The 140,184-nt window shown below is 33.8% G+C and overlaps 16 protein-coding genes, 1 long non-coding RNA gene and 1 pseudogene across 27 annotated transcripts; 11 read left to right on the top strand and 7 right to left on the bottom strand.

Moving 5' to 3' along the window:
• Window positions 1–5,271: 5,271 nt before the first annotated feature.
• On the top strand, window positions 5,272–12,280 carry NADK2 (NAD kinase 2). Of its 2 annotated transcripts, none has more exons than XM_011029151.1 (8): window positions 5,272–5,683; window positions 6,699–8,642; window positions 10,127–10,248; window positions 10,350–10,491; window positions 10,593–10,817; window positions 11,063–11,137; window positions 11,610–11,711; window positions 11,796–12,280. In XM_011029151.1, the coding sequence occupies exons 1-8, from the start codon at window positions 5,456–5,458 to the stop codon at window positions 11,997–11,999; spliced, it is 3,042 nt and encodes a 1,013-aa protein (XP_011027453.1). In that variant the 5' UTR covers window positions 5,272–5,455; the 3' UTR covers window positions 12,000–12,280. The 2 variants fall into 2 exon arrangements, with proteins under 2 accessions (XP_011027453.1, XP_011027454.1); XM_011029152.1 differs by having other exon boundaries at window positions 5,596–5,683; window positions 6,707–8,642.
• A 967-nt stretch (window positions 12,281–13,247) lies between these two features.
• Window positions 13,248–22,455, bottom strand: LOC105127751 (1-aminocyclopropane-1-carboxylate oxidase 5-like). The gene is made up of 5 exons (XM_011029150.1): window positions 22,448–22,455; window positions 19,120–19,123; window positions 14,809–14,929; window positions 14,265–14,488; window positions 13,248–14,148 (listed from the first exon to the last, which is right to left on the bottom strand). Exons 3-5 carry the CDS (start codon window positions 14,914–14,916, stop codon window positions 13,551–13,553), a joined length of 930 nt encoding a protein of 309 aa, XP_011027452.1. The 5' UTR covers window positions 14,917–14,929; window positions 19,120–19,123; window positions 22,448–22,455; the 3' UTR covers window positions 13,248–13,550.
• A 2,457-nt stretch (window positions 22,456–24,912) lies between these two features.
• Window positions 24,913–27,892, top strand: LOC105127750 (amino-acid permease BAT1 homolog). Its single transcript, XM_011029148.1, has 7 exons — window positions 24,913–25,313; window positions 25,409–25,588; window positions 25,777–25,896; window positions 26,115–26,306; window positions 26,469–26,774; window positions 26,855–27,037; window positions 27,202–27,892. Exons 1-7 carry the CDS (start codon window positions 25,230–25,232, stop codon window positions 27,691–27,693), a joined length of 1,557 nt encoding a protein of 518 aa, XP_011027450.1. The 5' UTR covers window positions 24,913–25,229; the 3' UTR covers window positions 27,694–27,892.
• Window positions 27,893–30,292: 2,400 nt separating this feature from the next.
• On the top strand, window positions 30,293–33,114 carry LOC105127748 (amino-acid permease BAT1 homolog). The gene is made up of 7 exons (XM_011029145.1): window positions 30,293–30,660; window positions 30,756–30,935; window positions 31,109–31,228; window positions 31,438–31,629; window positions 31,792–32,097; window positions 32,174–32,356; window positions 32,508–33,114. Exons 1-7 carry the CDS (start codon window positions 30,550–30,552, stop codon window positions 32,997–32,999), a joined length of 1,584 nt encoding a protein of 527 aa, XP_011027447.1. The 5' UTR covers window positions 30,293–30,549; the 3' UTR covers window positions 33,000–33,114.
• SECA2 (Preprotein translocase SecA family protein) lies at window positions 33,112–44,958 on the bottom strand. Of its 2 annotated transcripts, XM_011029147.1 has the most exons (32): window positions 44,402–44,958; window positions 44,168–44,302; window positions 44,008–44,077; window positions 43,831–43,895; window positions 43,537–43,657; window positions 43,092–43,183; window positions 42,864–42,929; window positions 42,610–42,674; window positions 42,426–42,513; window positions 42,201–42,266; window positions 41,972–42,087; window positions 41,557–41,647; window positions 41,341–41,424; window positions 41,139–41,231; window positions 40,943–41,038; window positions 40,628–40,713; window positions 40,310–40,388; window positions 40,066–40,179; window positions 39,797–39,892; window positions 39,661–39,724; window positions 39,250–39,539; window positions 38,818–38,873; window positions 37,612–37,729; window positions 37,429–37,509; window positions 36,808–36,887; window positions 36,140–36,194; window positions 35,999–36,068; window positions 35,689–35,878; window positions 35,476–35,599; window positions 34,374–34,448; window positions 34,111–34,301; window positions 33,112–33,581 (listed from the first exon to the last, which is right to left on the bottom strand). In XM_011029147.1, the coding sequence occupies exons 1-31, from the start codon at window positions 44,582–44,584 to the stop codon at window positions 34,137–34,139; spliced, it is 3,174 nt and encodes a 1,057-aa protein (XP_011027449.1). In that variant the 5' UTR covers window positions 44,585–44,958; the 3' UTR covers window positions 33,112–33,581; window positions 34,111–34,136. The 2 variants fall into 2 exon arrangements, with proteins under 2 accessions (XP_011027449.1, XP_011027448.1); XM_011029146.1 differs by lacking the exon at window positions 33,112–33,581 and having other exon boundaries at window positions 33,931–34,301.
• A 9,809-nt stretch (window positions 44,959–54,767) lies between these two features.
• Window positions 54,768–58,231, top strand: LOC105127913 (probable receptor-like serine/threonine-protein kinase At5g57670). The gene is made up of 10 exons (XM_011029394.1): window positions 54,768–55,178; window positions 55,261–55,358; window positions 55,566–55,803; window positions 55,911–56,627; window positions 56,721–56,969; window positions 57,068–57,231; window positions 57,321–57,400; window positions 57,569–57,716; window positions 57,808–57,957; window positions 58,133–58,231. The coding sequence occupies exons 1-10, from the start codon at window positions 55,007–55,009 to the stop codon at window positions 58,229–58,231; spliced, it is 2,115 nt and encodes a 704-aa protein (XP_011027696.1). The 5' UTR covers window positions 54,768–55,006.
• A 5,466-nt stretch (window positions 58,232–63,697) lies between these two features.
• LOC105127746 (Zinc finger C-x8-C-x5-C-x3-H type family protein) lies at window positions 63,698–73,501 on the top strand. Of its 5 annotated transcripts, none has more exons than XM_011029144.1 (10): window positions 63,698–68,816; window positions 70,353–70,554; window positions 70,660–70,807; window positions 70,942–71,053; window positions 71,242–71,316; window positions 71,437–71,527; window positions 71,681–71,951; window positions 72,040–72,082; window positions 72,159–72,262; window positions 72,705–73,501. In XM_011029144.1, the coding sequence occupies exons 1-10, from the start codon at window positions 63,809–63,811 to the stop codon at window positions 73,104–73,106; spliced, it is 6,456 nt and encodes a 2,151-aa protein (XP_011027446.1). In that variant the 5' UTR covers window positions 63,698–63,808; the 3' UTR covers window positions 73,107–73,501. The 5 variants fall into 5 exon arrangements, with proteins under 5 accessions (XP_011027446.1, XP_011027444.1, XP_011027443.1 ...); XM_011029142.1 differs by having other exon boundaries at window positions 70,657–70,807; XM_011029141.1 differs by having other exon boundaries at window positions 70,353–70,566.
• Window positions 73,502–74,380: 879 nt separating this feature from the next.
• LOC105127744 (NAD(P)H-quinone oxidoreductase subunit M, chloroplastic-like) lies at window positions 74,381–76,062 on the top strand. The gene is made up of 2 exons (XM_011029138.1): window positions 74,381–74,913; window positions 75,654–76,062. Exons 1-2 carry the CDS (start codon window positions 74,437–74,439, stop codon window positions 75,834–75,836), a joined length of 660 nt encoding a protein of 219 aa, XP_011027440.1. The 5' UTR covers window positions 74,381–74,436; the 3' UTR covers window positions 75,837–76,062.
• Window positions 75,895–79,808, bottom strand: LOC105127745 (uncharacterized). Its single transcript, XM_011029139.1, has 5 exons — window positions 79,583–79,808; window positions 77,127–79,269; window positions 76,790–77,000; window positions 76,516–76,598; window positions 75,895–76,170 (listed from the first exon to the last, which is right to left on the bottom strand). Exons 2-5 carry the CDS (start codon window positions 79,209–79,211, stop codon window positions 76,072–76,074), a joined length of 2,478 nt encoding a protein of 825 aa, XP_011027441.1. The 5' UTR covers window positions 79,212–79,269; window positions 79,583–79,808; the 3' UTR covers window positions 75,895–76,071.
• Window positions 79,809–83,633: 3,825 nt separating this feature from the next.
• USP (UDP-sugar pyrophosphorylase) lies at window positions 83,634–90,480 on the top strand. Its single transcript, XM_011029137.1, has 17 exons — window positions 83,634–83,919; window positions 84,018–84,122; window positions 84,547–84,663; window positions 85,000–85,140; window positions 85,225–85,324; window positions 85,480–85,607; window positions 85,697–85,768; window positions 85,861–85,925; window positions 86,612–86,672; window positions 86,782–86,899; window positions 87,295–87,419; window positions 88,051–88,127; window positions 88,255–88,360; window positions 88,572–88,631; window positions 89,595–89,675; window positions 89,767–90,006; window positions 90,071–90,480. Exons 1-17 carry the CDS (start codon window positions 83,809–83,811, stop codon window positions 90,236–90,238), a joined length of 1,875 nt encoding a protein of 624 aa, XP_011027439.1. The 5' UTR covers window positions 83,634–83,808; the 3' UTR covers window positions 90,239–90,480.
• Window positions 90,481–91,688: 1,208 nt separating this feature from the next.
• LOC105127742 (Calcium-binding EF-hand family protein) lies at window positions 91,689–92,758 on the top strand. Its single transcript, XM_011029136.1, has one exon. The coding sequence runs from the start codon at window positions 91,949–91,951 to the stop codon at window positions 92,429–92,431; it is 483 nt and encodes a 160-aa protein (XP_011027438.1). The 5' UTR covers window positions 91,689–91,948; the 3' UTR covers window positions 92,432–92,758.
• An 8,578-nt stretch (window positions 92,759–101,336) lies between these two features.
• LOC105127740 (bifunctional riboflavin kinase/FMN phosphatase-like) lies at window positions 101,337–105,304 on the top strand. 5 transcript variants are annotated; one of them, XM_011029134.1, is made up of 12 exons: window positions 101,338–101,459; window positions 101,570–101,624; window positions 101,734–101,861; window positions 101,971–102,157; window positions 102,511–102,641; window positions 102,789–102,858; window positions 102,969–103,034; window positions 103,895–104,046; window positions 104,137–104,232; window positions 104,449–104,600; window positions 104,675–104,758; window positions 104,891–105,304. In XM_011029134.1, exons 3-12 carry the CDS (start codon window positions 101,786–101,788, stop codon window positions 105,020–105,022), a joined length of 1,146 nt encoding a protein of 381 aa, XP_011027436.1. In that variant the 5' UTR covers window positions 101,338–101,459; window positions 101,570–101,624; window positions 101,734–101,785; the 3' UTR covers window positions 105,023–105,304. The 5 variants fall into 5 exon arrangements, with proteins under 5 accessions (XP_011027435.1, XP_011027436.1, XP_011027437.1 ...); XM_011029133.1 differs by having other exon boundaries at window positions 101,337–101,619; XM_011029135.1 differs by lacking the exon at window positions 101,570–101,624.
• Window positions 104,137–104,442, bottom strand: LOC105127739 (uncharacterized). Its single transcript, XR_842692.1, has 2 exons — window positions 104,327–104,442; window positions 104,137–104,270 (listed from the first exon to the last, which is right to left on the bottom strand). It is a non-coding gene; the product is annotated as an uncharacterized LOC105127739 (long non-coding RNA).
• Window positions 105,305–107,817: 2,513 nt separating the features above from the next.
• On the top strand, window positions 107,818–112,857 carry LOC105127738 (S-adenosyl-L-methionine-dependent methyltransferases superfamily protein). Its single transcript, XM_011029130.1, has 9 exons — window positions 107,818–108,531; window positions 109,081–109,230; window positions 109,316–109,586; window positions 109,697–109,807; window positions 110,038–110,197; window positions 110,578–110,835; window positions 110,972–111,094; window positions 112,339–112,416; window positions 112,517–112,857. Exons 1-9 carry the CDS (start codon window positions 107,899–107,901, stop codon window positions 112,722–112,724), a joined length of 1,992 nt encoding a protein of 663 aa, XP_011027432.1. The 5' UTR covers window positions 107,818–107,898; the 3' UTR covers window positions 112,725–112,857.
• A 572-nt stretch (window positions 112,858–113,429) lies between these two features.
• LOC105127737 (BTB/POZ domain-containing protein At4g08455-like) lies at window positions 113,430–115,293 on the bottom strand. The gene is made up of 2 exons (XM_011029129.1): window positions 114,734–115,293; window positions 113,430–114,188 (listed from the first exon to the last, which is right to left on the bottom strand). Exons 1-2 carry the CDS (start codon window positions 115,085–115,087, stop codon window positions 113,718–113,720), a joined length of 825 nt encoding a protein of 274 aa, XP_011027431.1. The 5' UTR covers window positions 115,088–115,293; the 3' UTR covers window positions 113,430–113,717.
• Window positions 115,294–118,128: 2,835 nt separating this feature from the next.
• LOC105127736 (uncharacterized) lies at window positions 118,129–122,454 on the top strand. The gene is made up of 7 exons (XM_011029128.1): window positions 118,129–118,311; window positions 118,710–119,002; window positions 119,182–119,355; window positions 119,471–119,800; window positions 120,615–120,704; window positions 120,864–120,908; window positions 121,081–122,454. Exons 2-7 carry the CDS (start codon window positions 118,769–118,771, stop codon window positions 121,987–121,989), a joined length of 1,782 nt encoding a protein of 593 aa, XP_011027430.1. The 5' UTR covers window positions 118,129–118,311; window positions 118,710–118,768; the 3' UTR covers window positions 121,990–122,454.
• Window positions 122,455–123,144: 690 nt separating this feature from the next.
• Window positions 123,145–125,570, bottom strand: LOC105127734 (caffeic acid 3-O-methyltransferase-like; annotated as a pseudogene).
• A 94-nt stretch (window positions 125,571–125,664) lies between these two features.
• On the bottom strand, window positions 125,665–128,630 carry LOC105127735 (Tetratricopeptide repeat (TPR)-like superfamily protein). The gene is made up of 5 exons (XM_011029127.1): window positions 128,319–128,630; window positions 127,612–127,750; window positions 127,433–127,464; window positions 126,748–126,834; window positions 125,665–126,178 (listed from the first exon to the last, which is right to left on the bottom strand). The coding sequence occupies exons 1-5, from the start codon at window positions 128,538–128,540 to the stop codon at window positions 126,044–126,046; spliced, it is 615 nt and encodes a 204-aa protein (XP_011027429.1). The 5' UTR covers window positions 128,541–128,630; the 3' UTR covers window positions 125,665–126,043.
• Window positions 128,631–140,184: the final 11,554 nt, after the last annotated feature.

Here is a 140,184-nt window from a genome sequence, read left to right as displayed (position 1 = left end):
AAACACATAAAAGAGATGAATTACTAGAAATCCCTCAAGGTCAACTTGATATTACAAAAAACTAAGTGGTAAAGAAAAAAAACATATATTAAATAGAATTAATCATCAAAACTGGTGAATTGAATCATGATTGTATGATTGTAGAGGACAAACACAAAAAAAAATGCTGAAGCAAAATTCTCAATCATAGAAAAATGAAAAAATAAAAACAATAAAGACTAGAATCTACAAAAAATTAAAAATTAAAAGAAAATAATTAGGAATTAATTGAAAAACAAAATAAATGAATAAAAGGACAAAACAAATAGCAATAACAAAAAATAAAGACCTTAATTTGAAACAAAATGAAATGAAATTAAATCCTAAAGGATAAGAAAAAAATAATGTGGAGAATAAAAATAATAAGGACCAAATTGGATTAAAAAATAAAATATTAAGGAATAAAACTGAAACAAAAAAAAAACTCCAAGAAGCATTAAAATAAAAAAAAATCAAAATCAAAATAATGAGAATCAAATTTAAAACAAATACAAACTAGAGAACACAAATGATTATTTTTTTAAGGCTCGACAAGAATACTAAGGCACATGAAAAAAAGAAAAAGAAAAAGAAAAGGAGCAGGAAAACCTTCCATCATCACTGAACCCCCCCCAATCAGACCAAATACGCCACTCCAATAATTGTGTCATCACTTGATGCATCATATGAAAAGGCGGTTGATAGATTTTAGTTATAAGAATACACCTCACGCGAGGGATGATGATACACGGATGCGTGCATAGCACGTGTCAACCTTTTTTATATTGATTTGTGAATATTTTAATAATTTGAATTACTAAAAGATAACTAAGGGCAAAAAAGATTAGAACATATTTTAAATCAAGTTAATCATCAAAATTGGTGGACAATCATGATTTTGAAGGACAAAAAATAACATATAAACTCATTAATGGTATTTCTATAAATAAATTGGAAAAAATAGGAAATTCAGCTTCTTCTTTCGTTTTAAATTTTTTGCTAGTTCTGAAAAAGAATTAGAAGAGAAAAGGAGTTGAAAGCTTTTTTAGTAAGAAGAAATAAGATTTAAAGTAAATAAATAAGGTAGTAAATATTGAATAAATCTATCTCAATAATCAAGGAAAGAATTGAGTGAGAGAAAGGGAGTAGAAAGGAAATTTATGACATTAAGAGGAAAAAAAAGAAGGAGGTTAAAATTTTGACGAATTAACATTTAAAATTCATATTATTATAAGGTAAGATGTTATAAACTTGATTATACAAAGTTTAAATAAATGTCAACAAAATTTATGTAAATTTTTAAAATTTTGAATTATAATTCTTAAATTTTAAATTGAAAAAAAAATAAAATTATAAAAATATAATGTTCTTAAGATGAAATATGTTATAAATAACTTTTGAAGAAAAATTGGATGTCTATGATGAAAATAGACGAGGCCAAGGATGAGAACTTTTGAAACTAAAGTAAATTTTTATTAATTATGTATATTTAGAATGTGTTGTAGAGTATTAGAATGGATTTAATTATCTTGTTTAGTTATAGTTGAATTTTAAATGTAACTTGGAAAACATTTATGAGAAATTGATGAAATAAGATTGTTGCATATCTTGTAGTTTTTTTTTTCATGAGAAATTAGCATTAATTTTACCAATGGCCATTGCATCAATGAAAAAAAATTTGGTAGAGATCAAGATAGTTATGGTATATCTTTCCGTCTTTTTTACTTATAAAATTAGCATTAATTTTATCAATAATCATTACATAAGTAAGGAGAATATTTTTAGTAATAAAATTAATTAAAAATTGATTACACAATTAAATTAGGGATGATTGGTTAAATAATTATGAATTATAAAAAAATAGAATTTTATGGGTTATATTATAAGTTTATAATTTTTGAACTTTAATTAATTTAGTTATATATTTATATTATTCTTCCCCTACTAAAATTATAGATCCTTAAACCTTCCATGACTTTCTCGTTTTATGGGTTTGATGGAGTATTTTTTTAAATTGAGCTTGACTTTTTTTTATAGTCTATTTTTTTCTTATGTATTAAAAAAATTAATTTAAAAGAAAAATCACGTTATTAAACTTTTATAAAATTCATTATAGTTTAATATTTTTTTTTTGATACTAGATTGATGTTTGATTTTGTAATTATCTATTGTTGTTATTATATAATTAAAAAAATAATTTAATAAAATAAAATCTCATTCGGGTACATAACCCGATTCACAGGCTTGACAAGTTTACTAACTAACTAATTAACTAACTACTCATTCGGGTACATAACCCGATTCACAGGTTTGACGAGTTTACTAACTAACTAACTAACTAACTATATATATATATTATTTTTGGTTTTTTAATTATTTTTAATTTTTTCCTCTTGATTCTCTTCATTAATATTAAATTAATTAAAAAATAAACTACATAATTTATTTTTTATAAAAATATTAATATATTAAATAAATATATCTAGAGCAGTCAAATATGATCTGCCATTATCATTTTTTACCAGATATTTAGCATGGAAAAATATGGATTTATTTTTTTATTTATGTTTTTATCTTGGACTCGCTGTAGAAAGGTTTCGTTTTACGCTAAGCCCGTTAAAGGCATTTCTCTGGCCCAGAGTGATTTCTTAAAGCCCTCTTACGAGCCAGGGTGGACTTGCGAGATATGTCGTTCGCTGATTTAATTGGGCCTCTGGGTGACCCTGTCGAGGTGCTAGACCTCAAGACATGAAATACTCTAATATATTGTCAGAGAAGAAAACGCTGGAAGACCCACGTGGCTTCAAGTTTATTGAGGAGCTGCTTATTAGAAACTTGACAGTGTAGGAGATTTGAGGTTTTGTAGGTTATGTTTGGGCTTGAGGCCCCTCTTATAATAAAAATGGACAGTTGATTTTTACTGAAGGATCGACTCAGATAAGTAAAATTTACTGAAAAAACTTGTTTTTTTTTTTAAAAAAAAACATGAGATACATTATATATTAATTTTTTATTATATAATTAAATAAAAATAGTATATAAAAAATTATTAAATTTAATAAAATATATGACTCAAGTCATAAAAGAGCTGAAATTTATCTAATATATTTTTATTTTAATATTTTTTTTTAAAATATATTATCTAAAGCTTTTTTAAAAGGTAATTCATGTTTTGACTAGATATTAAAATTACATTTAAATCCATAAAATTAATTAATTTAATTTAAGTTAATTGCTGCATAATTTAATTAGAAATTCGAGTTAGTCAAGTAGCTAAATTAAAAAGTTTTGAGATTGATTTATTTGGTTATGTTTAATAATATTATCCAAATATTTTTTGGTTTAATAATGTCATCCAAATATTCTTCATGCTTTAATACATATTTTTTAAATTAATCTAGTCAAAATACATGTAAAAAAGTATTGCCATGTATATATTGATGTAACAAGTTTTTTTTTTATATATATATTTTTTATGATTTTTATATATTTATGCGCTGTTTTTTCTATTTAAAAGTATGACTGTACTTATTTTTTAAAATGCTTTTTATGTTAAAATACATCAAAATAATATTTTTTAATTTTTAAAAAATTATTTTTTATAATCAATACATCAAGATAGTTTAACACATAAAAAATATTAATTTATAACAAAATAAAAAAAATAATTTTTTTAAAAACACATATTACCCATACAGTATCTCAATCTCAACATTAACATGGCCAAGATATCCCATCTCAATAACGAACATTAACATGTAACAATAGGTTTTTGAAAAGTATGAAAGAGGACTTAATCAATTAAACGACAGCCAGGTTTTTCGTTTTTAAATAGGGATGGTACCCCCATCGGATCTCCATTGAAGCTTCAATTCAAGTAATCGGCCAGTACGTAGTGGTAAAAACTTGAAGTTAAAAAATTTGTTTTTTTATAGTATGAAATTCGAGTTTTATAATTATTAATATGATCATCATTGAAATTTATATAATTATTAATTTTAAAATTTATAAAATTAATTAAAAAATATATAAAATTAATTAAAATACATGTAAACGGGTCTATATACACACGTTAATAAAAAAAAATAATCGGTCACGTTTCTCATAACGTATCGTCATCAACATACATACAAAAACCAAGGTGCCCCCACAAGTATATAAATTAACCCAGGTGTTGATCATGCAGTATTCCTGCTAAAATATATATATATATATATTCCTCGTTCCAAATTGATTGTCCTCGAAGGAAAGGCCAACCTAAAATTGTCTGCAAATATGATTTTTGATATTACATGCCTAGAAATTCCACGCGAGCATCTGATCTCCCTTTGAGCTCAAAAGGGTAAAGTCGGCAGGGTAGAGTTGTAATAATCTCCTTTCCTTGAACGACGTGTCCAATCTGGAAATAAAAATCTGAATAGATGAATGGAGTCGACTCACAATCTAAGATTGATAGATAAAAATCTGAATAGATGAGAGACTCGATTAGGATAATTGATAGACGGGGTGGGGTCAAATTTGTCCTTTTCACGTGAAACTAACTAGATAAATTATTATAATAGCTATTATTTTTTAATTTTTTATTTAAAAATATATCAAAATAATATTTTTTATATTTTATTTTTTAAACACCAGTATATTAAAATGATATAAAAATATATAAAAAATTAATTTAAAATAAAAAACTATTATATTTTTTAAAATATAAAAATAAACAAACTTATCCTTTATAACCGACATATATATTCCTTTTATTCAATCCTATCTTAAGATATTTTCAATGGCTAAGATATTTTCATCAATCAAGACTAATTTTATCTATGAATTATTAATATTACTTTATTTTCCTGAAAACAATATCCACTCTCAATATAAAAAAAAAATATTGAAAACAATATCCACTCTCAATATAAAAATAAAAAAATACACAATAAAAAAATAATACGCATGAAGGACTGGGAAATCTATATATAAAATGAGTAAAACTAATTTTACGTTAGAATTATTCTCTTAAATAATATTTGATATAATGAATCCAACTAACATATATTATAGACCTACTATTTATTTTTTATATATAAATTTTGAGAAAGCATTATTTTGAAAAATAAAAATCTCAGGAATTAAGCTCGGCTAGAACATAGAGACAATGCTAGCATCCGTACGTGACAAGACCAGAACTCTAGAAGAGGAAATAAAGAAGGCAAAAATTCCGTCACCACAAACTCCAGAACCCAACCAATAATATCACTCCAAAATCTTAATAATTGTCAGAATTCTGATCGGCCATTTTATATCCACAACACCAACGCCATCATTTTCTCAATTCTCAATTATTATTATCCTCAAATAAATAACGTTCAACTATCAAATAACACACTTTATACACAGATGACAGACCCGCAGAAAAAATAAAAACAACCAAAAATTCACGCACATGGTGCTATGTCTCTTCCATGTGCCTGTCATCATGAATAGGTTGTCTCCGGTCACCGGGATATTATCGTCATGTTCGTGCTCCTTCAAGCTCAATAACACAGACACCAAACTGGTGGGTTTTGGGTTTGAGTTGCAAAGAAAGGAGAGGTTAAAGAGAAAGCTTAAGTTTGTCGTCAGGGCGGAGTTATCCAAGTCTTTCTCTGTGAACTTGGGTTTGGACTCTAAGGTCACTCTCTTTCTCACTTTATGAATTCTTCTCGATCTCTTCGTGTATTTGGTCTATTTTATTCGATTATATGTCCCAGAGAGAAACGAGTTTCGTTGTTCTTATTTTCCTGAGAGCAAAATTAAAATAATTGTCTGATACCAGGGGACCTGGAAACTTTTCCATGCAAAGATTTGATGGTGCATATATCGAAGAAGCTCTCGGATCAGCTAATAGATTTTTATCTAGTTTGATCCAGTTTCATAATTTGATTGACACTTTGCGGTCTGTTTACGTAGTTTCTCAGAAGGAAAACTGCTGACTAGTTGGAACTGAGTTTTCTTATGCATGCTTGTTGAATTCAGAATTGCAATTACCTTGATTCAGTAACTCTTAATTATACTGCTAAGTATAATCATGATTGAAACAATAATGTTGTTAAGCTATTTGTCTTTGAAAGTGTGTGAGAGAGCCAAAATTTTGATCGGAAACAATTAAAAAGAGGAGCTTCTTACGTGATTATCTGTTTTTACTTCTTTCCAACAGACATTCGAGGCTTTAAATATAGTTACAGACTTGAAATAGCAAAAGTGTACAATGAGTTAGAAGTAGATCCTTTGGTTAACTCGTCACACCCCCATGATACTATACTAGGGCACTTCTCTTGTCGGAAGCCTACCAGATTAGAAAAATCAAATTTGAAAACTTGATCATGGGTTTGGGTAACAGAAGTGGGAACTAATATTGTGCTCCCCTCTGTGGCTATTTCTACTGTCAGAATCATCTTTTCTCACTGCCTGTGGTCACCCTCTTGCATTTTTACATGCACATCCTAAAAGGTGTTGGTATTTCCCTTTTTATCAATTTATCTGCATCAACAAGAACATTTTTTCTCATTTTCCAGGTATATTAGATTATTTCCACCTTTTTTTTTGATTAATTTTTGTTTAATCTGTATGGTTGATATAAAGATGGTGATTTAATGATTTAGGAAAGGCAACTATAGTATAGACTGACACAGATTTATTTTAATTAGAACATCAGCCAGTCTCATGACCTATCACAGTTGCCTTGGATTGGTCCAGTTCCTGGGGACATTGCAGAAGTCGAGGCTTATTGTAGAATATTTAGAGCAGCTGAACGGCTTCATGCTGCATTGATGGATACATTATGCAATCCATTGACTGGGGAGTGTAAAATTTCTTATGATTTTCCGTCAGAGGAAAAGCCATTATTGGAAGATAAAATAGTACCCGTGCTTGGCTGCATCCTCTCGCTTTTGAATAAAGGAAGAGAAGATGTTCTTTCTGGAAGATCTTCCATCATGAATTCCTTTCGGGTTGCAGAAGTAAGTGCGATGGAGGGTAAACTTCCACCACTAGCCATTTTCAGGAGCGAGATGAAAAGGTGTTGTGAGAGTTTGCATGTTGCTCTTGAAAACTTTTTGACACCTGACGATGATCGGAGCCTGGATGTATGGAGGAAACTGCAGAGGCTGAAGAATGTATGCTATGATTCTGGGTTCCCCCGTCGTGATGATTATCCTTGTCATATGCTGTTTGCAAATTGGAATGCTGTTTCTTTCTCCAATTCTAGAGAAGACATAATCTCCAGAAATTCCGAGTTTGCATTTTGGAGGGGCGGGCAGGTAACAGAGGAAGGTTTAAATTGGTTGCTGGAGAGAGGATTCAAGACCATTGTAGATCTTAGAGCAGAAATTATTAAGGATAACTTCTACAAAGCAGCAGTAGATGATGCTATTGCGGCTGGGAAAGTTGAACTCATTAAAATTGCTGTTGAAGATAGGACAGCTCCTTCAATGGAGCAGGTTGAAAAGTTTGCATCTTTGGTTTCAGATAGCAGCAAAAAGCCCATCTATCTCCACAGCAAGGAAGGAGTATGGAGAACTTCCGCTATGGTCTCTAGATGGAGGCAGTATACGACTCGCAGTGCATCTCTGATCACCACTCCGAGAGACAAGGGACTACAAGATACAAATGAAAAGGGAGGAAAGCAGGGACCTTCCTTCGTTGGAGGGGGGTCCCACACCAGACAGGAAAATGGATCTCTGTCGGAGACTTTGAATAAACGTCACGGTTCAAATGGATTATCTAATGGAGCTGTCTCTCCAAAGGATGAAAATGGTCAGAGCATTAATGAGGCATACAATGTCCATGCCTCTGTTCAAGATTCTATTCCATTAGAAACGGTAGAAAACAAGGTAGGATCTGTTGCAAACATATCCATGGAAGCTGACCCTCTGAAGGCTCAGGTTCCTCCTTGCAATTTCTTTTCCAAAGCAGAGATGTCCAAATTTTTCAAAAGTAAAAAATTCAAACCTCCAGCATACTCTAATTATCAGTTGAAAGGGTTTGAAAAGTTGCATGTTTCTAGAACGGCAAGTGTTGGGACATTCCAGAAAGTTGATGGTACTGATCCTGAGTCAAGGTTCGTGGAGGCAAAAAGATCCAATGGATTGGTCAATGGTAAAATGGCATCTTCAAAGCCTCAGAGCTCACCTGCTGACAGTGACAAGCATCTGAATGGCAGCAGGGATGCTTCTGTTGGTTCAGGCATGGGTGTATTTAGTGGAGGGGAGAAGCGTTTCATGACTGGAAACAATGTCTCTACCACCGTGGTTGAGAATTTAACTGAGCATCTTGCATGTGCATCAATCAAGGATGGTGGTGAAAACAATGGTGTTGCTTACTTATCCTCTAGTGATGATGACTTGTGCACAATTGAAGGAAACATGTGTGCTTCTGCAACTGGTGTTGTAAGGGTGCAGTCAAGAAGGAAAGCAGAGATGTTTCTTGTGCGGACAGATGGATTCTCCTGCACCAGAGAGCAGGTTACAGAATCTTCCCTGGCCTTCACTCATCCTAGCACCCAGCAACAGATGCTTATGTGGAAATCCATGCCAAAGACAGTACTACTGTTGAAGAAGCTGGGGCAAGAACTCTTGGAAGAAGCAAAAGAGGTACTGTTAAAAAATATCCTTAATTTATGCCAAATCCCCTGAAAATTGCCTTCTTGTTACTCTAGTGATTTGTGTGTGTGCGCGCGCATGCTGAAAATTGCCTTCTTGTCACTCTAGTGATTTATGAAACCATGGTGGTGTGTAGATATTGTTCCAAGTTTTATTTTGTGTTTAATCTCTCTCTGTGTATGCGCGCGAAAAAATATCCTTAATTTATGCCAAATTCCCTGAAAATTGCCTTCTTGTTACTCTAGTGATTTATGAAACCATGATTGTATAGATATTGTTCCAAGTTTTATTTTGTGTTGAATCTGATGGTTTAACCTTTGACTCTGGAATAGCTGGTAGAAAGTCATTGTTTAATCTTGCATGCATATAAAATTTCTTGGGATCAAAGGATTTGAATAGTAATAAAAATAAATCAAGATTTTACTTGAATTTTCATCCAGTAAATTTCACATTGGTTTTTCTTAATTCTCATTCTAAATTTGGAAAATTTCCACTGTGGAATGGAGAGAATCAACATAAGCAGTTGCAGTCTCATCCATCCAAATTCAAGTGTCTCCTGGTCAGTAGTGGTGACTGGTGAGCATTCGTGTAATTCGAGTAAAGAATTTCCATTTTGAGTAATCACCAGAATTTTTTTTCCTTTTACCTGAATGTTTTTACCCCATCAAACAATTCACGTAATTCAGGTCTCCCAAATTATCCAAATGTTTTATTCACCACCCAATTAATTTTTTTACCCAAGATTCCTCAAAATTTTTCAATTAACTACATGAAATTAGGTCCAATAAAAGTTTTGATTACGAAAATAATGTTCAAGGAAAATTACAGCCCATTAATTTTAAAATTTTAAAAATAAATAACCATATAAATAAACAAAACATATAATTCGGGTGACCTGAATTTTTCTGTTTTATCTGAATAACCCCAAATAAATTTCAGGTCTGAATCACCGATTCTCCAAAATTTTTAAAAATTTATTATCAGAATTGGTTTGGATAATTTTTTTTTTTGTGAGTGCTTGCACCTGCTCCTGGGTATTCTAGAGTCAAATTTCTTTGAAATAAAGCCTTAGAGATTACATTCGCCAAAATTATGAGAACATAAGAACACAAATGAAGCCCTGTTGCTTGGATTAATCTGTTCTCTCCATCACCTTTGATTGCTTTGTGTTACGTCTTCTTTAAGACAAGCATTGTCCATTGAGTTCATAACTCAATGCTTGGGAAATGTTGAAGGAAATCAGTATCCATCCTGTCCTATCGCTGCCTGGTTGAACATGAATGCAGAGGGACACCCATAGGGGAAACAGTTTACGGGTCCTACAGGGCCAAATGGGTGCTGAGAAATGAGAATGGAAAATTGATGCAGGGATTAACTCTAGAAAATATTTTCATAACTTTTGTGGTTACAAGTACCACTGAAATCATTTTATTCATGTGTAGTAATTCTAACTGGCTTTCCTGTCCAATGTGCAGGTTGCCTCCTTCTTGTACCATCAAGAGAAAATGAATGTTCTTGTTGAACCTGACGTTCATGACATATTTGCTAGAATTCCAGGGTTTGGATTTGTTCAGACCTTTTATAGTCAAGATACTAGGTACTGAAAGTTGGGAATTGAGATCAAAACAAACAATGACATTGATGTATATTTAAATGTTCTAAATGCCTCTTTGGTTGTATATGCATTTCTTGATGCAGTGATCTTCATGAGATGGTTGATTTCGTGGCTTGCTTGGGAGGAGATGGGGTTATATTACACGCATCAAATTTATTTCGAGGGGCGTTTCCACCTGTTGTGTCCTTTAATCTTGGATCTCTTGGATTTCTGACTTCCCATTATGTAAGTTTGATGTGACTCGTGTATTGTTAATGGTGTTTTGATGCTCTCATAAGCAACCATTTACTTGACTGCTGTCTTTTTGTTCTTTCTTTTTAATATAGTTTGAAGACTACAGGCAGGACTTGAGACAAGTTATTCATGGGAATAAGACCTTGGACGGTGTTTATATAACTCTTAGAATGCGCCTCCGGTGTGAAATCTTTCGCAATGGTAAAGCAGTGCCCGGGAAAGTTTTTGATGTCTTAAATGAGGTGGTTGTTGATCGGGGTTCTAACCCATATCTTTCTAAGATTGAATGCTATGAGCATGACCGACTTATAACCAAGGTGAATTGGGCAATATCATGCCTTAATGACACAAACTCACTTTCTTGTGTTCTGCCCTCAATTATTGCTCAAGGGGCAAAACCTACCTATCTTGGCCCCTAGAACATATTAAGTTGTATTGTTTTTCTCAACAGCAATGAACATTTCACATTCTGAACGTTTAAACATATACATGGCATACAAAAAAAATTTAATATCTTGAATGATATATCTGCACTTATTTTAATGAATACCTTTTCTTCTAGGTGCAAGGTGATGGAGTCATAGTGGCCACACCTACAGGAAGTACTGCTTATTCCACATCTGCTGGAGGTTCCATGGTAAATTGTCCTTTTGAGTGTCGCTTGCATTTCGTATTGTTTAGCATCCAGATAGTTATCTACTCTTAGATGAGAATTCTTACATTATTTTAGGTTTTCAAGCCTCGATGTGATTTTTGGGGGTTGTATGAATGTGTCAGGGTATTCTTAAGAATTGCTAGAGAATATATTTGAGAAATCTGACTGAAGCATGCTGTATGATAGTTGGATTTTGCGATATTTATCCATCTTCTTCTTCCACCCATTTTTTTAATCCATAACACGATTTTATGGAAAATCTCAATCCTCCATCAATCAATCCATTTTTCCCTTGCAAAAAAAATTAGCAAACAAGATTGAGGACTTATTCCTCTCCCTTCCCTCAGAACCTTTGATACAAACGTGGTCTAAATATATTCCCTGTGGTTATTGCTATTTCTGGTCACTTTCAATTGGCATCATCATCTGTGTAATGATGTGTATACTGGATCAGGTGCATCCAAATGTTCCTTGCATGCTGTTTACCCCTATCTGCCCGCATTCTCTCTCATTTAGGCCAGTCATACTTCCAGATTCTGCGAGACTTGAATTAAAGGTAAATTAAAGGCTCATATTTTGCAATTATATGTCTTTCTGTTATATTCTTCAGCTAGAGGATTCATAATTGCTGACCAAACAGATTCCAGAGGATGCTCGAAGTAATGCATGGGTTTCTTTTGATGGGAAGAGGAGGCAGCAGCTCTCAAGAGGGGATTCAGTCCGGATATCTATGAGCCAGCACCCGCTTCCAACAGTCAACAAATCTGATCAAACAGGCGATTGGTTTCACAGCTTGGTCCGCTGCCTAAACTGGAACGAGAGGCTAGATCAGAAGGCCCTTTGAAGCTCAAAATGAAGAGTGAAGAGAAACCTGCTTCATTTTCTACGCAGGATCGAGGCTTGTGTAAATTTCTGTACAGACTGTAAATTAGAATTAACAAAGAAAATCTAACATAAAGTGGGCAATTACTATTCATGAGTCATAATCATCATTGACTCCCACATGAGGATAGGGTTTGCCATGTTTTTCCTTCTATTTTTTAACATGTTATTGACAACTGTAAGCATATACCATCAACGATTATTGGTAGTAGAAATATAATCATTCAATCTTTGCTGGACTTACATTCTCTATGCTTGGTTGCTCATACTCTGTTAATAAATTTTATTACATATGATATTTTTGTTTATTACTGCGTTGGAATGTCTAGGAGAGAGAAGCACAATGTATTAACAAATTAAAAGCACACGCCGCTAAGGCGGAGTGGATATTATACAGGCTTAGTATCGAAAGCTTGTGTAATAACTAGCTACTCCTTGAATCTGGATGTCGCATCCTCTCCATTTTGTGTGATGAAAGAAAACTAGAAATCTTTAAAGCATCATCAATGATCTCGATCATCGCATCAAACTCAGGTTTAGTTACGTCTATGCCCCCTTATGATTAAGAAATTGGCCGTTTTAACCCATTTACTTAAATTTTGGGCATGTCAACCTTCACATTTTTCAATTTGTGGTCACGTGCGGTCCCTTCATAGAACTCAATGCTCATCAAATCCAGCCATGTGTGCACGTACAAAAGGATAACATGATCAAAATCTCAAAACTTGAGGGACCACTGATGTAATTTACCCACCAAACAAAGCATACAACATTGCCCTTCTTCCGTTGAGATGCATGTCATGCTAGTCTGTCAGAAGAAGCGTCACAGGAGAATTTACAGATGAGATAATTATAAGCAGCCTGCGTTCAAGGAGACAAGGGCAAGGAAAAGCCCATCTTGTAGCAAGTATTCCATTTTATTTATGAAGTGTCTAAAAACCCACTTACGTTCTTGTTTACAACACAGGACACCTTTTTTTAATCAATAACCATTTAAACAAGCCAACACTTTGTTTCTGCAGTCTCAAATCATCCATGTATGTTTTGTTTTATATACAGAGAGAGAGCTGCTGGACTCTCCACCACCCCACTTCCCTCAACCATCTTGCTTAGTTCCCTATCAACCATTTTGTCATGAAATAACGTGAAAGTATTTCGCAGATACACGTCTGGTGAAAAGGTTATTTCTTAGGAAACTAGCTCTCATATATTACCGAGAAGTACAGTTTATATGATACTATTTGTCGTACAAAAAAAGCAAACATCTGTAAGTGCAGTGTGTAAAAGCCTCATCATTACATTACAAGGAAAAGACAGCAACAATCTAAAGCAAACACATGGATAGACCCGGCTTTCTTTTCTCTTCATATGTATAGTTAAGAGAAAGAAGCACTCGGCCGTGAGGGAAACAGGTACTCGGCCGTGAGGGAAACTGGTCACTAGAACATAAACGAGAAAGGGAAAATTAAGATAAAGAAAAGGTTTCATCTTCTTAATATGAAGCTGCACCTTTTTACAAGGCCCTTACAGCTTGGAACCTTGGCTCTTTAGGAAGGAACTTCTGCTTAGCATAAATAGACATGTAATCACCAAACAAGAACTTGGGGTAAGTTTGATTGATCTCTTCGTCATCTTTTTCCACCAATCCCGGTGCAGGGGCAATGGTGGCCTTTAGTGATGGATTATAGAACGAAGCAATCGACCTTCTGTTCCCGTCTGGGGTGGCCAAAACACGGTGCCAGGTACTCTTGTATCGACCATTGCTAAGGACCTCAATCTGATCACCAGTATTGATGACAATAGTGTTCTTCATTGGCTGGACATCAATCCATTGCCCATCTTTGAGGATTTGAAGGCCGCCTACCACATCATCTTGGAAGAGTAAGATGACACCCCCAGCATCGGTGTGGGCTCGGAGACCATCGATTTGCTCAGGATGAGGACATGGTGGGTAGTGGCTAACCTTGGTACCAAAGAAGGCACTGTTTCCTTCTCCATCATTGAATGCTTTCTTGATGTATCCTTTTGGCAAGCTCAAGTTCTCATCCATCACTTCCATGACCTTCTCAGCCAATTTCTTCAGCTCAGCACGATATTCAGCCATGGTTTCCCTGTCATTAAAGCCAGAAAGTTAGATATACACTGCATCTTTTTCCTTGAACGGTGAGCCCATGCCCATTTCTTTATTAAGTTATAATACTCAGAAATTAGAAGTGCTCGTACTTACTTGAATCCAGAGGTTTTTGATGGCCACTCGTTATCGTCAAGGAGAGTGATGACATCTTCCCAGTCCACATTCTCCAATTTCTTACCGCTATTCTTATCAGCTAAAGCATTCAAAGTATTTGCTATCGTTGAGTTGAAAATTTCCTCTCTTTCCATTTTAAAATATTCAGAGCAAACCTTCTTCACTTTCTCTAGGAGCTCCTCTGGAATTCCATGGTTCACCAGCTGTAACAAGTCATGTACAACGCACGTTGATTTACAGAAATTCTTGTATGCACAGTAAAATGCTAACTAAAAAGCTCATTATAGATCGGATCCATATTTGCAGCTAGATGCTTTCATTTAAATATACGCTAACACGCGTTATGTATACGTATAGCGTGCCACTATAAGCTCTTGGCACGTTATGCCTCACCAAGAAATTCTTTTCAAGGGTTTGAAATGTTGAAGGGAATTCAATATAATCCACCATTCTTTTATAAGACATGATTTTGTGTGCTATGATCATCCAGCATAGAAATATTGCTAGAAACTAAAACGAGTACCTGGAAGAATCCCCACTCCTCGCATCCATTGGCAATCTGAGCCATTGTCTTGGCTCTCTCTTCGCCGGTGCCATTTACCTTAGAGAAATCAATCACTGGAATTGCCATGGAAGCAATGGAGAACACAAGGTCAGAGAAAGAGAGGGAGACAGGGGGAGAGAGAAGAGTTTTTAGAGTGTAATGTTTTGCTTAGTTAGCTAATTAGTCTTGCTTTTGCTTTGGTTGCAAAAGAGAAGGGTGCAGGGGGGGTTATTTATTGTAACATTTCCCGCCATCTAGATTGTCAACTCTCTTAATCACTTTAATTAGTCCTTTTCTGGTTTCTTTTTACTTTTTTTATTAATTAAGCGGCCGTTGGGGTGAGGTGTTGGACGGTGACAATTTTGCTTAACAAAAGGTCAACGCTTTATTAGCTACGTAAGGCTACTGGTAATCCAAAACAGAAGCATTCTCTTGATCCGTCTTAGTTTCTTTCAGGTGATGTGCATACCCTCTTTTGCTATATTCAACTGTTACTGCCTTCAATACCAAATGTCTTTAATTTAGTTGCGAAGGGTGGCAGAAGCCAAAGACAAAAACTGTACCAGACACTTACTCCCCCCATAGACGTCACAGTACCATGTAGACAAAAACTGTACCAGACACTTACTCCCCCCATAGACGTCACAGTACCATGTAGACATCCATGAAGATTGGGACCCTAGCCAATTTCTAACAGGAAAGCATGACTACTACTGTTTCACGGTCCAAATATCAAATGACCTCCCTGTCATTTACTATGTTTTAGTCAACACAAAGAATAGAGTTCAGATTATGATGATCATAATCTGTCTAAAATACGATTTGTTTTGGCTTGAAAATATAATTAATGAATGTTAAAACTAAATGGAAACAGGTCAAGGAAAGGGTAGTCTAGCCAGTATACAAACAAAAATATGACCATTAAGATTTTGCACGCCAAATGGAAGTCAAGAAATCAATGAGATGCCTCTCATTCTTTGCTTTGCCAGTGAATTTGAGTTAAGAGTTCATGGCAAATGGAACGATACCCGACATTCATGTGCAATATTCCCCTTTCTTAGCTTTTATATATATATATATATATATATATAGATTACCTAGCTACTTTAGTTTTGGTGTATTAATTTATATCGTGCTGTCACGTTCATTTTACTTATAATGGAAATCTCGGCCGACTGCGACTGTTCATTCATCATTTTGACTCCTCCCCGTTCTCTTACAGCCACCAAACTTTGACTTTTACACATGGACCTGCTCTGTTACAACAAGTGATCGTACAATTAAATTAACTGTACTGATCTGTAGGCACAGTTTGAGGACCAAGGAAGGCAATGGTGAAAACTTCAAAAAAAAAAAAATTATTCAAGAAATAAACATTACCCATCAAACATTAAACTGCTACATCGATTGTCAACTTCATAAATAGTTGTCCATATATATATATATATATATATATATATATATGATATTTTGATGATACATAATATTTGTTGGTTATGCATGTTAGCCAGAAAATAGTCTGTTCTCTTATATTTTCGTCCTCACCTTGTTTCATCGCAAAGGTTCCACCCATAATAATCCATCAAAATAGAAATTTGTAAGCTATCCAAATATATATTGTAGAGTTTGGATTCAGCATCTTCTCGTGTGTCTCCCAGACCAATTTTAATTTAAACCCTTTAATTTGCTCATTTTCGTGTGTTTAATTAATTAGTGGTAATTGTTTTTAGTAGGGAGTGAATTGCGTCTCAATCGGCTATCTATATACCTCTTGGTGTAATAGTTGTCCGAATGCTAGGATACATATAGGGATCAGAGAGGCAATATACATATGACCGCCCGATGACGAGCTGGTGCTGGAAAACCAAATCAACATCACTGCTGTATTTGTAGAGATAATGTTAGGAAGCTATGATCTATTTTCAGTGCTGTATTTGTAGAACTTAACGTGGGAAAGCTATCTGAATATTCATTGCTGTTCATCTGGAACTAATGTTGGCATGCTACCTTATTCATTGCTGTACTTAGCAGTTGTCGTAAGTCATAAAAATTGTCAAGATTTGTTTTGTATCCCATTGTCGGGTTCTGCATAATTGGCATGTTTCCAGATCCAAGCCATCATAGCAATGTTTCATGAGTTCTGATGCTTCTTGTGGCCACGTATTATATTCTAATTATTGATTGATAGAATCACCATGCCTCATTTGTGTCTTTCATATCTGTGGTGGATCGAGAAGACATATCACATATATCTGATAAATCTGTGCCACCCTCTCAACAAAACCCTACCAGTAGAAAACAGAAAACAGCTGGTGTGTTGGGATCTTAGTGTCATTAGTAGCTAAACGTAGGGCCAGGTTTCATTTTGCATGCATTTCCCAGCGTTTAGCAGTATTGGTTTTGGGCCAGGTTGCGTGCATGGTTACAAAATGGGGTGCGATTGTGCATCGCATGCCAGCACTCTCTCAACATCCCGAGTTCAGTTTGGACGGCCATGACCTGCAACTTGGTGGGAATATAGAAACAACAATATATTAAATGGTTATATTTTGTAATTTCTGACAATAATGTGTTAAAATTTGTTTTTGTTAAATCCATATGTAAATATTAAATAAACTGTTTGTGAGTATATGGTAAATACATTATAAATTTTATAATTAAGTGGAATTTTGAGTGTGTTAATGAAATTTTACCCCTTCTTTAACGACTTATTTTTTAAAAAATGGATAAAAATTTTACTTAATTAATTGTTAACATCACTACATCTATATAAGAAAATAAATTTTGATAAATTCGATTGTAAAAGGTTACAAAGCACATCTACTTCATAGATTAATTATCTCTAATGTACACACACACACACACGAGATAGGGTTAAGTAATGAAAAAAGAAAAAGGTAATTCCAATTAAATTCCGTAGGGGAGAGAGCATTAAAGCAAATAAAGGGGGTGCCGTCTTGTTTACATAAAATATTTCTGTGGTGTCTTCATCATTGTTCGCATGCATGGAGGATCAATCGAGAGTTGAATTTGCTGAACAGAACATGGGCTCTGTGTTCCAACGTCAACTCGACTTGCTGATCTATATATTAATTAATACTTTATATATATTCTGTACATAGTAAAAGACTGTTCCCCCCACTGACCAGGACTGCGTACAAAGCTGGCAATTTGCAAGCCTTACATCTAAATTTGTGAGAACTCGAGCCAATGAGTAATCGATTGCATATAGTTAGGCATACTTAACGCAGCCCTTTTCATAAAGTTCAGGCTCAAAATTAATATTATTATGCTGAAAAGACGTAAATGTAAACAAGGAATGGATAAGAGTTTTAGCACAAAGCAATATCAAATTAACGTAAGTCTCAATTAATTGAAGAAATTTTATCTGAAAAGGTGTGAAAGCGAATGCAATAGAATACCATTTACCTTGAGAATGGTAAAAATTCAAATATCAGTTTAAAAAATGGGTTGAATTAATGGTTAATAATTATTATATCTCTTCGGATAAAATATTATGATTACAATTATCTGATATTACCCTGATTATTATTTCTATCCAAGTTTGCATAAATGGCCGCTCAAATGCATTCCCCCGACACAATGCTCATGGAGAACATAATTAATGCCTTGAAAAAGGTGAAGTGCTTGTACGTACGGTGGTTAATGGCGATTCCCTTCCTTCCCTTTGAAGAACTCTTCCCCTCTTATTCATCCTCACATGGTGCTGAGTGATGGTGTCTCTAACAAGGCATCCATTAGGGTGACAAAGAAATGGTCTAGGGTGTCTGTACATAGATTTGGTTTGCGGTCTATGTCTTTCATCGTTTTTCTTTCTAAAAAAAAATTCAGTCTCATCATGAAAACTTATAAATTATCTTTTGGAATTAAGCTATGGTAAACATATAATAAGCTGGTATGCGAATTATGATAACATGCTATAAAGCCTGCAAATTCCTCTCCGTGGTCGGCATCGATCGGTCCACATAACTTTCAACCACTTTCATTGGGAAATCAAAGAACGTGTGAATGACCTTTGAATTTGATAAATTAATTCCTTCATAATATACAGTTAATTATGTGTATAAATCTTGTCAATTAAAATTATATTAGCATTCAATAAGATGATAATAAACAATTAATATATATATATATATGCCCCAGTAACATTTCTTGATTAAAATGGTTAAAATCAAGGCAACGACGGACTCTAGCAGTTGATTACTTGAAACTTTGTTAGGGATTTATGAAACGCAACCTTCTGTTAGTTAGAAAATAGTACACATGCACGCAACTGTATTAGGATTTCGCGCAACAGTTTGGTGATTGTTAAATTGAATGCTAGGTACGTAGTCTGATCACTCGATGCAGGGGCGGAACCAGAAAATAGAATTAAAAGGGGCGTTAACGACCATGTAAGCCTCCAGTGGCCATCATATGAGCAACCAAGGACTCGAATCTGAGACCACAAAGGGAGCAAACCCTTTAGTTCCAAGTCTTTACCCCCTTAGTCCCAAGTCTTTACCACTTGGCCACCACCTAGATGGTTTTTTAGATTAAATATATTAATATTATTAAGGGAGGGGTTGGAAAAAAAAATTCCTGCAGGGGCCGGGGCCAGCCCCTCCCTGGCTCCGCCCCTGACTCGATGGGATACTGGGAGAGGCAAATTATTGCTGGTAGATTTTTTTTAAAAATTCATAAAACAAAATGAATGTTTTGATGGGATATGTTTTTTAAAAAAATATAAAGATAATAATTTTTTTATACATTAAAAAATAATATATTTGATGGAGATGATCTTTTTAGTTTAACTCATCAAATCTGTAACTTAGATTATATAAATTCTACTAAGTTTAATATTATTTTTTTAATAATAAAAACAAACACTTCAAGTAAAAACCAACATTAAAATGTTTGTATGAAACTTCAGTAACTTTGTAAAAAAATTGAAATAAATTATAAAAATTAATTGAAAATAAATTAAATATTAAAAGATAAAATTAAATAAAAAATAAAAAACTAATATTAAATAATAGAATTAAAAAGAACAAAAATGAGGGGGGAGAGGGGGGCTCCTTCATTGTTCATATTAGATAGGTAACATATGTTATGCCATGAATCGAGTCAAATTTTTCATGACATTAGAAAATGATATTAAGGCGATGATAACTTTTTTATAAGAGTAAGAAAAATTTAAAACCTGAATTTTTGATTCAAATGGGTTCAATAATCTCAATTAATTTAATAATATGATTAAAAAAATAAAAAACAATTTAAAACTTTAAAAAAATCAATAATCAATCATAAAAAAATGAGTGTTTACCAATATTATGAAAGATAGTCTCCAAATATTTTAAAAATATCTCAAGGATTTTATTTGATAACAAAAAAAAAATCAAATAAGAATGTGTGATAACCTTATAAATATCAAAATAATATTGTTCCAATCTATAATATTTTTTGATGTCTTTTAGGTTTTTATTAATTAATAGTAAAGGAGGTGAGTAACACCACTAACTTATTTAAATTATAATTAGTTCACTATTCATGCTATTATCAATGTTGATACATTTATAAGAAAGTAATTTTCAATCAAAGAAATAATTATTATGTGAAAAATATTTTTTGAAGTAACATAGTTTTTTCAAAATGAGTTATTTTTCTATTACTTGGAATGTAGAAAAATATATTATTTTTTATTTATGGTTTTCAATGATGATAATAATATCGGAAAGATTACAATGTTTGTTGGAAAAGTAATAATGATAGTAATGATAAAGATAATTATGATGATAATATTGATAATTTGTATGGTTATACTAATAATAATAGTAATAGTAGTAATAATAATAGTAATTGATTATTAAAAATGATTATTATAATATAAGGGTGATAGTTATAAAATGAAAGTTACTTAACAAGATGGTAGTGGTGATTGTTATGGTTGTAGCGATGAAAAAAAAATTTATTGATTAAATTTTTAGTGCTTATTTTGTAGTGAAAAATGGACAAAATATTTTTTGTTTAATATTATTTTTTAAAAATTAATTTTTATAATAATAAAAATAAACACTCATAAAATCGAGCACAAAACAATATTAAAACGACTATATGAAACTTTGATAACCTCTTAAAAGAGAAATTAAAATAAATTATAAAGATCAATTAAAAATAAATCAAATATTGAAGGATAAAATTGAAAAAATAAAATACAAAACTAATATTGAAGGATGAAATAAAAAAATAAAAAAAAAAGGCTCCTTCATTGTTCATATTAGATAAGTGGCTCATGTTATACCATGAATCGAGTCAAATTAATTTTTCTTGAAATTAAAAAATGATGTGCAGGTGATCCTAATTTTTTTAAAAGAGTAAGAAAAATTTGGAACCTAGAAAAATTTGGAACTCGGGTTATTGATTCAAATGGCTTCAATAATCTCAATTAATTTAATAATATGATTAAAAAACAAAAGACAATGAAAAACCTTTAAAAAAGCCAATAATTAATTGAAAAAAAATAAATGTTTGTTAATATTATAAAAATTAACCTCTAAATATTTTGAAAATATATTAGGGATCTTATTTGATAACAAAATAAAAATTCAAACAAGAATGTGTGATAATCTTATAAACATCAAAACATTGTTCTAATCCACAATATTTTTTGTTTTATGCCACAATATTTTTCTAATATTTTTTAGATTTTTATTAATAAATAATAAAGAAGGTGAGTTACACCACTAACTTATTTATATTAGAATTAGTATGTTATTCATGCTATCATATCAAAGTATCAATGTTGATACATTTATAAGAAAGTAATTTGTGGTAAAAGAAATAATTATTATGTGAAAAATATTTTTTAAAGTAATATAGTTTTTTTTAAAGTGAGTTATTTTTAAAATAAATTATTTTTCATTTATGATTTTGAATGATGATAATAATATAGAAAGATTACAATGTTTATAGTAAAAATAGTAATAATAGTAACAATAAAGATAATTATGATGATAATATTAATGATCGGTATGATTGTACTATTAATAATAATGATGGTGATTGATTATTAAAAATAATTATTGTAATATAATGATGATAATTATAAAATAAAAATTTCTTAACAAGATCATGATGGTGATTCCTATAATGATAGTGATGAAAATATTTTTTTATTGATTAAATTTTTAGTATTTATTTTGTGGTAAAAAATATATTCTTCTACAACATATTTTTCATAAAATATACAAACTCTTCATCTTCATTTTTGAAAACCGGGAGAAAAATAGTTCTGTTATTACAAAAGATAAGAATAAGAAGAACTTGCAAGATTAGGGCTAAAACCCTCCCTTCAACGAATCAAGAAAGAAAAATTTTCCCCTCTGTTTACGGACTGCTAGTCAAACCAAGCCTAATTTCTACAAACAGTCGCGACTTTCTGGCTCTACATATCTTCGAGAATGCAAGATTTATTGATTTACCTTTAGAAGGTATAGATCCAAATCCCTTATTCTAAAAAAAGTAAAATGATGTTGATTGAAAACCGATCATAAAATACCGAATCTCTTTAAGAAAAAATCATTTACCGATTGTTTGTTGTTCTCCTGCACTTTTCAACCGAACCTAACAAAACCAAATGTTAGATGAGCCAGATTGATTTAGTTCAGTGGTCTATTCAAGTCGACAAGCATTCCTATCTCGGAATTATATGCAGTATGCACATGCACATACGTATACATATACATATACAAGCTAGATCGTGAAAAAGAAGCTCCCGAGATAAGACAAAACCATACCGAGTGATCATCTCTCAGCACATCCTTTCTTGATTCTTATCTTCGTTCGGCAAGCTAAGCATTTTTCCTGGATGTATATATTATAGTAGTTTAGAAATCAAGTGTATATATAATATACATTGTTTTCCACTCACACTTTCTTTTTTTTTTGTCAACAGCTTGCATCACTTAATATTTTATTATCCCTTTATATCACTGAATGCTGTATTACACTTTATTTTAGATTTGAAAACTCCGCTCAAGTTCAGCATGAAATGTCAGGTTTGATCATTAATTTGAATCCATCTTCCTTTTATATATTTTCTATTATTTCATGTCACGTCGATAATCTTATCAGCATGATTGCGCCTTAACCCTTTTCAGAGAGGCAGAATTGGTGATTATTTCATTCGTTTCCAGGTTTCGTATACAAGAAGAGTTTAAAGTCTTGGAGTATTTGGTTGGATGTTCAGGCATTTTCCTTTGTTTCCTTTCTGGGGTTTCAGATAATGGCATATTTGAATTTGCACGATGGTCTTGGGTTTTACTCTTATAATCTGGCCCAAGACTATATTTCTCCCAGTGCAGATTAATAAAACCGAGCACCTGCCAGGGCCGGCCTGCAGGACATCCATTTTTAGCCGAGCAAAATCTATAGATGCTTGTTCACTGGTGGATCCAAACCGCGTCCAACCACTATCTGCCCGTCCTGTTTCTTGAAATTTGTTGCCAGGATTTAGCAAAACTATGATTAAAAGTAGGCTCACCAGAAGCAAGACACACTCCTTACACGATGCAAGATGCTTCTGGCGTCTCCTTTGACAAATGGGCTTAATTGCAATTTGGGCTGGATTTGTTTTGGGGTGTTCTTCGAACTTTTGGGATGCTCGGGCTTTGGCCTTCGGCTGTTTCTCGTGTCTGCATAATTTGAGTTGGGGGGGATACACGGATCAGCTCTCAGATAATATAAATTTTAAAAGTTGGTTTATATTGGATTGATTAACATCTTTAACTAGCCAGGTACTTTCCAATAACATCATAGTAATAATAATAATAACGGGTAAAAAAAGGCTGGAAGCTTGCTCGGCTTTAATTTTGTAAATATAAATATAAATTATCAATACATTTAAAACTGCGACATCGGTTTAACTATTTATAATAAACTAAGTTAATTATTATGTTAATCGTATGGCAACAAATTTTATGTTATTACTCAATAGTTAATGTGTGGTGTAACTTTAATGTTATAGGTTTGAATCCTAACCAAAGTAGATAAATTTTTTAGATAAAAAACAAGATATAGAGTCGGTTTAACTGTTTATATAAATAATGAATCGGGTTAATATATTATTTTAGTTGTTTAGTAATAAATTCTGTGTTTTAACTCAGGTGTTAAAATGTGTTGAATTTTATAATAATATTGAAAATTTTCTGATATTTTAATATTATTTTTCTCATTCAATTTCTTTTTTTAATCAAAGCAACAACAAGAGGTGTGAAGAAACTAGTAGTCTCTATACCAACATGAAATAAATAACTATATATCTCATTTATAAATTTCTTCCGTTTGCAAGGCAGCCAAGTGAGTTATAAGTTCATATGCAACTATATATGGTATAATTTCTAAATTTTTCAATTGCAAATTGAATATCGGACAGTTAAACCCCCCTCAAATCTAATTAAAATGGGATTTTTTTTCTTTCCCATTGTTCTAAATTCTCTCTATGTATTATTATACATATCAACAATCAACATATTTAACAGAAAATAAAATTTTGGTAAAGTTCATCCCTCTTCTTCAATTAATATATTGATACAATAAATCTTGATTAATAACAATCACCCGTCAATTAACATAATTAAAAATTAAGGATTGACCAACACATGGAAAAAACTGTTGAAAAAATCATCTAGCCCACATGTTGCTATTTCATTGATCAATCCTTACATCTTAAGTTAAGAATGCTAATTAACAGAAGGTTATTTTTAAATAAAAAATTGTTATATAATAACACATTATATTTAAGAGACTAAATGAAACATTTTCTAATAATACAGGAACGACAATAATGCATTAAAAAATGCGGCCATGTTCAAACCCGGGCTGTCTTCTGCTACAGGAATTTGGACTGTCCAAGTCCAAAGCTGAGTTTGTCAATGAATGTTGTTTTCAGTGAGGACTTGTAGCAGTAAAGACAAGATACGAGAACCGAAAAGAAGGAAAGAGAATTAAATAAGTCGTCCTATGCTTCTGCTTTCACCAATGCATATAATAGGATAGGTTCCCGTGTGGAGTAATAGTGGAGCTTGCTTGCATACGCTACTTTACCAGCACTACGAGGTTATGATTTCATATATCTTGCACTGGCTGCCGACTAATTTGATATTATTAATTAATCGTGGTTCGTATGATGACTTCTGGTTATGACTATTTCAAAACAACCAAAGAACATGGAGGCATGTATTCAAACCACTGCTGCATATATCCTAATCCTTCATATAGCAAATCACAGTTTATGTTAATTAACAGTAGAATTTCTGGTCTAGCTCTTATCCTTGGTGAACAATCTGGTTATCTTTTGCTAGCTAGTTTTGGTTACGGGTTCAGGAGTAGAGTATGTAAGCATGGATCAAACAGCTTTCGGAATTGATTCTGCAGAGAAGCGTCTCAATGAGCTCGGATACAAGCAAGAACTCAGAAGAGAAATGGTTGCGCATATTAATAATCTTCCCCTTTTTTTCTCTGTTTTTCTGACGACTTTGATGTATGGATTCATATGTTTTTCATGGTTCGTTTGTTGCAGACATTTTTCAAGACTCTTGCGATTACATTTTCGAGCATGGCAGTTTTTATCGGGACACCTCTCTATGGGCCAAGCCTACGTTATGCAGGACCTGCAAGCTTGATATGGGGATGGGTTGTTGTCACTTTCTTCACTTGGTTTGTTGGGATTGCCATGGCTGAGATTTGCTCTTCTTTCCCCGTATACATCTTGATTTATTCTATCAATATGTGTGTGTGTGTGTGTGTGTTCCTTTCTCACAGAGTGCCTTTGCCTCTATTTGCACCAAGGAATTAGACCTCCATATTGTCCATCATTGCCTCTACATAAAATTCGTCAATAATTTGTTCATTTTTTCTCTCACGGACTTTTCTTAAAACACTAAACAGACCACGGGTTCGCTTTACTTCTGGGCTGCTCATTTGGCTGGACCCGAGTGGGGGCCATTTGCATCCTGGTGCTGCGCTTGGCTCGTGACCATTGGAGCCGTTTCTGGAATTGGTGGTCAGGCATGTATATAAACATACACAGTGCTTATTTTTGGTTATGAAGTCAATATAGATTATAGTGTCTTGTCAATAAAGTTGGTATCGGCTAGTTGAATTATTCACTCTTTTGTAAGGATAATGATGTTGAAGAAGCATGATATGCAATGAACTTGCAAACGGATGCATTCTTAGAATTGTTCATGTTTTCGTTACAGAATATTTAATACCTAGCATCGCAGGCATATTCAGGAGCCCAATCACTACAGATGATTATATTTCTCGCCACAGGAAACAACAAGGGCGGAGGCTATTTCGCTTCAAGAGGTGTTTTCTTGTGCATGTATATGGGTTTCACTATCATATGGGCAGTACTCAACAGCTTTGCTTTACAAGTCATTGCATTCCTTGACATTATCTCCATGTGGTGGCAGGTTAATCTGTTGCCTCTCTAGTTATTCCCTCTTGTCCCTTCCAAAGGATTCCATACTTAAGCACTCTAGGGTCTTCAATTCATGCAATTTGTCCCCTCCTTCTAGGAAATTAAAGCAATCTTATTAAGTTCAGTAGGACTGCTTGCTCATGAAAACATGCAGGTGATTGGGGGTGTAGCAGTGATTGTAATTCTTCCTTTGGTGGCACAACAAACACAATCTGCTTCTTTTGTGTTTACTCATTTCGAAACATCACCCGAGGCAACTGGAATAAGCAGTAAACCTTATGCGGTCATTCTATCTGTGCTGCTAAGCAACTACTGCCTATATGGCTACGATACCGCGGCTCATTTAACCGAAGAAACAAAAAGTGCTGATAGAACTGGCCCTGCTGCGATTCTTTCCAGTATTGGCATTATCTCTGTTTTTGGATGGGCATATTACTTGGCTCTTACTTTCAGTATCCAGGTATGCTCTCTATTGGGTTATTTTCCTACTGGAAGTTCTATTGGTTTTATGTTCACATGAGGCTTTTGATTTTACTGTAGGATTTTAACTATTTGTACGATGTGAACAACGAGACTGCTGGTGCGCTAGTTCCAGCACAGATAATCTATGATGCATTTCAAGGAAGGTACCATAATTCAACTGGAGCAGTAGTTTTTCTATGTATCATCTGGGGATCCTTCTTCTTCTGTGGGCTTTCAGTAACTACTAGTGCTGCCAGAGTGGTAAGAGAGATTGAATATCGCTCTTCTTCTCTAAACTGGGATTTGAAAATGAACATTACATCTAGTCACATTTGCAGTTATTGACATTTCTATATTTCACTGTAACTTCTTCGGTTCCTAAATTTTTTTTGGTTTGACAAGTATTTCTTCACAATTCCTTTTAGGTCTATGCTCTATCAAGAGACAAGGGGATCCCATTTTCACCTATCTGGAGAAGAATTCACCCGAAGTACAAGGTTCCAACAAATGCTGTGTGGCTGTGTGCTACCATTAGCATTATTATTGGACTACCCATCCTGAAGCTTGATGTAGTTTTCACAGCCATTATATCGATAAGCACAATTGGCTGGGTTGGAGGCTATGCTGTACCAATATTTGCAAGGCTTGTCATGGCTGAGAAAAACTTCAAACCAGGACCTTTTTATTTGGGTAGAGCAAGAAGGCCGATTTACTTGGTGGCGTTCTTATGGATATGTTACACTTGTTCAGCCTTCCTCTTGCCAACTCTCTACCCAATCCAGTGGAAAACTTTCAACTATGCACCGATAGCCATTGGCATATTTTTGACGCTGATAATGCTTTGGTGGGCGTTTGATGCTAGAAAATGGTTCAAGGGACCCGTAAGGAATATCGATTTACGAAATGGTCATAGTTGAGGCGTGATGCTAAAGTCTACGAGACTTGTCCATCCATGTTGTATCTTCCGATTGTGTTGGAGGAACAGCTCATTTTCAATTTCTTCCAATGATAACTTGTATTGATTCGTCTAGTGTCGATAAGTTTTACAATTTCAATAAATATTTGTGTAAAGATACGACAACCTTGATCAGCAGTAATGGAACTCAATCAAAACTATAGGATATGAGCCTCTTCCCTCAGTATGAAACCCTGACAGTCATTGCTCAGGGGTGAAGACTGCGATCTCTGGTGTGGTTTGGTTTTCTATGTATACAGTTTGCCCACAATCTTTTGTTTTTTAAGAATTACACTTGACCAATAGTCCAAGTAAAGGAAATGGTGTAAAAGCAGTGAAAACTTGTTTTTTAATCAACACACAAGTGCCTAGATACAATCTCGCATGTGATTTGGCCAATTAGTTGCAATGCTACCACATCTGTGCAGTGCACCAAAACGCATACATGTTTCCTTTTGAGCACTTAATGCATCAGTGACTTGGATATTGACACAAAACTCAAGACAGTAGAAAATTTTAGAGTTAGAAAGGGGAAGAGAGTGTTAATATTTGATCTAAGCTACCCCTGCTATTCTGATGCAAAGGAATTCCTTGAGAATATTCTCTAGTGAAACCTGGTTTCTTTCCCAGGAAGAGTAGCACCACTGAAGACATATTCTTGAACCCAAATATTATTTTCATTCCAGCGGTGAAAGAAAAGCTCTTACCATGACCATGACATCAAACATAACACTAATCCATTAAAGAAAGAATGTTACATCCTTGATCCAGCTACAGTGGAAACGAACCAATGATTTGTTTTTATGGACATATTGACTGAAACAGTGTTGACAGAATCAAAACAATTTCCCCTGAACAAGAGTTGACGTTTAACACAGAGGAGGAGGATATATATCTTCCACTTTTTGATTAATCTGGCATTTATGTCACAAAGAGTTCTTGAGATTCTGTAGGAGATGACCAATACTGCGGAAGTGTTTCAACAGTTAATCTCCGAGTTGCACTCAGCACTGAGATGAAAAACCGACTACCATCAATTTTGTATTCTTCGAGAGGATTCCTGTGCCCGAAACTTTTTACATTCACATGCCAGGGTTCTCAATCAGTTTAAGTCAATCAGAAAGACAATGAGAAATACATTGACAAAATCATACAAACCGCTGAGCTGAGCCTATTCATGTTTACAAGATGATCCCGCCAGAAATAGTCTAGAGTCTTCAGAAGAACTGTTCTCTGCATTCAATAGTGAAAAAATAAGGGAACTAAACACGGAATTCTATGAAGCCTGACAAAAAAAAAAAAGCACCCACATGAATCCTATATTCTACAAGTTGTTAGTGTGAGCGCCTACTGAATGTCTTGTTTTACAATTTAACAGGGCAACACACCTAGACGGATGATTTTACATGTGTTAGTTGTATGATTTTGTATTTGTTCTATAATAAAAGTAATTATTTTTCCTGATCACTCTTACAAGTAGGATGAACAACATGTCTACAATCCTACCCTTCACAGTTTAAGTTCATGTAATCCATCGAGTATAAATACTCAAAATCACTAATCTAGCCTACCTTCAGAAAAATTCTTAATGGTCATTAAACAGACATGTAAGGGCCCAAAATCATTCGAAGTTTTTTTTTTTTTTTCAATCATTATATATCTAGGTTATATATTTTCCAACTTGCAACTCAGCTAGGTGAGTTAAGTCCACAACTATAAATGGTATAATTTCTCAATTTTTTAATTGTAAATCTAACTTCAGACAGTTAGACCTTCCTCAAATCTAATTAAAACGAGTTTTTCTCTCTTTATTTCCCCGTTATCATAAATTATCTCTAGAAATTATATATAACTTCAACCAACATGTCTCTAGATATTATATATAACTTCAACCAACATGTTTGATAAATAAATAAAAAATAAGATTTTGATACAGTTCATCCTCCTACTAATTAATGTTTCATTGAGTCTTTTTATCATATCGCATTGTGTACCTATACAATAAATTTTTATTAAATATATAACAATCATCGCGACATGTGAAGAGAATTGTTGAAAATTTTACCCAGCACACGTCGTTAATTCAATGGTCAATCCTTAATTTTTTTTTTTTTAATGGCGTTAATTAAAGGAGAGTTGTTATTTAAAAAAGCAATTGCTATCCAAGGATACAATGAGACATTATATTAGTAGAGAGACTCAATGAAACATTTTCAAATAACAGAGGGACGATTATATCGAAATCCCGACAAAAAACAGTAATAAATTACGAGAGAAACTCAGTCTGTCAAAGAAAAGGCAAACGTATTAAATAATGGCGGCCATATTTTAAAAAAATAACAAAAAATCAATATTATTCTGCAGAAATGCTGACTGACTAAAAGTCTAAAACTGAGTTTTCCAGTGTATCTTGTTTTCAAAGTTAAGGGTGGACTTATAGCAGTACAGACAAGAGAGAAGTGGCGCCGAGAAGAAGGTAAGAGAGTTAAACAAGTCGTTCTTAAGAGTATCTTTGCTTTTGCCTTCACCAATATAATAGGATAGGTTCCCACATGGAATGACATTTGCGCTCCGTCATTGTTTCATCTTGCTGCTTACTAATATGATATTGTTATTCGTGGTCTTAGGATGCCTTCTGGTTACGACTATTTCAAAACAAACAAAGAACATGGAGACATGTATTCAAACTACAGCTACATATAACCTAATCCTTCATATAGCAAATTACAGTTTATGTCAAATAATATTAGAGTTTCAGCTCTAGCTAGCTCTTATCCCTGGCGAACAACCTGGTTATCGTTGCTAGCTAGTTTTCGTTATGGGTTCAGGAGTAGAGCATATTAGCATGGATCAAAAAGCTTTCGGAATTGATTCTGCAGAGAAGCGTCTCAATGAGCTCGGATACAAGCAAGAACTCAGAAGAGAAATGGTTGCGCATATTAATAATCTTCCCCTTTTTTTCTCTGTTTTTTTGACAACCTTGATGTGTGGATTCATATGTTTTTCATGGTTGGTCTCTTGCAGACATTTTTCAAGACTCTTGCGATTACATTTTCGAGCATGGCAGTTTTTATCGGGACACCTCTCTATGGGCCAAGCCTACGTTATGCAGGACCTGCAAGCTTGATATGGGGATGGGTTGTTGTCACTTTCTTCACTTGGTTTGTTGGGATTGCCATGGCTGAGATTTGCTCTTCTTTCCCTGTATACATCTTGATTTCTTATATCTATATATATAAATATTTTCATTTCTCACAGAGTGCCTTTGCCTCTATTTACACCGAGGAATTACACATCTATATTGTCCATCTATAAATAAAATTTGTCAATAATTTGTTCATTTTTCTCTCATGGACTTTTCTTAAAACATTAAACAGACCACGGGTTCGCTTTACTTTTGGGCGGCTCATTTGGCTGGACCCAAGTGGGGGCCATTTGCATCCTGGTGCTGCGCTTGGCTCGAGACCATTGGAGCCGTTTCTGGAATTGGTGCTCAGGTATGTATGTCTATATAAACATACACCATGCTTATTTTTGGTGAGGTCAATACAGTGTCTCTTCAATGAACTTGATATCGGCTGGTTGAATTATTTTCACTCTTTTGTATGAATGATGATGATGCATGATATGCAATGAACTTGCAAACGGATGCATTCTTAGAATTGTTCATGTTTTCGTTCCAAATATTTAATACCTAGCATTGCAGGCATATTCAGGAGCCCAAGCACTACAGATGATTATTTTTCTCGCCACAGGAAACAACAAGGGCGGAGGCTACTTCGCTTCAAGAGGTGTTTTCTTGTGTATGTATATGGGTTTCACTATCACATGGGCAGTACTCAACAGCTTCGCTTTACAAGTCATTGCATTCCTTGACATTATCTCGATATGGTGGCAGGTTAATTTGCTACCTCTCTAGTTATTCCTCCTCCTCCCTTCCAAAGGGTTCCGTACATAAACACTCTAGGGTCTTCAATTCATGCAATTTGCCCCCTCCTCCTAGGAAATTAAAGCAATCTTATTGAGTTCATTAGGACTGCTTGCTCATGAAAACGTGCAGGTGATTGGGGGTTTAGCAGTGATTGTAGTGCTTCCTTTGGTGGCACAACAAACACAATCTGCTTCTTTTGTGTTTACTCATTTCGAAACATCACCCGAGGCAACTGGAATAAGCAGTAAACCTTATGCGGTCATTCTATCTGTGCTGCTAAGCAACTACTGCCTATATGGCTACGACACAGCAGCTCATTTAACCGAAGAAACAAAAGGTGCTGATAGAACAGGCCCTGCTGCTATTCTTTCCAGTATCGGCATCATCTCAGTTATGGGATGGGCATATTACTTGGCTCTTACTTTCAGTATCCAGGTATGCTCTCTGTTAGGTTATTTTCCTACCAGAAAGATGGGTTTATGCTGATACGAGGCTTTTGATTTTACTGTAGGATTTTAACTATTTGTACGATGTGAACAACGAGACTGCTGGTGCGCTAGTTCCAGCACAGATAATCTATGATGCATTTCAAGGAAGGTACCATAATTCAACTGGAGCAGTAGTTTTTCTATGTATAATCTGGGGATCCTTCTTCTTCTGTGGGCTCTCAGTAACCGCAAGTGCTGCCAGAGTGGTAAGAGATTGAATCTCGTTCTCCTTTTCTAAAATGGGATTTGAAAATACATCTAGCAGCTATATTTCACTGTAACTTCTTCAGTTCCTAAAATTTTGTTGGTTTGACAAACAAGTATTTCTTCGGGTGGCACTCACACGATTCCTTTTAGGTCTATGCTCTATCAAGAGACAAGGGGATCCCATTTTCACCTATCTGGAGAAGAATTCACCCGAAGTACAAGGTTCCAACAAATGCTGTGTGGCTGTGTGCTACCATTAGCATTATTATTGGACTACCCATCCTGAAGCTTGATGTAGTTTTCACAGCCATTATATCGATAAGCACAATTGGCTGGGTTGGAGGCTATGCTGTACCAATATTTGCAAGGCTTGTCATGGCTGAGAAAAACTTCAAACCAGGGCCCTTTTATTTGGGTAGAGCCAGAAGGCCCATTTGCCTCGTAGCGTTCTTGTGGATATGTTACACTTGTTCTGCCTTCCTCTTGCCAACTCTCTACCCCATCCAGTGGAAAACTTTCAACTATGCACCATTGGCCGTTGGCATGTTTTTAACGCTGATAATGCTTTGGTGGGCGTTTGATGCTAGAAAATGGTTCAGGGGACCCGTAAGGAATATTGATTTACGAAATGGTCATAATTAAGGCTTGATGCTAAAGTCTTAAGGGACTTGTACATCCACATTATATCTTCCGATTGTGTTGGAGAAACAGCTCAGCGTCAATTTCTCCCAATGTTAACTTGTATTTGTTCGTCTAATGTCGAAAAATTTCACAATTTCAATAATATTTTTGTAAGGATACGACATGAACATGGATAACACTGATTAGCAGTAATGGAGCTGAATCAAAACTACAGGATTCGAGCCTCTTCGTTAAGTGTGGAACCCTGACAGTCATCACCTAGAGACAAAAGGGATGACGAATGCGATCTCTGGTGTGGTTTGGTATTCCATGCATACAATGCGCCCACAATCTTTTGTTTTTTCGGAATTACACATGACCAATAATCTTAAAAAGGAAACAGTGAAAATGCGGTATAAACTTCTTTTTTTATCAACACAAGCGCCTACATAAAATCTCGCATGCGATTTGCCCAATTACGTGGTATGTTACCGCTTCTGTACAGTGCACCGAAACGCATGCCTGTTTCATTTCGAGGGATAAGTTATCCCACCCAAGATTGATACATACATGTGGCAAGACATCATGCTGTAATCCCTCGCTCTGCCAGGAGAACAAAGAGCAGTTAATGCATCAGTGACTTGAATATTGACACAAAACTCAAGACAGTAGAAAATTTTAGAATTAGAAGGGGGAAGAGAGTGTTAATATTTGAAATAAGCTACCCCTGCTATTCTGATGCAAAGGAATTCCTTGAGAATATTCTTTAGTGAATCCTGATTTCTTTCCCAGAAAGAGTGGCACCACCGGGATGCACTTTTTTTTTTTTGGAAGAGAGCTTCATTGAGCTCGTCTCATCCAAAATAATACAACACTGAAGACTCTTAACATATTCTTGAACCCAAATATTATTTTCATTCCAGCGGTGAAAGAAAAGCTCTTACCATGACCATGACATCAAACATAACACTAATCCATTAAAGAAAGAATGTTACATCCTTGATCCAGCTACAGTGGAAACGAACCAATGATTTGTTTTTATGGACATATTGACTGAAACAGTGTTGACAGAATCAAAACAATTTCCCCTGAACAAGAGTTGACGTTTAACACAGAGGAGGAGGATATATACCTTCTGCTTTATGGTTAATCTGACATTCAAGATACAAAGAGTTCTTGAGATTCTGTAGGAGATGACCAATACTGCAGAAGTGTTTCAACAGTTAATCTCCGAGTTGCACTCAGCATTGAGATGAAAAACCGACAACCATCAATTTTGTATTCTTCAAGAGGATTCCTGTGCCCAAAACTTCTTACATTCACCTGCCAGGGTTCTCAATCAGTTTACATCATTCAGAAAGACAATGAGAAATACATTAACAAAATCATACAAACCGCTGAGCTGAGCCTATTCATGTTTACAAGATGATCCCGCCAGAAATAGTCTAGAGTCTTCAGAAGAACTGTTCTCTGTATTCAATAGTGAAAAAATAAGGGAACTAAACACGGAATTCTCCGAAGCCTGGCAAAAAAAAGAAAAAGCAGTGCTTCTGATGAAACACCAGTAAATCTTTATTATGAACAATTTTTCAATGTAATAATAATAAATCTTCAGGGTTTTTGACTAAAAAAGTTTGGCATCTCTCTGTTCTCAAGAAAACCATACTCCCTGAAACATCAGTAAATCTTTATTATGATCAATTTTTCAATGTAATATTAATAAATCTTCAGGGTTTTTGAATAAAAAAGTAAGGTATCTCTCTCAGTTCCCAAGAAAACCATACTCTATCCACACCCTTAATCAGAATTTGATTCCTTACCTTCTTGCTCTCATACGTCCACAACTGGAGATCAAAGTATTAACTATTTTCAATCCGTTTCCATTATTCTTTTCAATAATTTAGGAGACTGTTTTCTCACCTCAAACAGAGTAGTTTTGTAAAAGAGAGGGTTTGGGTGAGAGATTTAAAAGGGATTTGTCACCGTAAATTAGCTTCCACCAAAAAATGTGCCAAAAGCAATCAAGAAACCCGGGTAATGCAGCAGCAATTATTCTTATCTGAAAGTTACAAGTTTTTGGATTTGAACTCCCAAACACAATAGCTAAGGGTGGGGAACGACACGTGTGAACCAAAACACCAAATTTCATTAAAGCAAACTGATACCAGATGCTAGAGAAAATTCTAGGAAATATAAAAATTTGCACTTAAGGTCTCAAGTTCTTTGTTAATAATATTAACTCATCTTGATCCCATTTTCATTTGCAAACAAAGGGCTTTTTGGATATTGTTTTCATATCTTGTTACACAAAAACATCTTTTACCTATTTTAACAAACAGGTTTCTTTTAATGAAATTATCTCCAGAAAACTGTTACTGGAGAGAGAGCACAACATCTTTTCCAACCCAGAAACCAGTTTTCTGCCATTCAAAACAGCAATCAAACAGGACAGAGGTTTCTCATCCGCATGACGGAAGCACTTAAAAGAGGAGCTTACCTCAATTTCTTTGATATATGCATCATCATAACCGGATTCTTGTATAACATCCAAATATGAAGCAATTAAAAAATCTCCAAGGTATTTGCGAAGAAGATTGGTTGTTGTCCGGTAGCTCCCATTCCTACATTAAACTTATCAGTGGATCATAGAATTCAACATACTGAATTGGAAATAATGAAACTAAACAAGGCTTATTAAGATTGCACTGACTTAGTCAAATCATCAGAACAAATAGCAAGCCATCGTTTTAATGAAGAACTCTTCCTGCGGATTCCTCTGAAAGCATTTGGAGGCTTTGGCAAGTTTGGAAGGTGAAAACTGCTGATATTAATAGAACTTGATTCGTGTAGTTGTAAGAGAGATTTCAGAAAGGCTTCCTCGCTGATGCCTACAAATGGTTCTGGAGAAACTCCATATAAGAACGATATATCTTGAAATATAGTGGGCTGGGTTATAATTCTAAATTACTTACTGACAAAATTAGCTGAACATATTGAGCAAAGAAGGATACGAAACTAACCATGTAGTAGCTTTCCCCCAATAGTTATAAACTCCTTTAAGAGCTTACTCAGATTCCAGCTTCTTGGATGCTATAAATGAGGAACAATCAATAGAAGAAAGTTGTGATTAAAGGTAACATGTACAGGGAAATTGCAACTACCTTCAGCGGATCAGCATTGCCAAAGACAATTTCATCCACCACAGCTTGCATGTACCTAATTAGCAACTTTGTTTTAATGGAAACAGACAATTCGAAGTAGAATTCACAAAAATGAGTGTTCATGTGAGCTAAAATTTCAAAAAAAAAAATTGTGCATGTGAGCTCACAGATGCACAGAGCAAAAAAAAAATTAATCATGAGGCGAGAACCAACTAAAATAGCTACCACTCAGTGTTCAGGTTGGTATCAGGTCTTCCCATCTCAAATTTGGCCCTCACACAAATCTGGAGGATTGCAACATGAAAAGACATTATTCACTTTGTATTTTTTTCAACATTTCACTTTCATTCTGTTGACTATGCCATACAATCAACCACACAACACAGCACTATCTACTATCCTGAGAGGAATTTATTATTGCATGTTCATTGTTGAGGATCAAACCTGAATGGCATTAATGCCAGTTTGCAGATTGAATTAGAATTTCAACAGATAACAACCACAGCAATAAATTTTAACTTGTCTTCATTCGGACTGTGTGAAGCACAAAAGTATACCTTATAAAAGCAATGACAGCAATGCAAAAACAACCACAGAGCTCTCATGCATGGAAAATGCAAATAGCAGTCCAAATTACAAAATATGTTGAAAGTCAAAAGGGCACTCACTGGAATACATGTTGAGAACAACTTTCATCATCTCCGGTTAAAATCAATTGCCTAAGATCATATACATGTTTCCTTTGTACCTGATGAAAATAAGAAACAAATCAATAACAGTAGAGACCTATGCTATGACTCAATTGAATGTCTGACTTCATTGATCATCGGGATATTTCCTTTATTACTTGATGGAAAGCAATTAAAATTAGCTTCTAATAAATGAACTTTGCAGTGACTATCAACTACCCAATGCTTTCAATTATCTTTTTATGGTTTTGACTGTCTGTGATGAAATATTTAGATAATATTTACTAAAAATTTGCTAGCAAAGAGTTTAAATGGTTTCCATTCCATAAATAGGATTAACAGAATCTGCTGCATCTAGTTTAATACATGTTGTCCATGGAAGGTAAAAATTATTGCGGATAATACAATTATTCTTTCTTATCATCTTGAAAAAAAAAAATTCCTTATCAACATGAACTTAACATGAATGGGAACAGGTGGCTTCGTGTTGTTGATTGCCTTATGTCAAATGAGGGGATATAACAAGATCAATTATCCAGTCATTATGCAAGTGACAGCAGCAAGTGCTAAGATAAGGCAAATGTTATTCTCTATGCATACCTCTAATACTTCATCAAACTCAACTAGGCTCTTTCTTATGCCAAAGAAGTACTTCTCCGCATTGATTTGCAGGGATAAAAGCTATAAATTATTTCATTTCAAAGTTAGTAATAAAGTACTCGACCACTAGAACGACAGCATATAAAGAAAAAGAAAGTCTGTTCACATAAGCTAAATAATCACCTGATTTACAATTGCATCACCTTCAATCGGTATAGTCTCATCATCAGTAATCTTTGAGATAAGTCTCACAGCCCACTCTGTATCAAAATTAAATTTTTGAAACATTTCATCCTGCAAGCTGTGTCAAAAATGAATCAGCTCAATAATTAGCTAAAACACCTAACAGTAATGGATCATAAACATTTATTTGAAGCATACCAAACACACACTTTGCGATGCTACACCTCTACTCATTGACAATGTTATTGACAAAGTTCCATTATTGTTCAAAAAAGAAAATGATAAATACACTTCCCTCAACTTCAAGATAAGTCACCTATGATAAAATTTAGAGCAATGGACATTCTTGTCCACTAACAATCACATGATTCTCAAATAGGTCCCAGAAAAAAACAATTCCTAATCAAATCCTCATCCATCAAACATTTCCATATTAACCCCCACCATTAAAATTTATGACAAAACCATCACTTTAAGACAGATTAGTCCACCGGTTTTTAAGGAGAAGGTAATAGGGTAACGACTAATGGGGACCCAGTTGGGTTTTTTTCTTTTTTAGGATCCAATTGTGAATTGGGTGATGGTTGGGGGATAAATGTGTACTTTTCCCTAAAATATACAAGGCCGGTCTTTTGTTACATAGATGCTCCAGCAAAACAATTATTCAGATAAAAGCACCATTGGGGAAGCATAAAAGAAGAGCATCAGTACAGCGAGGGTAAGAAGACAGCGGACTATGAGAGGGCTGTAGAGTACTGTACAGGTCAAAATCCTCTATCTGTCCCACGTAGAATTAGTTTTCCAAGTTATTAGTTCTGCATGATGTCTTATCACCTAGAAATGCTTCAGATGGTACTGTCATAATGAGTTTCTAGAAAAGGTCCGATATCATATAGCACACGCCTTATTTAGATTGTGTTTGGTCAGTGTTCTAAGACAGAAGAGATAAATTTTGAAGAGACAAAATCATGTTTGATTGGAGAGACAGAAAAGCAGACATAAAATAAATTTGTCTCTAACAGGGGGACATGGCCCTATGTCCCAATTATTTGTCTCTTATGTCCCAAGACAATAACCAAATGCTTAGAATTTCATTTAGCAAAGTACTTGTTGCTCAAGACTTCATGACAGCACATTAGTACATTAAGAAACTATTCAGGAACAACAAATCAAGATAAAAAGGCTAACAAACAAGTATAGTGGTACCTGACCATAAACCGGGTAGAACCAGGATCCCCTTGCCTTCCTGCTCTTCCACGAAGCTAGTTTGACAAATGGAATCACAATCTTGAACTTATAACCATGTTTTGAAACTTAACAAATAACATGAAAACAACATATATATTGTCAATCAGAAGAAGTTGACTCTAATTCAGCTAGCCGAAACTAGACACTTCAATGGTGAGACAACAACTTGCATATAAAATGACCAGTATGCTAAATATGAGCACATTATGTATCCCCCTGGTAGAAAGTATGTTGGTTCTAGAAAACAAATTTTTCAGACAATAAATTCACATAGAGCATTTATATGTGGGAATAGCTTTTGTGACACAACTATATGATCCATCTTGCCAAAAATATTGGATAAATTTAGAATCCTTGCTTCTAATGGAACTGTAATTGCAGATAACTCACCTGATTATCAATTCTCCGAGACTCGTGCAAAGATGTTCCAATCACATGGAGGCCCCCAAGCCTTTTCACCTCAGACCCTTCATTGAAGCAGTGTACTTCACAATCCTTCAGCACTGACAGATAGGCAAGTGATATAGTTGGGCCTAAAGGGTACATCTCAGACTGCTCATTAGCAAGCTGCTGGAGCTCTTTTGCATCCATTGAATGGCTCATTTCCACAGAGTCTGATACAATCGATTTCGCCTCCTGATATGTCCAGCTCTTACCCTCACCTTTTCCGACATACTTGGCTAGAATAATTCACATTCAAAATCAGGACAGAGACACCAGATTACTTAATGCAAATCTCCATATAAAGCATACGGTGTATTAAACAAAGCAGAAAAAAAGCTTTCATGTAGAGTCACAAACCCATTAGTGCTGTCTTTGCTAGCAGAGCAGATGATATTGATCCAACCTTTATCTCTGACAATACCTACACCAAATAGAATGATTAAAACTTTTGAAAGGATTGCTCTAGTAACTTATAGTTACCACAAGAAATCACCTTTTGTGAAAATATCTCGTGGTCAATTTCTGCATTAAGAGCTTCTTGTGTAAGAAAAGGGAGCACCCTGTTCTCTATAATTTCTTTTGCAAGCATCTACATATACAGAGACCAGAGATATGGTGAACGATGTCATTCACTGGAATCAAAAGACACTCCAACCAAGAAATCCAAGTCTTGCAAAGTTACCCAAAAACATTGTGTCGGTAAAATTTTTGCCCAAGTATCATCAGGTAAAAAAGAGACAGGCATCCAGCACACACACTTACTTTTGGATTTCCTCCCAGAATTATATCAGTGCCTCTGCCAGCCATATTTGTAGAAATGGTTATGGCATGTTTTCGTCCTGCTTGAGCAACAATTTCAGCTTCCCTTGTGGCATACTGATGGACAAAATTATGAAACAAACTGGTGAAAAAATTACACTGAAACAAATGACATAACACAAGCATGTAACTGGCATGGAAAACTGTGCATCACTTATGCAGCATTTGGTGGTCAAATTTATCAAACCTTTGGTCGAGCATTCAGAACATTGTGGGGGATTCTCCATTCCTTAAGCAAATCAGACAGATATTCAGAATTCTCAACACTGCATCAAGAAAGAACTGGGCCAAACTCATGAAACTGTTTACATCTAAACAATAAAATTGAAGTGCACAGCCCTTTTCAGATATGTTTCCTCTTCTATTTTATTGTTTCTGGATTTAAAGAAAAAAGAAAAAAGAAAATTACAGTTAATTGTTTCTGGATTTAAAGAAAAAAGAAAATTACAGTTGTATGTAAAAAGACAATAGAAGGAGTTGTTTGTGTTTTTTGTTGATGATTTACCTAGTGGTTCCAACTAAAACAGGACGGCCCTGCCTGAACATATACTCGACTTCTTGCCGAACATACTCCCATTTCCCACGAGCAGACTAATAGAATTCACAAACAAAAGGCATGATTAAGTATAAAGATGCACAACAATAACAACAAAGCCTCAATCCCAAACTAGTTGGTGTTGAAAGAAATAAATAAAATAAGAAGTTTCAATTCTTATGAAGTTGTTGTGTATCAAAAGAAAATGAAGAAGTTTCAATTCTTATGAAGTTGTTGTTTATCAAAAGAAAATGAATTTGAGATATTTAAAAAAAAAACAACTACCGCAAAAGCTTGTATGGGTAAATCTTTACGGATATTTGGTAGGTTTGTTGGCACTTCAATAACTGGCACCTGGAACATTTTCAAAAACTCCTTCTCCTGCAATGATGTAATGGAAATTTTCAAAATTGCATTCATAACTAATAAGTTAAAAACAATCATATAGCTTTGAGCGTGACCCATATATAACTATGCTTACTTCAGTTTTTGCAGTCCCAGTCATTCCTGAAAGCTTTGGGTAGAGCTTAAACAGTGATTGATATGTGATTTGTGCAACAACAACTGAATCAGCCTACGAAAGTGTTGAAAAACCGCAACTTTCAATTGGATAAAAAGAACATGTTTTATGTAATTATTGCATATTGAACTTCAGTTAACAGTTTCCAAACATCCAGTTCTACCTGGATCTTCAGACCTTCCTTAGCCTCAACAGCCTGGTGAATACCTTCAGACCATCTCCTTTTCTCTTCAACTCTTCCTGTCAACTGCACAAATTTTATAGTTCTTCTATCTGATTACCATATTTAAGTCTTCAAATTGCACTGGTGTATCAACAGTAACAGTTACTCGTTCTTCTACGTAAGAAAATCATACAATATCAAACTTTGAATAAATACCTCATTGATTATGAGAGCCTTCCCGTTCCTAACAATATATTGAACATCCCGTCGATAGAACTCTTTAGCCTTTAAAGCATTCATCACAAATCTGCAATATTTTGCTTAGTGATAAGTTGAAAGAGGAAATGAAATAGCATTGACCTGATATGCCATTCTCCAGGCAAAGAGCCATAGAAATAAACCAAGAGGGTAGACACACTCAACCCATTGAAAGAATTAATGAATACAAACTGAACAAAAGAAAGCGATTTGAAATAGTTGAAACAAATATTTCCAGAAACCACAATATGGGTCTGTAAGTTCTTGTGAAGGGGCTGGTACGAGAAAAGATATTTTAAGGAAAAAAATGAGAGAATAATAGCATTTTCACCTCATATCCATTAAAAAAGCCAATAAAAACATCCATATTCACCTAGCCCAGGGATCATTCTCATCCCACAGATCTTTTGTTTCAAGAGCCATCTCAGCAAGTAATATTCCTTCCTCTGTCAACTCCACTGAATTGTCTTTAAGCTCCACAGAGTAATGCTGTTGACAGAATTGAAAAGTAAAGCGTATGACTTTTCAACTATAGATGATGGTTCACATATAAAATAACTGTATGTGGTCTATAATTCAGCATGATTGCAGACTAGACTCACGATGCCTCGAATAAGTAACTCAGCTACTTTAGCAGCAACTGGATATCGTGCAGCATCCTTATTAGCCTGTCATAGACAGAGAAGAGGTAATAGCCTATAAAAAAATAAAATAAAAATAAACACTATTTCTAACATTGTAGATCCTTTTTGTGATGCTAAACAGTTAGTACATTACTGATTTTGAGATTTGCTGGCTATACTTTTAGGAGAGCTAGGCATAATCACCTCACCACTTATTAACAATGGATTTCTTCCTTCATCAATGAGGACTGAATCAACTTCATCAACTATTGCAAAATGAAAAGGCTTTGGCCTGTATAACCACAGTTGAATGGTATAGTTCAATTTTAAAAAAAAAAAACACAATGATAATGTAAAAATGAACTTTGGATGATCTCTTGATATATACCATCTCATCACAAGTTGTTCACTGTTTCCCGCAAGGTTATCTCGTAGATAATCAAAACCAAGTTCCTGAGTGCATTCAGAATGACAATTATCATTAGAAAGAAGATAAAGTCTTGGAAAGAGGGGCATCAATCACCAGCCAACTCCACCGGGACAATGAAACAAAAAATTCAAGTAGCCACCACAGTTGTGAGAAAACAAATGGACTACTAGCAACATTCATTAAGGAACAACAGGAAATCAGGATTGACTTACTGAATTGTTGGTGTAAGTTATATCACACCTGTAATTGGATCTCCTCTCTTTAGATGCCATCCCCTTCTGCATATGCAAACAACTACAGCTTAAAGCTGTAACAACTTGCAGTCTAGGTATATGAATAGTTGTTTAATTTTGATTCTCTTATAAGATATCCTCTGGAATCAGCCCCAGGTAATCGCAATTGCGTAGAACATGTTAAAATCTTAGGGGACATATTTAAACCTGAATAAGACCAACTGAAAGGCCCAAGAAACGATGAACACGACCCATCCACTCAGCATCACGTTGAGCCAGATAATCATTCACAGTTACCACTGCCAAGGGAGAAAAGCAAACTCATACATCTAGCAAAAGAAATCCACAAATAACTTGTTCAACTGCTGCCCTTAAGCAATTTCCGTTTCAGTACGATCACAGCTTCATAACTGCAGTAAAATACAGTTCAAGCCTCATGGTGATTAGTCATGGAAGATCACTCCTGAACATGACTTTTTATTTTTAATTATACTTTGATTATCCTTTACCAACAAGCATCTCAGTCATAGCCTCAAAAACTCGCAACTAAATTTTAAACCCAATTTTAAAATGCTAGGAAGATAGCTAAGCATATCTTGCAATTGGAATAAAACAGATATCTATCTTTTGGAACTCGGGATATAAAACATACCATGGACACCCTCGCCAGTCAATGCATTGAGATATGCTGCTAGTGTGGAAACCAATGTTTTCCCTTCCCCTGTTTTCATCTCAGCAATTGATCCATCATGAAGCACGGCGCCACCAATAATCTAGCATTGCAAATCACAACGTAAGTAAACATGACAACCTGATTTCAATAAATACATTGTGTTCCATAGCACAATTATACATGATAACCTATTATAAGCAAGCATATGCTTATGCATGGATTCAAGCATGCATGCGTGCATGTATAAGGGTGATAGAGAGTGTAATCGAAAACCTGCACGTCAAAATGGCGCATCCCAAGTTTCCTCGTTGCAGCTTCACGAACCACAGCAAAGGCCTCTGTAAAATAAATGACATGGAAAAATAATACATATTCTAACTCTCATCTGACATTCTCTAACAAGTGTAATTTATAAATTCAGATAAGAAAAGGAGTTCTGTAGCAGCAGACCAGCTTGAATATCTGCTAGTGTCTCCCCTTGTCGCAACCTTCTCCTAAACTCCACGGTTTTAGCACTCAACTACCATAAAAGAAAAAACGGCCCATTACCCAAAATGACCCAAAACACCATATTTTAACACTTAGAATGCTAATTAATAAACTCGCAAACCTGATCATCAGAGAGCTTTTGTATCTTAGACTCAAGAGCATTGACAGCCTCCACTAAACGATAATAATCCTTCACAATCCAGTAGTTCAAGCTCGTAAAATCAGTCACTCTCTTCTTCAAACTGCCCAAATTCTCCTAAAATATTGCAAAACGTGATTAGCAAATACACACAATCGTTGTAACAAACTCAGGTAATCCTTTTATCGAACATGTGGTGGGCAAAGCAAAAGGAACCTTGAGAGAAACATTAATAGCAGTGCTACTGCGGATAACAAGACGTCTTTGAAGCCTTGGAAAAGAGAGGGTTAAGGAGAAAGGAAGAGTGGGGATGGGTTTGGTGTAGTAGAGAGCCATTTGTTTGTAAGGTGGTTTAGATGGGAGAAATGGAGGGTTTAAGACAGCGGGAACGGGGGCCATGTGAGGTTTTTCCTCTTTCGGTTTGTGTGTCTTTCGGTGCGTGCGTGCGCGTTGAGGGGGGCCTTAGAGATTCGCCGGTGTGTTGCTGCTTCGAGTTCTTTCGTTGGTTTTTGCGTTGTAGCCAGGAGCCAAGCAGCAAATAATTTGGGCGGCCACTTATCTTTTAGCCCCTGATAATTTTTCAAGTTTCCACTTCACAACCTTTATAATTCAAATGTTTCTATTGTCCGTCCTAATGATTTCAAGAAATTCTAATCTGACACTTTGTTGTTAACATAATGTTGGGAAGATGGATCTTTAGCAGAAGATAATTTGTATGGAAAGAAATTAACAGGAACGTGGGGGTTCTCTTGCGTGAAATACAGGGGAAACTGGACGAAGAAGAACCAGGAGGGGAGAATTTTCTTGGGAACTGGAAAAATAAAAAAACAACGACTTATAAAGAAAAATGGCGTTTGTCTTACAAAAGCAATTTATTTTTTCTAGCTTTTTTTTTAAGAATTTTTTTTTAAACAAAAAGCGACAAAAATAATTCATAGCACATTATCTCCGACAGTGTACTTTTCACAAGTTCGCATGGCTCACATTCATTTCTCTACAGTGATTTAACATGTTTTTACATGATTCTTGGTATATCTCTAATTATTTTATCATATGTATATTCTATTATTCATATGGGATTTTCGAATGAATTTATGAAGCATATATCAAGTTTTTTTTTGTCACGCTTTTCTCATATAAATCACGTTACTAATTTTAATTACTAATCTAAAAATATCTCCATGGAGATATATTAAAAAATTAATATTTATTCAATGATAAAAAATAACTCAATTATATTATAATGATAGATAGCTATACAAATATCCCATCAGGGAAAAAAAACGATGTCGTAAATATATATACAAGGTCGTCTTAGTCTGGAATCTGGCAAAGAATATGTAATTAAATATTTAAATCTCTCAAACTTACAAAGAACTTGTTAAATATATTGATCCCGTATCTGCTAATTATGCCAATAAAAACGGAATAATTGTATCCTGCTGTTATTCACGCCATCATACTGTAGGATTGTAGGAGGAGAAGAGTACATAGACGATAAAAAGAAAAACACGGTTATCCACGCAGTCATGCTTGTGTTTTTTTGGACTTCGTAACGAGTCACCAATCTGGAACAGACTTTAGGCCCATGAGGACCAGCCTAAAACTCTAGCCCAGGAAAAAGATAGGCCCGCCACCCTTATAATATTATGATTTTAATTTCGTATTCAGTGCAAAATGTGTTTGAAAAAAATGATTTTTTTATTTTAAATTAATTTTTTAAAATAATTATATCAAACATAAATTTTAAAAAATTAAAAAAAATATATTATTTTAATATATTTTTAAATAAAAAATATTTTGAAAAATAAGTATTACACAATTGAACAAGCCTTTAATCTTCCATTTTTCTAGCCACCGCAGCTTTACATTAGAGTGGTTGTTCCCGCCCAGGTAGCAGGACAAATTCCCTCAAAAACAAAAACCTTAAAATGAAAGGGAGAAACATCAGACACACAATCTACGGGGAATGACATTAAACTTCTGTTGGTGACCCACAACTAACCAGAATCTAGTCGCTGTCACCTGGGACCTGAACATCTAAATATTTGAATATTAAATTGCCCCTCTCCCTCGAATAAGAAATTAACATGCTTCAGTTGGCGGGGCTATTCTTATGTAGTTTTATTCTAAGGAAATATTTTACAATTTCATGCGGTGGTGCCCCTGTTAATTGATCGAGTTCGTGTGATTTTTAAATGCCTTGCCAAGGGGGACTGGTGCACTGAGGAGGTTCAAGGGATCGGCGGTTCTTATTTCTTAGTGCCGGTATACACGTGTCATTTAAGATGTGTTTAGCTATACTATACATAATATGTTTTTATAAAAATAATTAATTTTCAAAATTAGTATACACGTGTCATTTAAGATGTGTTTAGCGATACTATACATATTATGTTTTTATAAAAATAATTAATTTTTTAATTAATTTTCAAAATTATGCATTGACTTGTAGATAGAAAATTTGTCGAGGTATTTGTTCTGATGTTTTCTTGCAGGATTATCTCCTTTTTTATTGTTCAAACGCCTTGCTTCAAGGCACGGTCCAACCTTTCCGCATTGACTTGTAGATAGAAAATTTGTCGAAGAATTTGTTCTGATGTTTTTTTGTAGGATTATCTCGTTTGATTGTTCAAAGCGTGTGGTTTCTTGTATTTTTTTAAAGTTCTCAACTGATCTTGGGTTATGGAGTTTAATAAGCGGTTAATAAGAATTTTATGATTTTTTAATTTGCTTTTAAAACTAATGTATATAAATTCTGTGGGTACAATCTGATTTGAGAATACCACGTAGACATTAAAAAAAAAAACAAAAAATTCATCCACAAGCTAGAAGAAGAGGCGCCTCCTTGGCTGCAAGACCCGCAATTTTGGCGAGCGGTATCGCCTGCAGAAAACAGACATACCTAATCCCTTGGCAAGGAATATTATCTCCTGATATTAATTAATGATATATTGCGGCTTTATCTGGTCAGATAAAGCCCCAATTTACGAGATATATTCAAACAATTCAGGCGAAATAGGGTGGTTCGAAAACATCGGTTTTCTTCTAATTTTCTCACCTGGAAGACTACAAGCTTGTAATTTACTATCCAAGATTGGGTCAAAGGGAAAGTTTTGACGTGTCAAGATTTGGTAAAAATAATTACAAACCATTTAATTTAAGAAAGATCCACAGATTTATTTTTAAAAAAATATATGTGTGTATGATTCAAGTAATGAAGATCACGATCATGCCCGAAAGATAATTTGCTAAATTTTCACCTAATATAAATCGGGTAGTTCATCCAACCATGATCACCTCTTACATCAGTGGTCAGTTGATCTACTTTTAAAATAGGGTTCTAGCACTTATTTGGCACGTGAAAATTCATAGTTGCATCCACTTACATGTGTCATGGTGGTGTCTAGTATTGCAATTTCAATTGTATTTTTAAAATAAAATTAATTTATTTTAGTTTTTTTTCTTGTATTTTTTCTTGTTTTATATTAAATATAGTTTTTTTAAAAAAATATTATTTTAATATAATTTTGAATGAAAAACATATCTATGTGACACATCGCGTGGCAGACCTGTAGCTAATAGCCTGTTAAGTATAGTTAATTAGCACTGAATATATAGCTGCAACTCGCAATTGGGGAAGATGCGGGCCTACGCCCAACCTCACTGGGACCCATCCTTCACACGTATCTCTCGCCAACGTTCCGCGCTTCCAGTCAATCTCTTCGGTGCATTTTGCTGTTGCTTCTGTTTTGGACTGATCCTAAGGGTTGTTTATTTAGCTCCTGGTCCCTATCACTAGCTCCTAGCTGAAATCAATTTCGTTTAAAGTAAAAACTTCCTTTTTTTATCCTTTCTTTTTGCACGTTCCATGTCTGACTTGTGTTCCGTCGTCCATAGTTAGTTTTTTTTTTTATTATTGTTATTATTATTATTATTAAGAAGAATAACTTTTCTCTATGTATGATTAAAAAGAAAATCACAGCTTGAGTGAATATAGTCTCATTGGCTTTTTTTAATTATTTCCTCTAGGACTGAGTTTCAAATTCCTGGTCTTTGAATTTATGTTGGTCCGATTATTTTTGTATTTTAAAAATATTTAAAAAATTAAAAAAAATTATTTTTTCATTTATTTTAAATTAATATACGTTTAATGTTTTCAAATCATTTTAATATGTTAATATCAAAAATAATTTTAAAAAGATATCATTCATATATATTTAAAATAAAATATTTAGAAAATAATCATAACTATATTTCCAAGCAATCCTTGTATGCAAAAATTCAACTACAAACTTAAAGTAAATGGATTTCACTTTGATTTATTTTTTATCAATTAAATTGTAGCTGTGAATTGGTTTGTAATTGACAGTATGATGTTTTAGGTTAATTAACTATTTTGCAATATAGGAGTCATTGATAGACCCAGCTGTAAATTTCTTTGGATTTACCACTGTCCGTCATTCATGGGAAAAATATTTGTGCAGTTTAGAAAAATGGTTAAAAAAACAATTATACAGATTAAGAAAGAAATTAATCTATGATGAATTCGTTAAAAACTCTAGGATGAATTTGGATTTTCCAATATTATTTTCCGCCCGCAGACATTACCAAAGGAACAACTCTTTTCATAACAAATTAAATAAAATAAATCACATATTCCCTTTAACTTCTCACATGAAAAGAACATCCTTGTGTATTTAAAGTATATTTATTTTTATATTTTTAAAGTATTTTAAAAAAATTATGTTGTAATTTAAATTCAATTTTTTATATTTTTACATTGTTTTGATATGTTGATGTCAAAAAATATTTTGTTGTGTTTTCAAATTGTTTTTTAATCTATTTTATATTTTGTTGTGTTTTCAAATTGTTTTTCAATCTATTTTATATTTTGTGATGTTTTTAAATATTTTAAAGGAGTGACAAACAATGTCATTGTTTCCTATTTTTGTTTTAATGTATCCAATAAATATATTTTCATAGTTTTCTATTAAAAAAATATCTAGAATAATTAAAAAACTGAGATGGAAATAAAAAAAAAACATTTTTTGAAAGTGAACATAATTTTTTTTGTTCCTGTATTCTCTGTATACAAATTTCACATATTTACATCTTTGACACCAGGATAAAAATGAAATTTGTCTCCTTTCTGAAACCAAATATGATTTTTATTTGGTACACTCGACTTTCCATTTTGTACATCACTGGATATAACCCGTGTTATGCCACGGGTTGGGCCAATTTTTTTCAATGCAGAAAAATGATATTTATGCCCCAACAACATGGTTTACAGAAGTGCGAAAAATATATTATTCAGATAATAAACTTGACCGTGTTTAATACACTGGTTTCACTTAATTATAGAACAAAAATAAAAAGAAATGATATCAAATGGACTAAATTAAAAAACAAATCACGATGACATGCATAAAAATAATGTTTGCCTAGATAATCTAGCACTTAAAACACAAAAAAATTAAAAAATAAATAAAATTTAAGTCAATCATTTTAACATGTCAAGTTTGCGATTCATGGTCGTGAGATTAAGATAACATTATATAAAATAAATAAAAAATAATGATACACAATTACCAATAATCAAATTATAGAATGGTAAAATGAAAAAAAAAGTGTCAAACAAGGAAAAAAAACACGCACGCATGCCCACGCATATCCACCAAACTCTACAGGTTGAATCATGCGAGTGGGATAACCAAGTAAAAGGTAAAATAAGAAAAAATATAAAATTCAGTTCTAAAAGGAGCTTAATGCTAAATATAGAAGAATCTTAAGCAGTAAATCTCAATTTTCAATAAATTTAATATTTAAAGATAAAATTTAAAAATAAAAAAAACTTTGAGTAATGATATAAAAAATATTGATATCAATACACGTTAACCTCTCAAATTTATGAACTAGATTATAAAATTATGATAATTCAATTAAAAAAAATCATGTATGCTAGTTTCAAAACAACTTAACATGATAAAATTAAAAAGAAAATAAAAAAATACACTAAACAAATAATTTCAATAAAAAATAAAAATTGAATTTGAAATATAAACAAAATAACACAACATCTTCCATTTTTATGGGAATCAGTGCAAATCACAAGGAAAAGAGAAAGCATAGAAAAAAAAAATAGATTGTCATGTGTTATTAACTTGTATATACGACACACTGCTCAACAACTCTCGCTGAACCATATTTACACCACCGACTAAGCTTGTATCTGGACACCATAGCAAGTCATACACGCCAGTAGAATATAATGACCTGCCTTTACAAGTTAGTATGTATAATGCATGCACCAATAAAAGTTGTCCTGTCCATTTATTACAGTTCATTCTATTTATTTTATATTTAATTTTGATTTGTTTAAACTTTAATTATCATATATTAATATAATTTTATTTTATTTTATCAAATCAAAGATCAATCAAGCGTCATAATTTTCTATAGACACTGCAAAAATCTTATATTAGTCAATCACATTAAAACATCAAGTTAAATTCAAAATAAATACAGTGCAGAATGATCAAATTTTTTTAAAAAAAGTTGAATGATTGAAAAAAATACACTAACACCTCTCCTAACCTTGTAAATCAATCCCTGATTTTATATAAAAAACGACTAAACATTTGATCAAAATTCAAATCCAACCACCACAGCACAAAAAATTTTAAATTAATAAAATTAAATTTTATCTTGCTAAACTAAATGCCAACCGAGTGAGAAAATATTTTTTTAACAACGTGACATTCCCACGTGAGAAACAAACTATCAAGACTAATTTAAAATTAATACAACATTATAAAGCCAGATAAAAAGAAAAAAAAAATCACGGGACCGATGTGAAAAAATCACAGGGATCAAAGTAGAGAGGAATCGTTGTTGTAATCCACATTGATTCCTCTCATTGGTCACAGTGAATCGCCAAGTCATCTTATTTTTTTAACATTGATAATTTAAAATCCAACCTGGATTATCAGCGGGGTAAGCCGCCGACACCCGGTGCCTTTTCGATACATGTCAGACCGTCTGTTGTCAAAATAGTTTGCGTTTTCAAATGAACGCGGAGATTAACGTGACAGAGAATATAAAAAAACGAGATAAATAAGGTCCGGTCCGCCATCAAGGAACGACTAGTTGCTAGGGTATTGGTTTACGCAACAGCTCAAAATAAATCGCGTAAATAACATATTTGGTAATATAGAAAATCAATTAACTGTTTTAATGGGATTCATATATTTTATATTGAAAAAATCGGTTTGTGCACAGCAACCGAGAGCTGTTTCTTTGTTCTGCCGTATCCTGGTGAATAATTCACCTGAGCAGCATTTTTTTTTTTTGGAGTGAATAGCATGTAGGTGAATTGATTCACCTAACATTATTCACGCAAACAGTAATATATAAATTTTATTTGATGTTATTTATGTGAATAGTATCTCTATCATTTATTGAATGGTGTTTTACTTAGATTTCTTTTTTATTTTTTAATTATATTTTACTTAAAAAAATTAATATTTAATATTATTTAATAACATTATATAAATTAAAAATATATCAAAAATTAATGCAACATATATAGAATTTAATTGTAATTTCAATTTTTTTCTAATGATATTTTATTTAATGTTTTTGTATTCTCAAAAACTATAAAAACTATAGTTTTTATCGAATAAATTTTATACGTGATGAAATTGTAGATAAATTAATAAAATAATAAAAAATATCTGATAAAAAATATTATTTATTTAATAATGCAGTAGTGATAGTTAAATCTATAATTTTTAAATTAAAAACTATAAATATTAATATATATCCTTTTTAGTTACTATATAACCCTGATTTGAAAAGTATATTTAATTAAATATATTAAATTATTTTTTTAATTAATTTTAATTTTAATTATAGTTTTAATGAATTATATATAAATACAAAACCAACTTCAACTAAAAATATTTTTTATAAAATAATTTTTTCAGACCACAACCAGTAAAATTGATCCCAATCCTTCTTTTTTAATATCTATTTATTTTTATATTTTAAAAATAATTTTTTTATATATATCACATGACATCTATTTTTCAATTTTTTTACTTTAAATTAATTTTTTATATTTTAAAACTATTTTAATATACTATATCAAAAATATTCTTTAAAAATAAGAAATATATTATTTCAAAACATTCACTAATAAAAAATAACTTTCACATTTCCAAACACTTACAATTCTCCGGTGGACACGACACCTATTTTCAAAATTGCTTCGAGCTGCAAGTGAGGTTCTGGCCTAGCGGTGGGAGGGGCTTGTCCCCTTCCTCCGCACCTAGGTTCGAACCTCATCATGCATGTCTGTCACCCCCGCGGTGCCTTACCTGCTCACTGGGCTTGCAGGATGTTCAGTGGGCCGTGGGGATTAGTCGTGGTGCGCGTAAACTGGCCCGGACACCCCACGTAAATAAAAAAAAAATAAAAAAAAAATTGCTTCGAGCTTTTCAAGGATATGGCTGGCCCGTGGCTGCCATCTTCTAAACCACGTTATCAGAGAGCCGTTGATGTGGGGCTCCAAGCATTTATCCATACCACGTGATTAGGAACCACGCGATCATGGTTTTCACTCTACCTGCCGCTGAGAGCGTGGCCATGAAGAGAGGTGCGCGGTCACGGGATTACTAACACGCAGGCGGTTATGGCCGCCACCGGCCAAATGAATGAATAATCTCCATGTAACGGCAACAGAGAAAAAGAAATAAAAAAAACCGGGTTAAAAAATTCAACATGTATTAAGAACATGGAAAAATAATAGTATATGTTCATAGCTATATTTAGTATGATTTTGTAAATTAATTTAAATTATTTTTTAATCTTTTGATATATAAAGAAATTCTAAATATATTTGGTTATGAATAACTTTTAACTTAAATAAAGTTTATTAAATTGATTTAAAATATTTATTTGATAAAAAATAAACTTTTAACTTTTTTTTTGTTTAAACAATTGCTTTAAACCATTTTTATTAACACAGACTTCTAACTTAAAATTATCTTAATTTATTTTTATCATGAATTATTTATAAAAAAACAGTATTTTAAATCACAAGTCAATATCAAACATGATTGAGTTTTAAGAGATGGTACAGCAATTAAGAATTGTCAGCAAGGAACAATTAGGATTTGATTGCACTCTATTGCCAGTACGACCTGGAAATATGTTGATGTGATTTTGGTACATTTTTATTTTAAAATATATTAAAATTATATTTTATTTTTAATAAAAACACATAAAAATTAATTGAAAATAAAAAATTAATTTTTTTTAAACAAAAAATAAAAGTTGTCATGATCAGCCTCGTATTCAACAAGTATAATTTATTTAAGTCTTGATGTCAAGGAAAGATTCTTGATAGTTCGATTTGAAAATGGTGTCGGGACCGTCTGCGAGGCACAAGTAATTGAGTGCTTTGAATTTAAGGGATAGGAGCCTTCAAATGATCTGATGGCCACTTCTGGTTTATTAGCAGGAAAGAATTATGCTATAAACTTTTAGCAGTAGCCTATCAATAGCACCAAAAAAGAAAAGGCTAGCAGACAGTCACTTTGCAAAAATTAAGCACACTTATCTGATTTTATAAAATAAATAAATAAAAATAAATACATAACACTTTTTTTAAATAATCATAAAAATCTTCAATCTAATCTATCGATCTCATCTTGAAATATAATTCAGTTACCAACTTATATTATAAAAAATGAAAAGTATTTTTGAGGGATGTTTAGAATAGCGGTAATAATTATTTAAAATATTTTTATTTAAAAAATATTTTTAATAGTAACTTAACAAAATGATAAAAAAAATATATATCAGGGCAAATAAAAAACTTTGAATTTTTTTAAAGCTATAATTGAAATATGGGGTCAAATACCTCTTCCAGTATTTTTTTATTTAATTATTTTAAAATGTCGATATTAAAAATAAATTTTAAAAAATATTACAATATATTTCAAAGAAAAAATATTTTTAAATATTACAAAAGATAAAAGGAAAGCTAATTTAAGAAATTTTCAATTGGAGAAACGAGAATAAAAGGAAATAATCATCATTTAAACAAACGGTGCAGGTACGCATCTGCCCCGCCAGGCAGCGCAGCAGCCCCCTTCCATCTTTATTAAAAAAAAAAACTCCTTATAATTTTTTTTTATAATATAATTACGGTTGTTCTTTATTTTTTTAATATATTAAAATAATATTAAAATATTAAAAAATATGAAGTTAAAATAAAAAATAAAAATTTTTAATATTTTTTAAAATACAAAAATAAATAAGCGGTATCTTATCTCAGTTTTTTAGGTCCTATGTCTTTGCAAGTGGAAGTGGGACCCAATACCACCAAAAAACAAATAAAAAAAGGGCCAAAAATAACAGTCACATACCGGTTAATCCAAACACTTATCGCAACAACAACACAACAAATTACCATTTAATCACTGTGTGTGGTGAGCACATACAGACATAATTTGTTTAAAAACTGTCCCAAAAAATAAAAAAAATCCACCACTCCTAATGTCATATCCATATAACTAAAATACACCTGGGTGTACTCTAAGATAGATTCCCTTCCTTACCCTTTTCGAGACTGGTTCAGACAACCAAACTGACGGTTAAAGCCAAAAACACCAACCTCTCTCTCTTCAAGTCTCGACTCTAATTGCTATATGAGCACGAGATGATCCTCTTCTGTTCTAGACAACAAAAAGACAATATAGAAACCCCCAAACGACATCTTTCTGATCACTAGGATTTTAAAGGCAGAGCATGAAGAAAATGCTGCACCGTGAAGGAGAGGAAATGACAGACTCCGGTGACAGTACGGTGATTGTAGGAGTCAAGCTTGATTCAATGAGTAGAGAGTTGTTGACTTGGGCTTTAGTCAAAGTGGCTCAACCTGGAGATACTGTTATTGCTCTTCATGTTCTAGGTAGTAATGGTAAGTGAAACTTTGAACTTGAACTGATATTGTTTTTCGTTTTTTGTATTGGTGGTCTGATTTTGGTGATTTGGTGAAATAGAAATTGTGGACCGTGAAGGGAAATCTTCGCTTCTCTCGCTTGTTAAAGCCTTTGACTCTGTTCTTGCTGTTTATGAAGGTTTCTGTAACTTGAAACAGGTTGGTTTTTGGTTTATTACATTAATTTAAACTTGTATTCTTTCATTTGCTATATATATGGCATGTGTGTTTTTGGTACTTAAAGTGATGTGATTTTATTGCCATCTGTTCGGTTGATGAGAAAATGAAAATTTTCGAGTAGATGTTCGTTGACAAGTTAGAAAAGTTGGAGAGTTTTGGGGGGGTTTGATGGGATGTGTGTTGCAGGTGGATCTCAAGCTCAAGATATGCAGAGGTTCTTCAACTCGAAAAATTCTAGTCAGGGAAGTAAAATCTCATGCAGCAACGAAGTTTATAGTTGGAGCCGCCAAGAATCATCCTTCAATTTGGTCATCAACATCTGTGGCCAAGTATTGTGCTAAAAAGCTACCAAAGGACTGTTCTGTTCTTGCTGTCAATAATGGGAAAGTTGTTTTTCAAAGGGAGCGCTCTCCAAATACTACTGGTGACTTTTTATTGTTTATTGGAGCTTTACACCAATTTAATTTCTCTCTTATGTTTTTTTCCTCAATTTTCTGGGTGCAGTAGTAAACAATCATGTAATTGTTTCAGGAACAAAAGATCATAGTAAGAGTTTGCTTAGTGTCGTTCACCGGACGATTTCATCTGAGAAGAATTCCAGAGTATTGAATGAAAGTGGTGCCAATGGGGGCTCTAAGGATGATCAGGATAATGACCAGATTTTGGAGAAGGCCTTAATGAAAGCTCGTTCGAATAGTCTGGAAAGTATCATGAAAGAGAATTGCTCAGTTTGTGGGTCGGTTACGATATCTGCTGATGATTCCAGTAATGAATCTGCAGAAGCATCTTCCAGTGATAATGGAGGTGATGACAAGTCTTTAGCTCTAGTTCCGGTACCAAGGCTAGAGGAACCCACGAGTTCAGTTTCCACATTAATTAGACAAGTGCCTGAATTAAAACCTGGTTGGCCACTGCTCTGTCGTGCAGCTTTACCGGATCAAAAAGAATCAAACATATCTTTGGTAAGGCAGGTCCGTGTGGTTCAGTGGGAGCAACTCTCATTATCCACTGTCAATTCCGATCATAAACAGAATGGTTCTGATAAGGGTGAAGATAAATTGAATTTAGATGGAGAAAGTGGTGCAATTGTTGCAGTTGGAATGGAGACAGCGACAGCTCCGCATACTCCTCACCAAAATTCAAGAAGTCCGCCAAAAGAATTGGAGGGTCTTCATGAGAAATACTCAGCAACTTGCAGATTGTTTCAGTACCAAGAACTTCTCTCAGCTACATCCAATTTCTTGGCTGGTCTGTTTCCCTGTACAAATAGAAATTCAAAGCAACTTCAGCTTCTTTTTCACCATCATGTGATTGATCCGATCTTTTTATTTTGTTTTTCAGAAAATTTGATTGGCAAAGGGGGCAGCAGTCAGGTTTATAAAGGTTGCCTTCCTGATGGCAAGGAACTTGCTGTGAAAATCTTAACGCCATCTGAAGATGTGTTGAAGGAGTTTGTTCTGGAAATTGAGATCATCACTACCTTACATCATAAGAACATCATTTCTCTCTTGGGGTTCTGTTTTGAGGACAAAAATCTTCTCTTAGTTTACGATTTCCTACCAAGAGGAAGTCTTGAAGACAACCTTTATGGTAATTGATTAAAAATTCTCTCTTGATCAAATAATAGTCAAACCCTTAATTAGTTTCTAAATAAACTGTTTAAATCTTTCCCGTGCTTGTTTATTTAGGTAATAAGAAGGACCCACTTACATTTGGTTGGAATGAAAGATATAAGGTGGCTTTAGGAGTCGCAGAGGCCTTGGATTATCTTCATAGCTGCAGTGCTCAACCTGTGATCCACAGAGATGTTAAATCATCCAATATACTATTATCTGATGATTTTGAGCCACAGGTGATCGATGCATTTTCAACTCTTCATCTTCTCCTACAATAGTTTACTCTCTGGGTTTGTAAGTTCTGAAGCTTTCCTGGTATTCTCAGCTCTCTGATTTTGGACTTGCTAAATGGGCACCGACCTCTTCGTCTCATATAATCTGCACTGATGTTGCTGGAACTTTTGGGTATGTTATTTCTATTGCCACACCATTGATGTTACTATGAAGTTTTGTCTTTCTTGTCTTTTCATTACAAAGAGTTAATATTATGATTTTGATTGTCTTGTGGATTTTAACGAAATAAATAATAATTTATTCCACTAGTTGGTTACTAAGAATAGATAATTGCTGCAGTTACTTGGCTCCTGAATACTTCATGTATGGCAAAGTTAACAAGAAGATTGATGTGTATGCATTTGGTGTTGTACTCCTTGAGCTTCTTTCAGGGAAAAAGCCAATAAGCAATGATCTTCCAAAAGGCCAAGAGAGCCTAGTTATGTGGGTATGTCCCTTGCTACTCGTTGAATTAACTCGGCACTGGATTTTTACATCTGGATTTTGTCTCTGAAAATCACATGCATTTGCTTGTCCAGGCAAAACCGATCCTAAACGGTGGAAAGGTTTCCCAATTGTTAGACTCAAGCTTGGGTGATAGCTATGATCTTGATCAGATAGAGAGGATGGTTTTAGCTGCCACTCTGTGTGTAAAACGTGCCCCCCGAGCTAGGCCTCAAATGAGCCTTGTAAGGCATTTTTGTATCCTCTTTGTTCATCATGATATGCCTCCTTATCTCTCACCACTCTCGATGCATTACCTCAATTACAGCATCATTAGCTCCGAAGTGTACTTGTTAAACATGAACATTTTACTTGTTGCATTTCCTGGTGTCTTAGTTCTTTTTTTTTGGTTCAATAAAGGTTGTGAAGCTCCTCCAAGGTGACGTGGAAGCGACCAAGTGGGCAAGGTTGCAAGTTAACGCTGCAAGATCCCAAGTCATACCAAAAAATTTATTATAAGCACATTTAAAAATATAAAATTTAAAAACTTGTCTAAGCAAGGAAAAAGATAGCTAAAAAAATCTTGAGCGAACCCGATAACGAACTAGGTCAACAAATAAAAATATATGAATTATGACATGAAATTGGGATGACCATATAATTAGAAAAGCAAAAACAAAATATCACCAAAAGATATATTAAAAAAATACTTTAGAAAAAGACATAAACCGGCATGGATTAATCCTTTTGATTCATTACTTGAGTCATGAAACTAGAATGACCTCCTTAAAGGTAAACCTAAAAAAGCAGAGATATAAGATTCTTAATCAAATAAATTTTAAGAGATAAAATTAAAAGAAAAAAATCAATAAAAACAATGCAATACAAAAAAATAGCAATTAAAATAATTAGGGTTAAATTTTACATAAAAATAAAATGAAATTAAATGTTTAAGGATGGAATTGTAAAAATAAAATAAAATTAAAAATTAAAAAATAGCAATTAAAAGAATTAGAACCACATTTGACATAAAAATCAAATGAAAATAATGCCTAGAGGTGGAATTGAAAAATAACAAATCAATCTAGAAAATGATTTAAAACAAAATAAATAGCAATTAAAAAAATAAGGATCAAATATGAAAACAAATAAAAAAAATCAAATGACTAGGGATGAAATAAAAAATAAAATCCAATTAGAAATAATTAATGTAAATAAAACAATTGAAAAAAAAAGAGAGAGAGAAGAGGGAATGAATCAAAAGAAAAAATAAAATGAAAGATTGATATGAATTTTTGAATGGTTAGCATGCAATTTGAGAAAGAAAAAAAGAAAAGAAAAAAAAAATTCAGACTAAATTACTATACATATGACACCTAAAGAAAAAAAAAAACATCGATATAAATCAAATAATATGATAGAACAACCAAAATCAACCACACGCACTACTAGAAGGCTATCGAGCAATTCACACTTGCAATACATGAATTAATAAATTTTTTTTTGTAATTTGTATAAAATCAAAAATACCTTTAAAACTCAACAATAACACTAAACAAATCATGTAAAGTTATAAGCAAACCCTTAAAGATAAGGCTAAAAGATTTGAATGGTAAGAATATTGCAGTAAGTATATTGTTCTATCTAATATAAAAGCACAGAAAGATTCTTATGGAAGGCACATATAATTATTTTATTGAAGGGTTGTATTAATAATTTTATTGTGTATTAAAAAATTCAATTACTAAAATAACCTTGTATATTTCTTAAAAGATATTTATATCATAATAAAATTACCACCTCATAATAAAATATTTATATTATTATAATGAATACACACACACATATATATATATATATGTATGTATGTATTCATTATAATAATATAAATATTTTATTATGAGGTGGTAATTTTATTATGATATAAATATCTTTTAAGAAATATATGAAATTATTTTAGTAATTGAATTTTTTAATACACAATAAAATTATTAATGCAACCCTTCGATAAAATAATTATATGTGCCTTCCAAAAGAATCTTTCTGTGCTTTTATATTAGATAGAACAATATACTTACCGCATTATTCTTACCATTCAAATCTTTTAGCCTTATCTTTAAGGGTTTGCTTATAATTTTACATGTTTGGTGTTATTGTTGAGTTTTAAAGGTATTTTTGATTTTGTACAAATTACAAAAAAATTTGTTAATGTATGTATCTCAAATGTTAATTGCTCGACAGCCTTCCACGGTGCGTATGATTGATTTTGGTTGTTTTACCATATTATTTGATTTATATTGATGTTTTTTTGTTTCCTTTAGGTGTTATATGTATAGTGGTTCAATTTGAAATTTTTTCTTTCTTTTCTTTTATTTTTTTTTCTTTCTTAAATTGCATGCTAACCATGCAAAAATTCATGCCAGTCCTTCATTTTATTTTTTCTTTTGATTCATTCCCTCTTCTCTCTCTCTTTTTTTTTCAATTGTTTTATTTACATTAATTATTTCTAGTTGGATTTTATTTTTGATTTCATCCCTAGTCATTTGATTTTTTTTATTTGTTTTCATATTTGATTCTCATTCTTTTAATTGTTATTTATTTTATTTTAAATCATTTTCTAGATTGATTTGTTATTTTTCAATTCCACCCCTAGGCATTATTTTCATTTGATTTTTATGTCAAATGTGGTTCTAATTCTTTTAATTGCTATTTTTTAATTTTTAATTTTATTTTATTTTTACAATTCCATCCTTAAACATTTAATTTCATTTGATTTTTATGTAAAATTTAGCCCTAATTATTTTAATTGCTATTTTTTTTGTATTGCATTGTTTTTTTATTGATTTTTTTCTTTTAATTTCATCTTTTAAAATTTATTTGATTAAGAATCTTATATCTTTGCTTTTTTAGGTTTATTTTTAACGAGGTCATTCTGGTTTCATGACTCGAGCAATGAATCAAAAGGATTAATCCATGCCGATCATGGCACTAAGCTAAAAGTGGAGTTCCAGTCACAGTCATGGCAGTCATGGGCTCACAACCAAGTCCAAAACATCACCTGTTCACTTGCCGTTTCCACCAGCACCATGTTTATGACACTAACACAACCAGAGACTTTGAAGGAATCCAGCGGGTGAGAAACGTTCGAAAGATTTTACCTATGAATAGACTGTCTGAGCTTGATCCCTGTCCCTGACGAAACTCGCCCTTGAAATCATCCCTGTTCTCCACCTTCCACTTCTACAAAGGCCTATCAATCGCACAACAAGATACAGAGCAGTACTGTATGAGCAAAATAATGAGCCTCCTTTTCTTCTTTTGCCCGAACAACTAGTAAAAGATGCATGGAGACTTTGATTATTGAAAAAAAAAACTAATTTGCGAACATGTAAAAGAATCAAGAGTAACAATTAATTAAGAGAATCGGAATCATCAAACTGCAAAGATGGGGTATGTATTGCATCCTAGTATCCAGCTATCAAATATTTAAAATTATAATAATATTGTGTTTTAAAGTATTTTTTTTAAAAAAAATATATCAAAATAATATTTTTTATTTTTTAAAAAATTATTTTTAAGATAAGGATATTAAAATATCAGAAAATATAGAAAAATAATTTTTAATAAATTTGTTTTTTGAATTTTAAGGAAACTTGGCATAAAAATCCAAGAGTAACAAAATTAACACAAAAACCAAATATGTGTGTGTGTGTGTGTGATATTAATTAACTAGGTCTAGAATTTAGTAAACTTGGTAGAACAGATATGCGAGCCCTGCTTTTCACTTTACCTCCACTTAAATATGCTGGTAAAGTTGCGTGCATCACTCGCGCTGGGGCACGAAGAATGTGAATACAATAATTAAAATAAATATTATTGATTATTTTTTAATTGATAAAAAAAAGAGATTAAAGAATTTAATAATTTAAGGCAATCAATAAATTATTTTAATCATCTAATTAAAAGAAATGATTAAAAATATTTTTTTATAATTTATTTTATTTTATTCAAACATAAATCAACTCATGAAAAAAAAATCTCAAGATCACGTGAATAATAAAATAATATCAAAAAAATAAAAAAATAAAATTAAAAATGTAAGATAACAAACCCAAATTGAGATTCTATATTAAGAAAAAAACATACAAATAAAAACAAGAAAAACTTAATACAAGTTGATAAGTTCTGCAAGTTTATAAGTTCTTGTATAATAATAGATAAGATTGTACAAAAACCCATCTATAAAAAAAAAAGAAAAAAAAAAGAGAATTCTTTTCAAAGAAAAACAGGGCCAAGTAACTATGATAAGAAAAAAAAATATCAATATAATGAAGAGTAAGTCAAAATAGAATAACAATTTAAAAAGCCAAATCTTAAAAATAATTATTTGGCTAAAAAATTATGGCAATAAGCTACAAGAGAAGAAAAATAGTTAATAAAAAATACAATTGTCGAGGAAAAATGGGTGAGACTACAATATCTCCGGCTATCCCATATTATAATAACAAACGACACCTTCACATCACATGCTAAAACTAACCAATTAAATTTTTGTTTGGTTTTTTAGTTTAATTATTGTTATAATTGTAATTTAATAGAAAAATATTTGATTAACAGGTGAGATTTTACACCACCAAAACTTTTTAATTTTTTAACTAAATATTTTATCAATGATTATATATTTAGTTTGTCAACATAAATTTTACAGATAAACTTATAAATGAAAACACGTCATCAAAACACTTATTATCCGTGATTTATGGCATGTCGGGGAGTTCACTTGTAACATAATTATCGATGATTTTATAATGAAAAGGCATATCAAGCAAAAAAAAATATACACTCAATTTAATTAGTATTTTCATATGTAAATATATAAATATGACATGTCACCAACAAAAATATTTTATGTAATTCCATCATTGTTTTTTTAACATGCCAGTAATTTAATTGATGAGTATGATATATTATTGACAAAACAACTATATGTTATTTTATCGATATTTTTTAATATTATTAACAAAATTAAATTGTCGGTGATTAAACAATAACAATAATATTTTTATAGTAATTATTTTTTAACTCTCTAAAATATATTGATGACTTAATTCATTAATAAGATTACTACTAATTGAATTACAAAATATATATTTTTAAAAAATCTATTAAACAAATTAGAAAACAATTAAATTAAATTAAAAATCAAATATTAATTACAAATTTAAAAATTTATAACTTCAAATGCAATTTATTTATAATAGAGGGGCTAGAGGATAAGAAGACGAATCTTTATGAGAACCACGAGGTTAATAAAGAGGAGCACATGTACTACCTATCTATGACTTCAGTTCTATATATAATTGATAGAGTTCGACCGTCTCAGCATTAAATCATTTTATCCGAGTAGCAAAATGAGTTGTCTAAGTGCTCATAATTGATTACAAGCATCCAACAATTAAAACACTTTGAATTCTCAGCAAGTTCTTGTTATGTTATTTGAAATATTGTATGTTTGATTTTTATCAGGTCTACTAGATAATATTATTTCTAACTAGAAATCTAGATCAAGTTTCAAATGGGTTAAAAAATTGTCTTTCTATCTTTCATATAATAACATGCTATATGTTTTCTATAAAATAGTTAGTAAATTAAAAAAAAAAGAAGAAAAGAAATAGTTAAAATCCAATATATTACATGGTACTAGGTTTTATTATTCACAATGTTGTATCCTTTTTTATGGTCAATACATGGTACTAGGTTTTATTATTCACAATCTGTTGTATCCTTTTTTTATGGTCATTTTTTTTGGCATGCATTTATAAAAAGCTTTCTAGATTGAGAAATATTGTATTTAAAAAAAATTATTTTTTCACTTTAATTTTCTTAGAAATTAAAATATTACTCTGATTTAAAGCTTTTCATTTGTCACATATTGTGGAGTTCATTTTGGCTTTATGGTTCTAAAACCAAATGCAATTTCTGATTTTTTCTTCGAAAGTACAAATAGAAACAGGAAATAAGCAACCACACGCGTAAACAGCCGGCTGAGAGCGTAACGAAGAGAGATCACCCTCTCGTTCTTTTCTTTCATACAGCATGGTCCAAACGCGGCCACACAGATACGTCAAAGATCAAAGAATAGCTGCCACCGCTATGGATCCTCGATCTTCCTATTTCCATCACACAAAGTACGCCAATCCTCCTTCTCCTACTCTTCCTCTTCCTCTTCCTCTTCCCCACCCTCAACCTTCTCTTTACCGTAACAACCTTAATATTCATGGCCATATTAACTTCCCTGCACCACCGCCGCCACATCCACAACAACTTCGTCCACCACAAACACCACAATTCTCCCCTCGGAACCCTCAATTCTCCTATAACCATAGCCCTAATCATCCCCAAATCCACGATAACTATCACCACCAGCTGTCGCGCCATGACCTCACTCACTTCACTCCATTGCCTAGGGTTTCTCATCAATTCAACGACGACCGTCAGCCGCCGCGTCGTTTACCCGAATCCGACCACCGTGTTCATGAACCCCGACCTGATTTTAGGGTTCTGCGTCATGATCGGCAAACTAGGCATGAATTGGAAGGTAATCCCAATCCTAATTCCAGACTTATTCAGGACCGTAATATCGTGATTGATCGTGAGAGCGAGCATTATCATATTCGTGGTGAATTTGGATCGAATTCTGATAGATCTTCTACTGGCGATTTTCGAACTGTATCGAATCAAGTGAGGGGTTTTGAGTCAAATTCGGGGAATTATGAGAATAGACGTCGTTTGAATTATGATTATCATGATAAGGGGAGTGAGAATCAGAGTTGGTTTCGTGACAGAGAGGTCGTGAGAGAACCGCGTGATGCATCGATTGAATTTGGTAGTAATGAGATTGATGATGGTGAAACTAGGATTGCTACTGGGAAACGTGAGCATTATAGGAGTAGAGAAGGGAATTTGGAGGTGGAAAGGTATGGTGGTAAAAGAAGTAGAGAGGGTAGTTATGAGTTCAATAGGACTCCTAGGAAGCAGGTACAGAAAAAGAGTGCTCTACTTAGGATTCAACAGCCTAGTTACAGGAATAGAGAGGATGAGAGATTGCCTTACTCAGGTTATGTTGATGATACCAAATCTAGTTCTTTTAGAGGTAAAGATCAGGAATCTGGTTTTTTTAGAGGTAAAGATAAAGATAAGGTTATACACCCAGATCGTGGGATGGGAGAGGGAGAAAGAGAGGGAAGCCCAGTAGAGCTTGATGTGTCTTTTAAGTCTAATTCATTGGTAGCCAAGGCAATTTTGACGCCTTCTTCATCTACAGTGGGTGCTTCTGAAACGATTTTGACACCTAGGAATAGTAAAGTTAGGAAAGTGCTGGTCCCTGCTAAGGATAAGGACAGTATTAATTCATCGATGAATAAACCCAGCAAGGTTGCAGTAGAAGTGGGCAAAGGTGCAAGTGTTGCAAGTAAAGCTTCCAGTTCTGACAAGGATCTAAAGAAGACCAGAGAGAGAGTTATAGCTTCTGGTATTACTAATGTGCGAGATAGTAGTTCACTGCCTCTAAAGAATAGAGTGGAGATGCCTATGAAGAGGACTGTGGCTGTTAGAATTGGAACGCCTGGTAAAATATCTTCACTCAGTGGAAAGAAGAAAAAAGTTGTCAAGAGAGTAGTGAAGAAAGTTGTAAGCCATAATTCAACTTTATCTAGTTCACATCCAACAAAAACTCGTGATGAACCTGTGAAAGGAGATAGCTTTGCCCATACTCCAGCTGAACCCCGTGACACTGACAAGGCTGCAACTGTGGCTGATGTTGATTCACAGCCTTGTCCAATTGAAGCTACAGTGATACCTGAGAATGACAGGGTGGATAGATTTGAAAAGTTTATGGAATCAGGGCAGGCTGGCGCCGGAGCAGATTCTGGCAATTTATTTGCATATAATACAAGTGGAAAGAAGAGCTGCTCACGTTCTCCCTTGGGCTCTTCAAATCACAACGAAACCAAATTTGGTGAGATTTTTGTAAATGGTGATTGTGCCAAAGCCTTGCATGCTATCCCAAATATTGACAACAGTTTAACAAAATCTCTGGATGAAATTATTAGCTCTAATATTGGTGGTGTTGAAGATGTCAGCAAACAGCCTTGTCAGAATGGAGATTCTTGCTTACTTGAGAACAGTGCAGTGAGGGGATCTCTCAAGGTTATGGATTCTATTGAGGGCAATACTGATTTTGGTTTATTAAGTTTAGAAAAAACGATAATTCATGAGGATCCTAAGTATTCATGTATCCCTGTGATGGGTTTAGATGTTGCTTCAATCAACTCACAACAGAGAATTACGGTTTCTGACAAGGGGAAATCTGATGTTGGTTGCAAGGAGCCCTGTAGAAATCAGGGTAGCTCATTAGCTGAGAGTGGCATCACTGATTTCATTCAGGGTGCTAGTTTCCCTGTAGGAAGCAATGAAATTTCTGCTGCATCCATTTCAGGGGAAACAGGAAGTCAGAATGCTGTCATACGCCTCAATCAGGGAGTGGGGACCATTTTGGGTTCACCAAACTGCTTTACTAACATAGAAGAAATTGATATCTCCGGCCATGGAACTAGTGATGGTATGGGTGAGAAGCTATCTCAAGATGGGGCTGCTAAAATAATGGAGAGTGAACCCATCAGAGGTTCTCTAGACACCAAGGTTTCTACAAGTGGCAGCGAGGAGGATGCAAATGACACTAAGAAGAACGATAAAAAAATTGAAATGCCTCAGTCAGATTTATCAAGGACAGATGTACCTGACATGCATTTGGAGCCTGCAAATATGGTCACCAGTACCACTGCACATTGGGTGGACACAACTTTGAGATTATGTTTTGAAGATGATGGTACAGCTCAGTGTACATTTTCTGGTGCTGAATTTGTGGATGCTGGCTCACAATCCTGTAGTAATGTAGTCAGTGTTCTTCATGAGGGCAGTTTAACAGATGTTTCAGCGGCTAAGGTTTCTATCAGGAGCAGTGCTGATGGTGGTCAAAGAGGGGTATCACAAAGGAATGAAAAGAATAGAAAGTCCTTTGCTCCTCAACTGGAATTGTGTTCTCCAGTAGAATCTGATGCTGATGAGGGACCTGTATTTGCAGGTAACTCTACATCGGGTATGGAAGTGCCATCCAATTCTGGTGATAGTCTAACACTGCCAAAAGGGGAAGTTGTAGTGTCTGATATGGATTCTCTGTGTACTTCTGATTTGCTATTGGCGCGGAAGGGGATCACTGCGATGCTTGAAAATGGTTCAGCAGGGGAGCATTTAAGCTCTGTGGCTTCTGTCAAAGATGCATTTGAAGTTGATGGTCTAAAAGATGTTCAATCTCATTTGGCTGTTGAGGAACTGGCAGTTAAAAAAGTGACATCACATAGTCTATTTGTATCGGTAGGCGAGGACAACATAAACACCACTCCAGTTATGGTTGGAGGTAGGAATCAAAATGATTCCATGGATATTGATGCTGTTGAGGGAGCCAAAGTGGACATTGATGCTGCAGAAGAGCAAGTCGGTATTGAGAGTGTGACTGATCATTGCCAAATCCCTTCAAAACTTCAGACCCAGTACTTGGATGGAAATATGCCCAGTATAGATGTGGATGATGGTGGGTTTCATGGTGCAAAGAATGATTCGCCTGGTATGTCAAACAATCCATCTTCATTTGGAGATGGCTGTGCAAAGAATGATTGGCCTGGTATGTCAAACAATCCATCTTCATTTGGAGATGGCTTTGGAGTTTCTTTTACCAATTCCGGTGATGAACTTATGGAGATTGTACCTGAGACACTGTCTGATAGGGGTTCTCCAGAAACTTTGCCTGATGTCATGGGCACATCCCTCAGCAAAAATTCAGTTGAAAAGATTCATGAGAATGATGATAAAATTCCAGCTGAGAGGCCTGTAATCAATGTTGGTTCTGACTCATCTATGAGTATTTCAAGTTCACGAAATGCTAAAGTTGTTTTAAATTTGGATCATGCAGTGGAACGTGATCAGTTGTTGACTGGGAATACAGGGCATTTGCCTTCACAGGATTCCAAAATTACAACTCAGATGCCAAATGCCAAGAGTGGGGATTTATATGGAAAGAAGAACCATAGTAGTAATCCTATTTCTAAGATTTATTCAGGTCGCTCATCTTTTGTTTTTACTGCTTCAAAGAGTTCAGCTTCTTCATCTCGCATATCAAAAACTCGAACATGGCATCGAAATGATAATTGCTCTGATTCTGCTCCGCCATCAAACAAGGCTTTCTCGAGCACTGTTCCTGTGCAAAGGCAATTTCCTAGAAAAGCCGATAAGTCCCAGCGCACCTCTTACATTCGCAAGGGTAACAGTCTTGTCAGAAAGCCTACTTCAGTTGCTCAATCCCCAGGTCCCCATGCTTTGAGTTCTTCTGTATATCAGCTCACCTCTTCTGGTACTGATGAACCAAAGAAGAGTGCTGGCTCTGACAGTAGAATTGATCTTGCTGATCCTCTCAATGTTTTGAGAACAGGAGGCCTGGATGCTTCTTTTGAGAAACCGAGAACACATTCACTATCTAGTGTCTCTAAAATATCAAATCAAGCAAGCAACTCTTTGGGGGTTCGTGCATCTTCACCATTAGCTGAGCATCTTCACTCTCTTTGTACTGAAACTGTAACGGTCCCAGCAAAATTGTTGGAAAGCAATGACATTCCAAAGTCTTCTGATGACTTGTTGAAAATTTCAGAATCTCCAATAACTCAAAATAGCCAAATTAGTAATTTGGAATGTCACAGTGATCCAAATGATGGGAATACCGTGGCTTTAGCAAATGTTAAGAGCCTAACATATGTTAAGCGAAAATCAAATCAGTTGGTTGCATCTTCAAATCCTTGCGCATCTTCTGTTCAAAATGCTCATAACACATCATCTGATAGCTATTACAAGAGGAGGAAAAATCAGCTAATTAGGACTTCACTGGAAAGTCAGATCAAGCAGACAGCCAGCATCCCTGATGAAAGTTTAAATTCAGAGGGACAAACTGCTCTTAACTCTTTCAGCAGAAATTTTAGTAAGAGACGACTGCGTAAAGGTGTGTTTGATCAACTTACTTCTCTCTCTCACTCACTGCATTTTTAATCTCCGTGAAGAGCAATCTAAATGAACTGGTTGATTATGAGGCTTATATATCTTATGACTTTTATAATATTGAGGCTGAAAGCACTTGCACAACAGGAAAATTTTAGGGGTTATATTATATTATAGCCATGCGAGGAGCCTTTTTTGAGAGAGTGGGGTAATGTAGTCCTGGTGCAGAGGTAAAGACATCTCTGGATTAGAGTAGTGAGATTCAATATTAGCAAGTGGGGAAAAAAACAGAATTTGGTTCCATATTTCAGGTTTGGAAGAGCACCTATAACACCTGACATGCTCTGTGCAAACTCTGCAGAGCAGCTTTCATTGACGATGCCTTCTTTTACTATTTACTTGTTGAAGTTCGAAATATATGTTTCTCACCTTGGGTTCTTTTTCGGATAAAAATCTCTCACCCTCATTCTATTCCACATTTGCTGTGTTTCTACTGAATGCGTACGCGCCTAAGCTATTTAATTATGCTAGAAGTTTAGTTACTCTGAGGTAGGCAAATTGAGAATGCTTTGGTATGAGCCCTCTTTTTTGACTGATTACATCTTGGCCCAATGAATTGGCTGGCAGGAAGTCTCTGGCTCCCGTAATTTATTAATTTTCTGAATCTAAATAAAGAGATAACTTTGGGATCAGCTTTATGTATGAGAACATGGAGTTCTGGCTATCACGCTGCTTGTATCATATATCTAACAATGAACTGGCAAAATTAATGGCATAATTTATTTATTGTGGACTGATTTTCATTAAGAAGATATGAATCCAGTTAGTGTGCATGCATCATACATAATCATGGATTCTTACCACTTTTTTGGATGTACTTACCTAATGTGTTCAAGTTAGTCCAAACATCATTGGAAAACTAGTTTTTGATAATTCCTTTTTCCTTAATTCTTTCTAAAACAAAATGCATCTGGGATGTAATCTTATACTAGAAATTGAATAGTTTGAAGATCCATGTGTTCTAATATCCTTTGTACATTATATGGAAATTAAAGTTCTAGCTAAACTTTTTGCTTGGCAAGGACATTCTCTGCATAACTTTTTTTGTACCCGTTTATAATGTCAGTTGTAGCAAATTTTTAAGTAATTTTTTCTATGTTAAGCTGTAGCCCACAGTGGATGAAGCCATAATATACTTCCTGGTATAATGTGGAAATATTGTTGGAATAGCTTTTCATCATTTTTTGGGCTCTAGCTAATCTTAATTGTTAAATGGCTTCTGCTTATGAATGGAAATATTTATTAAGCAATGACATTCTTTCCATATCTTGCATTCCAAATTTTAATTTCAGCTATAGCAGTTCTGTTCTCAGTCCCCCCAAACTTGGTGTGTTTCTGCAAGTTACGTATTGTGATCTTGGTCATGATTTACTTCCAATGAATTAGCTTCCAGATATTGTTGGAATAGCTTTTTTTATCATTTTATTTTGACAAATCAATAATCATTAGAAAATAAACTGAAGTTGGCCATCATTTGCAGTTGTGACAAAGACTTGTAAACCTTCTAAGTTGTCTTTAGTCTGGACACTGCATGGTGCACAGTTATCAAAGGATGATGGTGATTCGTCACGTTGTGGGAAGGTCTTGCCTCATTTGTTTCCCTGGAAAAGAGCAGCCTATAGGAGAAGTTCCTTTCCAAATTCATCTTCCATTTCTGATCATAGTTCCTTATCTACAATTGGGTACAATAACTGGTGGTGTTTTCCTCTAGGTTTCTGCTACTAATTTCACTGTCTTTTGTGACTTTCCACAAAAAAATAAAAAAACTTGACATTCTTTCTCAGCAGGAAATTGCTACTTTTGAGAAAGAGGAATACAGAGTACACGAGGTCAAAACATGGATTTTCACTTAGAAAATCCAAGGTATTAAGTGTTGGTGGGTCTAGTTTAAAATGGTCAAAATCCATTGAAAAGCACTCAAAGAAAGCCAATGAGGTCAGTTAGGCTGGATTGCAGGCAAACCTTTTGTTTTATTTTTCCTATTTAAACAGATTTGAAGTCTACCTATGTTCACTTACAATGTAAGAGTTCCATCATTCTTGATAATATTCCATTTTGCTTCTATACAGGAAGCTACCCTGGCTGTTGCTGCAGCAGAGAGAAAGAAAAGGGAACAGAGAGGTGCTGCACGCGTTGCTTGTCCACCAAAGAATAGAAACATTTCTCGTAAGTTTACTCAAAGTATGGAGCTGCGCTGAATATGCAGTCATTCTGGTCTGAAGATGTCTCCATAGTGCTTGCTTATAATCTGTTTGTATGGGATTTTAGTGTTCATTCATCCATATGGTTTTTTGAAATATGCTTTTAATGATTGTCTTGTAGAACTATAATATAATGGATTTGAAAATATACTTACATTTTTTTTGCAGGAGAACGCATTTTCCGTGTTGGTTCAGTACGCTACAAAATGGATTCTTCAAGGCGGACTCTTCAGAGGATATCAGGTGGTCCTTTATTGATCTTTTTGTTGTTCATTTTGTAGGTTATTTATTGTGTTGGGTGTTGATAGCTTGGGCCTATGCCACCGAATTGGTTTCTAATAAGTGAAGAAAAATGATTTGTAGATGATGAGTCATCGTGCACCGAAGCCCTTCAAAAAGAAAAGGATGCCAAGAAGCTGTATATTCCAAGGAGATTAATGATTGGGAAAGATGAGTATGTCTTTGGTTTTGTTGCTTTTGAATAATTAGTTTCTAGTTGAGAGCACGGTGGATTGTTAATTGCCAGATATTTTAGAAACCTATGATTTGTGTTTTGGTTACTGGGTTATAAAAGTGGCTGCTTACAAACAAATTTCAAAACTGGCAGATATGTTCGAATTGGCAATGGTAACCAGCTCATAAGAGATCCAAAGAAGCGAACTCGCATTTTGGCCAGTGAAAAAGTACGATGGAGTTTGCACACTGCAAGATCACGATTGGCCAGAAAGCGAAAGTACTGTCAATTTTTCACAAGATTTGGAAAATGCAACAAAGATGATGGGAAATGTCCCTTCATTCATGATTCCTCCAAAATTGCTGTCTGCACAAAGTTTTTGAATGGTTTATGTTTCAATCCCGACTGCAAATTGACTCATAAGGTTTCTAGTCAAAAGAACTTGACATCCCTGTTTCAAATGGCTGATTTGCCTTTGTTGACATTCCTTCTTGATTTTATTTCTTTTGCAGGTCATTCCTGAAAGGATGCCTGATTGTTCTTACTTTTTGCAAGGTGCTTTTCCCCCTTCTATTATGCTTTTGTATAATCTATTGGTGATAGTGCAGGATTCTGAGAATTTTTCTGGCAGGCCTTTGTACCAATAAAAACTGCCCTTATAGACATGTGCATGTCAACCCAAATGCTTCTACCTGCGAGGGATTTCTCAGGGGCTATTGTGCTGATGGGAATGAGGTATCCACATGTTCTTTGTATTCGAGTAACTTGTTTTTGATTGACTTTTGATGATTAAATATTGAATTTTCGTCAAAAGGAGAAAAATATGTGCTAGTTGCTCCAAAGATGATTTACATTGCCATATCCAGTATTTTACAGGGACAATATTACTTGTAGGATTGCCCGCCCACCAGACCTTCCTTTCCTTAAAACGGCTGGCTGACACAAGCTATCTCTGGCAATTGCTATAAGATTAGGCTTTGAGAGACTGTTTTGCCCCTGAAACAAGTTTTTAGAAATGCTTCATTTCATTCCTGATGATCTTTTCTTTTTAATCGTTAGATATATATATATATATAATTTTTTATTTTTTATTTTTTAATGCTTGATGACTCTCTTTCTCCGCCCACATACCTCGCAAACCTTAAGCATGTAAATGCAATATAAATCTGCTATGCAGTGTCCGAAGAAGCACAGCTATGTCTGCCCCTCCTTTGAAGCAATAGGATCCTGTCCTCAAGGATCCAAATGCAAGCTACACCATCCCAAAAACAGAACGAAGGAAAAGAAAAGCAAGCGATCACGAGAGAACAATGCACAAGGGCGATATTTTGGCTTGATGCACATCAATGCCACTAAGACGAGAAATGCAGTGCCTGGAAAGCTCTATGTGCAAGATAATGATACCATTGGTTTTAAAGGAATTGCTGATTATATCAGCCTTGATGTTAGTGATGAAGAAGTGGTAGAAAATAACAATCCAGGTGATCTGCATACAGCATTCGGTGATAGTGACCCCTTGAACTTGCAATTAGGTGATCTTGATAAGTTAATTAAACCAGTCCGTATAATGAACATCTAACGCCAAGATCTTTGGTAGCTCAATTTTTAAGCACCAAGCTTGTGCCACAGGAAGTCTGTTTGGTGTACAGGAGGCAAATCAGGTTTTATCACTCGGGTTTTCTGTCATTGCAAATGCCTTTTCGGTCAATAGAATAGCGTGGGAAAAGATGGAATGATTTTGATGAGCTTGCAACCTTCTTTGGTTGTGCATAGGGTATATGTTAGCTCTTTATTAGGAAATTGGAATAGGAACAGGAACAGGATTAGGAACAGGAACAGGAATACAGATGCCTTGTGTTTTCTCTTCTTTTCTTTCATTTATAGTCTTTTTATAGGAATACATATTGTGGCTTCCTTTGTGTACATGATACGTTGTAATAATTCATAAATGAAATGATGCCAAGTTTTCGTCCTTCCAACTTCTTTAATTTTGTGTTTCTCATGCTCTTTTGGCTCCCAATAAGACTACTGTTACCCCCCCTCTTTCTGGAGGATGAAAGCATTGTGCTCGGCCTTAGTTGTGCTTGAAAAATCGTGGCCTTTTCATAGGCATGGCTCCGAAGTTGAACTTGAATGAGTCGGAAGGTATCCCGTCAATTTTAATTTCTGGAATACTGATGAGAATCGAGAATCGATCCCGGTTCTTCTGGCAGAGCCAAGAGCGCTGTGCAAAAAAAGATAAGTGGTATCAAAGTTAGTTATTGAACGTCAGGCATTTTCAGCCCAGCAATATGAGATTATATTTAGCCTTTGCATTGCAGAAGGGAATGAGAAAATTCAGAGTCACAATTACTACAAATTTGGAGTTGCTAATCATTATTTAATATTGTCGTAAACTTAAATCATCTTTGTTTTTGTGCAGTCATGCCATGCGCTACCCTGGACGCATCCTTTGGTGCGTGTTCCTCACAAAACCAAGAAAGAAAAAAGGTCGAGGGTGGCAAGAATGATCAGCTCAAATGTTTTGAACGTTCAAAGTCCACCGTTGCAAATGGACAATACATCTTTTTAATTCATTAAAGTAGAAGCACAATTTAAAGAGCCCAAAAATATAATACATACAGAGAAGGAAATAGAAACCCTGCATTAAGCTCAAAGCTAAATGCCAGGCTATTCAGAAAGATAAGAGAGTGCCATAGCTCAATTCGTGGTAGCCCATCATTTTCTGCTTTTCTTCACCACACAGACCTTCGTACCGTCAATAAAATTAAGTCTTATCTTATCCAGAAAATAAATGGACTTCAATCTGCTGGCTTTTTTAAGAATTTCCCAAAATCTCAAGTACTGGAAAGTAAATCTCTAAAAAGCTAGCAAACAAAAAGTTTATAGAATTTGACTACCAGTGCCAAATGCTACAGCGCATTAGATTTTTAGCAATGGCAGCAACTTCCTCTTACATTGCTTGTTCAAAGTTCTCTATGCTGGGTTGGCTTGGAGGCAGAAGAGAGCTGAGAAGGAGACGTGTAATCTCTATTTCAGCTCAGCAGCAATCTGAAGTCCAAGGATCACAGGTAGTGGATGCACAAGAAGAAAAGGAGCTAGAACAGGAGAAAGTGAAGCAACCAACGCAACCAAGACCAGTGGAACCACAAGTGAACGTGAAGAGCAAGAACATGAGCAGGGAATATGGAGGGCAGTGGCTCAGCAGCGTCACACGGCACGTGAGGATCTATGCTGCCTACATTGACCCAGAAACTTGTGAGTTCGATCAAACTCAGATGGATAAGCTCACCCTTATCCTTGATCCTACAGATGAGTTCGTTTGGACAGAAGAGAGTTGCCATAAGGTTTACTCCTACTTCCAGGAGCTTGTGGATCACTACGAGGTGAGTCTGTCATAAAATCACGCATTTTTTAGTCGAGAGAACTTAAAATAACAAATTGCTGGAAGTTCTACTCCATCTTTTGTTTAGATTTGCAAACCCTCTTGTAAAGAAACACAGGTTGAAATTATTATCGGACATGATTTAATGTCATGACATTTTTTTATTCGTTTTTCATTGAAAAACAAGAGCACCTGAATTAATTAGTGGTCTTTATATCATATTAAATCCCCCATAAAAGTCCCGTATCAAACCTAAAACAAATGGAACTGCATCGGTAAATACATGCTTACCCTGATCTTTGCATTATGAGAAAGAGCTGGGGACAGGGAGATAGTCGGCTTTCTTTACCCCCTTACAAACACATCTTTAATCCAAAGAGGACGCCAAATCAAAGTGATAGATGTTGAGGCCTTTTGTGATATAACCACATCTTTCTTCATCCCAACCGCAACAAAAAATCCATTCCAGAAAACATCAACTTAAAGCTTTTTTTTTCGGCTGCAACTTTAGGACTGAAATCACCTTCTTTCCATCCAATCGGCACTGATACTGCTGAAGCATCCTCATACTGCATTTTAACCAACAACAGCTTTGATTTGAATAAAAGGATGCCAGGGAACCTAGAATTACCAAGCATCTGTATCAATCTTGAATGGAAGATGTGTTCTGTAAAGTTCTGTTTGGGTGATCAGTGGATCCCTGTTATGCATTACGAATACTAACGTGTTATGTGCAAACAGGGTGCCCCATTGACAGAATACACACTGCGACTGATTGGTTCGGATATAGAGCACTACATAAGGAAGCTGCTGTATGATGGAGAAATCAAATACAACATGAATGCAAGGGTCCTGAATTTCAGCATGGGGAAACCACGCATTCTATTTAACAATGATGGCCAGCTGGAAGATGTACAATCATAAGATACAGATAGGGTGTCCAGACAAAACATAGATGAATGCATCAAGTTGAGATGTGGAATGTTTAAATACAGTTTCATACTGACGGCTCATCTCCATGAGCCGCTAAAAGTTGCATGAGTATTTAGCATTCTATGCATTGGCACCTTCTACCTGGCATAGTTTCTGGAAGTACAACCTTCGCATCTACCAATCTTCTTCACATGCTAGATTATATTTCATGATCTAATTCAGTCACTCATAAGACATCTATCTCTTTCTTATGTTTTGGCCGCATTTTCAAACATGAAGAGTCCAGCCAAGGTCGAAGTGCTCGAGATCCAGCATGCGATGCATTCTGGACAAAAAAGTAACAACCATATGGATTAGAAAGTGCCATATTTGTGCTTGCAACAATTAAAACAATGTCAAACACGTTTAAGCACACAGAGCAAATTCAGGTCCATAAATTATTTTGTGTTAACTGGCAAATATGGAAAGTCGAGGTCACAACAGTCTACCTAAGGCTAAAACTAGCAATTTAATAGATATCAAACCAAAGACAGTTCTCTTCCTTGTTGAATTGAAAAGGAAGATGATTTCCAATTTTGTTCGTTCATTGATTAAATGCATTACTGAAACAGATTGATGTCAACACTAAAAAAGCTTTTGAAAAGAAAACACAATAGAAGTTTATACTCACCATCAACCAACAGAAAAAACCACGCATGAGATTCAAAATTTCTGGCCGGTTACCCTGAGCTGATCGGATCTTTGCTTCCAGATCTACAAGAACAAATAAAAAAAAATTACTAGTAAGTTATGAACAAAATTAATCAAAAATCATAAAAATGGTATATCTATCATGGCCACGCATAAATACTGAGAGAGGGAGAGTAACAAAGAGAGTAACAAGAGCTCAAAATTCAGATGGCATGCATCTGTAAACTGAAAAACAATGCTGATGATAAAATCACCTGCATGATGGTCAAGATAAGATTTTCCAATAGCTTTTGTTTCATATCTTATACACCCACTCCGCAAGTTTATATCACGGTTCACATGACTTCGGTGAGATATTCTTTGCCACAGGTCTTCGAACTCCCTTTCATCATAAGGCTTTTCAAGGATTTTCAAAAGTTCCTCTCTAAATTTACTGGAAACTCCGTTGTCCATCCAACCTTCATCCTTAATTTGCCAAAACATAAATCCAAAACAGACTTCAGCTGTCATAATTATGCTAACATAATTCATTTAAAAGCACAGAAACATGATAAATAAGAGAAAGAATTGGAGGAGGAAAGGATGAATTACCTCTACAATGTATGCTTTTGAACTCACAAATGGAGTATCATTTCCACCAAGAAATTGATCCTTGTCCATGACAATCACCTCAGAATCAGAGGAACCCTGTTCATCCTCTCCAAACAAAACTCCTTTTCCACTTTGAGGAGCGAATACTGCATATCTACCATCTTTTTTAAGTGAATTCAAAAAACTTCGGTAGCTATGATCCACCATATCCAGATTCATCTCACATTTGTTTTTGCAATTTGTGGAGCTAGGGGCTTGTGGACTAGGCTTTTTACTTGCATGCCCATCAGCTCCATGTGGGACTGCATTCGGGGACTGCTTTTCAAACTTCCTTTCAACTGCCGAATGTCCCCTTTCTTTGGCTGGAACATCCTTTATATTTTGTTGAGTTTCCATCCTACAATTCTCCATATCCAGATGCATGTGTTTGCGCTTGCAATTATTCATACCAATAGCTTGTTGACCAGGTCTTTTCCTTGCAATTACATTTTCTCTGCAAGAAACAAGATTCGAAGGTTCCTCTCTCACCTTACTTTCAACTGCTGAAATCTTTCTCTCTCTGGATGAAGCAGCCCTGGATTTTCTTTGATTCTCTGTTATATGATTCACCATTGTCATTTTCACCTTATGTTTTCGCTCGAAATTAGTCAAACTAAGAGCTTCTGGACTAGGCCTTTTACTTGCACCTTCATTTGTAAGATCCACAGTTTCCCCGTTCAAATTCCTTTCAACAGCTGAAACCTTTCTTTCTCGGCTTGGGACATCCCTCAATATTCTCTGGGTCATATCCAATTTCATTTCTTGTTTGCTCTTGCAATTAGTTGGACCAAGAGATTCTGAATTAGGCCTTTTGCCAGCATGTCCATCTGCTCTACAAGAAATAGGATTCATATATTTTGTTATCTTCTTGCTTTCAACCACTGAAATCTTCATTGCTCTTGCTGGAGCACCCCTCAATTTTCTCGAAGCTGCCGCTCTCTCTTTCCTCGTAACACTCCTCGTTTCCACTCTCTCAATTCTCGAATCATTCTTCAACAATTCCGTGGTTCCTTTGTTCTTTCTCTTTGGACAGTCCTTCTGAGTTTTTGGTTTCTCTATGTTACACCCATCATATGCGCCATCTTGTAAGTCATACCTAACAGTTATTGATATCTCATTAGTCAGTGGAATCTCAAGAATGCATGATTTCCCATCCTGTCTAAGATTATCCAAGAACATCTTATAGTCAGGATCCTCATTAGTGTCGGCACCATCACCTACAAAACCATCATCTTTATTATTACCATCATCTCCTTCATCTTCCCCTACAATGCCATTATTGAGATGCCCATCATAAATGATATCATTATCTCCAGCCCTAGCACCGTCTAGACCAACATCAACTGTCCCAACACTAGCAATACCATCAGGCAGAGTCATAGGAGCAGTATCATCATCAACAAAACTAGTATCCGCATTACCACCATCCAAAGCCCCATTAATACCAACATTATTCTCCACAAACCGATTAACAAGGCCAACAGCATTACCATTATCAGTTGACCTGACATTTCTCTTGGATGAAGACTTGATATCCACACAAGCATCACAGTCACTATCAACATACAGCCCTCCATCTAAGTCCTTTAAAAACTTCTTGTAATGTTCATCAACCTCATATTTATCATCATCGTCAAGTAGAATACAGCTGCTGCTGATGGGTGCATTCATTGGAGACACGGTATTTTTAATACCACTGTATCTTTCGTTATTTTTCTTGGATGAAGAAGATTTCGTGTCAAGAGGAGCATCGCTATCAATAAACGGCCCTCTAACTGAACCATCATGATACTTCATGTAATCTTCATCACCAACATCGCTGTCATGGCCATCCTTCTGAGCACAAAAAATTTCAGAGCTACTCTTCAGAGCTGTAATGCCTTTACAGCTGTTGCCTTTTCCATTAGAATTGACCTTGAATCGTCGAGTGCCAATATTCCTTCTCTTCAACCTCCGATCCAACCTCTCATCATCCATAAAAACAAACCCTTCACTTTGAACAACAACAGGAACTCCTTCCAACGTTTTTCTTTTGGTAGACCCCATCAATATCTCCCCCCAGAAAAGAGGTCTTACTTCATATAATTGAACTAATTAATCACCCCTGTTTTCAAATTAAAAAGACAGACAATAAAAAATAATCAGTTCACTGCTAAAAATAAAATAAAAATTTCAGCTTGTCTCAAAAAAGAAACAGAAAATAACAATCTGCAAAACGCACCCATTACAGGGATGAATGAAAAAAGGGTCTAGACTTTCTTTAGAAAAGGAAACCACAAAAAAATCTACATGCATGCAGATTTCTAGACAAAGAAACCCTATTCACAAACAGTAAAGAAACCCTCCTTTCCTCTCTCGTTTTCTCCTAAATAACAGAAAACCACCATAATTATAGAAGTGGGAGAAGATTTTCTTACCTGATCAGCAAAAACATTGATGCTTTGATGACATATTGTTGAAGAGAGCCAGAACAAGAAAAGAGAGATAGAAAAGGAAAACCTAAAGTTATATTTGGGAAGATTTTGAAGAGAGAGCTTTGAAGTAAATCAGAAATAGAGGACAGTTAGCGAATCGAACGGGGGAGAGAGAGAGAGGGGGGGCAGAGGGAGTGAGTGACTTGTGTTTGGAAATCAAAGTCTGACATGGTGAGCAAGTTGTTGCCTATTTATAGGATCCGGCTTGGTTTGTACGGTCAATCTAGAACCCTTTTTTTATATATATCGTTATGAGCTTTTCTTTGTTAAAAAATTGAAACGACGTAGTTTATAGCCTTTTATCTTTTTAAAAAAATTCAAAGCTCTGGTCAACCTGGAGTCCGCCAAGATCTCTGGGGTTTGGTGTGGTCAGCTTTAATTAAAATGTTTGAAAATGTGGGTTAATTTGTATTTTTAAAATTTTAATTTTTTTTAGTAAAAGTAATTTTTTAATATATTTTAAATCGTTTTGATGTTATAATTTAAAAAATAAATTTTAAAATATAAAAAAATTATTTTAATATAACAATAATTTAAAAAATAACTACAATTATATTTTCAAATAAATCCTAAATCATATATTTTAATTTTGAGTTGTTGTGAAATGAACAAATTTATTTTAAAATATAAAAAATTTATTTTAATATATTTTAATATAAAAATACTTTAAAAAACAATTATAATTATATTTTTAAATAGATCTCAAATCATGTATTTTAATTTTGAGTTGTTATAAGATGAATAAATTTAATTTGGTTTGAATGAAAAACCAAACTAAACTAAATTTTTTTTTTTTAATTATAAACTCAACTGAACTGATCAGATTTGGTTTTGATTTTTCCTTAAAAACCAGTTAAGCCAATGGGTTATTAAATTAGGTTTTTAAGGCGTTTTAATAATGGGCCTAAGCTTCTGTAGGCTTGTTTTGAGTTTTTTATAATGATACTGGGATGTTTAGGCCTGTTTCATGGATTTATTTTTTCGTTACGGGCCCCACTCCTGGGCTTCACTGTAACAGTAAATTAAAGTATAATCATCATACAGTACATTAATTGATCATGCCCTTTCCTTTTCTATCAATTGGATCCATATAAAAGTGCCCAAAGAGATGGCAAATAAAACAAAAGGCAAACTGCAGGAAGGTGGCAACATCACCACTGTAAAAATAATAATAATAATAATAATAATAAAAGACAACCAAGATAGAGGCAAGATATACATGGAACACAGGATGCTGACATGAGAACCACAGTTTACCAAGACAAGAAGCTCGGCAGAACACCAACTCCTTGCCATGAGAGGGAATATCGGTAGAAAACCCAAAGAGAGACCCGATGTAGATGGAGCCCATACCGGGGAAGCAACTACAATCGCCGCCGTGAAATTGACTACGAGAGGCAGATACCAACCCAACCACGAATAGATGCTAGAATAATGTAAGCGTTTTTATTAAAGTAGAAAAAACATGAGGTTTGTAGATTTGATAAACTTTATTAATTTAAATAATATAAATTAAAAATACAGTGATAACAAATTAATTAATAACATAAAAAAGTTTTAAAAATCCCTATCTAAACTTATTCACATTAATATATCAAATTTATAATTTGATTATAATACTAGGTAATTCTTTAAAAAACAAACAAAATAAAACTATAAATCTTAATTATTAAACAATACAGTATTAAAAAATAAAAATAAAAAATTAACGAAGAAAAATTTTGGTCAATTCAAAACATTAACCCTGTAATCATGGATATAAAATTCAGATAATTTTCTAGAAAAAAAATGAAAAAAATCATAAAGAATAATTATTAATAAATTAAATGTTGATATATAAAATAAAAAAATCAAAAATCAAAATCAACCCATGCTAATTTTCAAAACTCATGACCCTACTAACCCTATAAAAAACAACCCTTAAAAATAATAAAATAAAATTCTAAGTTAATAAAATATCAAGAGATAAAATATATATAAAAAAAAGCAACTAAAAAAAATCCAAAGAAAAAGAGAATTCAATAAGAAAAATAGAGATTAAATTTGATGTAAAAATAATTTAAAATCAAATATTAAAGAATAAAATTGAAAATAAAATTTGATTAGGAAAAAAGATAGAAAAAACAATTAAATGGATAAAAATTAAATTTGATATAAAAATTAAATGAAATTAAATGGTGATGAATGGAATTGAAGAGAAAAAATAATCAAAAAAGATAAAAATAAAAATAAAAGGTATGAAAATCAAATTAGATATAAAAAAATAAATAAAAGGATATCTTTATATTTTGATAAGGAAAAAGAAAAAAAAAAGAAGAAGAAGAGAATTTTTTTTTATCACAACTCAATCCCTGCCCTATTGTATGCACTTACCACATCATTACAAAAATCATGTTGGGTTGCTTATAATGCAACCATAAAGGGAGATGGAATGATGTCTTGCGCGATATTTAAAGTGTGCAAGAGTCTTTACTTGCTAAAACGTGCATTCTAAATATAAATTATTTTTATTTTTAAAATAATAATTATATTTATTAAAAGATCAAATCACTTCTTAGATAATCTAATAAATATTAAAAACTTATTTGGAAATACAAAAATCTCCTCAATGGAAGCTTAAGATTTTTTTTTTAAATAATAATATGCTTTTTAAATGTTAAAAAGACGAAGTTGTTTAGATGAACTAGTGTATCCTATATATGACTGTATTATCTAATTAACAAGTTCATTGATTTTTTGTTAAAATAATAATTATATTATTACGATGAATGATTTGTGTCCATGTGTAAAATGAATCCTTCATGTCAATTAATTTTTTTAATAAGTAATACAATAAAAGAAGACATGTTAAACATCAAAAGCATATTCCAACTTATAAACCAATCTAGACGGAAGCTGCAGCTTGAAGGTAAAAAAACACTCTTAGTTTATGTCGATGGTGTAGTTGATAAAATTCTACGAGTATGATAATTTACATATAAAATAATATAAGAACATTCCATCTAACATATTTGTTAAAATTAATTTATTTAAATTTAACATAGCTATCTGATCTAATTTATTTGAATTTAATTATTAGATCCAAAATATCTTTAAACTTAATTCATTTCAAATGTTTTTTTAATAATTTTTTAAAAACTTAATATCGATCTCACTATTAGTTATTAAACTCGCTTGAAAAACTTTAACTTGAATTTTGATCTAAACTTAAGGATTTTTAATGAAACATTAACATGGTAAAACCTATTTTTTTATTATTTTTTTCAGAAGAAAACCATGCTTTTTTAGCCAAAATAATTTACTTAAAACAGATTTGTGTTTTTTGAGTCCGCTGCCGAGTGGACAACCATGCTCGAGAGCGAGAAGGGGAAAAGATTATTGAATTGAGAATATTCTTTGTGGATAGCTGAGCCGGAGCATATGCCTCATTCCCTTCGAGGGGTCGTTCACGGAATCAAGCTACATATGTATGGACTACAAGTGGCTCGTGATTGAAGAGAGGGAAGTGACAATTACCCGAACAACTGAAAACAGCGACACCACTTTATGACAGCTCACCAAAATAACTACTTTTCCTAGAAAGCTAATCATGTTCTTAAACGTACATGAAAAGCATAAGCGCGAGTGCTTGAAGGATCTTACATTAAAAAGCCAAAGATGAGTCTTTTTGGATTAGCATGATCTGTGATGTGACTAGTCTCTATTAATTTCTTAATTGTTTTTTAAAATATTTTTTTTATTGAAAAATATTTTTTTTTAATTTTTGATATTAATATATTAAAGTAATAAAAAACATTAAAAATTATTAATTTAAAATTAAAAAAATCTAAGACTTCAAGGGACTAGATTGTGAAAAAAATATTTAACCTTGCCAAATTGGGGGTGCTCTAGAAAACAGTAGGGACTGGATTGTGAACTGAATAATAACTGGGGGTCTGATTTATAACCATCCCATTAAATAAATAATTAATTATATATGTTTCTTAACTCTCTCTCTCTCTCTCTGTCTGCCTGCCTGCCCGTCTGATACATATTGGCAAGTGGTATTTGGTTTCTATTCACGTAACTCCAACTCAACCTCCCTCAAATATCAATCACCGTGTCATCGATTCCTCCTCCTCCTCCTCCTTATTAATCCGCAAGACAAAACAAACAGACTCTTCTTCAGCATGGAAGCATCTGTAGCGACGGAATCTCTCTCGAAGCTTAATATCAATGGCGATTTTGCTTCCTCTCTTCCCAATCTCCACAAAAACCTTCACCTCCTCTCCCCTCAACAGGTACATGCCTGTTTTTTTTATATACCACACATGCGTGTATTGTGTGAACATCATCTTGCATTTCATTTTGATTGTAATTGGTGGTGGTGACATGGCAGGTTGAGTTGGCGAAGATGTTAGTGGAGAAAGGACAGTCTCATTTGTTTGAGCATTGGCCAGAGCCCGGTGTTGATGATGACGAGAAGAAAGCGTTTTTTGATCAGGTTTTTTTCATTTTCATTTGGAATTCAGCTGAGATTTTCTTCCTTAGGTGGATCTATTGACAGGAAATTGCGAATTGTTTAAGTGTTTGCGATGTGGATTTGGATTTAGAATTAAATTATAATTTTAATATTTTTTGGCGAGTTAAATTAGAAATTACAATGGCACTGTGAAAGAACGATGTTGAATTTGGTATAATTGGATCTGAGAAGAAATCTAGTTTCCGTGTAAGCAAAAATTGAATGTCAGATCTTTTGTTGAGAAGAAATTAATGTGGACATCCTTTTGAATGTGGATTTGTTACTCTTTGCTGCCGTTTTTATGCATGTTTATTGTCTATTAATGTAAACAATGAGTTTGAGTTTTCAGTTCTGACTTCTACGAGCAATTTGACTGTGCAGTAACGTTCAGATCATGTGGTTGCAGGTGGCTCGGCTCAATTCTAGCTATCCTGGAGGCTTGGCATCATATATTAAGACTGCTAGAGAACTTTTAGCAGATTCTAGAGCAGGAAAGAACCCTTTTGATGGCTTTACACCTTCAGTAAGTTAATAGATATTTCACTTTTTCAATGGCTGACCTACTCATTTGTGCTCCATAAATTTCGTTTAGGTTTCAAATTTATTTAAATTTCAATGCATTGGTTCATGTTGAATTTCGTTTTAGTAATTCATCAATTGGTTAATTTATGAAAATTTTGAAATACTTGGAGCACACTAGCAATTCCATGCATCATCAATAAGTTAATCCCAAAAGGGGGAACAGAAAGAGAAAATTCTATACATCTGTTGCACATAAGTGATGGCCTTTTGGATGTGCCTCTTTAGCAAAATATAAACAAGTAGAACTTTTGTTGATATGAAAGCAAAAACGCTGCAGGTTCCTACCGGTGAAAATCTGAGTTATGGCGATGAAAACTTTATCAAATTTGAAGAGGCAGGTGTAAAAGAAGCCCAGAATGCTGCATTTGTTCTTGTTGCTGGCGGGCTTGGTGAGCGTCTTGGATATAATGGAATAAAGGTGAACAATGATACTGCTAACATATTTACTTTATGTTGATCTGGATTAGTTGAAAAATCTTTGAATTTCTTTTTCCCGTTTCAGGTGGCTCTTCCATTTGAGACCATAACAGGAACATGCTTCTTACAGTGCTATATTGAATCTGTTCTGGCTCTTCAGGAAGCTAGCTATAGAATGACACAGGGTTTGTCACCGAAAGCCTATTACCTTGCCATGTTTGAGTATCTTTAGTCAAAGCTAGCTACTTTCAACCTTCCTTCTTCAAAAAGTAAAAGATGATGGTTATCATGTTAAATAGTTCTAGCATTTCCAAGTAAACTCTGCTTTTGTAAATTATAGGTGGACAGAAAAAAGAGGTTCCTTTTGTTATCATGACATCAGATGATACACATGCACGCATAGTGGAGCTTTTAGAATCAAATTCGTATTTTGGAATGAAACCTACTCAAGTAAAACTTCTCAAGCAGGTAACATATTAGTCGTTGATGCCTAATTGGAGAGCTAGTTCAAAATACAAAATATGCATATGAATATGTTATTTTATTACTTATTTTAGGAAAAAGTTGCATGCTTAGAGGATAATGATGCCAGACTTGCTTTGGATCCGCAAAACAAATTTCGAGTTCAGGTAGCTATTATGTAAATGCCCAAAACTTGAGGCTGTTATATAATGCTTGTGATCATTTTGTGTTCTCTTAACCTTTTTTCTTTTTACTGTAGACAAAACCCCATGGGCATGGTGATGTTCACTCACTTCTCTACTCAAGTGGCCTTCTTTATGAATGGTGTGCCTCAATGGTTATTTAGTTTCTTTTCTTCTTCTCTCTCTCTCTCTCTCTCTATTATATATATATATATATGTATATGTATATGTGTGTGTGTGTGTGTATATATATATGTGAGTGTGCGTGTGTGTGTGTGTGTGTGTGTGTGTGTGTGTGTGTGTGTGTGTGTATACATGTGAGTGTGTGTGTGTTTAATGTGTGGCCATAAGAACTTGCATGTTATTTGATCATGCCCCTTTCAGAAAGTCTGTTGAAATCCTTGGAATAATTATGCTGCTAAATAAAAATAAGACCCTGGAATATCCTCTCATCTTTTTGAAGGATGTTTGTGTTAAGAGTATATATTCTGGTTTTGCATGACAATCTTTGGTTAACGAGGAGGATTTCTTAAGCTCTGTTGATTATTCGTTTTGTTTTCTAATTTTCGAAGCAGTACAAATTGAAGTCTTTTGATCCTACACATGGAATGACTGGTGACCCCTGATGCCTTAGTAGAATTTCAGGCCTTACTGATTAGTAAAGTAAAATAAGAGTATAAAGGCATCATCAGGCATATAATTATGCATGCACATATAGGAATAGACATAGTCACCATGTTACATGACTTGCTTGCATATGAGTTTTTGTTTAGCAGTTTGTAGGTCCCGAGTCTTCTGATCTTAGTTGTGTTTCCATCACCTTTTTAGGCATGATGCTGGTTTGAGATGGGTTCTATTTTTCCAAGATACAAATGGACTTCTATTCAAGGTTTGGTTACTTCAACGCCTTATGGTTTTGTCTATGCAAACACATTTTATTTCACAGTTATATTTGGATGAAAACTCCAAATTTTATGTTTCTACATGATTGTGTGTAGGCAATTCCAGCTTCAATTGGTGTCAGTGCCACTAAGGGATACCATGTTAACTCTCTTGCTGTCCCTCGCAAAGCTAAAGAAGCTATAGGAGGCATCACCAAGCTTACTCATATTGATGGTATGCAATATCATTCTTCCAAACATTCATGGAATACACATGCTTTATCTTTTTAAAAAAAAAATTAAAGGATACATGTACTTTAGCGTTCATTCTTCTTTGCAAGTCAGATATATATGTGCTTAGCCTCTCTTTTTTCCAAGTCATTCTATACTCAATGGGCTCTCTTCCTTTATTCGGGGGGGTGGGTGGTGGGGGGTTGGGGGATTTGCTTTGGACTGATATGTGATCTATGCTGCCGAGCAAAGGTTGTGCTTGTATTTTTTCGGACTCCAAGCAAATACCCTTTCAAACATTTTTATTGTTAACCCATTTGATATAAATTCTATATAATGACTGATATATCTTATGATTTTGTGTAAGTTCTTAATGTCCAAGTGAAATTGATTTTCCAGGAAGGTCCATGGTGATTAATGTGGAATACAATCAACTTGATCCTCTGCTTAGAGCAACTGGGTTTCCTGATGGAGATGTCAATTGCGAGACAGGCTATTCTCCTTTCCCAGGAAATATAAACCAAGTAAATTTCTTACAGAATTCCATCGAACAACTTGTGCTCGTTAATTTTCTTGAATTGCGATTGCTGCTTATTTGATATTATCTTTACTTGATGTATAATAATGCAATTCCAGATTAAAAAAAGGTCAGTTTTTTTCTGTTTTTGATATGGGTTTCTTTATATTGGCTTTATTAGTAGCAGCTTAAAGTGTACTGTGATGAGAACAGTTGTCATGTACTTGCATGTGGTTCCATTGTTTCATATCACTCTCTCCTGCCAACCATCCTCTAGCCTTTTGTTTCAGACACGCATAATCTTTGGAAGCGCAAATGTTTAAATGTGCATTGTCTCCACATCTTGGGCCACAATGTTCATGGAATGAAATTGCTGAGATGAACCAAAAATGTAGAAAAATGATCCTGCAGAAAGCAGACATGTTTTGTACTTGTTCATGATCCTAAAAGATTTAACAGCAATATAAAAATGTCTTTTCCTTTTAGAAATATACACTCTTTTTGGTATAACATATATGAGATATCATTGGAATTGGTGTAGCTTGCCATCACTTTTTTGGTGATTATATTTTATATTCTGATGTCCATTGAATATTTCATGCTTATGCTTGCTTTCCTCATCGTAAATCCTTTCACAGTTGATTCTGGAACTTGATCCTTATATTGAGGAGCTCAAAAAAACAGGAGGTGCAATAAAGGAGTTTGTTAACCCAAAGTAATTCTTCCTACTTGTATCTGCCAGGCTTTTTTTTTTTTTTTTAGTTCTGAAACATGATGCTACTGCATAAAAAGGCATTTCTGAATTCTATATCAGCCCATTGTTTTATAAATTCTTTCTGCAGATACAAAGATACCAGCAAAACTTCATTTAAATCTTCAACTAGACTGGAATGCATGATGCAAGATTATCCAAAAACACTGCCTCCATCAGCAAGAGTTGGATTTACGGTAACCATTTTTACCTTTGTAAGAGCATGGATTTTCAGCTACCTTATTGAGAGTCCTGCCCTTGGACTTGAGCCCTTGAGTCTGTTGTTGAACTCAGTCTTTTATGTATTCTCAATTGAACATTTTTTCCACCATTTGGCAATAACATTGATAATTAAGGTATTGCCATCTTTGTAATGCTTGTTAAACTAGTTCTTATGTGTTTGCTTAGGTGATGGATACATGGCTTGCTTATGCACCTGTGAAGAACAACCCCGAGGATGCTGCCAAGGTAAAAAAAATTGTTGGTCGTTGTTAATTGTTTCAGTTGTCAATTTTGTGCCATTTAAAATAGGCCAATGAAGTTGCAATAGTGCTAAAGAAAACTTACTGCGGGCCTTCAGACTATGGAGTCAATTTCTGGGGATTGCATATACCACTTGTTAACTGTATATATCTGTAGACAACTTTTAGCTGCCCAGTTTGGTTGGTGGGATTAAGTTTGTGTGAATTTTGCTGTTTGACTGCTTCGGAAGTGATGCTCAAAGGCTGAACTCAGAGTCTTGATCATTACTTTTCTGATTTGTGATCTTTTTACCTGATACCTCACCCTACTCACACACCTATTCCAACTTGACTTCAAGCCTGAAGGTAAATTCTTGAGTGGTTCTGTACTTTACTTAATTTGCTGTTGATTGCCTTGATTGGTACAGCAGACATATACACGTATGCATGCAATGTTTGAGATGCCTTAAGTTAGTTACTTGATTGATCCTGTTATCCTGCTTGGCTTACATGCTGGAGCCAAATATAGATACTCCTCTCCGATCCTGCTATCTTCTATCATTGCAATTCCTCTATTAAAACATGCAGAGCGATTATGAAGCAAGTGGTTTGTTATTTTAGAGATTAGATCACAGAGAGGTAGTAACTTAGCTTGGCTATTTGAAACAATGTCGTTCTTTATGGAAGAAAAAGGCCAGTTGTTGTCTGGTCGAGAGAGCAATGTCCAGAAGCATGTGAAAGAGTAGAAAGCATCCCTTGAAGTAAATAATCAGTTGTAGAAGTTGACTGCTCAAGGCTTCTATTATTATTTGAGAAAGTAGTTTTCAGATTATCTTTAATTCCAATTTCAAGGTTCTTATGCTTTTTTGTGCTCATCTCTGTATGACGTAGCGTGAAAAGCTTTCTGATTGGGGAATTCAGGTCCTGAACTGCATTTATTACTTTTTTTTCCCCATTAAAACTAATGAAGGTACCAAAGGGGAATCCGTATCACAGTGCAACTTCTGGAGAAATGGCCATTTATCGTGCAAACAGCCTCATACTTAGAAAGGTTCCTTTTTTGTGAGCCTTTTTCTTATAATTTGTGATTTTTTTAATGCTTAACTTTTCTCTCTCATTCTCCCTTAATATGTGTTTACTAGGTTGGTGTCCAAGTGGATAATCCAGTTAAGGAGGTCTTCAATGGACAAGAGGTGGAAGTATGGCCTCGCATTGTATGGAAGCCAACATGGGGATTGACATTTGCAGATATCAGAAGTAAAGTTAGCGGAAGTTGCTCCATCACTCAAAGATCTACCATGGCTATTAAGGGTCGGAATATCTTTGTCAAAGATCTCTCCTTGGATGGGGCACTTGTGATTGACTCTATTGATGAAGCAGAGGTATGTTTGGAAAATGAACTCATGTGTGGTCTCCTCTACTTTTCTAACATGAATATTTTGACAGGTTAAAGCTGGAGGTTCGGTGCAGAACAAGGGCTGGCTCCTGGAAAAAGTTGACTACAAAGATACTTCAGTACCTGAGGCAATTCGAATCAGGGGCTTCAGATTCAGAAAGATTGAGCAGCTGGAAAAGCAATTCAGTGAGCCTGGAAAGTTCGAATTGAAGGCTTGAAGAAGGCGAACTTGATACAGGGACCAATTTCTTTCAAGTTATTTCTCTGATACTCAAAAACCATCACTTAACCCATGAATAAGTTTGGGCCGGAAATAGTTTTGAATGGATATGACGAGGTGATGTGATGTGAACTGCCAAGATTTTGTTGATTTCGTGTTCTTTTTGTTTAAATAAAAAAATTTGTTGTCTCTCTTATTCTTTTTCTAATTCTGGGGAAAGGAATAATAGATTATGCTGAATGTTCTCCTACATCGATGCTCTCTCATCTTTTAACCAAGAGGTTTAATCCTTCGTTTCGTGACTTCCGACATCCACAAGCATTGGAGCCAATATATTGGACTGCTAAAACCAAGCTCGACTGTGTTGTTACGAACATGAAACATTCATGTGAACCTTGCCTTTCTCTGGACAAGGAGAGCTCTTGATCACCCACATGCTGATTCAGGTGATCTAGAGTGAGTTTGAAATGTTTAATCAAAGGTACAAGAAGACCTGACCAAATCGAGATCCATGAAATAATAATAATCGAGTTGTGGATTCGGAGTTTGTCTTAGGTTGTTCCGAGCCACACCTTTCGCAATCTTGCGCTTCCATGAACCAAAAATGCATTCGCAGGGGTTTGTTGTTTCAAGTTTACTCGTGACACGGACCTAAAAGGGACAAAGGAAGGAACAGAGCCTCTTTGTCCCTCAAAACGTCGTGATTCTAGCTGAATAAACCTATCGGCGTATATAGAAAGTCCCTTTGTTAGGATTCAACGCTGCGGAAACAAAAAAGTATTGCTCCCTTTGTTAGGATTCAACGCTGCGGAAAGGTTGCAAATGATTCGTCGTGTATCTTGCCGATTACAATCGTGTCTTTTTCCGGGAGAAGATGGCAAAAACAGAGCTGAAACAAAAAAGTATTGCGCATGCTTATCTGTTATTCTATGCTTGTCAGGATGCCGGAACCTGTCCTTGTAGGCCGTCAACACATTGAATAAATGGCAGAAAACTCTACATCGATGCCCTGCTTAAAATTCATTCAGTGTTAATACGGTAAGCTAGCAAAAATGAAAAAGAAGTGATTTCTGGTCATTGTTATTACGTGTAAAACTAAGGAACAGAAAGTGATTTCTGGTCATTGTTATTACGTGTAAAACTAAGTAACAGAAGTAATTTCATGAATAATCAAACTACATAGATGTTCTACTTATACAAGGCCACACGTAGGATCCTTGATTTGGCACCGCTTGTTATTGGTCCAACTTTCCTGTGTACCAATATGTGAAATATCCAAGTCCTTCAAAAATCAGATTTCGATGCCGACAAATGTAGATTATTATTTTTTTTATGTAAAAATTATATATGGACCACATTTAACCATACGTTCGGAGGTCAAACTGTAGAAGGTGGAATTCAACTATATAAGCGAAAATTCTGAAAAATTAAATGCACAAAACCAAAGAAACTTGAGGCTTTTCGGCTATCATGGCTTCTAGGCCCTAGCAAGTTCCTTGCAAGCTTCCTTATTTCATCAGAAAAAAATACTATCGGATTTTCATTCTTGTGCCTTTTCCCTATAATAAAAAAAATCCACGGAGCATCTATAAATATACCATCGCCCACCTTAATGCTAGGTCAACAATACGTGCAAGCTAGTATGTTCACAAATTAAATCTCTCATTATTTGTGCTGTTCGGTGATTCCAGAGCTAGCTAGGTGTACCATGTGTCCCCTTAAAACAAATGATCTGCACCGGATTTTCCATGAACTTGACAAAAATGGTGATGGTCTTTTGAGTACAGTGGAGCTCAATTGGCTTCTCGAGAGCATCGGAGTCCATTTTAGCCTAGAGGAGCTTGAGTCTTCGGTGGGGAAGTCATGCCTCAGCTTTGACGAGTTCTCGTTATTTTACGACTCCATAACAAAGCAGAGCGATGATGCCAGCAACGAAGCTGGGCTAGCAGACGATGAGGAAGGCCGCAACAAGGAGGAATGTGACCTTTTTGAGGCATTTAAGGTGTTTGATTCTAATGGAGACGGATTCATTTCTTGCGAGGAGCTTCAAAGTTTGTTATCAAAACTTGGATTGTGGGATGAGAAGACTGGTAAGGATTGTAGAAGTATGATTTGCCGGTATGATACGAACCTGGATGGGGTTGTTGATTTTGAAGAATTCAAGAAAATGATGCTGCTTACCAGTTTGTAATTATTCATTTTTGGGCCACTCTAGGACTCTAGAGGGTTGGAGTTTTGCCTTCGGTTTGAATTTGTGAGGACTGTGGTGATCAGCCTCTTAGACGACCTCACTGGGAGTCGACCTTGGCAGCCAGCTTTTCATACTATGTTTTCGTTTCATGTTTGTTGTATTATGTCACAGATATGTCTGTACAGCGGAATTTCTCACCGAGTACTATGATCGGAACTGATTTCCAGTTGCCACTCTAGCTACTGCTGCCCATATTATCCTTTAAGCTGTTTCTGTCTTTGATAACTTTGGTCTACGCAATCAGTATAGCACCTATTTCCATTTGAATCCTGAAGGTTCTCATAAGTAACTCAATTCAATCTTCTAATTCGACCCTTTATTTGAATCAGTTAGCAGTACGAATTAACAAAAGGACACAGTATTCATACATGAGATATAGGATCTTGAATCCAGAACATATATAAATCTTTATTCATAAGGAATTCACTTGATGGTTAAGAAAAATTGTCTTCTTTTCTAACTTTCTGGTTTGAATTTCATAGACATATGGGGAAATTCATTACATTTTAAAGATGCAAGAAATCAATGAAGAAGATGCGTCATCAGAATCATTCAGAAAAGATGCTGAATCTTGATTGATATTCTAATGGATGCGAAAACCCTCTTTATCTTTAAACTAGAAAAAGATTTAAAGATGCATGCACGAACATCCTGCGGGTTTCTTTCCCAGGATGTTCGTACGACCAATACAGTTTATGAAGAAGCTGTTGATCTCATGTTTTGTGACATAAATTTACTAGCTTAATGGGAGTTTCTCAGAAAACACCCATGAAATAGACTACCGTGCACCTGCAAGTGTCAAATGTCCTTTCGTTGCATTATTAATTAAAAAAATCTCTAACCGTCAAAATTCCAATCGTGGCCAACGGACACATGAAACAGCAATGAAGTTTACTGCAATATATGTATACGTAGCCCGCACACATTCATTCAATTACGATGGGCTAATACATGCAAGGCAAATTGGCTCACCCCCCTGACTGCTCTGTAAAATCCTGAGCTCAGGTTATGACTCTCTGAGGTTTCATGGAAGCTCACTTTGCTTTCGTCAATGAAGGAGTATATATTCTAACTCGTATTTTTGGCCGTATGTGCTCTCTTCACAGTATTCCACGGAAAATGGTATATCATATCAACAGTAAAACGTCAGCAGCGAGAAGGACTTCTTAAGCAATGGAAATACTGACCAAGATGCGTAGAAATCGATATGCAACTGGGAATGTTTTGCAATATAATTGTCCCTTGTGAAGCAAATTATTCTCTTATTTTGCAATCAAAGTTGTCTTTGAACTATCCATTTGTACGGTCAAGGACAATGCTGTGTTCAGGGAAATTTCCATTGCTGTGTTATTAGATTGGGAGGAAAATTCAAAGTCAACTTGATTTATTAGTTGCTTTCCGGCTTTAGTTTGAAAAGAAACGAGTTATTTTATATCTATAATTTTACCGTCATCATTAGCTTGTCTCACATCAGTCATCATAAAACATGGTAATGGGCAGAGATAAATTAAGCTCACGAGTCTTCCTCCATCTCGAACAATTGCCATTTGTGCTGTACATGGTCACAGTCACGGTCACTCTGGCAGTGCATTATTTTGAGATCTCAATAATTTCTTATTGGACAATCACCAAACCAGGCCTCAGCTAGTTTAGACTAATTCATTTATCACAATCGGTCGAGTCAGATACTACTTCAGGCGACCCGGGAAAAGCAGTCGGAAGTGGTTCTGCTTTTTATGCAAATTGCCCACCACTTTCTTTTTCTATTTTTGAGTATTTTTTGCTTATTAACACCATTTTAAAAAAATATTGGCCACATAACATAAGTCAATTAAAAAAATATTGGCCACATAACATAAGTAAAAAAAAAGCTTTAATGAAGTAGCGTAATTTGAAACATGTTGCAATTGAAAAATATCATATTCTAAGATGTTTTTAATAAAAAGCTTGGCATTTCAAACATATAACACGAATTACAACTAAAAAAAATAACAAAAAAATAAATTAAAAACATATTAAAACTCTAATTATGATATCATTAGTACCATTCAAAAAATCTTAATGAGATAAATCCTATAATACAGAGAAAGGTCATCAATAATGATAGGATTGAGTCTCTCTCTTTGTCCAAAGATAAATAAATTTTTATTATTATTGGATTTATTTCATTGAGATATTTTTGTTGATACTTATACTGTTGTAATCAGTTATGAATGCCTTAAAGATCTTTTTATTTTTTTCTTAAATCTTTTCTCTTTTATCTTCTTGGATTTATTTCATTGAGATATTTTTGTTAATACTTATACTATTGTGTTCGGTTATGAATGCCTCAAAGATTTTTTTATTTTTTTTTAAATCTTTTCTCTTTTATCTTTTTAATGTAATTTGTGCCAATTTATTTAATAATTTCTTTAAAATATTGTATTTTCTATGAGCAATATCTTAAAATATCGGGTTTTTTAATCGCAATATATACCAAATTGTGTTGATGTTTTTTCTAAAAAATATTGTTTCTGTTTTTTTTATTTTATGTTTTATTATGACTTTAAAATATAAAAATAGTGATAAAACAAAGAGAGGAAATTGATTCCTACCAAATAAAACAAAATGGTGGAGTAGAGGATTAATTAACTTGCTACCTTGTCATGAATCCTACACGTGGCAAATCATAACTAAAAAATAGGGATTATTTTTTAAAAATGACATGCTTTGTTTAGAATTTTAAAAAAATAACACATGTTGAAAAAATATTTAAAAAATAACATGATTTGAACACAACTGCAATTCTTATTATCATATTTGTTTATAATCATGATTCATGATTATAATTACAATTAATATGAAAATCCTATTTCAGCTCATTATCTCCGGTTCATTAAAGAAAAAAAACACTACTAAAACAACCTTTAATCATAGAAAATAACCTTCAATTCTCCACCAAAACATTAAAATCATCTCCCCCCCCCCCTCATCTCCACATATCTTTCCACTATATTTCTAAAACAAATTGTCAGTTTAATTAGTTTGATTCAGTCTCTTCATTATGACAACAGACAAAACCACCACCTAACCATCAGAAAATCAAGGTAAAATGATTTCCTTTTCTCTTACTTTTATAGGTTTCATTGTTGAATTATGAAATTTTAAGTTTTGATATATGATTGTTCATATGGTGTTTGATAATTTGTTATGTATCAAATTTGATTTTGTATTTTATTGTGTTGATGTTATCAAATATTTGTTTTATATATATGCTTAGTTAGGATGCCATATATATGAGGCAATTCTTCATTTACACATAGAGATAAAAAATTTCACTACATGGATCTTGATTTGGTTAACCCCTTTATTCTATGGTTGTAGGAGTTGTATATTTCAGAGGCCATATATATTGAATGAGAATGTAAGTTTGTTTTTATATCACAACAAATTAAAAATACTATACTAATTATAATAACATATTCACTAGATATCCTATAATTTACATTAATACATTTAATATTTTTTTGGTTTTGTAGGATTTAATTAAGATGTTAAATGTTTTATCAATTCTAAGATTAGGATTTAATTTTAAGATGTTAAATGTTTTATCAATTCTAAAAATTGATGTCGTTTTTAGATCTTCTAGTCCCATTATAAGTAGACTTTTATTACATCATTTATTTGGAGCATATCAAGATGGATCTTGACTTATTCAGTGCACTTACTAAGAGGTTGAGAAGGAAGACTTGTACATTCTATATTCAAGTAGGTGAGATGACATCTTACTATAAGATACTGTTGTTTTGTTTAGCTTGCCTATAAATGGGCGAGCACTTATTACTATAGGTATTCATAATAAGATTGTTCTATGTAAGCAAATATTTATACGAGCACTCCCCTCTTGAAATGTTTAAGGAGAACACTTTATGTATGAGATAACTTCATAATAATTTCTTTGAATTGTCTATTCATGTTAACGACTAGATTCTATGATGGTTTGTTAATGCTAATAATAGTGCAATTAACATAATGAATTATTTAATGTGGATTTTAAGCCATTATTGTATAAATATGCTAGAACATACATACTCTTTATGGATTTTAATGGAATATATGTGTTTTTTATTCTACCTACCACTGTTGGAGGACTTTAAGTCCATTTCACTGTATAGTTAGGGTTCAGAAGTCCTTACATGTTTGTACAGACACTTAAGTTAAACAACCTTGAAAAAAGCAAAGTAAGTTGGTGAATGTTTGTTGCTTTTACAAGTTTAAACAATGTATAAAGTTTTTAGTATTTGTATTTTCGAGCAATATCTGAGTTGATTACTAATAATTGATTTTATTTTTTTGTCATACAACCATGATCATGAGAGCATTTACATTTACACTTGAGGTGTCCCTAAATTGACTTGAAACCTATATGTTTGTTTACATTTTAAAGGTAAAACCATTGCTTCCATTAGAATACAAGTAATATGTTATTGATAATGTAATTTTTAAATTAAAAGTTATTTTTTTAATATTAATTCATTGGTTCTTTATTATTAGATGGTGTAGGAGTAGATACTTTGAAAATAATCCAACACACATTCTATTATTTTATCATAACGAGTTAGATGAATAATAGTTTAACAATTTAATCAAATATGTTATAATAAATTGCAACATTGATGTTAAAATAAGTTGATGTTGGAGTATGGTTGGAAATAATTGTATTTTTTATGTTGTAAAATGTATGAATAAATTCCATTATTGATGTTGAAGTAGGTTAATGCTAAAAAATAATGGGAAATAATTGCATCGTTGATGTTTGAAAATGTTGGGATAAATTCCATTCGAAATAATCACATTATTGATGTTGGAAATGGTTTGGATAAATTGCATTGTTGATGTTAAAATAGATTGATGTTAGAAAATATTGGGAAGTAGTTGCATTATTAATGTTTAGAAATGTTAGGATAAATTACAAATATTAGAAATAATTACATTATTGATGTTGAAATAGGTTGACATTGAAAAAGTTACAATAAATGCATTGTTGATGTTGAAGTAGGTTGATGTTGGAAAAATATTGGGAAATAATTGCATTTTTTATGTTTAAAAATGTTGGGATAAATTGCATTGTTGATGTAGAAATAAGTTGATGTTGAAAAATACTGAAAAATGATTACATTTTCAATGTTGAAAAATACTGAAAAATGATTACATTATCAATGATGAAAAATATTTGGATAAATTGCATTATTAATGTTGAAGTAAGTTGATATTAGAAAATATAGAGGAATTGTTGATGTTTGAAAATGTTGGGATGAATTACATTATTGATGTTGAAATAGGTGATATGACAATTCAATTTTCAACAACATATTTCATATGATATACATATGAGTGATAAGTTGGATGTTATTACTACATTATGATATAGGATGTACAAAGACATGTGATCTTCAGACAAGTGCATATTATAATTTTCAAAAATAAATATATAGATTGGTACTTGAATATAACACGTTGAATTATTATACCAAACCCAATATAGACTTCTCCATGCGAGGAGATGGAGTGTGAGCCATATACATGTTAGACTAAAAATGGTATAAGTATTTGCTACTTTTTGTATGTAATACAAAAGCATTTTATTTATAAATTAATAAGTGTTTTTTATTGAATGTTAGGTTAGTGAGTTATTATATAATGGTCAATACGTTGTAACTAATCTTTGCAATCTTAATGATATTAATGATGGAATTACTCATTATTGTACATCTTTTTGGTTTGAGACACGTCGCACTATACTTAATTTGTTAGGAGAGACATTGAGTCTGAATGATGTTATCTCAAAGAATAAGACTACACAAATAGATGGAAGTTATGCTATTGATAAAATTGACCAATCCACTTGTCATCACAAACATAGATAGACTCGGATATTTGTCAAGAAAAAAAATGTGTTGCAATATTTTTTTAGTTATGAGTTTTTTCTTTTACTTTTGTAATATTATCTTGGCCAATTATCATTTTAATTTTAATATCATCTTACATAATAAAACTTACATGTTATAAATTTTCATATTTATTTTGAATAAGAAAAATTTAAAATTATTAATTTATAGGTGAACATGTGAACATCGCGAACAAGTTGTTTAATATTTTAAATCAAGCATTTACATGTTAAAAAAGACATATTGTAAAGTTCCATTATTGCCAACATTAATTACCTTTATAATTAACAAATAACAAATTGTTTAAATATTGCATGAATTACCGTTATAACTAACCAAATAAAAACAATGTTAAAATATTACACCAATTACTATTATAATTAACAAACAAAAACAACATTAATTATCACACTTCTTATTAAGGTTTGCATGTTAGCATTTGGGATTTAAAATTAGGGATTATGAACTTAGGCTTGGGATTTTGAATTTTAGAATTTGGGATTTAAAATCCCTAAGGTTTTAAATTTTATAATTTTAGGTTTAAAATTATGGTTAATGTTTATGGTTGGGGATTATAAGTTTTGTTTGAGGTTAATTTAGGGGTAAGAATACTTTAAAGTTTGATTTATGGTTAATTTAAGGTTTGGTTTATGGTTAATTTGGGGTTAAGATAGTTTAGAGTTAATTTGAGGTTATAATAGTTTAGAATTTTATTAATAACACAATCGTATTTTCTATTGTTAGTTTATAATTTAACTGTTATTTTTATTCACAGTTATTTAACACAACCAACAACTATGTTTAGTATTATATGAAAATCTATTATTTCTCGAAAAAAAATTAGTATTATATGAAAATCTATTATTTCTCTAAAACTTTTTTTGTGTATGTTATATGTTTATATCTTTTATCAAACTATATTATTTTGGTTAAAAAAAACCCTAAAACATAACAAAGAATAATAAGGAAAGTGAAATTGTATAACCAAGCAAATTAGTTGCTTCTTGATTTTCTAATCTCGTAAAATAAAGCTAATTTTTGTGCAGAAACAAAGAGCAATCTATACAAGTAATAACTACCTAGGTTATTTCTTATGCTACAATGCAGGTGAAACAAAAAAAATTGAATGTCAAAAAATTTTCAAAGGTGATTTTTTAAAAAATATTAAAATAATTATATATTAAATTAACTTGAATTCATTTACCAAACTTGTGCTCTAAATCATTAACTCTAATAGGTCAAATTTGACAAAAAAAAAAAAACTAATATTAAAGGTTAATAATTGATATATAAAAAAAAAGGGGAAGGGGGAGCGCGCATATATATATATTTATAATAAAATATTTATTAAATATCAAAAGATTAAAAAGGGTTTTTTTAATTAATATCAATGTAAGAATTATAATTTCTTGAAATTATTTAATTATTCATTTGTGGTATAAAGATTATTAAATGATGTCTATTACTCATATATTTTATATGTGGTAAATATATTGATTATTATGTTTTAATATTATTTTTGAAAAAATAATTATATTTTAATAATTTGAATATATATTTAATTATTAATTTGGATGCACATATAATATATATGTTGTATTTTGCTATAGTTTTTTTTTTTTAGAAAAACCAAAAATAAATCTTGTTTACCAATTTGAATATCTAATGAAATAAAATAAATTTTAAAAAAATTGTTTTGAACTTTTTCATCCTTATATATTCATGTTGTTTTTGTATATTCTTTTTTTCTTCAAAATATCCCATGAATCACCAAAAAAAATATTTTTTAAAAAATAAAAAATAAAAAATTTCAAAACCATGTAAGAAAACATAAAAGTGTAAAAAAAAAAAGGAAAGAAAAAAATATCAGATATGGAGGCTTGGCATAGGCAACTAGAGTTCTTCAGTTCTTCAAATGGAGCTTAGGCATATAGGCAGGTCATTTGTTCAAATTTGTTTTTTTAATAAATAAGCAAACGATATATCCTTTGGTTTTCCAGAATCTAACCACAGTTGTGATGTGTAGAAATTTGTATTTAATTTTTTTTTTATCTAAAAAACTATTTTCAACACAATTTTGCTTAAAAAACTTAATAAAAACCTTTAGAAACTCCAAAAACCTATTATCAACCCAAAAACCCTCTAACATGGTTTAAAAACATAAAATAAAATAGAAAATGATTTTTGTTTGTTAAGAAAGATTAAGGTTTGAAATAATTATTATCAAACTATTGTCATTGAATAAAACTTATTAATATTAAAATTAATTATTTTAGTAGCTAAAATTAATATTTATCGATAATTTTATCTCGTTTTAACTAGAACCGTGTTATCTTTTTCTTCTCTCACTTATGAGGACTAAAATATAAATAAAATGCACTTTTAGCTCAAATTAAAAATTACAAAAATTATAAGGACTATAACGGTAGGAAAAGAAAAGGATAAGATGGGGAAACAATATCCCCCTAGTTTTACATTAGTCAGGAGCTTCTCATTGTTTTACATTTTAGTTCTTTTTAATTGGATTTTTTTCTGTTAATAATTATGAAGGATGCAATTGAAAAACAAAGTTGAGGACTGAAACTTTAATAAAATTTTTGGCTCTACTATAGATGTCTATAGTGTTTTAAGGAGGCGTTTTAGTAAATTATCTCTCTTTTCTCACTTATAAAGACTAAAATGTGAACTTTTGGTTTAAATGTGAAATTATAAAATGTTAGGAATATAAAAATATAAGAATGAAAAGAACTTTTCTCCTAATTTTACAATGGTCATGGATTTTATTTTTTTTTACATTTTGATACTCTTTCATTAAAAATTTTTTCTCATAATATTTTTTTATAAATTGAGTATTAAATCGGTCATAAAAGGATGTAATTAAAAAAAATTGATCATATTTAAAAAAAACTTCGGCTATAGTATAAATTTCTACTGTAGCGAGGAGTTCCATGGACTACTTTTTTCCTTTCAATTTCTTGGTTTCTTAACGATTGCCCGTGTCTTGCTTCTCTAATCTTCCGTGTGTTGTCTGTTAATCTGCTGTAAGCCCCCCCATTAACTGTTACAGTTTCATCGTAGAAAATCTGGGAATTTTACCTCTCATCATAATTGAACAGACGTTGTTTGATAAAAGACCCATGTTACTTTTCAGGCAAATTGTTGTTGTTTTTTTTTTTCCCAAGCTTGTTTGATAACGAAGGGGTGAGGTCTGCCTGTTTTTAAGTGCTCATTTGGTGGAATGGATTGCTTTTGAGTTTGAATATGTTACTGGGCATGTTCTGGTTATTGATGATCTGTTTTTTGCTTCAATTTCAGGGTTAGTCTTCACAAGAAGAGAAATTTTACTGTTGATATATAGTTATTAAAAATGTCGATTGCAAAGCCTTTGAAGAAGTTAGTATCTGCTGTTATTCTTGATTTGGATGGTACCCTTCTTCATACAGGTCAGCTTTTGCACTTTGGATTCATGTTTCATTTTACTTACATGGTCGTTTTTGTTGTCACATTTTTGCTTGTGCGTGGACATAATTGTTCTTCGATTTAATGGCACAGATGGCATAGTGAGCGATGTTTTGAAAGTTTTCGTGGTCAAGTATGGAAAACAATGGGATGGGAGGGAAACTCAAAAAATAGTGGGAAAGACACCTTTGGAAGCTGCTGCTGCTGTGGTGGAAGATTACGAGCTTCCTTGTTCAACTGATGATTTTCTGACTCAATTTACCCCATTGCTCTATGATCAGTAATTTATCTCTACACTCCTACGCGTTATGTATGTGGATCTGGGATCTTTTGTGAAGGGATCTCGAAAATATTATCTAATGTTTTTTGTAAGTCAGTGCTTTACTTGAAACACATAGTTGACTTGCATGCATGGTTGATCATGTGACCAAATAGATGTGTAAAGATAGAATAAACAAACTGTTAGATTGCCATTTTTCTGCCTCTATGTTTTTCTGTTTATGATTTTCTTTTCCTAAAACATGGAATAGTAGGACTTTCTTATGAAAAAATTGAATTTCTGACTGTTTTGTGCACGCACTCTATCTTATATATTGTAAGTAATTGACACTTGTGTCTTTTATCAATTTGAAGGTGGCGCAACATTAAGGCTCTTCCTGGTGCCAATCGGTTAATAAAACATTTGAGTAGTCATAATGTGCCTATGGCATTGGCTTCAAACTCTCCAAGGGCAAATATAGAATCCAAAATTTCTTACCATCAGGGTGGGTTTGTTTAAGAAATTTAATGAAACTGATAAGTTTTATTTCCTGTTGCTTCTTTTGAAAATTAGCTAGGGTGGCATAGCAAAGAGTCAAACTGAACTGCATTCGTACTCTACTTGCTTGGTTGCTCATTATACCTGCTTACAGGCTGGAAGGGATCCTTTTCTGTCATCATTGCTGGTGATGAAGTGAGAACAGGAAAGCCATCTCCTGAAATGTAAGATACATTTGCAATTTGTATTTTACTTTTTTTTGGATTATCAATCTTGTTTGGCTGAAAAGTCACAAATGTTCTTGGATTCTGACTTTGAAAGGTTTTCATTCTAGATTTTTGGAAGCTGCCAAAAGGCTAAATGTCGAACCATCCAGCTGCCTTGTGATTGAAGATTCTTTGTGAGTGAGTTTAACACATAAGTTATTATTGTAGTAAACCTTTTGATTTGTCTAACTGTGCCTCCTAGGTCTATGGAGAAATACTGTGAGTGTTGCAGTCCTAAAAAATGATGATGCAAAAGTTAATTACTTTCAAGCAGTCTAATTTGATCAAGAATCAGATTGTCTTTAGTACTTAACCCCTATTGCATTTGTTTTCAGCTTTTCCACTAGGATGGTGTTCCCGCTTCGTATTTTGTTGAAATGACAATTATGAACTCTTTTTATATGTTTTCTGATTATTAAATAAAATATAGGATCAAATATTTAAGTAGCCCCACTTTATTATATGTTCATTAACATAATCATATACTTGAAACAAAAACAAGAATAAGAATCGATGATGCTAAAATATTATAGATTTATTCTATCAAAAGACATCTCAACTTTTTTTTTCTAGACCTTTTGCCTCGTGATTGTTATGGGGGATATATTCATGCAGTACCGAGCATCTATGCTTAGATCACAAGTCAAATAAAGATGCTCCATGCACCAATATTATATATGCTGAAACTCTAATTTGATCATGAGTACTAGTTGATTTTTTATTAGATTTAACTTAAGGAATTTTTCCATATTTATTGTATATGATTGAAAAAATATTAAAGAAGGTTATATTAGTCATAACAAAAAATGTGGAGTGGGAATACCACTACCCCCTCCACCATTGTCTCCTTCTGTCTGTGCACTCTAATTTCTTGACCGCATAACATCAAAATATAGTTGTTTCTCAATAAAGTACATGGGAAAGTAGAAACGTGTTTCTGCTTTCTATCACAAAGTTCCTCTTACTGATTTTGGAAAGGTTGTGGCGATGTCAGGCCAGGTGTTGCTGGTGGTAAGGCTGCTGGCATGGAAGTAGTCGCTGTACCATCCATTCCAAAATCTCATCTTTATACAGAAGCAGATGAAGTGATCAATTCTCTGCTTGATTTACAACCTGAATTGTGGGGCCTCCCTCCATTTGAAGATTGTAAATCCCTAAAGACCCGTGTAAATGTTGAAGTTGCCATTATTTTCTTTTCATTCTAGTTCTTGTGAGAAAATTGATCTGTGATTGCAGGGATGGAGGGTACTTTGCCTATCAAACCTTGGCATATTGGTGGTCCTGTGATCAAGGGATTTGGTCGTGGCTCAAAGGTTCTTGGAATCCCAACTGGTATGTGTCTTCCTATGTGTTCTCTTTATGTGTTGTGTCTGAAGTTGTGCTTGTTGAATAATATCATCAGTATTTTGGGAATCTACTTCACTACTTATCTGACCTTGGTGTCACACTTTGTTTCAATGAATTTGAGCATAAAAATGGGTTATCCATGTTCTCTATGATTACTTCTATGTCATTCCATCATCTAACAAGTTTATTTGTTTTTTTCAGCTAATTTATCTACCAAAGGTTATTCAGCACTTCTTTCAGAACATCCATCAGGTGTTTATTTTGGTTGGGCTGGATTATCATCGCAAGGTCTTTACAAAATGGTCATGAGTATTGGTTGGAACCCATATTTTAACAACACCGAAAAGACTATAGTAAGTTTGACACTGACATAAGTGATGACCTGTGCATGCCTTAATCTATTCTCTTAATCTAATTTGTATTGTAGGAACCTTGGTTGCTTCATGAATTTGATGGGGATTTTTATGGTGAGGAATTGCGACTCGTGATAGTTGGCTATATTAGACCAGAGGTATAATCAACACTCACGGTATCCTTTTTGTATTCCTTGTTATATCACGCTAATTGGTGTTCTTTCTACATCCTTTGTCATCAGCGTCTTGCATTCCCTTTTTCACTAAATTTTGGTTTTGAAAAACTACAGGCCAATTTTTCATCGCTTGAGAGCTTGATAGCAAAGATTCATGAGGATAGAAGAATTGCAGAGAGAGCTTTAGACATTCCAACGTACTCGAAATATAGGGATGACCCATATTTGAAAGGCTCTTCCCTGTAACCATAGCAAGTCCATAAACTTTATGATCCTTAATTTTCCCAGAGCTCTTACTGCAAACCGCTTTTGTTTCATTATAGAAGGCATTCATTGTAACCGTATTGCTCTCTCTTTTCATGAAATGTTAGGCCTGGCTCGTAATCACTGTAGGTATAAAAATGAAACAGTGCCCGAGAGCCCCCTATTATTGTTACTGAATATTTATATACCAAATTGTCATCGATAATGTACTTGAACTATAGCTGGGAAGCTGTTATGCAGACTAATGTTTTAGTTTCAGTTTCATTCTATTTTGAGAGACAATTTCATAGGTAGGTTACTTTTGGTTGGGATGAGGACTGGCATGGCTTCTAATGAATTTTAGTCTGTTCCCCTGGCATGGCTCGATTAGAAGATAGGCAAGGGGAAAAAATAAATAAAATTAAATGGTCTTGTTAACTGGGGCCAAATTGCTTCACTTCTTATTATCTCCCTCTGAGAAATTTAAAACACCAGATCTGTATTATGAGAGTGGCGATATTTATTCTCATTACCAGGCATAAGCTCTGTTTGTTTGTTTGTTACGTAGGAACAGAAACTTCATTAGCTCCTCAATTTTAATTTTAATTTGTCCTCATTCCTTTTTGAGGTCGGACTTCGGAGTAGGAGTGTAGGACCCTAACCTGATTCTTATGTGTAAAAACCGAACGACCTGTTATTTTGTCCGTCCTTGGTTGAAAACACCATAACAACCGTATCAGAAGACAGGGTTGACCTTCTTGGGAAATTCCGACCTTCGAAACTTAACTGGAATACCAGTGTGTTCTTCCCAAAGAAGATGCGATCTCACTTCTTCTCCATGCCTGAATTCTTTACAAAAGTTGCTACTCCTTTTTCTTCCTCCACGCTTTAGGTGCATAGGCTAAAAACATATGTTTTTTATAAGAATCAAACGATATTTTTCGAAGGGAGAGATAAACATTGCAACAGTCTCACAACATAGAAATGGTGGTAAAGATCTAGCAGTGGATAGGAAGAAAAAAAATCAGAGTTTCACTGTTCGCCACCTGATTTGCTTCCTTAATTAACGAAGCAAACCTCCTTGAAGAAAGATCTAGCAGTGGATGGGACAAGTTCCAAGAAAAAAAAATCTTCGGAAATCCTGCCTTGCAGGCAGCTGGATCCCAGGAGTAGGAGGCGATAAAAAGAAAAGGAAAAGGAAAATGAAGAATTCGTTATAATTGATACCATATCATACCGTTTCACCTGCTAGTGATGTCCTCTCTTGGGCTCGTAACTTGGTCTCAAACTGCAGTAAACCGGCAAATTGAAGAGATGGGGGCAGACCTGCAACATGTTTGTCCATGCCGAGCTTGGCCCACTCTAACGAGGAGTGATCTTCCTGAGCATCAAGGCTTCATTTTACCAGACGCCGAGGATCAATCAACGAAAATGCACGTCCAAGATCATCCATCATATCAACAACTCCATCCTGACCCAGAGTATTCTTAACATCGCAGAAAACTTCCCTCCTCAATTTAGAGTTCTTATAATTGGCCAACAAGAAAACATGCCCAATTTCGAGCTCCATTTACAACAAGTGTGAGGAAAACTAACTAATTATTGAACATGGTTCACTGTCCACTTATCTTTTGCGATCGAAATTTAATCACGACAAAGAAAGCTTGTAATTGCAACAAAACAATGTCGTCTTAGGCATGCAAGTGAAGCGAAGAATGCGAAAAAATGACACAGATTTTTTAATCATTCGATGGATTCGAAATTGACCGTAACTTCCTTTTCTTTCTTTCTTTTTTTTTCCATAAAAGCTGAAATGATTTCAGAGCCCAAAATTTCAAGCAATCCAAAAAGCGATACCACCCCACGCGAGATGTTGGCTCACTCCTACCTATGATTCCCAGCAGCAATGCTAAACTAAACTAATAAAGGATTTTTTTTATATAAAAAATAGCATGGTTTTTCTAAAAATAGTAAAATAACTAGGTTTGAAAAAAAAAATTGCCAGTGAAAAAAACAACATTTTAAATAAATAGTTAAATAAACTAATATAAAGAAGAGGAGAGACAGAGAGAAACCTTGAAAGTACATTGAAATTTTAATTATTATTAGAAAAATTTCAATAATACAAATCTAATGATACTAAATAAATTACTAATAGCAGCAACTAAAATGGATCATATTCTTTATTCAAAGGAAAATAATTAATAATAAGTGAAAAAAAAAATCTTAAATACATGTTAAAGCTTCAATTATAACATTATTAGTATTATGAAAAATATATATACATGATAAATCTAACCACGCTAAAAAGAACCATAGCATATTAGTTTAATATATACTGTCATCAATCAATTGTGTTTCTAAGATTTATTTTTTATTTTTTTATTATAATTATTTATTTATCTTTGAATAAAAAATTTAATTCACTTTAGTTATTGTAAATAAATAATTTTTTATTGTTGGGTTTATATTATTAACATCTTTTTAATAAAAACTATTAAATAAAGTATTGCATTTTCAAATTACAGCAACTTTAAAAATATGTTCGGTTGAAAGCATATTTGGTACCGTGATAACAATTAAAATTTTAAATATATTTAATTTTTATTAAAAAATATTTTTGATATTAATATATATATATATCTAAATAAATAAAATAAATAAAATATTTTTAAGATATAAAAACAATTAAGCTGATATTTCCCGTAAATTCCCCCCTCGGAATGAGGAAAGTACAATTAAGGCACCCCACCGCCCCACCTGTCACCTTTCGTGAATTCCCCCGCCCCTACACTAAACCTACGTATCCATACGTGGGCTCTCGACTCCACGTTTTTTCTCGTAACCATATTAACCAAACACACAAACTCAGAACCACCATGAAACCTTCCGCCACAGCCACATCCTCCTCCTCCTCCACCGCCACATTAGATGTCGTAAAAGCCCCAAACTTCATCAAAGTTACGGCCATTACCATCTTCTCCTTCTCTGTTATTGCCCTCCTCTACCTCTTCCCATCCTCCCCCTTCCCCTCCTCTATCTCCTTCTCTCCCTCCTTCTCCATCACCTCCCCACAACAAATAAAAAATAAAGCGTCCTTGGTTTCACCTCGGCCCAAAAAATCCCGGCCCCCACCTCCTCCAACGGTGGGGGAGAGGACGGGGATAGTGGACGAGAACGGTGCAATGGCGGAGGATTTTGTAATCGGGGAGTTTGATCCGAGTGCAATGGATGAATTTAGAAATTTAACTGGTGGCAGAGAGGAGACATCGACGAAAGAAGATGGTAAACTAACCAGGGTTAAGTATGAAAGATTTAGAGTGTGTGAGGAGAGTACGAGAGATTACATACCATGTTTGCATAATGTTGAGGAAATTAAGAGGTTGAATTTGAGTGGAAGCTTGGTGATATATAAGAGGCATTGCCCTGAAGAAGGTAAGGGGCTGGATTGCTTGGTGCCTATGCCGAAAGGGTATAAGAGATCTATACCTTGGCCTAGGAGTCGAGACGAGGTAATTTTGTGAATTTTCTGTCATTTCATTTTTAATTTTTGTACTTGTTTAATGGCCGGCTTAACGGTAGTTTTTTGTTTCTTGTTTTTTGGTTTCGTTTTTAGGTTGGTTGATCTGGAAATTGTAATTATGTGTAATGTAACTGGGTTGTTTAGTAATTCTGGGAAGTTAGTGGATTTGTGGGTTAGTGTTCATGGGAGTCTAATTGCTGATAAAACTGGAGATTTTCTGGGTGTTTTGGTGTTAGATTGGTGCTAAAAGTGTATAACCAAGTTTAAACTATAGTTAGAGTAGTTAGAACTGCTTGGATAATTGATGGCTGTTTAAAATTTATGGCTAACGAGTAGCTAAGAGTACAGAAGCTAATTGAGCCATAATGATGGCTCTGATGCATTCCGCCGACTGTGCCCTTACAGTAACTAATACATTTGAATGTCTAAAATAGTTTTGTTGCTTTGGAAAATGTTGGTCAATTTCCTTGTACTTGGCAAATAACTGTTCAATCTTCCAGTGAAGTTTCTTTGGTCTGATAATGAGATGTAATAATAGGTGTGGTTCAGTAATCTGCCACATACACGTCTGGTCGAAGATATGGGTGGCCAAAATTGGATAGCATTAAAAAAGGATAAGTTTGTTTTCCCAGGAGGAGGAACTCAATTTATTCACGGAGCAGATCAATATTTAAACCAGATTTCAGAGGTTGGTTAGTGGTTACTTAAAAATTCCCGCCACTTATTATTTTTATTCTCATGATTTTGATTGCTGTATCAACTTTGATTTGCAGATGGTTCCTGAAATTGCATTTGGTCAGCATACCCGCGTTGCATTAGACATTGGTTGTGGAGTGGCAAGTTTTGGTGCCTTTTTGTTACAGCGTAATGTGACTACCTTGTCAATAGCACCAAAAGATGTCCATGAGAACCAGATTCAATTTGCACTGGAGCGTGGTGTTCCTGCAATGGCAGCTGTATTTTCAACACGGCGTTTGTTGTACCCAAGCCAAGCATTTGATTTGATACACTGTTCAGAATGTGGAATTGATTGGACTCGTGATGGTAGATTTTCTCATCGTACTATCAAGTCTGAGACTCGTCATTATATGTCGGAATCAAAAGATTTTTTATTTTATATTCACCATTTCTGTCTTTCCTTGGTTGAATTGAAGATGGAATTTTGCTTCTTGAGGTGAACAGAATGCTAAGGGCAGGAGGCTACTTTGTCTGGGCAGCACAGCCTGTATATAAACATGAAGAAAATCTCCAAGAACAATGGAAAGGTGATCCTCTCGATTCTAAGAGAAACTGCCTTTTTTTTTAATTGCTTTTCTGTAGTTCATCAACCTGTTTTGCTGTATCTTTAATATCACAGCCACTTCTTCCTATTTTCTTCCTTTGTTATTATTGTTCTTCTCTGACTCCCTGATTTCCATCAGCCAGATAGTGTTAGAGATGAGGAGCTCAAACCTCCTGATTGCTTGAATTGAATTTTTTTCCTGTTTACGTTCAGAAATGCAGGACCTAACTAGACGCATTTGTTGGGAACTTGTAAAGAAGGAAGGATATATTGCCATTTGGCGGAAACCTTTAAACAACAGCTGCTATCTTAGTCGTGATAGTGGGGCACAGCCTCCTCTATGTGATTCCAATGATGATCCAGACAGTTTTTGGTAGACCCTGGCTCATTCCTTCAAGATTTTGGTTAAGTCATAAGTGGATTAGTAAATTTTAATAAGAGTAGGTTTAATACTATAATTCTGATCTTCCTTTTGAATGAGATTCAACAAGAGAATCTATACCAATTAAATCAGTGGACATACTTTGGCAACTTCGTGTTGGCTCTAATAATGCTGAGGGATCGATACACCATTGCTTTGTTTTCTCTTTCCTTTTCCTTTGCGATCTAATCTGGCCCTGTGTTTCCAGGAATAAACTGTGCATAGCTTATAGCAGCTTCTATCTGTTCTCATCCATCAGACTTGAACATTGGATAACTGCATCTGTTTTGACAATATTGGTGAATTTTGTATGATATCTATGTCCTTTGCAGGTATGTCAGTCTGAGGCCATGCATAACTAGATTGCCTGAGAATGGTTTTGGAGCTAATGTCAATACATGGCCTATACGCCTTCATTATCCACCAGATAGACTCCAGAGCATAAGAATGGATGCCACCTTTTCCAGAAAAGAACTTTTCAAGGCAGAGTCAAAATATTGGCATGAGATTATAGAAAGTTATGTCAGAGCTTTCCACTGGAAACATATGAATTTTCGAAATGTGATGGACATGAGAGCGGGATTTGGAGGGTACCTTCTTTTTGCTATTGCATTTCAATAAGGCACTATGGTGAATTCTCTGATTTTAATTTCAATATTAACTGTACAAGGTTTTTGGAGGAATCCATGATATTATGTAATTTGTGCATCATTTTTGTAATGGCAGGTTTGCAGCAGCATTACATGATCTGGATGTTGATTGCTGGGTTATGAATGTTGTTCCCGTGAGTGAGTTCAATACTTTACCTGTGATTTATGACCGAGGACTTATTGGAGTCATGCATGACTGGTATGGATAGTGCTTCTTTTTGCCTTCTATTCTCGGTAGTTTCTTTGAATTTATTCAGTCCTATTTCTTACCCCTATTTCACAATTATTTGAGAATTGCTGTCCTAGTGCTTATAGACTCATCAGGGGAGTAAAAGGAACATGACTATGGAGTTTTTAATAATAATAATAATAATAATAATAATTTTGACAGTTCATAGTTTTCCTTAGGAAACAAACTTTATTGAGAATGAGATAAACAGCTAAATGATTTAGAAAATGTCAATTGTATATAGGGGCACCATTTGATGGAATTAGTAGAATTGGAATGTTTTTTAGACAGGATTTTTCCATACGTTCTAAATCGAGTATCTTAATTTTGCTTCTTTATCCAAGCAGCTAAAAAGTTCTGGCTAAACAATGTAGATGTTATGATCTCTGTAGCTTTTTATATTACAAGCTATATCACAAGCTCACGTTTCTACGATCTTAATCTATATTTACTTGAATGATGCTATAAATATTCATTAAAGTGGTTAATTAATTATAATTGAACAAAAGCGAGTCTGAATGGGTATACTCAGTCATGAAGCATTCTGAGTATTTGCTTTAGGGATCGTTCCTGCTGCTTCCTTTATAGCAGTTACTGCTCTGGTTCCAGAAGGTATAGCTCTTGTCTCGGCTTTGCCTTTGAAATTGGAGACTGTTCCAATTTCCTACTGAGATAGGCAAGCGTAGGGAGAACTAGATGTATCTTGCTAGGCAAAGACAGGTTAGAGTGGATAGCTCGTGGGTGGACAGGATAGATCACTATTGCAGGAGGAGGTAGAACCGGGGGAAGAATTAGGCTAGAAAGGTCATCGCCCTATTAGGCAGTTGGTTCTAAAGATTCAATCTCAAAGTGGTACTAAAGATTAGGCCAAAGCGGAACTAGAACTAGACCCCTCCTCCTATACCATACCAAGAAGTGTAGCTAACCAATATGGATTGCTGAAATGACCTGTCAAAATTGCTTAGCAGAGCTGCACGAGCACCTCGACCATAGAAATTTAGAAGTGAAGTGCCATTGGGAACTCTGACTGCAGACTTTGCTGGGCCAGAACTAAAAAGTTTTTCTCCCAACCTTTACTCCAGAGTCCCCATGCTTCATTTGGGTATTTTTTAAAGGTTTAACTGTAAAAGTATCTGTTCTTTACCGTTGATTTGTTGTTACCAAGCTCTTGATCTTGATTATGAATTCATAATTCTCAAAATCTTGTTTCCCAGGTGCGAGACATTTGATACATATCCGAGAACTTATGACCTATTGCACGCAGCAGGTTTGTTCTCTGCCGAGCAGAAAAGGTATGACTCCATGTTCCTCGTGCTTGTCTTATTGTTTATTTCTTCGTGCTTCGCTGGTGGAAAGTAGATATAACTTTCTGCAAATTATTGTTGATTGTAGGCACAAATGCAAAGTCTCAAGTATCATGCTTGAGATGGATCGAATGCTAAGGCCTGGTGGAACTGTTTATATACGTGACTCAATATCTGTTATGAGCGAGCTTCAGGAGATAGCAACTGCCACGAGATGGGTGTGTACACTTCGGGACACGGGGGAAGGTCCCCATGCGAGCTGGAAAATTTTAACCTGCGATAAAAGGATGCCATGAGTTTATCATATTGGTTCTCTGAAGATGGGACTCCTGTCTTATGGTACAATTTTTTTTCTTTTTTGACTCTAATCATTTTTGTACATTAGTCACTATACCTCTATGATACAAGCGAGTCCCTAATTCAAGCGAATAGATACATTTGCAAATATCTTGTCATACTGTAATGGCAAACTCACTGATATGTTATTGCATTCACACACAAGCGCAAGCCAGGACCAAAGATCTTAACAAATAACTAAAATTTTGTTTTTCGGAGCTAAAATCTTTTATTTTTTTTGGTGTGTGTGTGTATTGTTGCTTCTGCGGACCATCGTTATACAACTGACTTGTAAAGGTCAAAGCCTCTGTTTTAACCAAGTTTATGGTGTTCGCAACACCCCATCAAAGAAAATGGGTCTAAAATATATATGGTTTAATTTTATATAATTAGTTTAATTTTAAAGTTCTCGATAAAAAAAGATGGTTTGGTAATTAGAGAGTGCATTTTTTCTTCACTAATTTGCATTTTAGACCCATTTTCTTTGATGTGGTGATGAACTTGGTTAAAACAGAGGCTTTGACCTTTACAAGTCAGTTATATGACGATGGTCCGCAGAAGCAACAAAATGAAACCAAACAGTGACATCAGCAATTGACGAGGGGCTGGATTATGGAAAGTACGAGGACGAGCCAAGACAATACACCAATCTATATCTTGAATGGACGCCAATTCTATATCTTGAATGGGATTGCAGGGGAAGAGAGACCCTTGAGGTCTATCAAATGGAAATTGATGTCAAGAGCCATGTTCATAATCTCTAATCAAACAATATGATTTCGTGTTCGGGTTACCATGACTGCCAAAGTTCCCCCACGCTCATGCTAATCCCCAGACATGTCCATCAGAGTTTACCCAAGCCAAAACTTTGCCGAGAAAAAGAAAATTTAATTACATAATCACATCAACAATCCAAGAGCCAAAAATAAACCTGATCCTTCCTTCAGATTTCTCTATGGCTTTATGGAAGAAGAATCCTTGTGCGCTGCTGTATTAACCTGTTTGGACAGATATGCTTCATAAATCTCCACGACAAGCCGGGGATCCTCTTCCACAAGCTCTATGTATTCCTTCCTTTTGGTAAGCTTGTCCATGTTGTCAGTGATCAATGACAACGCTGTTTCAAGCATATGCTTTGCATTATGCTGATGGGCAAAGGCATAGCTCATGACTGAGTTGTCCCAGTTCAGTTTTGACACCAAAAACTTCTCACAATAGGCCTTGAGATGCTTCACCTCGTATTTTTCAGCCAATACTAGAAGGTCACAGGCCATCTGCTCATCAAGGCACGCCTCAGCAGTGTACAGATAGTTGACAAAGCTTCGAAGTGCATCATATGATACATCACTAATCTTGATGGTGCCACTCCGGCTTTCTTCCATCTCATTCTCAAGCATCGCTTTGAAGACTGGGGAACGGCTCACCTGTAGTCAGAAAGAAAACAATTGAGCATCCCCATAACACATCACCAGATCGTCTCATCCAGTGTTAAGTGGACAAGCAGGATTCTTTTTGTTTAGACTGATACGGAAACAACTCGAAAGAAAAACGCAAAATTGTCTCCCATGGTTCATGGGTTCAAGTTCTGTCTAATTTGTACGAAAATAAGCTAAAATCTTAATTCGATGGACCAAATTTAAGGGACATCCATGCAAATAACACCAACCAGGTATGCATTTGGAAAATACCCGATTGTCTTTAACATGACACAAGTCCATATTTCCTCTTGTTTGACACATCAATTTAAAGCCTAAACTGATTTTCCCACATCCGTACAATAATAGAAACACACGCCTCCTCAGCAGCAACTGTGGGTGTATGCATGATCATTGATCAATCAAGAGACGCTAAAAGACTGATCAACAGAGAAGTTGCAGTAAACAACATTCAGAATTACCCAGTTAAAAAAAGCAAGCCTTCTAACTGATCAAGAAATTTGACTAATAGGATTGAGGAATTGGGTCTTTACCAAAACAGCCTTGTGAGCAGGAACAGGCACGGATGGGCTAGTCCCGATAAGCCCATCATCGGAGGAAGCAATCAAAACGACATCGGTGAAGCAAGGGCCAGCAGAGAAGCGATGGGTGATGTGGTGATCAAGAGGAGACCAGAAACGCAAGAAGGCGACTTTAGCTCTGAGATCTTTGATCTCTCTTTTAAGCTCTTCTTCAGTATCGCTTGCTTCCTCGTAACACTCTTTGCAAGTTCCGGCATCGCATCTGCTGTAGTACTCCTTACAAGATATGCACCTCATGGTTTCGGAGTCGGAGTCAGTCTCGCATTCTGTGTCTACCCGGGACGCTGTACAGAGGTGGCCTCTCATCGTGTTTCGTTGAGTTTTATGAAGCAAGGGAAGAGGTGGATTTTAATGAGTGGGGGGTGGACGAGGAGGATTTGATTGATCGTGGGGGTGGCTGCAGCCTGCAGAATGGTGGTTTTGTAGGGACAAATCGAAATGAAATGAAACAAGGGATAATTAGATCAGTAATTACGCTCATCTTTTTTTTTAAATGGTTCGCTCCGTTACTGTTTTGAGATTTTGATTAGGTTTAGTTTAATACTGGCCCTTTAACTCAAGCTCTTCAACGTATCTTTTAATATAAAAAAATTATTATTAAAAGATTTAATAAAAATAAAAATAAAATATAAATTAAAATATTTAACCATAAAATATTTATCTAATTATATTTACTAAATTTATTTATTAAAATTAATAGGAGATAAATCCACAATATCAAAACTTCATGACTTAAAATATAAATATAAATGAAATTGACTAAATAAATTCATGCTAAAAAAATATCATGTAAGTCTAAACACATTAATAATATTATTTAAAAATCTTTATTTGTATAAAACCTAGAAAAAATCTAAATGAATTAGCAAAACATCTTAAAAAATTAAATACAAACAAAACAACTCAAAAAAATTTGTATTGAAAAATAGCATGCAAAACCCGCAACTTGAATTATTAAGTTAAGATAAACTCATAAAAAAATTGAAGATAACTATAAAATTATTATTAAAAAATATAAATGCAAAGCAATAAGATCGTGTGAAATTAAATATTTAACAAATTAAATATTGAAAGATAAAATAAAATAAAATTAACTACATAAAAAAAATCTAAAAAATAAAGGAGAGGGCATTAATTAACAACTAGAAATTTGATTTGATTTATGCTTCGGAGCGGGTCATAATTTTTATTTTTAAAAGATATATGAGTATACAAGCTATTTTTATATTTATTTTTTACCAAATAAAATTTATAAGTGTAAATCGCAAAAAATTATCTAAAAATATAATAATTATTTATATAAATAAATTATTAATAATAACATATAATAATTATTTATATAAATAAATTATCAATAATAACTAAAAAAATTAAAAAATAGATGTAGATCAAGATATTTGATCACACAAAAAAAATAGATGTAGATCAAGATATTTGATTACACAGAATAAGATATTTATTTGCTTGTTATCCGCTAAATCTATTCATTAAAATCAACAAAACATAATAAAAATAAAAACTTATATGAAACAAAGTGAATAAAAAAAAGGTATGCATAGCTAAATATACAAGGAATATTATTTCAAAATAAATATTTTTTGTACAAAACAAAACCTACTTGTATAAAATAAATAAAAAACCAACAAAAATTAAACACAAAACAAAGAATTTTTTCTAGAAAAAAAACTATCCAAAAATAGCTTGTAAAACTTATGGTTTAGATAATGAGATCGAGATAAACTAATAAAAAAATAAAGGTAACTACAAAACATTAAAAAAAAATATAGAATGATAAAATTGCAAAATAAAATGAGAAATTTTTTTCTAATTTTATTAACACTTAAAACTTGTGACTCGAGTTATTAAATTAGAAATATAACAAATGAAAAAATCAGAAAACCCGATTCCAGATAAATCAAGTACCAAAGGATGTAACCAGAAAAAAAAATCAACCATAAATTAATTAAACAATAATGGTGGAAACCAAAATAAAAAATAAATTTGAATGCATTTAAAAAATAAATTGCATTGTTAAATTAAAAAGAAAAAAATAAAAGCTAAATTAAAAAAATAAAAACTTTAATTGAAAGATAAAATTGAATACTAATAAAACTTTAATAAAAGATCCAAAGATAAAAATAACAAATCAAAAGACTGAATTGAAAAAAATAATATATGAATGTTAAATTACTAAAAAGCCCTCCACAATTATAGAGATATACAAATAAACTATTGTAAAAATACTAAAATACCCTTAACTACATATAAGCTATTTTGTTTTATTTGAAGGAAAATAAGTGTTTTACTTATTTTAAAGTTTGTGCAAGGTTAAGAAAAAATAATTGGTTACCAAGTTTAAATTCATTGACTTCATAGATAAAAAAAAATATTTTTACTGTAAACAATATTCTAAAAAAACAATATCCCAAAAAAATAAAATTAGGGTGTTATAAAGATCCATGCAAAAGGATAATGATTTAATAATAATAAAAAACAAAAAACTATTTAAGAATAAAAATGTTGGGTCTAGACCGCAAATCTAGTCATAAAAAAAAGCTAAGATGCGCGTCGGGTCCAAAGAACATTTGACAACATGCCTAAGCTCGGCCGCAAGGCCTAAGCTTACAGTGTGCTAGGCGTGTGCCCAACGCTTGGGCTTGGATGTCACGCTTGAGCCCACGAGGCGCTAAGTATGCCTTGCATGGCACTGAGCATGTACCCACCACCTGGGATTGGGTGTGATACCCGAGCCCCTGGGAAGCTAGATGTGCACCCACCAACTGGGCTCAGGTGATATCTTCGAGCCAACAAGTGTGGTGTGTGTATTTAAAACATGTGCTGATATTAAAACAAACTTGCACTAACTAAAAAAACATTTTTCTAAGAATATTAATAAATACTGTATATCAAATACATATTTTAAAGTCAACAACATCAGTTTTATTAAAAACCACATCGAATAAATATACAGATGGATGGTTAAATCAATCGATATTTAAGGCAAAGAAATGAAAGACAGATGGAAACGTTAAAAGGAAGGGTGGAGCCATAAAAGGAAAGCCTCGTTCAGGCGAGGCATGATACGGGGTATCCACTTGAATCCGGGAGGGACCTACTAGATTCTGGCGTCCCTCACCAAACTCAGGAGGCGGGGGGGGAGGCGCCGAGAATCATTTCACAGTCAAGTCCATACCCACTGAAAACCTCCACGTGTCTATTAAAACATATGGGTAATTCGTTCCAAGATCCGACCCAACTTTTTCGCTTTCAATAAAATAAAAAAAGGAGTAAAATGTAAAGATAAAAACTATTACGAGGTCCCGGATTCTTTGTTTTGTTTTCTTTTTTTAAAACAAACTAGGGAGTACAACTGTACACAAGCAAGGATAAGAAGACCTGCTACTCGCAGAGCCAAGTCCCTCTCCCTCCCTAACAAAACCAACTCTCTTCATCGTCTTCTTCGTTTTCCTGCTCTCAGATAATTAGGGTTTCGGCTTTCCAAAGACTAAAAAAATTCTCTACTCGGTCTGGTACGCTTTCTTTGCACTCTCTCCTTCTATTTTATTTTTCTATTTATTCTGTTTATGTTAACTGTTTGGGAACTGTGCAATGCTAAAGAAAATGAGAAAAAAAAGAATGTTCAGATTTTCTTTTTGCTGGCCATTCATGTCGAACTTACACGAATTTCCTAGTATTTCACTTGATTAAGGCTGAGTGACCTAGTGCAAAAGTTTTTTCCTTTTCTTATTCTTTTTCTTTTGTGTTTTTTTTTTCCTGGATACCAGACGGGAGCCTAGGTTTATTTTTAACATTACCGGCTCGGAGGGTTTTTTTTTTTAAATTTATGCTGCTTTTTTTTAAAAAAATTCTGTGTTATATTTTCTGTAGTTTCACCCTAATTGGGCTCTTTTTGTTGTGGGTGTCACAGTGAACCCTGATTTGGCGCTGAAAAGCTCGAAATTAGGGTTTTTTTTTAACATTTTAAGAATGGTTGGTGAAGAGGGAATGGGCAATGGTGAGGGTACAGAAGAAATAGTTCAGCCCTTAAAGATTGAAGCATTGGACAATGGGTTTGGAAATGACGGTGGTGAAGCAAGCTCTGGCAGTAGTGAAGGTTTTCGAACTTACAAGAGACGCAGGAGCACGAGGTCAAGTTTGGATGGGAAAGGTCAACAGGATGGGAAATCTTTTATGGAAGCTGCTAGAAGATTGGCAGACCAGGTAGCTCACAAACACAGGCCGTCCATGCCAATTTTTCCTTATGCAATCTCATTGTGTATTGACTTGTTGGAAATTACTCTTATTGAGTATGATTTTGTAGAGAAGATACTTGCACTGGAAGTGTTTGTGTTGTGCATTTTATTCTTTCTCTGCTCTAGCTAAGATGTGGTTTCTTGCAGACTATAAAGAATGATTCACAAGACCATCTACGTGAGAATCATGCTTCTTTGAATCATTCAACTGACGCTTCACAGAGGCAGTGGAGAAAATTTGTCCTTGACTACATGTATCAATCATCAAGTAATGATGACCATGGCATACAGAGGTGCATCAGGGATGCGCTTATGATGGCAGTTAAGATCTATGCAGCTATTAAATTGAATGTTCTAAATAACTATAAGATTCATTTCTCATTCATGTTTTTTTGATTTATTAACATTTTTTTGTCCCTAAATTTTTTTGTCTTAGGAATCTGGTAACTGTAATGCAGAATGGCATAAGTCACCTTCAGTGGGGCGGATGCCTAATGGAACTCACAGTACAGCTAAAGGGCATGTAGGTGTCATTTCAAATGGAACCTTGGGAGAATCACAGCATCACAGTGTAACTGACTTGTGCCAACATGCTTTCCTTAACATCTTACTGTCAGAAAAGTTCACCTCTCTTTGTAAGCTACTGTTTGAAAATTTCAAAGGAATGACGACTGACAGCATTTTTAGCCTGAATTTCATAGACAAAAAGATGAAAGAGGGAGCTTATGAACGTTTGCCTGTGCTTTTCTGTGAGGATATTGAGCAGGTAATTTATTACAATCCTTGTCTACATTGTTTGATATTGTTAATTACAATTCTTTTGCTGAAATCATTGTTGAGTTAGATTTAGAATTGAATGTCTGTTTTTTCTTGGTACCACCTTGCTTATGTGCCGCTAATTCGATAACAAAAGCCAAGGGATACATCTTCCACTTTAGACAAGGTTTTAGCACCCCCTGCCCCTGCAAGTTGTGTAACCAGCCATTAAATGCAAAATGGATATATACATTTGTTTTATATGAAAGTTGAAAGGAAAGATACAATGTTTTAAGACATCATGCACCAATGAAAGTATTTGTTTGATGTTGTGGTCCTTTACGGAGAGTTATACTTTTAAAGTTTCATTTTATTGCCGCAATGTTTACACGATCTTATCTCTTAGATGCAATTATTTTAAATGAATTCCTGAGACACTTGTGCAACCTCTACCCTCTCTGGTAGTTGACAAACTTTTGAGTGATTCACTACTGCATGTCAGATATTTTGGGGGATCTCTTAGGAGTAGAAAACTATAATGCCTTCATCTTTATTACTTATACTTTGATAGGTTAGATTTTTCACATCTTACTGTTAATATAGAACATTTAAGTGACTATATTAACAATAACTTCTTCCTGTGATGTATACCATGATCATAGCTTGTTCATTTTAATTGGCTAACTACTACATGTTCATGTTACTGGTCCTGTTCATTGTAATGTCATTCAGCATGCATAATTTTGTTTCTGTTTACCAGTTCTCAGAAGAAAATGCAATTTCTTTTTCTTGTGCCATTCATTTAAACTGAACAACATTTTCAGTTCTGGAGAAAACTTCAAGGTTTTGGTGCTGAATTAATCTCTCTCGCAAAGAGCCTATCAGACATATCAAAGACATGCTATAATGGACGGGTAAGCCAACCAACATGTAGATATTCTTCTGGCTGGCTAAGAACTTGAGTTCTATGCTAAATGCAGCATTTGCTTCATTTTTCAATTTACTATTGTTTCTTGATTCCCTTTTATGGTTTTCTTTTTATTAAACCTGAAACATTTACTTGTGCTTTTCAGGTGGGAGGATTAGTACACTGTACATTTGAAGATAAAAAGCATGAGGTAATTTTTGTGAAACATGGCAGTACAATTAGTTTTGTAATGCTGGCATTAGAAATATATACCACTGAATTGCAGTAGCAAGCCAAGCGCATGTTAACTGTAATATTTGTAAGTTATAATTGGTTATGATTCCTATTTAAACCTTTGTGCTGCAATACAATTCTGTACCCAGGATTCCAATTCTCATGGTAAGCCAGAGCAAACAGATGCTTGTTATGTCTACAGAGTCTGCAGTTGCATTCGTTGTGGGGAGAAGGCAGATGGGAGGGATTGTTTAGTTTGTGATTCATGTGAGCAAATGTACCATGTCTCTTGTATTGTGCCAGCTGTCAGAGAGATCCCCCCCAAAAGCTGGTACTGTCACAACTGCACCACAAGTGGAATGGGATCCCCTCATAAGAATTGTGTAGCATGTGAGAGATTGAGTTGCTGCAGGACCCAAAATAATCAAGCTGATGATGAAATTGGTTTATCAACTCAAGAACCATTCAATGATTTTGAAGAGGCATCAAATTTTAGCGCGAATAATGAGATCAAACTTTCATCAGAAGGGACTGGAAACGTGTGCACCTGTAAAATCTGTGGAAGTCCAGTGGGTAATGGAGAGAAGATGAAGATTTGCGATCACTCTGAATGCCCTGGCAAGTACTACCATGTGAGATGCTTGACAACGAGGCAGATAGATTCATGTGGTCATTGTTGGTATTGCCCTTCTTGTTTATGCAGAGTGTGCATCACTGATAGAGATGATGATAAGATTGTTTTATGTGATGGCTGTGACCATGCGTACCACCTTTATTGCATGATTCCACCACGGGTTTCTGTACCAAAAGGGAAATGGTTTTGCAGACAGTGTGATGTGAAAATACAGCGATTACGCAGGGTACGGAGGGCATATGAGAAATCTAAAAGTCATCGGAGAAAGAATGATGAGGGGGTTAAAAAGGAATCTGAAAACCTCAAGGAACTTTATGAGGGTGGAGAAGAATCAGATAAAGGTAGAGGAATGGACATGCTTATAACTGCAGCACTAAATTGTGAAGTTGGCTGCCAATCGAATGAAGAGTTGAAAAGCATGTAACATTTTCAGGAGATTACAAGATAAAAGTCAAGTTTTTGATCATATATCATGCTGATTTTGTCTGCGTAACTGATTCCAAGAATCTTGACTATGCCGCTTTACAGGGGATGAATATTTTCAGTAGGTTGTAAACTCGTAGGTTTTGCTGATTGCTGACTTGGATACACGATTCCTGGCAGGCTCATGATATGTAGGCTTGTATATTTACTGGTTTGCAACTAGCAAATACATGACATGGAGTGACAAGGATCAGGGAATCATAAGATATGTGTTGGAGATGATGTTTTTAACAGTGAACGGCCAACATTCCGTTCATTTTGTACTAAATACGGTTCATTCTTTGTAAGGGGAAAGCTATTTCTGACAGTAATGTTGTGAAATGAGAAACTGTTCCCAAATCTCAAACAACCAGACTTTTTAAAGACAAGGAACATTTTCTTCTGTACTTGAAGAAGTTCAACTTTTCACCCCCCCGGCCCAACTAATGCAGGTCTTTAGCTGGTGAGCATTGATGGTTCTCTCATTCCCTGGAGGTGTAATCTTTTGCCCAGCTGCATTTACCAAGGGAACTGGGAGTGATTTGAAATGAGTGCCCTAGTTGATGAGAGTGCCAGCGGTGATTTGAAGTTAAAGCAGGAATGTCTGCACACCTTCTACATTTCAACATGGCAGTTCTGGAGTGCCGTGGTGCGCTGTTAATTTGAAGACTCGAATGGTACTCACCGTTTTCGTAATTAAACCTTCTGATGTTTACAGATGGTTTTGCAAGGTGCTTGGTGAATTTGTGATTTTTTTTAAAACAATTTGTTCGTAAAGTGTTTTAATTTTTTTTTTAAATATTAAATTAATTTTCATAGATGATTGATGTGTTTTCAAGAATAAAAAAAAAACCTAAAAAAATATTATTTTAATATATTATCAATTAAAAAATATATTTTTAAAAATTACCCTACACTACAATACAAACACACACTTTGTAATCCATGCCTGACATTGTGATGTCTGAGCTGCTGCAGAACTGATTTCTGATTTGGGCTGATGATATCCTCACTGCTGCCAAGCTTGTCTAGTGAGCAAAATATCACATTAAAAAGTATGGTGCTCTGATTAAATGCCGGTGGGTTTTTTAAACAATCTACGCCCAATCATAAGTCCTAACTGTAAACCTCTGCAGGAATTTTCTCAATCTCGAATGAAATAACAAGGTACAATTAAGTTCGCTTTTATTGGTATTTAACATTGCCATTCGACTCCCTCTTATTTGAGCCTAGAGTCACCGTGACTTGAACCACCGGGAGCAAGAGCAACCGAGAGGGGAAAGAAACAATAACGAGAAGAAACAAAAATGGAAAATTGCTGAGGTTAATTCATGGCTGTGCTTTCTGAAACTCCATAACCCAATTGCCGTCAGCTCAACAGATAACCTGAGAAACCAGATTTCATTGCTAAGACTTAGTCCTTTAATGTCCTCTCTTAACCACCAGGATTTCAAGCTAACATCAGCAAATCTTGCTCAAAGACAATGTGTGAAGAAGCAATGTTCTCTGGTGGAACGGGAAGATTGATTACACAATGATCACCTTACCATCTCTTGGAAGAGCTTCCCAGCAGTTCTTGAGAAGTTTCAAGCAACGCTCATCGCTCCAATCAACAGTTCCACAATGATCACCTTACCATCTCCTGGGGTGACTAAATTATTTTCTATGAAGTTCAAACTAGTCTTCTGATTTCACTAATTTTTCCTTTTCTCACATCTTGACAATGAACTTCCATTAGCAGTTTTGGCTCTGACATCAACTAACTAAAGAAAACAGAGATTTCAAATCAAGGAGGCTTTACCTTCAAGAAAACAGCATCTCCCTTGGGCACACTCGCAAACAATACCTCCCCCCAACATGCTCCACGCCTCAGACGTAAAATGCCTTGTAGTAAGTTAAAGGCTCTGATGCTCGTGTATGTGAATCAAACTGATAAAACACCGTTCATCATTTCAGAAGCAGGAAGGAAAGGAGAAAAACAGGACACTAGCGGACCACTTTGTTGTTTAGCCACAGTTCTTTACGGAGCAAATTGCATCAAAATACAGACGGGATAGAGTCTTGCTTGTACAATAATGCTATAAAAACAAAAAAAGGCAATGATACCTGGATATGATGGTGCATCTGCTATTACATGGGGCAGATCATAATTTGTACCCTGAATGTGAGGATGCTTAGAAGAGATGATGTTGATAGTGACTCCACCTCCACCTCCACCTCCACCATCAACTAATTCTTTGAACCCATGAACCTTCGTAAATATCAAGGATCTTCTTCATGATCAAGGTAGTATGGTTTGACATTGCTAGATTGAATATCCTACTGAACATTTGATCGGTTTCTGGATACTCATAAGCTGTGATCCCCCTTCAAGTATAGCATCATTAAGGAGGTGCCTGGCAGATCATTACATCGCTTAAAACCAACATCCTGTAAGGGAAAGTTATTTACTCTGACCTCCCCCTCTCTTTATACAGGTCTATTTATAGCACAGAGAATTCCAAATTCTTTGAATTGAACAATTTCTTGGTGTCTGATTTAGGTCATATCCAACCCAACAGACCCATATGATTTATTTTCTCTATCAGAAATGCTCATCAATTTGTTATAGCAGTAGCCTAATTTCTCTATTGATTCAAAAGTACTATTTAAAAGGTCAACCGAACACAAAAAACACCAGGAAATACCAGCTTTTCATGAAGACCTCACAATGATGCAACGAAAAACAAAGGGGCGACAGATCCACCACTTCCACCTTCAATTTAACAAGAAACTTGCATACAGGTCCTTCTCTATACGCTCTCTCCACTTCCCCGTTCTCTTTAATACATGTTGAGCACTTGAGTATATCATAGCTTGCCAAAAGACGCAGCCTTCGGTCTAGCAAGACGGATGCATCTGGGTTCTTTGAGGGAATTCTAGCTGCAATCTTGGCAGGTGAGATGCATGCGCAGCCACCTTCACTAGTAGTTGTGAAGATGATATCTACGAGCTCAATGGCTGATTTCAGTACCATTGGAAGAACTACAGCATTTTCTAGTCCGTTGGCTAGCTTGCCTGTTTGTTCTTCTTAGAAAGTGAGTTGTGTTGCTCAGTACTAGACATTTTTTGTGGGTTGGGTAGCTGTGCAAATCGATCCTTTGGTCAGCAGTAGCTGGTTGTTTGTAGGCGTGGGGTGCCAGAATACACTCGCTCTCTACCATGTGAAGGTTTATCTACTAGTAATAGAATTAGGCCTGAAATATATAAATCTTGCATTTCTTTTCTTTTTCTTGGATAATAAAAGTATAGATAGAAGAATAAAAGTAGCATTTGATGATAAAAAGTACGTCTCTTTCAAAAATTCATAAATCCATTCTAAAATTTTCCATCTATCCTTCCTCAACCTATCACATTTTTAACTCTTTTATAGACATGTCTTTATCCTAGAACACTTGTAGCAACCCAACAATATTTCAGTCATTTTTATATCTATATCTTCTTTCCTATAACATTAACCAAACAAACCTAATAAAAATTCCCTTATAACACCTATTAGATGCTTGATTCGGTAATAGATTCTTTGGAATGAATGGCATTTCTCTTTCAATTTTTGTTTGAGATTTTCAAAAGAGGCATGTAAATTTAGTTTTGAAGCAGAGCGTAACAGCGTGGCTCGAATGATTAAAGCTTGAAAAGTTACACTATACAGGCGCATGGACTATTCATTTTCCTGCACATTCAAAAGCTGTCCTAAAACAGGTGAAAACATGCCGTTTGAAAATTGAGATTGGACAGCTTCTGTTTGTCTTCAACTTTATAGAAATAGACAGTTGAGGGAACTGCTCCCGAATCTACTCGAAGGAATTACTCCCGAATCTACTCACTTTCTTCTTTCTTATTGGCAGCAACCTTGAATGGTTCACTCACACAAAGAGATTGCTCATTCAGACTTACAAGGACACCATGTTTGACAACTCTATACAGCATATAATGCTTGATTCGGCCATCAGCGTATCCATGATCTAAAATCCCCCTCAGGAGCTCTCAGTCTTGTCACTGACCACATAACGGTTCTCTTTACAACTCAAACCTGATGAATGAAGCTGCTTTCGCTTCTTTACAAGCTGTAATGCACCGTGTCTGTCATCTTGAGCTTCCTTAGAATCAGGCTGCAGACAGAGCATTTCAAAAACTTGAGTGTGCAAATATTATACAGACATGAAAATGGTTACGGTCAACCTCTAGAAGCTAAATTATGTTTATAGGAATGCCACATGTCATGGGAGTACTAAACTGAGACCTTACCATAAAGCAGTCTCACAGTGGCAAAAGTGAAAGAAGCAAATGATGAAAAAATACTTAAGTTGGATGTTAGGAACAATCATCATGTTTCTATTTATGTAAAACAGTGAGACGACAAGTTTGCCACACAATCCTACTACTGTTCAACTCAATGAATGGGATGGGTGGAAAAATAAGAACTCACTCAAGCTTCTACATTCGAAGTTGAGATACTTTTCCAACACAAGCAAATTGCCAAGATATAAGAAAAATCGACATTATATAATTTCAGTAACCTAAGCCCATGTTAAGAATTCCAATAATCTTTAGCCAGGGAAAATTCTTGTTTTCACCTTTGGATATCAGTTAGTACCCATCAATCTATATTATGTTGAAAGCTCAGACAAACAGTGATCCTAAAACAGAAAGGTCAAGCCTCCAAAACACGAGTTTTTACCTTAATGGCTAATGCTTTATCAAAGCTTTCAATTGCGCTGTCAGGCTCCCCAAAGTTCAACTGTGCTCTGCCAAGGGTTATCCATGCCTAAGAAGGCCACGGCAAAGAAAAAAGTGAGAATAATTTTAACAAACTTTAAAGGACTGTTTTTTTGAGTTAACTAGACTTGCACCAAGAGTTTCTTTTAGTTATAACTAGAATTGCACTAGGAAATAGATAAAGTGATTTATGAAACTATATTTCATGAATGCCATGCTACACCACTAACTGTAACTGTAACTGTAACTGCAATTTAGCAAAATCAGCCACATCTGCCAATTGGTTGACATTCCAAGTGAGACAAGTTCCACTACTACCTGACTTGTTTATAGCAAAGGAAGCACTACATTTAGGTGGGAGGGAAACAGAATTTACTTGTACATTACAAGAAAAAGGACAGATGGAGGAAAATTTCCAAGGAGAAATAAAAGCAGAGACAAGGAGGAGTCAACAGTCCAGGAATCTCAGACATAAAATTGCATGTATGGCAAACTGGGGTAAAATATACGAAGCAGTGAAATATTCAACAAACAAGTTCATTGAAAGGGCTAGTTTAACTAGGGTGAATTAGATGGCACCGTAATAGCATCCTACAAAACATGAAAGCAGAATAGCAACCACATTGTAGAGTATGCCATGGTCATACCTCCGCCCATGACGATTCCAACTCAGTTGCTCCTGTCAATAAATTCCAAAGTAAATTGAGGTTCCTGGGACTTTATATTTTCAGAAAAATGCAAAATACAACATATATTTGTAGAACAATCAGGGCAATAAACACAGGTTGATATTCATGAATGAGAGATGAAAAGGCATGGAACTCACTAGTTGCTGCCTTCAATGCACTCCAGGGATCTCCAATTTCAAGCAAAACCTGTGCCTTTTGCTCATGTAAGACTGCATTTCCAGGCATCAAATTAAGAGCAGCCTCCCATTTCCCAAGTGCCTCACGATATTTTCCATCCTTCAAAGAGATAGCAAATCAAAAAACATATTCCAGCTGTTGCATAAAATGTCATCATGTACTTAAGCAAAGCATAGAATAAACTCGAGCCTGTGCTTCCAAATAGAGTTTCTTCTTCAATTTGTATTATACCGAAACAGATGCTAGAAAACAGACACCACACACACACATCAGAGACATGCTATCAACAGAAATAGAAACGAGATAATTCAACAACTTGGCATAACTGCAGAAAATACAGCAGAAGGAATCGGAAAAAACCGGTAGATGAGCATCAAGTAATGCAGTAAACGTTCCTTACCATGAACAAGCAAATCATAAGGACTCCTCACTGCCATTCCAAATAAGTAAACAGTGATATCAAAAAGTTCCACACAACCCACATATGCTGCATACGCAATATGTCCGGAAAACCACAAATTTCAAATCTTTTGTAACATAAACACTGAAATATCACAAAAAAATTCAATAATAGCATAAGTTCCGCAATAATATTGTCAAATTTGCACTTCTCAGGGAAAGAAAGAAAGAAAGAAGAAGAAGAAGAATTAGGGAGAGAGGGAAATACCTCGGCTAGCTTGTTGCCTAAGTCTTGGAAAGAGTCGGCGAGTTGTCTATTGGATGCTTCTGAATCCAAGGACTTGTGAGGGGCACCCAGTTGCTTGGTATCGCTATTCTTGTCTTCGTCGTCGTTGTGGAGCATATCTTGTTGATCAAAAGGGAGGTTTGGGTACTTCGATATGGCTGCTAAAGGTCGCTTCTTGCTCTCCTTCTTCCATGTTACTTTCATCTCTCTGATATTTTTTTTTGGTTGTTGTTGTTGCTGCTGCTTTCGATTTTCTAACAGGACAGGAGAGGAAAATACACGACTGAGCTTTGCCTGGGTTTTGTCGGTTAAATTGGGATTCCTGTTCATGTAGTCAAATGCTAAAGCCCATTATAAATGGCCAGACTTTGGCCCAAATGAAGACAGGCTTGAAAGTAACTCATTACTGCCCGGAAGAATCATGAGAAGGCCCACCATAATGTACAAAGGATAAGAAAGCCTTTGAAAAAAATAAGGATTTTTCACGTTTTCCCCTTTTCTTTTCTTTTTTGAGAAGGGAAAGAGTTGGGAGCAGGAATTATAAATTCTTGATAGAATCTTTTTTCTCCCCTCAAATAGTAGCAAAGGAATGAATTTATTTTAAGATAGAATGGCGGCATAACTCATAAGGAATTCATTTAATTGTTTGTTTATTTCGAGTTTTATTTAGCAGGGAGAAGGAGGCTCTTGGCTGGCTGGGAGGCCGGCCAACTTGTACAAAATTATTATTGTAAATCAATTTTCATGCTCTCCTTGTCTCCCTCTCTGTTTTCGATAATTGATCAAGCTCTTGCTCAGCAACTCAAACTTCTCCTACTATGCAGGCCTAAACCAAAAAAAAATAAAAATACAAGGACCACAGACTTTGGAATGAGGACTGATTTGTAATAAAAATAAAAAAGGACCAAGATGAACTTTTTAAAGAGTAAGAACTGAAAACTAATCATAAACATTAAAAATTCGAAAAAAAAAATAGTTCTATGACACCACGTGTTTCGTCATGTTACTAGTTACATCATAACCAAAATGCCGGATTATTAAAAACAACACACTGCCATATTCGACTTCGGTCCCACTTTATTTCAAGCAACATGGCAGAAAACAATTGGCAATTGAGCCAAGTTGCTGTCGGAAAAAACCGAGCTTTGAGGGCCTACTTAATATGGTATTATTTAGTACTATTATATTATATTATATTATATTATATTATATTATATTATATTGTGAAGCGTGATTCTCATGCTGGAATAGAAGAACACAGCAACAAAGTTAACAAACTCTTTATCTTCCCATCTTCTATTCATACGACAACGTTAGCTGACCACGTGTTGCTTTTGAAATTAAAGGATAACGATCCCATTTTCCTTTTCTCTTTCTAGATCATTTTTTTTTCTCCTTTCTCTGCTGACTAAACTCTTGTCCAGCTTCTCTTTCAATAGAACCCTAACTTATATGTGGTTCGCATGCTTGTTCCAGCGGCATCCTCTCTCTCTCTCTCTCTCTCTCATTTTGATTGTTTTTTCAACCTTATACTATGGAGGGTCATTCACGTTAGCTTGATGTTAGGCTGATAAAGAGCCAAAATTATTGTGTCTTAATATGTGATGCTGTCTTCAAAAAGTAACATTGGAATAAAGCTAATGAATTAAATAATTAGTTAATTAATTAGTTTTAATAATTTTATTTATTTTTTATAATTAAGATAATTGATAATTTATACTTAATACTTGATAGTTCAAGGTGACTTGTGGCTAGTACCTGCAAAAAAAATCATCTCTAGTGAAGATAGAGACCATTCAATACTTAAATAAGTATCTTTTTTAAAGAGAAAAAATACAATAATATTATTAAAAAAAAAAGAATAAAGATTATAAACTTTTCTTCCGAAGATCTCACAGTGTATTTATAACCTACTAATCTTGTCCTTTTATGAAGATGAGGGATTACAGTGTAATTTTACTTTTATGATAATTTAAGTTGTGTTGTGAATTCTATTCCACTTATTTTATCTAACTAAAAAATAGAGACATAAAGAATCATGAAAGACTTTAATACACCAAATGATGTTGGCGGAGTATAGACTTGTTTAACTAAGTCTATTGTTGAGAAATAAATTCTCTAAGTTTTTATGTAAAAATCTGTAGAATTGATGGGTTAGATTCATGTATTATGTTTGAATCTATGGGTGTAGCGAATTCGATTATGCCCGGGCTGTGATGACAAAAATTCTTGGGCTCAACACTTTAAAAAAACACATGTGAAGCCCACCTCATTGACCTAAGCATCAAGCTGGGCTTGACAACACCTGCCAGACCTAAAAGTTGGGCCTAAAAGGTGCTAGAAATAGATGGTGCTTGGGTTTGACTGGAACAAGACTCATGTTATGTTTGGACTGAGCACACTGTCAATCTCATTTGTGGCAAGATTTAGAGCTAGCTAGACCTAATCAACAACTGGGTCTGGCTTTGGTCATATTCAATATGCCTCTACTAATATATATTGTGTTTTTGTATCGCTGCATACCAGTTCAATGCATTCAAGAATTCAAAAAAATTATACTTATATTTTTTTCTTAATTTAAATTATTTTAGGTAAAGAAATATAAAGATATACTGATAAAATCTTAGTTCACTAGTACCCCCTTATCTTTGCAATATAATAATATGCAAAGACATTAATTAATAAGTTTTGGTAGTATAAAAAAAATATTTAATCCAAAAAAAATGTTAAAAAATATACATCTAGACTGAAAGAAATTCGTTAGACATATAATACCAAGAATCTATACTCAGAAAAATCATAAAGAGATTCCCAAATAGTTATGTGGAATCAACGAGGTTGAGCCTTCACCTTGGAAATTTCTAGAATGGAGTGTGGGAGCCTCTAGCTTTTCCAGCATTATTATGGGTTTTAACAGCCTTCTACTAAAGAATAGACATCATAATTTTTATTTTTATTTTTATTTTTTTTATTTAGGACATGAGAGTCCCCATTAAAAAATAGTGATTGGATGATGTTATTATTGTACTAGGAAAACCAGATTCATCCCTTGAAGAGTGAGGTTATTGTCTTAGAAAAATAAAGCTGTGCAAATGGCACTGGGAGATAAGTTTATCCCATGGTATTTTGAGAGATTGTTGCCTTTAGAGAGACTGAGTCAATCCCTTGATGAGTTGTGTATATAACACTGAGAAGAACATGTTTGTTCTTTGGAGAATGGTGCATATAACATGGAGGAGACCAAGTTTATCCCTTAAAGAATGATGCATATATCATCAAGAAGACCATATTCATATATTGAAGAATGATGCATTTAGCATTGGAAAGATCAAGTTCATACCTTAAATAGTGATGCATATAGCATTTACGAGACCAAGTTCATCACTTAAAGAGTGGTGCATATAATATAGAGGAGACCAAGTTCATTCCTTTCCTATGAGAATACACATTCCTCGGATTAATGTTGAAGGGCTTTCAATAATTACCTGGAAAGAATAAAAATTCATTTGAAATAAGTCATTTATATTAAAAAAAACTTATATTCTTATTAAGAATTATACATCATGAGATGATCTGGGTGATAGGTATGGAGGAGGTTATTAAAAAAAAAAAATGTTTTAGAGACGTCACTAAAATGTTTGCTTTGACTACCTTAATTACTTTACTTGGAAGGTCATTCATAATTCAAATTGTATGTGATTTTTCATGAATTGATTCACTTCAAATAAAGCTTTTATCTAATATGGCATAAAGTTTTATTTAAAGAGCATGTTCTCTTACTCCTCTTATTCAGGCTTTTAACGCTATTGGCTCAAGTAATTCTTCAACCTCGAGAATCTTCTTATTGAACCTCCTCAAATATCCTAGTGTGGTCTCGCCCTCTTATTGGGCAACACTAAAAAGCTCTATAGAGTTTTTATCGGCAAATACACTAGTGCTAAAACGTGCCACTAGTTTGACGCAGAGGTTGCTAAATCCTTTAGTTGAGTTTAGTTTCAAGTTATTATATAAGACACACATAAACCCTTTAAAGTTTGTAGGGAATATCTTGTACATCGAGTTATGATCTTAGTTGATCGACTATAAATACAAAGCTAAATTCATTAAAAAGATTATTTGAAGGGATATGGTTGTCTCATAAATGAATAATTTGAAATTCACATGTTTTTTACCTCAAAACTAGCCCGCAACCTCTTAATAAAATTCAACAGCATACCTGGCAGATGGAAAAAAGAAGTTCCTTACCTTAAGAGGACACAACCAAGATATAAATCCTATTTATAATAGAAATACATTAATTAATTTCATCAAAAATATTTCATAAGAGTAATATGGTGAATTAGAAATTCTAGAACTTTCTCATCTTAGTTTATATTTAGCTATTTAATTTAGTTTTTGTTAGTTTATAAAATGACAAATCATTCTTATTCAATTCATCAAACAAATATTGATTAATAAATTTTAGTACTTATTGATAATTTTTCAATTCCTGTAAGACAATACTCTTACTCATTTATTTTATTACTTGTTACAATTCATGCGCTTACGATTCCAACCAATATTAACCTCTAAAACTTGTAGCAATTGAAATTTTAAACTCGAGTTCAATAGAGAAACTCGATTCTCAACTAATGTAATGTTAAATGATAAAATCAAAAAAATAATAACAATTTAAAAAGTTTTTTAGCGTAAAAATAGTAATAAAAAGAACAAGAATCAAATTTGATAGGGCAAAAGAAAATCAATAATGATAAAATTATAAAAAAAATCAATTTAAAAAGGTATTTCAAACAAAAAAAATAGTAATCAAAAGAATATAAATCAAATTAAAAGATTTAAAAAATAAAGCAGGATGAAATTGAAAAGGAATTCTAATTTTATAAATTATTTTAAATATTGAAGAATAAAATTTTTAAAAAATCAATATAAAAAATTAGAATAGAGCTTAAAAAAATATAATGGTGGCTTAAATTGTTTTAAAAAATATTAACTAAAAAATATAATTTTGTATATTTATATTTCCTCTACAATCTTGTATGCATTAATTGTCTGTGATAGATTGCAATCATGCTTCTTCAATCTTTTGAAGTCAAATTCAGATAATCCTCAGGGGAGAATTAATTTCCTTCCACAAATCTTTTTCCAACCAACTATTTTAGCTGAAAAATAATCATGACTTCTAACATTTATTTTTTGATAGTACAATATTTTTTTTTTAGAATGACAGATTTAATGAATCTCATCATAAGACAAAGTAACATGAATGACGATGTTATCTGATTGAAAAATCAACTTGATTTCTATCAAATTTATCATGTTTGGTTGAAAAACTCATATATGTTTGGTTGATGTAATTGTTACATGAATGTTTTATATCAAAACCCGTATGTTTTTTTAAAACACGCGTCCAATCTAAGCAACATTCTCAATTTAGAATCAATTATATATGGATTTTTTGTGAGAGATCATAACATATATATATATATATATATATATATTATTTAGGTATATTTTACATTAAAAAGAAAACAAAATGCAAAATATATGTAGAGTATCATGTGGTCAAAGGACATGAATTTGACTGGTAGGATAATAAATGACTTTACCCAAGGTATCCAAATTTTTTTAAAAAAAATTAGAAGTAAGTGATATTTGAGACTTCTGTTTTCCTGTTGAAGCAGTGGCATTGAAATGGCAAGTTCACCTTCCTTGGAAAGAGAAGAGGAAAGGGTTTGATGAGAGAGAGAGAGAGAGAGAGAGAGAGAGAGAGAGAGGAGAGAATAAACAGAAAAATAAAAGGAAAGAAAGAAATAGTGAAAATAGAAAAAAAAAAAGAATATTGAAGCTGAGTATTATAAATTTTTGGAATTTTTTATTATTATTATGTTAATTAGCTTGCCATTGCGATGGTTGTATATCCAATAATTTTCTCTCATCGTAGGTGTAGCAAAGAATAAAAGGATGAAAAAAATATATATCGTAATTTTTTTTTATTTTTAAAAGCTGATTTGTTTTTGTATTCTAAAAATATTTTAAAAAATATTAAAATTATTTTTTATTTCAAATTTTTTTTAATTTTTTAACGTGTTATTATTTAAAATATAAAAATTATTATTTTAATAGATTTCCAAACAAATTTTTTTAAAAAACCGTTACACTTAATAAAAACAAGAGGCTTCACCAAGATACGAGATCATGGTGCATGAACGAGGAGAATATTCAGTCTTCATCCAAAGGCTACAGCTATTATTTACGTCCTGGATAGGTCAATTCAAAAAGATTGGATTGGGGAAAAAAAACAAGAAGAAAAAAACAGATTTTCTGTCGATATGTCTTGGCATGTGCCGTGCTGTCTTCCATTGCCATCAGCTAGGAGTGATGGATTCGGTCACCATGTCTGCTTTCATATGGGGCCTAGGATTACAGAATACTAGCTTAAAAATATATATATATATAAAATCATTAGATTTTCCTTCGGGCTCGTTTTACAGCTGAGATTCGTAACACTAGAAAAGAAATGCCATGCCTGCCAGCTTGCTAGATGGGCACGCCAAGCCCTGGTTGGTGCACGAACAGAAGGCCAGTATACATCAACAAGCTAGCACCAGATTGCAAGTTCTACAGTAATGGCTTTTAATTCCTATAACATATATTTCTTTGTTTCTCTGGATATGTTAATTGGAGGATATGTTTTTCCAAGAACAGTGGTGTCTTTGACCATAAAAAGATCACCTGTAGTACCTTTCAAAATCCCGCATGATCACAAGAAGACCCACGGATCTTCGCAGTATCTTGGAATGGATAGGACTGACCCTTGACTCCTGCAAGTTTACAGTTTCGATTCACACCTCGTCCCTGTCCGAGCTTTTCCGAAAGCAAGCCGTCTTGGACACAGTTTTCACGACTTCTATCATCGCTGAACTTTCCAACAAGCATTCCATCATCGAAAAGTAGAGGACCTTGGTCCAGGTAGATAACAGTTGCCTACTGCTTGACACCATAGAGTTGCCATTCATAGATGGCAATTAAGCACAAGAATTTATTTAATTTTATCATCTGAATTGAAATTTTTTAATTTCTTTCTGTTTTGAATTAAATCCTCCATCGTTGAATTAAGGAGAGCTTCCTAAGTTTTTTCCTATTTTCTTTTCTCTGGCAAATAATTTCCTCAAAGGCCTCAACAGGCACACTAGTGGGATCTTAATTACTAGACTAGAGAGCAATGATGATTTATTATGCTAAAAGCAGAAGAGAGAAAATTCTCAGTGACGAATCACTCCATCGAATATACCAGGTGTACACCAAGTCTAGGCAGGACCACCTCGGCAGTGGCGAAGCCACAGTGGATCAAAGGGGGCAATTGCCCCCTTAATATTTTTTTTTATATTTTTATATTAATATATTAAACTCATATGTTAATATATACATAAACGCACACATCATTGCCCTAATTTTCCCCTTTTTTTCCCTTTTCTTTCTTTATCTTCCCCTGTTAAATATTGTTCACTTCTCATTCCCTGCCTCTTGTTTAACTCATCAATTAATTTTTATTGTAATTTTTTTTATTTAATTTTAATTTTAATTTTTTATAATTAATTATTAAAAATATTAGGGTTTATGATAATTTAGAGGTTTTTATATGAATATGTTTAACATAAATATTTAAATCTATTAATTTAATCAATTAAGTATTTTTTTATTATAAAAAAATAAATTAATATTCATGCAAAACTACTATTCTTGGTATCTCTTGCATTGATAGTAGTTTATTAAAATTTAATATTTTCACATGATTTGTTTGTAAGTAAAATATCAAATAGAAAATATATTTTCCACTTATTGTTTCTTTTATACATATACTAGGCATTGTTTCTTAATTAAATATCTAGAAATGATTAAATATACTTTAATCAACATACTTCAAGTGTCTATATATATAAACTGAAATAGATTTTGATTTTGATGAATTAATGTATATTTTTAAATTAATTTTATTAGATATAAATTAATATATATGTTTGGAATTGCTTTTTAATACATGTCTATATAATATATTATTTATTAACAATTTATCTTTTTATTTAAAAAACTCTAGTTACGTCACTGCACCTGCACCTAGGTTTCCCGATGTCACATCGACGTATTTCAGCGCAAAATATTTATCTTTTTACTGCTTCTATACAATATCGCAGCCTGGACCATATCCACAAAGAAGTCCTTGCACACTCCCTTTGTTTCTCGATTTTAAAATCTTAGCATGCTGCTATTCAGAAGACAAAAATGGCTGTATGCCTTGGTGAAGAATCGGAAGCACCAGGAGGGTTCCAGTCCACCAAAGAGGAGGCTAATTAAGAGATGGTTTTCAATTGCATAGTTCAATCGTTTGTTTCCCTTCCCGAACCTGCGACTATTTTTTTTTTTTTAATTTATACGGGGTGTCCGATCCATGACTAATTTTCAGAATTTAAATATGTAACTATTCTTGGTCCACCAGTTTTGTTGCCTCCTTAAGGACGATTGCTTCGATGATCAATCAGCAGACCCGTCTCATTCAGAAACAGGGTGAATAAGCGATCATTATTATATCATTAGTCTATTGGCTCGTGAACCACAATTAATCTTCAGGATTTAAACCTGTAACTATTCTTGGTCCACCAGACGATTGCTTCGAGGATCCGTCTCACTCAGAAACAGGGTGAATAAGCGACCATTATTATATCATTAGTCTATTGGCTCGTTTCAATGGCTCTTTTACTGTCAATGCTTGAAACATTTTCCTACGTGGATCTATACAGAAGAGTTGATGTGAAAGGTTGTCTGTGATGTCCTGTAATCATCTTTGAAATTTTAGTGGGATTTCTGCTTTCGTCTACACCCTGGAAAAAGAAAAAAAGACCAATACTTGAAGTCGAAGTTCTTGAAATTTTAGTGGGATTTCTGCGTCATCTTCCTTCTATAATTCTTCGACCTCGAGGTTTTATGACCACTTCTTAATTGCATTTGCAGACAATGTCCTCCCTCTTTAATTGAGGGAAGGAATATGGCTAAGATTACCCTCCCTGATTTTGTCGGCTTCCTTGATCCATGAAGTGGCAAGGAAACTTCCACTTATGGTAATTTATATTTAAATACAGCTGGGCTGTAGAAATTAGATGGTGTCCTAATGTTTCTTCCTTGATCCAATGATATATTAGCTGTGATTTTTTTTTTCATTTAAAAAATTGTGGATTGATTGCATTATCTTATCTAGTTGTCAAAGATTGTTAGTCTATGCTTACAACTGCAAAAGCAATACCCATGATATGCCACACTGTCTTGCTTTTGAATGAAAGTTGACGAAGCTTTCCATTCTCTTTTGTCAGGATATTGGTACATCACAACTTTTTTTACCCTGGATATTGTACATTTATATCATTAGACGAGCAGTCAGGATTCAGAGATATTTATGAAAAACATGGTAAATTAATTCGTGGGGTTTGTATTTCAGACCCTCACTGTCCAATTCGCAGTAGAGGCGGTCATGTCACTCTGCCATTAACAAAAACTACAAAAAGTTGAAGGTCGGCTACAGTCTCCTGCTCAGTTGTTTTCTTTTTTAAAAAAAAATTCTTTTTTTTTTCAATTGTTTTCAGAGCTAAGCATCGCAGGAAAACCACAACAAGTGACACGTTGTTTTAAAAAGAACCTAGGTGTACATAAGGCTTTTTCTCTTAATGGGTTAGGCACTGGGCCACACAGGGCTAGCCGAGTGGCCTACTTCCTTCAACCAATTTTTTTATAATATTTGAAATAAAGAATTCATGTATTTTAAAAAAGTCATTTTTAATATTAACATGATATTTTTTTATAAAATTGTCAGCCTTTTTTTTTCAGCTTTTCATGATTTGTCTTTGTTTTACTTCTTAAATTTAGTTTTTCAGCATGAGATTTGTTTATTATCATTTGATTACATTAAAAAAAGACTCCAAAAAATTCCAATGTGTTATTTTTGCATTTTTTTAATACATCTACTGAAACATTTTTTTTTAATAACAAGAGATGTTGTTTTATTTAAATAAAGCAATACGTTTTAACAAAAAAAAACAAAGAACTTGCAGTTTGATTTATTGTTTCATCTCTCATCATCCAAACTATATATCACTATAATGATCTAATATTATACTACATCCCAGCATAAATCTTACCAGCTGATTGCCCCTATATCATTGTGGCGTCAATTAAAGAGATCTTGATTCCAGTGATGATTTAATCATTAACTATTAAAAAAAAACATAAACTTGAAATAATCCCACACGACAATTCAATAATTTTTGCTCTTATTAGTAATTTAGTTAATTTATTGTAATTAAAATAATAAAAATATTATTTTACCTCAAATAGTTAGCCCAATATTTTTGCCTTCAGCCAGGTGAGATTGCAATTTTATTGTTCTAATTGATAGGTCAGATTAGTTTAGAGCTACAATATTTATCGCTAAAGTAAACACATCTTCCGTTTATAATAATAGAGTAAGAGTATACTTTTTTAATTATTTTAGGGTATATTTGGGAATATAATAAATGTTATTTTTTAAATTACATCACTTAAAAATATATTATTTTATTTTTAATATCAAAACACTAAAATAACTCAAAAACACATTAAAAATATTAATTTAAAAGTAAAATAAAATTTTTCAGAAGAGCTGTGTAAAACCGCAATTTGAACACTCTTGGTACAAATCACGCGCCCAATAGAGGCTCTTGGCCAACCTCCTAAGCGCCAAACAAGCGATAACGCTACCGCTGTCTAGCTAACAATGCAAACCATGCCCATAATTCCTTCTTTGAAGTGATGCAACAAAGACCAGAGAATTGATATTTATTGTATCTTTTCAGCATAGTGGATGAAACAAAAAAAAGGAAAAAATAAAAATTCAACTTCCAACAAACAGAAAATTGAAAAAATTATATATATATAATAATAATAATTAAAAGATTGAAGATTAAATTGGATCCAACAAACAGAAAATTGAAAAAATTATATATATATATATAATTAAAAGATTGAAGATTAAATTGGATATAATTAAAAAATAACAAGATATTTTTAATTTTTTTATAACTTCTAGAAAATATTTTTTGTTCAAATTAAAAAACATTTTTTTTAAAATAAAAATAATTTTTTTAACTAAAAAATATTTTTTATTGATCAATTTTTTCAATAATAAATAAACATATTAAAATTTTAAAATTTATTTTTCATAAAACAACAAGACTATATAATTTGAGATTCATCGGAAATTAAAAGAGCAGGTCCAAAAACTATATATATTCCTTAAGCAAAATACGTTACTTCTATACAACTAAAAAGACTTGGATATAATTTCTTCATTCAATTTTTTTATAATATTTTAAAATACTAATATTAAAAATAAATCTTAATAATAATAATAATAATATTATTATAATGTATTTTTAATTATAAAACAATTTAAAAAATAACCACATCACCGTAACAAATATAGCAAATATAGTGTAAAACAGTAAAAGTGAGCTCCTGTTGTAACTTGTAAGTACCCAGTACCGACCATAAAATGGCCACGCGTCAAGATCGCATCTACTTTACAAGTTTTATCCCGTTGCGCTGAAATTTGCTACTGCCGGATGCTTGACGTCCAAGCAGCTTCCTACCTCTTTTTTTTTTAAAAAAAAAAGAAAATTACGTTTTAAACCTAATTCAAAAACTTTAAATTCCCTGTTTTTCACTATAAAGAGGCACCCATTCGAAACCAGAGCTCTGAAAAGCAAAACAGAGCAAAGAAAGAAGAAGAAAGAAAAAGGCAGCGATGGAAGTGAAGAACAGGAAC

Source organism: Populus euphratica, unplaced genomic scaffold (assembly GCF_000495115.2).
Source record: "Populus euphratica unplaced genomic scaffold, PopEup_1.0 scaffold93.1, whole genome shotgun sequence".
NCBI lineage: Eukaryota > Viridiplantae > Streptophyta > Magnoliopsida > Malpighiales > Salicaceae > Populus > Populus euphratica.
This window is presented reverse-complemented; position numbering and strand designations above follow the sequence as displayed.

Coding starts and splice junctions, on each gene's coding strand:
- NADK2 (XM_011029151.1), top strand. CDS start 5,456: ATGGTGCTATGTCTCTTCCATGTGCCTGTCATCATGAATAGGTTGTCT. Junction 8,643..10,126: donor TCTTGGAAGAAGCAAAAGAG/GTACTGTTAAAA, acceptor TCCAATGTGCAG/GTTGCCTCCTTCTTGTACCA. Junction 10,492..10,592: donor GATTTCTGACTTCCCATTAT/GTAAGTTTGATG, acceptor TTTTTAATATAG/TTTGAAGACTACAGGCAGGA.
- LOC105127751 (XM_011029150.1), bottom strand. CDS start 14,916: ATGGCAATTCCAGTGATTGATTTCTCTAAGGTAAATGGCACCGGCGAA. Junction 14,489..14,808: donor AGGAGTGGGGATTCTTCCAG/GTACTCGTTTTA, acceptor GACTTGTTACAG/CTGGTGAACCATGGAATTCC. Junction 14,149..14,264: donor TCAAAAACCTCTGGATTCAA/GTAAGTACGAGC, acceptor CTTTAATGACAG/GGAAACCATGGCTGAATATC.
- LOC105127750 (XM_011029148.1), top strand. CDS start 25,230: ATGGATCAAACAGCTTTCGGAATTGATTCTGCAGAGAAGCGTCTCAAT. Junction 25,314..25,408: donor AAGAACTCAGAAGAGAAATG/GTTGCGCATATT, acceptor CGTTTGTTGCAG/ACATTTTTCAAGACTCTTGC. Junction 25,897..26,114: donor TTTCTGGAATTGGTGGTCAG/GCATGTATATAA, acceptor CTAGCATCGCAG/GCATATTCAGGAGCCCAATC.
- LOC105127748 (XM_011029145.1), top strand. CDS start 30,550: ATGGGTTCAGGAGTAGAGCATATTAGCATGGATCAAAAAGCTTTCGGA. Junction 30,661..30,755: donor AAGAACTCAGAAGAGAAATG/GTTGCGCATATT, acceptor GGTCTCTTGCAG/ACATTTTTCAAGACTCTTGC. Junction 32,357..32,507: donor CCGCAAGTGCTGCCAGAGTG/GTAAGAGATTGA, acceptor GATTCCTTTTAG/GTCTATGCTCTATCAAGAGA.
- SECA2 (XM_011029147.1), bottom strand. CDS start 44,584: ATGGCCCCCGTTCCCGCTGTCTTAAACCCTCCATTTCTCCCATCTAAA. Junction 41,232..41,340: donor AGGAAGGTCTGAAGATCCAG/GTAGAACTGGAT, acceptor ACACTTTCGTAG/GCTGATTCAGTTGTTGTTGC. Junction 39,893..40,065: donor TTCTGGGAGGAAATCCAAAA/GTAAGTGTGTGT, acceptor CTGTATATGTAG/ATGCTTGCAAAAGAAATTAT.
- LOC105127913 (XM_011029394.1), top strand. CDS start 55,007: ATGAAGAAAATGCTGCACCGTGAAGGAGAGGAAATGACAGACTCCGGT. Junction 55,804..55,910: donor GCGCTCTCCAAATACTACTG/GTGACTTTTTAT, acceptor TAATTGTTTCAG/GAACAAAAGATCATAGTAAG. Junction 56,628..56,720: donor TACATCCAATTTCTTGGCTG/GTCTGTTTCCCT, acceptor TTTGTTTTTCAG/AAAATTTGATTGGCAAAGGG.
- LOC105127746 (XM_011029140.1), top strand. CDS start 63,809: ATGGTCCAAACGCGGCCACACAGATACGTCAAAGATCAAAGAATAGCT. Junction 70,567..70,656: donor ACAATTGGGTACAATAACTG/GTGGTGTTTTCC, acceptor ATTCTTTCTCAG/CAGGAAATTGCTACTTTTGA. Junction 72,083..72,158: donor TTGTTCTTACTTTTTGCAAG/GTGCTTTTCCCC, acceptor TTTTTCTGGCAG/GCCTTTGTACCAATAAAAAC.
- LOC105127744 (XM_011029138.1), top strand. CDS start 74,437: ATGCTACAGCGCATTAGATTTTTAGCAATGGCAGCAACTTCCTCTTAC. Junction 74,914..75,653: donor AGCTTGTGGATCACTACGAG/GTGAGTCTGTCA, acceptor ATGTGCAAACAG/GGTGCCCCATTGACAGAATA.
- LOC105127745 (XM_011029139.1), bottom strand. CDS start 79,211: ATGGGGTCTACCAAAAGAAAAACGTTGGAAGGAGTTCCTGTTGTTGTT. Junction 77,001..77,126: donor CAAAAGCATACATTGTAGAG/GTAATTCATCCT, acceptor TGGCAAATTAAG/GATGAAGGTTGGATGGACAA. Junction 76,171..76,515: donor GTTTTTTCTGTTGGTTGATG/GTGAGTATAAAC, acceptor TTTTTTGTCCAG/AATGCATCGCATGCTGGATC.
- USP (XM_011029137.1), top strand. CDS start 83,809: ATGGAAGCATCTGTAGCGACGGAATCTCTCTCGAAGCTTAATATCAAT. Junction 88,361..88,571: donor CAGCAAGAGTTGGATTTACG/GTAACCATTTTT, acceptor GTGTTTGCTTAG/GTGATGGATACATGGCTTGC. Junction 90,007..90,070: donor ACTCTATTGATGAAGCAGAG/GTATGTTTGGAA, acceptor ATATTTTGACAG/GTTAAAGCTGGAGGTTCGGT.
- LOC105127742 (XM_011029136.1), top strand. CDS start 91,949: ATGTGTCCCCTTAAAACAAATGATCTGCACCGGATTTTCCATGAACTT.
- LOC105127740 (XM_011029133.1), top strand. CDS start 101,786: ATGTCGATTGCAAAGCCTTTGAAGAAGTTAGTATCTGCTGTTATTCTT. Junction 101,862..101,970: donor TGGTACCCTTCTTCATACAG/GTCAGCTTTTGC, acceptor TTAATGGCACAG/ATGGCATAGTGAGCGATGTT. Junction 104,601..104,674: donor ACAACACCGAAAAGACTATA/GTAAGTTTGACA, acceptor TTTGTATTGTAG/GAACCTTGGTTGCTTCATGA.
- LOC105127738 (XM_011029130.1), top strand. CDS start 107,899: ATGAAACCTTCCGCCACAGCCACATCCTCCTCCTCCTCCACCGCCACA. Junction 109,231..109,315: donor ATTTAAACCAGATTTCAGAG/GTTGGTTAGTGG, acceptor TTTGATTTGCAG/ATGGTTCCTGAAATTGCATT. Junction 109,587..109,696: donor AATTGATTGGACTCGTGATG/GTAGATTTTCTC, acceptor GTTGAATTGAAG/ATGGAATTTTGCTTCTTGAG.
- LOC105127737 (XM_011029129.1), bottom strand. CDS start 115,087: ATGAGAGGCCACCTCTGTACAGCGTCCCGGGTAGACACAGAATGCGAG. Junction 114,189..114,733: donor CTGCTCACAAGGCTGTTTTG/GTAAAGACCCAA, acceptor TTCTGACTACAG/GTGAGCCGTTCCCCAGTCTT.
- LOC105127736 (XM_011029128.1), top strand. CDS start 118,769: ATGGTTGGTGAAGAGGGAATGGGCAATGGTGAGGGTACAGAAGAAATA. Junction 119,003..119,181: donor CTAGAAGATTGGCAGACCAG/GTAGCTCACAAA, acceptor GGTTTCTTGCAG/ACTATAAAGAATGATTCACA. Junction 119,356..119,470: donor GGGATGCGCTTATGATGGCA/GTTAAGATCTAT, acceptor TTTTTGTCTTAG/GAATCTGGTAACTGTAATGC.
- LOC105127735 (XM_011029127.1), bottom strand. CDS start 128,540: ATGAAAGTAACATGGAAGAAGGAGAGCAAGAAGCGACCTTTAGCAGCC. Junction 126,835..127,432: donor TGGAATCGTCATGGGCGGAG/GTATGACCATGG, acceptor TGGCCTTCTTAG/GCATGGATAACCCTTGGCAG. Junction 126,179..126,747: donor ATAAAGCATTAGCCATTAAG/GTAAAAACTCGT, acceptor CTCTGTCTGCAG/CCTGATTCTAAGGAAGCTCA.